Consider the following 126819-nt stretch of genomic DNA (forward strand, 5'->3'; position numbering starts at 1 on the left):
CATTTTTCCCTTGAGAGTGGTTCAAGTCCGGAAATAGACAAGTGCTTTCACTGCGTTAAACATCATAGATTGGCACATAATTATTCCGGAAACTCTAGCTTTAATCCAAGTCATTCATAAAAAAAATGTCCACCAGATTTCTCACCCATACTAGTCAGAACATCTCGATCGCGTTTTCCGCAGCAAAAACTGCAATGACGATTCCCAGCCAGGCACGCATCGGCCGCCGCCTTCACCTGCGCAACCGCAATGCCGATAACTTTCACCCCACCCCTCAGTGGGCGGAATACCCAATCTAGGCGGAAAAAATATTTTTTTCTAAATTTGGGCAAAATATGAACTATCTTCATGTTTTTGTTAATTTTTTAGTGAAAATTTAATGAATATTTAATAATTTTTAGTGAAACCAATAATATTTTCATATATAAATTCGCTTTAAACTCAATTTTAGCCATTCGATACCATTTAACGATAGTTAGGGACTAGACCTAAACTAGCGGTTTGACAATGGCAACCTTGCATGCACATCCGATAATGGTATTTCCTTTTACTTGCCCAGGAATTTTGATCGTCTCCAAATATATATTCCAAATCGTAGAAAATAATGGCACTTTTGTTTGCGGGGGGAGGCAGTTTATGGCAGTAAATGCTACAGCCTACGTGCGGCTAACAAAGAAACTTACCGTGATCACCCGCCTCCACAAATTCGATTCCGCCCAAATTTTGTTGATTTTGACTGAGGCAGGAGTAAAATATAGAAAAGAGATGTAAATGCTTTTATTGCATACGATCAGGTATTCAAAGCATTCCCCAAAGAAAAAACAAAAACAAATATGAGCAGAGCAAGGCTAAAAAAATTCACTCAGTATAAGCGAAGAAGAGCAAAATAATAGTTTTTAACAAGTGGTAAAGGTGGCTAAAAGTTTAATTTATATTAATATATATTATAGTATTCTACCGATTAAGGTAGGTTTCCATGGAGTATTCGAGAAGCGATCTGGGAGCCTCCCTTTCCTTCCAGCACTGCCTTCTTTAATTCACTGTAAGGCCTACTCTCTTTCAATCTATCTAAAAAACCTATTCTTTTCCTTCCCCTCCCTCGTTTCCCTAACATTCTACCCTCCAACACCATTTTCAGCATCCCCTCACCACTAAGCACTAACTCCATCCATACCTTCTGTCTCCTGCGTATCTCATCTAAAAGCTGCCTCTCCTCGCCAACCATATCCAGCACTTCGTCGTTCCTTTTCCTCTCCGTCCATTTCACCCTCTCCATTCTTCTCCATACCCACATCTCGAATGCCTCCAATCTTCTCTCGTCTTCTTTCCTCAGTGTCCAAGTTTCCGCACCGTAGAGAGCTACACTCCAAATCAAACTCTTCACCAGCCTTTTCTTTAAACTCTTACACAACGATCCTCTCAGAAGCTCCTTCCTGTTCATGAACGCCTCCTTCGCTAATGCTATTCTCTTCCTGATGTCCTTACTACTGTATCCGTTTTCCTCTAACGTACTGCCTAAATAGTTGAATTGCTCAACCTGCTCAAGTTTTTCACCACCCACCTTTATCTTGAGTCTCACATTCCTCGCTCGTGATGCTTTACAAAACCGCATAACCTTAGTTTTCTTGTGATTAAACCTCATCCCATACTCCTCGCAACGTTTGTATAACGCATCCACTAGAGCCTGAAGCCCCCTCGCTGACTGGCTGATCAACGCTTGGTCATCCGCGAATCTCACTGATTTGAAAATCATTCCTCCCACTTTTATCCCAGCTTCTAACTCATCCCACGCTTCCCTTACCATCTCTTCAGCGTACACGTTAAAGAGCAGCGGCGATAGAGGACAGCCTTGCCTCACACCTCGGCCAATGCTTGCCCACCCGGATTCTCCGTCCGCTATCCTCACTTGCGCAGTAGGGCGGATCGCAAAAATCGATTTTTTTCAAATCCATCTGGCCCAATGAAAAAAAGTTGTGGGACCGATCAAAAATAAGGCCTGAAAAATTTTAGACCTGTACATGAACCCCTGACCCTCGCTCAAATGCAATTTAGGGGGGGAAGGTCAAAATTCGAAAAATATAATATTTTATGGTCATTCCCTAAAGATTTTACCGAGTTACTGCTCTTATAGGGTAAAATTTCGTGCATTTTGACGTATCTGCTACCGTTTAGCCACAAAATGCCTAATTTGAGTCCGCGTCCGCGAAGAAAATATTCCAACGCCCACGCAGCGTCGCGGATACCAGAGCCGCAGGCCGATCCCTTCCCCTCCACGCTCGCTTCTCCCCCTCCCACGCCTCTAATACAGCAAAATTCATCCCGCGCATGCTGCTAGGAGGTCTTTTATCTTTGATAATATAAATAAGAAGATGGTAGAAGGTAAAAAACGATGCGTAGTGAGACGACTTGTCCCTTATTTGGCGCCTCGTCGGCGTTAAACAAATCGATGTTACCACTTTTTAGAGAAGTGATGAAATATTTTTAGATCTGCGCACGCAGGAAAGGAGACTTCGATCTATGAAGACGCCTCTCGAGTGGCTATGAAGGTTTGGGAACTTAGGTTATGCACTTCTATTCCGTTATTGTGCGACAGCTGTGACTAAATGGATGAATAAGGTTGAAGGCCGCCGGCGTACCCTCCGAACGCCCCAGATGCACCAAAATTCACACCAAGTGCGTCTTTCTTCGTTAGTCTGTTAAACTGTTCATTCCGTCATACAGGTAATATTAATATACGAGTCAAAATTTTGCTATGCATGTAATTTTCTCTGCGGCAGAATGATAATATTCACAATAATGTTATCATATTATTTGTCACTGTCTGACGTTTCGATTTCACTGCTATCATCAACCTCACTTTCTCCTGGTATGAACTCACATGGCTCTTGTAATAATTACAAAACTTCAACAGAAATACCATTACTTTTATTTGTACTTTGTTGACGTTTGGATGAAATCAGAGGATCTGAAGAAATTAGCAACCTAATGAAGACAATCTCAATATTTGCGGAAAGAAAAATCTTCCAAGAATGCCCACTCCTAATTTTTAAAATCCTTGTCTCTTGGCTCCTGTGCCTCTTCTGAAAACTGTCCAATAGGAAGAATGGCTGATTCTATTATGGAAGCATCATGTATTACTTTTACTGGCCGGCAGAATTTAGTGGACGACGGTTGTGGATTTTTCCACAGTATCGTTTAATTCCTCCCTAGTCCCTGCATTTCGTATAATTCTAGAGGTACGATAGAGATGGCAAACACAGATGAATCATTCTGAACATCCTCATAACTTTGATAGCGCTGTTTATATACGCTTTGACCACTGCTACCATCACACCCCCATTTCAATATTAAATGCAGTTCTCTCTCAATAGTGCACTTCATGAGAACATTCTTTTGCTCTATTGCAATGCGTTCGATTGTGTGGTCCAAAAGAGCTTGTAATTTTATTTCTACACACCTTTCTGTTACTTTTAAAGTTACCTTAGGAGGATAGCACTGCAATTGACAATTTTAACACATCATAAGACGGGTAAATGTTGCTTAATCTGTCCTTTGCTCCTGTCCTGATTCTCGTGTACTGCGCCTTTGTCAATCCAGTGTCAATCAGAAGCGCTAGCGCCTCCTCCCTAGGTATTGTGGGTTATGGGGGCGATTTGTAGGCTTTCTTTATTGTATTAGCCCTACTTAGTATTTTGGGTAACTTCTCTCACCATAGCTGCAGCGTCTCGGTTCCCAGAAGAATGGAGAGTATACTGGGCCGCGAACACGATTTCATCCTCTGCGTGCAACTTAATCAACGGCTGCACTCTAGTCCGTTTCGCTCTATTCGTGCAGTGTTCGAACACTTTTCTGGGTCTTCCCTTGGAGGTTGATGACTCAGCTTCGGCACTAAAGTTAATTCTGAGACGTTTTTCGGTCACTTATTTGGGCAGGAGCAATGGGCTTTGAAGCCACGTGTTATGTTTTGTAAGAAAATATTCATATTTTCTTCCACTTTTTTTAATCGCCTGGCGTAATTATTTAAAAAATTCCTAATATCTACACTTATACACTGTCACTCAACTCAAATTTCTTCATTAAATAATCTGGTAATGAATCTTATGTCTCGATGTTGTCGTGAAGTAGGCTACATAGCTCTCCGTGCGTCACGACAGCGCTCTCCATGTCGCCTGAAAAAAACCCAAAACTATATTTTCGTACTTTTCCGCACCAAATCCCTTTATGGCCTCATTTTTAAATACATTCACTTGACATTTTTACTTTAATGAGCTTGACATCCCTAGAAAATTTTTTATAAATCAAACCAAACATTTGGTATCACAAAAAATCAAGTATTTTTGCAATGTTTATTTTAAAAAAAGTGAAAAATTTGAAATGATAAATGTAACACTATATATCATGAAAAACGGTAAAATATACCATAAAAAATGATAATCCAAATTCTATATAAATGCCTTGTGCACTGGTCACCTTACGGCAAGCTCTTCACTTCACTGTCAAAACACATCTGAGCCTGGTCGGAAATGCGTCTCCGTAGAAAGTGTGCCTCTAAATGGCCATAGCGGCGCTATGTGCCGAGGGTTGTGACCTTAGTGGTGAAAAAGGGTGCTCCAACTATCCCAGGATAAGGCTAACGGCAAAAATTGTCCCAACTGTAAAGTCGGTTTTTGGACTTTTTTCCGCCTAGATCCTGGATTCCGCCCACTGTGTGCACCCCTTGGACCTCTCACCCCAACCCCTCTCATCGTCTCCTTAAACAGGAGAACGTGATGTCGAGGCCATCGCGCTCCGTTCGCCGCGTTACACTATTTCCTTTCCTCTCTCCTCCACAAAATCTCCCGACGACCCCTCGGGCTCAGCCCACCAATGAAATCACGCCCGATTCTGCGAGGAGGGAAGATGATGGCGACGGCAGATATATTATGCGGGGAAGGGCGAGGGGGATGGGCTGAGGTGTGTGGCTTGCCGGGGGGGGGGGGGGGGGGGAGGTAGTGCGCGCCTTGTTCGGGAGGACCTTCGGTTGGACGACATAGCAGCGAAGAGGTTAATTTCATCGAAAAAATAATGATAAAAATAGCGGACTGGGACAAACATTAAACTAAGAAAACATTGGCTTGAATTAGTGAAGAAATTTTGCTACTTTAATGGCCGATGAACCAGCGACGGAGGAAACAAGAAAGAAATAGTGTGTACAATAAAACAGGCAAACGGGCAATCAAACTATACTTAACTAGATACTAGCAATGTCTCATGATTATGGTATTTATAGTCACTAGGTTTAAAAATGCGGCTACTCACTCTTCGCACGGTGGGGCTGCGGGAGAGAGCTGGGAGGATGCTACAGGTGTTCCCCTGGATGGAGGAAATGGAGGTTTTCTTTTTAGGGGAAAGGGTAGTTGAGGCTAGACATGACGATGGAAGAACTGAATTTCACATATTTTTACGGGGGGTATGTTTGCCCCTTTTCGTTTTTCCGCAGTCAGCTGTTTTCTTGTCCTGCCTTGCGAAAAGACCATGCATTATCGCTTGAGATATCGCAATTAAATAACATATTATATTTATTATTAGTAACGGATAGAATAGACTCTTACTTCCTAATGCTCTGAAAATTCCCATTACTTTACTTAACAAATAATGATATCGGATGTAAAAACTACCTCCCGTATTTGTGTCTTCAGTGTAATGTAATTTTTATATTTATCAGGAATTTAAAGAATTTCAAAAAACCTTCAGCCAATCGGACGACGCTTGAATCTTATTGTCTTGCTCGCTAAGCGGTCGATTCGGTTCTGTGTGAAAATGGGACTTTCATTGAGTAACACGCCTTGAAAATGGAAGACAAATCGTCTTCCGAAACGTCTGTCTATTTGAGACTCGAATCACTTATGGCGGCGCTCGTGTAATTTTCCAATTTGGCCGACGCACAGTGGGGCCAAATGCTTAAAAGTTGGTCATAATTATTAAATATCATGTAATTTGCTTGAAATTTGTAATATAACAGTTTTCGAGGTCGCTAATTCCGAATGAGATATTGAATTATAAAGAAAATTTATATTTTGCCAAAATATTGGAATTTTTGCTAAAATAAGACAGTAATTGTTCCATATGTCCAGTAAAAAGGGGGAATATTTTTTATTATATTATGTTACGAATATGAAACTGATTTTGAAAATTATATGAAATACATTTCAAAGCTTAAATGCAACCGATAAATAATTTTACGAATTATTTTAAATGAATATCATTTTATGGCTATTTTTTATTTTCAAACATTCTAAACGAATTAATTTCGGATATTGTTACATGTATTTTATTGTTTGTACACGTTATATCCATGTATGCATACTTATGGCTTAAAAATACATCCTGGAACATAATAAGATAACAAAGAAATTATAAAACATTATTATATAACAGTCAGTCTGCGTAGAATATGAATAGGCCCGCGACCACTCACTTAAAAAAAATGCAAACACTAAATATAATCCGTCTCTAATTCGTCCCATGAATAATTATATAAGCCCAAAACTGCATTATTGAATAAACCCACTTATTATTTTAAATATTAAATGAAAACTAATAACTTAAATGTCTTTTTAAGAATATATAACAAGTTAACAAACACATTTACATCACACATTATTATATAGTAGGTTTTCTACGTTGAATATGAAAAGAGCTGCGCACACAGGCTTATAAACGTAAACACAAATTTCAATCAGACTTCGTTCTATCCAAAGAATTGTCTACCGATTCCGATGAAGATCCTGATTCTATCGGGTAGGATTCATACAAAATATTCATGGCTCCGGAACATAAAACAGTCGATGACTTGGACCGCATCACAATCTGACTTACAATAATCGAGTCGGAATGTAACATCAATCTCACGACCAAGTCCACTACATTTTTTTCCTCGAGCTCTTTCGGGTAAAATCTTCTCTGAATTTCCTCAACAATTTGTTGTACGCTTCCTGCGCTTCCTCTGACATTTTTCCGATTGGTAACAATAAATTTTGAATGACATTCCTTTCGTGCAACAGTATTTAGGGTAAACATTGTTGGCATGCAAAACCAGTGATATAATTCAACAATAGCCGTGCTGTTTAGATAAAATACACTTCGCAGATATCTATATTACATAATAATTTATTCTATAGCCAGAATACAGCTTGTTAAACAGTATTAAATGTCTGGATAAGCTCCAAATTGAGGCTTGTTATATTGGCGGAAATTTTAGAGTTCTCGAGCTTTTTTCTCGTCGTTATTAATACCATACACCTGCTTTGGCCGGTTAAAACTAAGCTCCTGTTTAAGTCCTTCTCCTTCTTTGGCTCCTCCACCCATTTTTTGGCGTTTGTATTGCAGATCTGCCAGGTTTTAACTTACATTCTGAAAGCCACTTGCAAGCAGCATTCGAAATTACGAATCCATGCATGCAACGTGGTACAACTACATTAGGCATATCATTCTTTACTGGACGAGATATTATAGCATTAACTTTGTACATACTTTGTCTTGAGTCTTTGTTGCGGCAATTTATTGCAAAAGAACTGATTTTGTTACGCCGATTATAAATTAAGTGCTCCCTCTTGCATGCAACGTGTCAACGAGCTGCGCGCTTCGGCGTCCATACGGTTGGAGGTTACTTACGTATTTCTTCATTAATTCACGAAGGGGCGGGTTGGGGCGGTTAATTTTTTTTGTTTTGATAGCCGAGAGTTGTGGCTACAATAATATAACTATATAAGAGCACTACAGAGCACTGCTATATAACTTAATGATGTTCGTATTTTTATTTTTGAATAAAATTTGTGCAATTTATTGGTTAATATTTATGTTAATCATCATCATCACTGGTCAACAATCCTAGGATTGGTTTGACGCAGCTCTCCACTCAGTTCTCCTATCAGCTTATCTTTTCACACCTACGTATTTCTTCTCTTTCACATCTCTCTTCACTTGTTCCATATATTTTGTTCGGGGTCTTCCTTTTCCATTCTCGCCTTCCACTTGTCATTCGACGATTGTCTTCATCATGCCATCATGTCTCAAGATGTGGCCTATAAGGTTGTTCCGTCTTCTTATTAAGGTTTTCATGAGGCTTCTCTTCTCTCCTACCCTTCTTAGGACTTTCTCGTTACTAACTCGGTCGATCCATTTGATTTTCATCATTCTTCTGTAGCACCACATTTCAAAGGCCTCTATCCTTGCTTTCTCCGCTGCGGTCATTGTCCATGCCTCACTTCCGTATAGGAGCATACTCCAGATAATAGGTTCTTATGAATTGTTTCTTTACTTCCATATTTAAGTTTCCCGCTGTAATCAGGTCTCTCTTTTGGTGGAATGCTTTCTTCTCCTGGGCTATTCTGCTGATAATTTCTTTCTTACTTCTACCGTCACTAGTAATCTTGCTTCCCAAATAACAGAATTCATCCACCTCTATCAGTTTTTGCCTCCCTATTTTAATGTTAGTCTTGACTTCTTCTCTTCTGCTGCATACTAAGATCTTGGTTTTCTTCTTGCTTATTTTCAGTTGATATCTACCCATTACCCTACCCATATTAACCAGAATATTTTTCAAATCCGTCTCTGTTTCTGCTATAACGGCTATGTCATCGGCAAATCTTAGCATGCTAATTTTTTCTCCATGGATATTCACTCCCAATGCCTTTTCTTTGATTTCCTTAATGGCTTTTTCAATGTAAACGTTGAAAATTACGGGTGACAATGTACAGCCTTGTCGCACTCCTTTCTTAATTCTTGCTTCTTCACAGCTGGGCCCTGATTTTATCACGGCTACTTGGTTTTTGTATAAACTGTGGATGATTCTTCTGTCATTATAAGGAACCCCAATTTCCTTTAGGATTCCAAGCATTGTGCTCCAATCCACGTTATCAAATGCTTTCTCTAAGTCCACAAACGCAACGAATGTTGGCTTGTTCTTTTCCATTCTCTTTTCTATGAGCAGTCTTAGGGCCAATATTGCTTCCCTTGTGCCTTTGTTTTTCCTGAATCCAAATTGGTCCTCATCCAAGTACTCTTCTGATTTTCGTTCTATTCTTCTATAGATGATCCTTGTCAGTATCTTTGATGCATGTGTAGTAAGGCTTATGGTCCTAAAATCTTCGCACTTCTCCGCTCGTTTCTTCTTAGGAATAGGGAATATAATGTTCCTCTCGAAATCCTTTGGTATCTCACCTGTCGTAAACATTTCACTAATGATTTTGTATAGCTGGCTCAACGTCTTCTCTCCTGAATTTTTGATTATTTCTGCAGGAATGTCATCAATGCCAGACGCTATATTTATCCTGAGGTCTCTTACAGCCGCATCAAATTCCGATCTTAAAATTGGGGCTCCCATGTCATCGGCATCCACTTCCCTCTCGTTTTCGATAGCATTCGTTCTGAGGCGACTTCCTTTGTACAAATCTTCCAGATATTCCTTCCATCTCTTCCCTTTTTCTTCGTTTTCATCAATAGTTCTCCGTTTTTGTCCATAAGGGTATTACATCTTACGCCCCTTTCGTTAAAGTGGTTCCTCACTATCCTATAGGCGGCCTCTACTTTTCCATGTTTAAGATTAAATTAAGAAAGAAGAACTTTGTACTTTCACATTAATATTTATTCACGACCATGGTTTCAACGTTAGACGTCATCATCAGGTGAACTCTACAGAGGTCCATCACATCCTTTTATACCAGGCTAGGAGGGGGAGGGAGGAAGGTAATTAGGTTGAAAGGATTGGTTAACAGAGAAGAGGGAGGGGGGAAAAAACCTTGGTCATGTGGTATGGAAGAAGTTAGGGGGAGGAGGCTCCCTTATGGGGGGCACGGCAAGTGGAGGGGGGGTGGTTCAGGTGAGAGAGAGAGAGTGGCCGAAGAGTTCGTCATGTCATTAGCCCAGGAATTTAGGAGTGGGAGGCTTAAAAGAGGGGAATGGTAGTCATACAAAAATTCGTTTACAATGTTGTAATTGGAACGTACGTGCTGCAAAATTTCCATTTGTTCCAAAGCGTCTAATCTAGGTCCTTTAGGTTCATAATGAAGCACTTCAAACACAAAATCACTTTGATGATTGTTATCTAACAAATGTATAGCAAATTGTGAAGTAGTCTTTTTATTTCTCTGGCAGGCTTGATGTTCTTTTACCCGCTCTTGAAATTGTCGCCCCGTTTGCCCAACATACACCGCTTTGCATTCACATTTTAGTCTATACACCCCACTCCTTTCTTCTCTTGGGATGGGATCTTTGGTGAGGGAAAGCATGTTCCTGAGGTTGGATTTATTGTAAAACGCAACTTTAATTTTATCCTTAGGCACCTTTTTGTATATCTTCGGCCCAATGTCCTTTAAAAAAAGGATTCTACGCCACTTGGCCGTGGATTCTTGTCGCGTTCGGGATCCATAAATTTCTCCCACTGCTTGTTTTTTTAATTGTTTCCGATATAAGCTATCAATTAACTGTTCGTTGTATCCGTTATTTTTAGCAATTAGTTTAATTGTGTTTAATTCCTCATTGAACTTGGCAGGGGACATCGGAATATGCAGCAACCTATGTAACATGCTGTGAAAGGCTGATAACTTGTGGGAAAAACAATGTCTTGAACTGGAGTGGATCACTTGGTCCGTATAGGAGTTTTTCCGAAAGACTGAAAACTCGAGGTGATTGTTGACCTTAGTGACTTTAAGATCTAGGAAGTTGAGAGAGTTATTTTCTTCTATTTTGTAAGTGAAATTCAAATTGTGGTCCAAAGAATTCAAAAAAGATAGGAACAATTTAGTTGCCTTATTGAGCCAGTCCAAATACAAAACACATCGTCCACATATCGATGCCAGGATAGCACATTTTTGGTCTGTGGATTATTGGGGGAAAACAGGTTCCTTTCGAAAAAGTCCATATATATATCCGCCAGGAGAGGGGATAAAGGAGAGCCCATGGCCAATCCATTGGGCTGTTCATAAAATACACCGTTAAATTTGAAATAATTTTGAGACACACAAATCTTCAATAGATCACACAAGTCACTTATAATGGGAGCTGCCACACGTTTCTGGACGAGAATAGATTCTGCTATGTCTACGGCTTCTTTGGGTGGGACACAGGTGAAGAGATTGCACACATCAAAAGACACTAACAAGCACTTATTGGGGATATCAATTTTAGAGACGTGTTGGATGAAGTCAATGGCGTTAGTAACTCCATACTTAGGGGTAAACTTTGAGTGGTGTCTTAGTACACAGTTGAGTTTTTTCGCCAAGAGGTAGCTTGGAGCCATGACGTTGGAAACAACGGGTCTAATTGGACAATCACTCTTGTGAATTTTAGGAAGCCCAAAAAAACGTGGAGCTGAGGGGTTCATTTGGTGTAACCTATTCACTTCATTCCACTTAAATAACACTGAAACTGATTTTAAGGCTCTTTTGCACTCTATTTGGAACTTGGCAGTCGGATCTGTCGGCAATTCTTTGATCCCATTGTCTCGTATGAACTGTTCACATTTCTGTAAGTAATCTTCTTTATCCATAATCACAACTGCGTTCCCCTTGTCAGCTTTCTGAATAACTAGCTGTTCTGACCTAAGAGTACACTTAATCGAGTTAAGAGTTTCAAATTCTGGGTATCGTCTCTTCACCTTTGATTCATGAACTATAAACCTATTTAACTCCTGGGCAATGAAATGCTTCACATGCATATTGTCTTTCTGGAGAGCTATGTCACAATCCACTGCTAAATTCTTAACGTCCTTCACGGAAATGGGGATATTTGGCACGTATTTCAAGCCCTTTTCTAATAAGGTCACTTCATTTGGCTTAAAGGAGTGTTTAGACAGATTTACGATTCGTGGTCCGAAAGAATGGGCGTCCACCACTGGTTGATCCGCGAAGGTTTGTTTGGTACTAGACGTCTGCTTCGTCTTAAGGGCCTCCAACTTGCGCAGAATGGTGGCTCTCTTTTCAAAGGCAATTTCACTACTTTTTTGGCGAACTAAGTCATCTAAAATCAACCACTCAATCCAGTGAAGATCGCGAGTGAGCTCCACGTATAGAAGAAACAGGTAATGGGAAATAGCGTCTCTTTTCACATACCACTCATGTAACTCCCTTTTGAGCCAAGTCCTCTTGGCTGCGTTGACTGCAAAGGAGCCCGCTGAAGACCGGGGTTCCTTCCACTGGCGGTTGATGTAATTAGGGATGATGTTGTGGTTGATGCACTGGCTGTTGAAAAAGATGTTTAGGGCTGCGATCCGGTACTTTATGGAAAGTCTCCTGTAGAGGCTGGCCTTAACTGCGTTACTAGCGCACTTGATAAAATTAATTGTTTGAGGCGTAACTTGGTGAAAGCGATTCATAATTAAATTAAGAAAGAAGAACTTTGTACTTTCACATTAATATTTATTCACGACCATGGTTTCAACGTTAGACGTCATCATCAGGTGAACTATACAGAGGTCCATCACATCCTTTTATACCAGGCTAGGAGGGGGAGGGAGGAAAGTAATTAGGTTGAAAGGATTGGTTAACAGAGAAGAGGGAGGGGGGGAAAAACCTTGGTCATGTGGTATGGAAGAAGTTAGGGGGAGGAGGCTCCCTTATGGGGGGCACGGCAAGTGGAGGGGGTGGGGTTCAGGTGAGAGAGAGAGAGTGGCCGAAGAGTTCGTCATGTCATTAGCCCAGGAATTTAGGAGTGGGAGGCTTAAAATAGGGGAATGGTAGTCATACAAAAATTCGTTTACAATGTTGTCATTGGAACGTACGTGCTGCAAAATTTCCATTTGTTCCAAAGCGTCTAATCTAGGTCCTTTAGGTTCATAATGAAGCACTTCAAACACAAAATCACTTTGATGATTGTTATCTAACAAATGTATAGCAAATTGTAGAGAATTGCTAAAAATGACGGATACAACGAACAGTTAATTGATAGCTTATATCGGAAACAATTAAAAAAACAAGCAGTGGGAGAAATTTATGGATCCCGAACGCGACAAGAATCCACGGCCAAGTGGCGTAGAATCCTTTTTTTAAAGGACATTGGGCCGAAGATATACAAAAAGGTGCCTAAGGATAAAATTAAAGTTGCGTTTTACAATAAATCCAACCTCAGGAACATGCTTTCCCTCACCAAAGATCCCATCCCAAGAGAAGAAAGGAGTGGGGTGTATAGACTAAAATGTGAATGCAACGCGGTGTATGTTGGGCAAACGGGGCGACAATTTCAAGAGCGGGTAAAAGAACATCAAGCCTGCCAGAGAAATAAAAAGACTACTTCACAATTTGCTATACATTTGTTAGATAACAATCATCAAAGTGATTTTGTGTTTGAAGTGCTTCATTATGAACCTAAAGGACCTAGATTAGACGCTTTGGAACAAATGGAAATTTTGCAGCACGTACGTTCCAATGACAACATTGTAAACGAATTTTTGTATGACTACCATTCCCCTCTTTTAAGCCTCCCACTCCTAAATTCCTGGGCTAATGACATGACGAACTCTTCGGCCACTCTCTCTCTCTCACCTGAACCCCCCCCCCCCTCCACTTGCCGTGCCCCCCATAAGGAAGCCTCCTCCCCCTAACTTCTTCCATACCACATGACCAAGGTTTTTTTCCCCCCTCCCTCTTCTCTGTTAACCAATCCTTTCAACCTAATTACCTTCCTCCCTCCCCCTCCTAGCCTGGTATAAAAGGATGTGATGGACCTCTGTAGAGTTCACCTGATGATGACGTCTAACGTTGAAACCATGGTCGTGAATAAATATTAATGTGAAAGTACAAAGTTCTTCTTTCTTAATTTAATTATGAATCGCTTTCACCAAGTTACGCCTCAAACAATTAATGTTTAAGATTGTTTTGCACGTCTTCGCAAATGCTTTTCATCCACGTTTCTCTAGCCTTCCGCGCTTTACGACATATTTCGTTTCTTATTTTCTTGTAACGATTCTGTCCTTCCTCTGTTTTCGCAGCCTTGTATTTTCTTCTTTCTTCAGTGAGATCTAATACTTCCTGCGTGATCCATGGTTTTTTCATAACGACTCTTCTTTTACCAAGAACTTCCTCAGCTGCCGCCTGCAGACCACTTCTAATGGTTTTCCAACTCTCTTCAATTGGTTTGTTGGTCGGATCCTCCCCTATTTTATTTTCTACTGCCTATTTAAAAGCCAGTTGATGCTGAACCTCCCTCAATTTTTCAACCTGCCATATGTTTTTCACGGCTTTCTTCAACTTTTTAAATTTAAGGTGGCATTTCATCATAACTAGGTTATGGTCACTATCGATATATCATCCCTGGATAGCTTTTGCAGTCCTTCACCTGGTTCCTGAATCTTTGTTTCACTAGAATGTAGTCGATTTGGAATCTTCTACAGTCTCCTGGCATCTTCCACGTGTATCTTCTTCGCAGTGGATTTTTGAATAAAGTGTTGGCAACCACTAGGCTGTGCTCCGTGCAGAATTCAAGTAGCCTTTCTCCTCTTTCATTTCGGTTACCCAACCCATATTTCCCAGTTATTATTCCGTCTTGACCTTCGCCGACGACAGCGTTCCAGTCACCTAAAATAATAAGATTTTCTTCCCCTCTTACCTGCTTGATAACTTCCGCTAATGTTAATGTTATGTTAATTTATGTTAATAATAATTTTAATATTGTTTCAATGTTATGGTAAACCAACATTTTTTATCTTTGCACATTGCTGCGTTGATTCTATTTTTTAAATTTAGCCAATTGGGTAGCTGAGGAGGAGTCTTGAAGATGAGGGTATTTCGAAGCGAGAGGGAGGCGATGTATCCCAGCATCGCACATGTCACTTTGAAAGTGATTTTTACGAAGAGGTGCGAACTTACCTGCTTCATGAACTTATTTCTCAGCAGCTCAAATAAGTGTCTTCCCAACCATGTATAAAGAAATCATAACCCCAAACTTTTATTTTTCTAATTATGGCCACCTTTTATGGATTTGGCCCAACTGTGCGACGTATCGAGGATATTGTTGTGACAATAACATTGTTCTAATAAGATGAATTGCGGATCAACTGCAAAAAAATGAAGTAGAAAATGTCTAGGAAGATTTTTATAGGTCGCAAAAAGAGTTTGATACCTAGGAACAACGAAAAATAGTAATACCGATTCAGGAAGTTTTAAATCCTTAAGTTAAGTGCTGGTTTGGCTCGAACCCTGGCTTTTCAAAACGAAAATGCGATGCGGTACTACTAGGCCCAATCGGCCTTAAAACAATGGGTGAAAATTTAAATTAAATTGAACGTGACCGTATTTTTAACATTGTAAATGCTTTTTTCTCTCAGACCCGGTCGTATAGTAACAAAACCGTTCAGCAGTATTTTTACCTACGTGTCTACTTTCAAACAAAATAGGTTGCTTCTCTGTTCTAGACATCAGTTGGGCAAAGTCTCCTTGTCTGCGGCGTAACTAGGAATAGACTTTGGGGGGACTTTAGAGGTGGGGGGAAGAGGGGGATGAGTGGAGGCTACCCCCTCAGGAGTCTCAGGAAAATTTGTGAAAAATAACATGCCTGAAAATACAATTTACATCATTTCGGGACTTAAAATTTAAATTTTAGCAGATGCTGTTATTATGTACTAAATCGGACAAGATTTTTAAATCATTTTTTGATTTCTCTGTGGCTTTGGGGGGGGGGAATACGTCCCCTCATCCCCCCCATAGTAATGCTACTGATTAGACGTTTACTATGCGTAGGTAAAAAAAACTCTTTCACCTCTTGATGCATATATTTTTCCTAAAGTTACATTTTTCCTAGCCTGCTCTATTTTGCTCCATGCCTTAGTCTTTAGATTAGACCTGAGTCTTATTGTGGTCGACATCCTGCCGAACTTTCAAACATTAGTTTCTCATTACTTACTCTGTCAATACATTTTATCTTCATCATTGTTCGGTGGCACACATTTCGAATTCTTCCACACTCTACTTCTCTGTGCTGCTGTCGACGTCCAAGCTTCGCTTCCTTAGAGAAACATATTTCATGTGAATCATCTGATGAATTTTTTTCTCTCCCCTTAGGAGACTTTGGAAGATTGTTCAATTCAAATGCTCTGAGTATATTGCTGATGGGTTAAGTTTCAGAGCCAACGACAGTGGTGTACAAAAGTGAATTTTAAAAATATTCTGAGTCATGTCTTTAATATTAAATTCTAATAAAGCTTTCCGAGGACAGTTTTTGTGTGCAATGTTAATCGTTAAAGTCCTTGAGTTTTGGTCATTACGGAATAAAGCAATAGGATAGTTTCCTTAATCAAATAAAACGGAAGGCATTGATTGAGATTCGTTACCTACCATTAGTGTATTCATATTATACAAACTATTTTGTTTTAGAAATCCCAGTTTAGAGAAATTGTAATTGTCAATTTTATCCTCATTAGAAAATGGCTAGCTATTATTTACTTTTTTATTAGCTTTATTATTAAATATCATGAATATTAATTACTTTTCTATGTATGCCATTTACCGTGATATATTAATTACAATATTTGGAATTGTTGTAGTTAACCAACAGATATTTTTGCAAAAATTCGTTTAGTGAATCTTCAACGGTCTTGACCCTGGTGAACTATAAAATATTGTTCCATATTTTTTAACGTTCGGAATAATATTGCGACATTAAGGGATATTTTCCGACAGTAAAGTCACCTATATGGATCGCAAATTTTCGGCCGAACTTAGACTCCAATGAACCTTGACCTTAAAAAAGTGTGTAATAAAGAACGTAAAAGAAGTGTAAAAGAACTAATCATTGACTAACCACTCCTCTTGTAACTTCTTTCTCTTCCCAAAACAAAACTTTTTGAGTCCCGGACAAAAGTCGAGAGAAAGATAAAAAGTAACATCGGGTCACTTTGGAAGAAGATATTAAAAAGTGCAGTTTATCAACATTGGAAAAAAACTTATGAAGGAGTAATTGAAAGGCGCAAAATTTATGCAAGGGATAAATTTATCCCAGGGTAAAAACTTTGGACGTAAACTTCCTTAATTTTTATGCTCAAAAAACTTTCATTTTCGAACTTTTTCTCATGGATAAAGGGTTTAAAATTATGCAAATCAAACTTCTACGCCGATTTTTAAAGGAAAGAGATATATTCTTTGAAAACCAAGGAACTGATGATTTATTGTTACCCTTAATATTTCAATAAATCCTCTTGTGTTCGTCGTACACAGTCACAATAGGACGTTGAATGATATGGTATTCTGTTTTTACCGAGTTAGAATTGTCTTAAAACTCTAGAGCTTAATATTAATATTTTGGTTTAACATAAAGTCACGACCTTAATCAGTAATTTACATTAAAATCAAATAAATATGATTTCCTTAACAATCAGCGACAAAATTATTTATATTTGTTATTCCCTGCAATTAGTTAGTACGAAAATTTTACCTTTATTTTAAGATGGAACCTAATGATTTTGAAGTAGAAGCAATCGTAAGATAAGATTGGGAAATAAGACTACATAATCAATAGATATTCGATGTTTTTTTCCGCTTACAGTCACGGACCATAATGGACCTGCAGGGCTATTCAGGAACTCTTTACGCGGTCGCGAAGACGAAAGATTCCGTTTACGTGGTTACGCCGCGTAAACATTCGAAGACGCGTAATTTGCTATTAAGTAGGCTTCACGAAAGCATTTTCGTGCCTTCCCCTCCGCGGTAGTGGGGAAGTCGAAGATACCCGAAGTTTTCCTGCAATACGTCACTGCGAGCCAATCAGAGAAAATCGGCATGCAATTGTCCTCGACAAACAAAAATAGAGCGAGATTCAGCTGGTAAGTGCAATGCTATTGAATTATAACGTTGATTAATGAAAAGTATGTTGTACACTTTTAAATACAAGTGAGAGCTCAACGTGTATATTAATATTGAAGGTGAGTGCGTTGGAAATATGTATGCGATTAGACACCTAAGATTACAGTGAGTAATTGGGATAAACACTTGTAAATGAGAGGAATTTGGCGTTATTATGCATTTGCTTATGCCAGATTTGGTTATGCCTTTGCTTTGATGGACCCATTTTAATGATAATACAAGTATTTGAATTGAAGTAGTCAGTTTCGTCATATCGTTTATCGCAGAATTGGCCGGATAATTAGTTATAGGCAATGAAAATGGTAATGTAAACAGTCCTCATGAGTGTGGTAAAATGTTTTGAAAATTATTATCAACCGCAAGCGATGTCCTAAGATTAGTTTGCTTAATTATTGGAAGACTGTAGATAAGAAAGGATAATTTTACGGGATAAGAGCTGGTAACAGTGTGCTAAGAAGACGGAAAATAAGGTGAACAAAACCCCTCAAAATAGATAAAAATAAGAATCTATTTACAACGGACTGCCTATCATTACGTTGCAACCCTGACTTCAATGTTCACAATTTGTATCCTGGCATTGATATTTAAGAGTTATGGTACTGACGAAATGCACCTCAACATTTGTCGCTAACGTATATAAGTACACCTAACTTTTTAGAATAGAAGTGACATTAAGTTCATATTTTTATTGAATAAATTCAAATCTTCTTCATTTTGTAGTAGTTTCAATTTAAGAGATACCTTGGGAATTTTTAAATTATGTACAAAGTCAAGTGAAGGAGTTTCTACCTCATAATTTTGGATCTTCTTAAAAATCAATCACGCTATAATATTATATAGGTAGCAAATTTGCAGCATCTAAAGTCATCAGCACACCTAAAAATATCACTTTCTTACTACCGTTCCTAAGAAAAAGGAAGCACAGCCTGAATGGGTGGCAATTGATATGAACTGAGCTATAGTGATGACTGTTATACTTTTATCCTGAAGTACCTCACAATCAAGAAGGTTAAGAGACCCAAGCAGAGATAATTGTTAAGGGAAATTTCTACCTAGTGAAAGAAATTATATGTCTTATGCAAGTAACAGAAAAATGCATGAAAAAATAATGGATGAAACATGACCCATTCGTAATATTTCTTTTCTCATTTTAGTCCATTCTGATGAGGTTGGTGGCAACTACAGGGTATCCCTTCTACGAGGGATCCCATGATTAATTTTAAGGTGGAAAACCGTAGTTTGACCACCAATATAAGCAATGGTAGTGTATCAATTGGTAATTTACCAATGCATTAGGTAACCTGTTAATAATCGCTTGTCTAATAGTTCTGGACTTGTTTAATATGCCTCTTCCAAGAATTAGGGACTCTGCAAGAGCTGGAATCTCCATAATAATCAGCCTCGTCTGGGAAGGGAAAACCAGCCCCTACACACATATTATGAAGTACAACACAAGAATTAACTATCAATCCTGATTTTATTGGTGTACACTCCAGCACTCAATGCCTCAGCAATGATATGAACCTAGAGTTAAGAACCCCCATGCACCTCTCAATAGACTTCATAATTTGCTTATGGGCTTCAGTTTAATAAGTTTCAGGGGTACCTACTTGGCCTGCCACATAGTATTCCAGTCTGGGGCCAGTGGTGGTGTGGGTTACCTAAGCCACCTATCATTCATTACACTGTTTTTAATATATTCGGTGCTCAAGGATACAGATATGATATAAAATTATTCTTTCTTTTCGATGCAAGGAGTTTACTTTTAAAAAATCAAGGTCATTACTTCCAATATATTATTAATATCATATAATGTATGCTAAATTATGTACCAGATGATTATTTTTCTAAATTTATACCAAACAACGAACACTGATATCCACTCTCCCAAGTACATTTCATTTCCCAATGCATGGCTGATTGATTCCATATATGTATCGACATAACTGATAATCTGGAAAAATTGATGCTTGCAAATTACTGTTAAATAAAATAGGAATGACTTAGAAATGATACTCTCTTACTTTATTTCCTTTGAGTTTACCTGTAATTATTTAGTAACTATAAAGAATAGCGAAATGCAACCGTTGTTCTGGAGGTGGTATCAGTTACCACTACGTTTCAAATTGTTTAAGAGCTTGTTTCACAAGCATGTTATTAATATGCTTCTGAGTGGGTTTTCATAGCATATGGAATGAGAGTAGTTACAAGAGACATAAGCTGTGGATGTAGAATGGGTTTCATGATATAGCGAATATGAATCATTAAATTACAGGGGGTGGTGAGCTGTAATTTGGTAAAAGTTTGTAATATGAATAGAAGTGTGGCATTATCACCAAATTCTTTTCAATGCTACGTTTCTGATCCCATACTAATGGAAACAGCCTAGGTAAAGTTGATGAACATCCAGAGCAACATCTCCATTAATCGGTTACTTATATCATGCCATATTATAATGCAGGAAATTTAACGAAAGGAACTGGATCCTTTATTGTGAATGCATAAATACCTATTAACTGTGTTAGGCCTATTTGTAGGAATACCTCGACTATCACCAATTAATTTGAGAAGGACTGGCATGTAAGGTAATGATGATTTAGAAACACTCAAGAGAATAATTTTCAGAGTCAAGGTCTAATCCATGATAAATTATTAAAATAAATTACAATGTTGGTTTGATTATTCTCCAACAGTATAAATTTGTTGGAAAATGCTATGTAGACAGTAATGGGCTCATCACAATTTGTTCCAAAAATTCATGGGCATCTACATCAGCAGCAATCCATGCTTAATTTTATATTACTCTACTCTGCACATTTTCTATTGATGGGGATTATATATCTTTGGTCAATATGGGAGGAGAATTCTATGCTTCTGTAACCTCTTCAACTTCTCTGCTGACAGAGGGATGGCCAAGTCCCAAATTATTGTCACTACCAGTAGCTGCCACGCCCATAAAATTGCAGTGCACAATATATCTAGATTTAGGTAGGTATTCCATGTACAATTTTCACTAACTTACATAGGGATAGTGGTTGATGTGGTTTAGTAATATACCTTCAAATGCATTCGTACTACAAGAGCTCTTTGAGCTGGAATCATGTGGGGACATAAAATATTTATTAGCTTCCAAGCTCAATCTTTATCCAATATTTTCCCTGAAATACTTCTTATGTTAATACAAAAGGGTCATATACAGTGAGTCCTCGTTTAACGTCACTTACCGTTCCTGAAAAATGCGACGATAAACGAAATGACGTTAATCGAAGCACATTATCCCATAAGAAACAATGTAAAAAGTGAATATCGGGTCCTGGACCTCACAATTCCTACGTGAAAAAATTTTAGCGTATCATATTTGGGCCATTTTTTACGATGGGAATGCCAAACTATGGCATAAATACGAGTCCCTGTCTTCATCGACGGCAATACCAGCAGCGACGTACATCCTTCTCCATTTTTGTATCTTCCCGCATTTGTTTTTACGGCTTCGCTATGGTGGTCACCCGTTCGAGCGTCGCCTGGGCATCATCAGCGCTGAAACATCGTCGCAGTTACAGGAACCAAGGTTATTGAGAACACGGCGAAAAAGTGACGACAAATACTCCGAGTTCTACACGGAAAAATTCCTAGAAATCACTTTTCAGGTTCCAGAAAACCGTTATGTCAAGTAAAATTTGCTAAAACTTTACTTGACATTTACGCACTTAACATTTGCGCGCCTACCTAAGAATTCATTTAGCAGAAAATTAGCTATCAACGTAATCGAAATTGACAATAAACACACCGTTTTACACTTCGTTTAGACTGACTGTATTACCGCCCACAAAACAATACGCCCGCAACGCCCGCCGCTTCGCCTTTTTTCTCGCGCGAAATTTAAAAGACCTGACCAGACCTGACGTTATCGCGAATCGAAGGGACGATAAACGAATCACGGTCGTAAAATTTTCGTGACGTTATCGCGAAATGACGTTAAACGGGGTGACGTAGAACGAGGACTCACTGTACATTCATTAGTTCCCTCACACAAGACTGACTCTTTCATCTCTCTCCTCCTCCTAAGTATTTCTAGGGCTCTCACACCAATAATTTTCAATCAGATTCGATCGTTACATAAATTAACGATACACATTCAAATGAAAATAGGTTAGCCTCACCTCACCTTATGAGAACATTAAAATTGTAATCACCGAAACAATAAATGGTCTCAAAATGTTATATGGAACAATATATATCTATAGCACATTAAGAAGTAATTGGCTGTCTTATTTCATAGATTTACAATGAGTCATTTCACATAAAAGCATAAATCCCTTAGCTAGGGTTCTGAGTGGCTAGAATGTGGGAGTCAATTCCTTTATACAATCATGGTACTGCAGCAGGCACAAACAGGTATCTGGCTCTCAGACAATATCATCTCACCACTATCCACAATCAATACAAATAAGATGATTGACTTGCCTCAATTCTTTAATAGGGACCATCACACTAATGGCCATTGAATAAATACTCTTGCTCTCTCTTCCATAATAATCGTAGTCATGCGATGGACTCATAGGCTTAATCGAAAGGAAACATCCTGTATGATAGATATCACAAAAACGACACTTGTCCCCAATGTATATACTAACCATTTTGAACAAAACAAATCTCTTATGCCAAGAAATACTTACAGTCATCTTTTGTCGCAAGACAGATGACACTGAAAACAGTAGTGTACTCAATGATGACTACTTGGTAAAATAATTTAAGTTGTTCCCACTATGCTATGTACATAAATAACATGCCTACAAACGTCTATCTGTCATAAAAGCATCTACCTATCCACAGTTTAGATATGGATCCAGCCACAGCAGCTGCACATTTCATTTGCGAAAAGGACCTAATGTAAACACACAAAATCGATTCACCTATCAGTTATATCCTTTCAGTGCCAATATCTTGTATTTGATTAGTTAAAACAATAGCCATCACAACGTAGAGAAAAAATATACATCCACTATACGGCAATAATTGTGAATATTTACACATCGCCAGCCTGAGTAAAAACATTGATCAGCAGAGGAGCTGTCTTTCTGCTAGTTATGTCCCTCCAACTTCATCATCCAAAAATGTCTTATACAACTGTATATGCAGACTGTAGAGCGCAGTATTCATTCATGTTATTTTAGCATTGATGTTGAACATGAGCCCTTTCAAACCAGAAGAAACAAAATAATCTTATGATCATACTACGAGTTGTTTACCTTCTTAGTGGTTATTAAAAGTAGCATTTGTACTTTATCCTAAGTTCTTGAATCCCGCTACATACTCCTTTTGCATATACACTAGTATTCATAGAGTAACACTGCATTCCGAAGTGGGAAAGCACTGACTAACGCCACAAAGATGACTCGCAGCAGCAAATTCATGAATGGAACACATACGTTTCCTCTTAACCAACAAATATCTTCCTAACTTTGTAACCGTCCCGGGGAAAAGTAGAACAAAGCATTTAAAATATCTACGCTCATACATCATCTACACTCATAGTGAAACAGACGACGGGAAAATGTCTTGTAAACGCGGCTTAAAAACAAGATGCGACGACACATTTTCAACTTAAGTATTCACTTTGATAAACGGTTGAAAATAAATAGAGTACCATTGAGATATGCAATTAAGCGGGCGATGACGATAAATATGAAAAATATAAAACATTTCCTCAATAACAGATAACAACACCTCCAACTCCAATAGGTATGTATTCCGAAAAGAGAATATGAGAAGCATATACAAGACAAGAATAATTTAAAATTCATGAAATTAACAGTTAAATATGCAAAAATATTACTTGCACGAAATGAAATTACGTCCACAACTACAATGAACACCGCTGTTTACATGCCCAAGCAAATACTTGACATATATTAACAGCATGTGGCCCCGTCGTCTACCGCGGTCTGCTGTTTACGCGGCGGAAACTGAGTTTTCGTTGACAACTCTCGTCGCGTAAACTGAAGCACGAAACTTACGTGGCGGAATGTTCGAAATGGCTTACAGAATAGCAACAATGTGATTTTCGCGATCCCGTCACGAAATCTTTCGTCTTCGCGACCGCGTAAACAGGTACTGAATAGCCCTGCTGGTATAGTCTATCTCTAGGATAGCTTGAGAAAAGACTTATAAATTACAAAGAAAGTAACGGTTACATCGAAATTAACTATTCTTCTTCCAACGTAAGGAGTAAAATACTAATAAAAATTTCATTTCGTAAAAAGTGATAGTTGCAAGAAATCAAATAACTTTTGCTACGGATAAAGTTATTCCAGGGTAAAAACTTTTTACATAACATTCCTCAATTTCTATGCCCAAAACACTTTCATTGTGGAAATCTTTATCTTCGATAAGAGGTAAGAAAGTTATGCAAGGATAACTTCTGCACCAAACTTATAAAGAGACGAGAAATATTCTCTGGAAATCAAGGAATAGGTATATATCATGACAAAAATCCATTGCAATTTAATATCTTTATTATTGTAGTATCGAAGGCAAGGAATAGATCAACCTAATTAAATCCTTTATTTAACCCTTAACTGCTGGCGCGGTTTTTTGAGCGGTTGGCACTGGCTTGGGGACATACCAGATTATTTTTAAATTACTTAATAACTCTTGGTATTTTGTCAAATTTTGTCGTTTTTGAAAGTTTATATTACTAAAATAAATGTTTCCTGAACAGTAAATATTTTTCTATCTATCTCACTATCCATATTTTTCCATTAAAATCACCATGTTAACCAATATTCTATTATCATTTGAAATCGACGAAATTGATTTTCTTTACAAAGAATGAGGATACAATTTACATCTGTATCACGATATCCTAAAGAGTATCCCAAAAATAACCCCACCCAATTTTTAAAAAATCATCATATTCATAAGTCAGCGATATTAAGATTTGTGTGACGTAGCTCTCTATTCTCTCTCCTATCCGCTAGTCTTTTCATAGCGACATATCTCTTTTCTATTTCACCGTTTACAACTTGGTAACCAATGCACCTCATTCATTTCATCATACCTTATTCATCATTCATGCCTTGTCCTATGTAAATTATTCAAGGCCGTCCCTTGCCCTTCTTCCCTTCCACCTGTCCTTCTACGATTATCTCCATCAGGCCATCATGTCTCATAATGTGGCCAACTAAGTTGTCCCGTCTTCTGCGTAAGGTTCTTTAAAATACTTCTTTTTTCTCCCCAATTCTTCTTAGCACTTCCTCATTACTTACTCCACGGTCGATCTGTTTTATCTCCATCATTCTTATGTATAGCACCACATTTCGAATGCTTCCACTCTTGACTTCTCTCCTACTGTCAACGTCCAAGCCTCGCTTCCATTGAGAAACATGCTCCATATCCATGGCTAAGTTTAACGACACGTATCTCAAAAATGGCAACTTTTTAGGAGAGCAAAAATGGCAATTAATTTCATTTAATTGTACTCTCAAATTTAAAACCAAAAGTTCATAAAACTGAAAAACAAGCATTCATTTGCTAACCAAGGGTTGTTTTTTTGTTGTATTTTAATTTTTTAAATGTTATTTCACTTCGTTTAATATACCTACCGCAAACCGGCCGAATTTGAGATTCGTGTTGTTAGAACGTATCCATCGATTAGTATCATCTGATTAACTGTTTCCTTACTTCTATGATTCTATTCTCAACTGTTGGAAGGTTCTTGTTTTTGTAGAAAGGGTTCTTCAATTTTTGTTTTTTGTGTAACAAACGTGGGGCACCTTTGAAGTACTCTTCGTAGATGCTGACACATCGGTTCCAACTTTTTCTCGACTTTGCGAAACAGGGTTGATACTCGTATGCCTTTCAACGTCACCTTCGATTCTATTTTCTCCAATTGGATTAAGCCAAAAGCTCAGACTGCTGTCAAAACTTAAAAGAAAATCTAAGATTTTCGTTGGGAACTGTTTGACCACACACCGTACAGTCTTTATCCTGCACCTAGCGACTACTTCCTCTTCTCCCGATTGAAAGAACGGCTCGGTGGACGCCATATCGAAACCGAGGGGGAACTCTATAACGGCGATGTCTATAGGGTGGTTTCCTATTTCTATTTAATAGGGTAGTGTCCTTTATCAAAGAAATCGAAAGCCTTTGATTGCGTTTCGTTACCCACCATTAATGTACTCATAATATGCAAATTATTTGGTTTTAAAAATCCCAGTTTAGACGAATGTTCATGGTGAATTTTTAACCGCATTTGAGAAAGACCAAATTGGCGCCCATAGCTCTCAAAGCCTCGCCTCAAGGTAGCGGGAACCAGAAATACGTCACACGGACTTTTCCCATCATTCCTACTTGGCCACCGCGTTTTCGTGCCCTGTTAAATTTTCAATTTTCATTTAATCGCGAAAAATAGATGTCGTCATTCGAAAATCCAAGAGCGTGAAATTCGTAGTGAAATACATACTCCAGGAGTATAATAACCTTTCGATTTAAGCAATTAAAAATAATAGGAAACCACCCTGTTGCTTATATGGAAAGGTTATTACTCCTGGAGTACGTATTTCACGGTTTTAGATTTTTAAATTACGACATCTATTTTTAGCGGTTAAATGAAAAGTGAAAAATTTCAAGCGCGCGAAAACGCGACGGCTATGTAAGAATGCTGGGAAAAGGCCGTGTGACGTCTGGCTAATGTTGTGTGAGGCCAACTGGGGGCGAAGCTATTAATGCCGCTACGATGCAGGCTGCTTGATACCGACCATGGTGGTAGCGTTGAGGACCCTGCTAGCAGGTAGTGCTTGGCTTGAATAAGGATAGGGTATTAATAATTATTAATACCCTATCAAACAAAGGAAACTTTCCGAAAGCTGGTTTGGGGGCAAGCCCCCACGGACCCTCCTCCACCCCCCCAGGATTAAAGTGTTGGCTTGTTTCCTGGGGGCCGCTTTTTCATTGTGTATCTCTTTGCGTTCTTCACACTCTTTGTTTGCCCAAATGACCGCAATCGTTTGCCCAGCTGTGCCCTCCTCTACCCGTGGGTAGTATCATCGGAATGAGTGTTTCGCTTGTTATTTGAGATGTCAATTTTCAAAGTTTGTTTCCAATTCATATTTTCTTTTCAATATTGAACATGCAGTTTCTTTAAACGTAGGCCACAATTCTTTCGTTACCATAGTTCTTTTGATTAAGGTTAAGTCGTAGCTTTTAATTTTTGTTAGTAATTTTTTTCTCTTCTGTCGAAAGGTATTGCACTCAGTTAATACGTACCAATAATCTTCTACTGCTCGTAGGCAGTGTCGGTAGATTACCGTATCAGTAATGGCGAATTGGTGTAATTTTTGTACAAAATTTCCGTCCCCCGTTAGGAAATGCACGGTATGTTTGTCCAAATCTTTGTATCTCATCTTTAGCCTATCTTTAATATTAGGGAAGTACCGATGAGTTATTCTTCCTTTAGAACTCCTGGTCCATCGGTGTTGCCATTTAGTCAGATTATTTTCTCTGATCTCCTGTCTTTTATTCTTCGTATCCTGGTTCTGGACTTAAAGATGGTGGATCTGCATTTTTTAATTAATGACTAAGTCCAAAGGGAGTGCTCCAGTTACTACACAAAGGCCATCTGTCGATATGCTTTGCTTATTACCAGTAAGGCAATTCGCTGAGCTCTTATTATCGACATTATGGATTTTTTTCTAAGTTGTAACTCCTTCTCCCATGTCTCGCATCCATATGCAATACTCATCACAGGAAATAGCCGAAAAGAACTTGAAACTACTGGTGAAAACGCAATACGAAAACTATTAAAATGGGGCCAAGAAATGAAACTTATGAGAAGCAGTTATAGGTTTTTTAGCAGTTTAGAAGCAGTTATACGAGGTATTTAACATTGCGATTATTCATTCTGATGGTTGGTTTACGCTTTAGTTTTCCCTTCATAAGCATTATAGTTGTTTTATTTTCGGAGAAGGTAAGTTTCATTTCTTGGCCCCATTTTAATAGTTTTCGTATTGCGTTTTCACCAGTAGTTTTAAGTTCTTTTCGGCTATTTCCTGTGATGAGTATTATACCATCGTCCGCATATGCGGCCGTGGAGGTGTTTTCCCCGTAGTCTATTTCAAGGAACTTGTTGAACAAAATGTTCCATTAGGTAAGACCAAGTATTACTAAATTTAATTACAATTACCAGTAAGGCAATTCGCTATTACTCCTTCCATATCCAAGGAGACAATTCTATCTTTGAAGTAGTCTTTACTTTAGTTGAAGAGGTAGTTGGGAAAGTTGGGAGTGTTAATAAGATGCCGGGCCACCATGCATTGTCAAATGCAGCGGCAATGTCCAGATATAATCCAAATACGGATTTATCTTTCCATTCAAGTATCTTTTGGTTTAAATTTATTAAGGCGTTTGTAGTGCCTTTGCCTTTTACGAAACCGTATTGGTGTTTATTAAGTAGATTATTTGCCTCCAAGTGTAAGGTTATTCAGTCACAAATAATCTTTTCTGAGATATTACCAAGGACCGGTAGTAGAGTTATTGGCTGATACGGCTTGGGATTACAGGGATCCTTCCCTGTTTTTGGAAATACTTTTACTATTCCTCTTTTCCATTCCTTTGGTATTAGGCCCGTTTCTAGAAGTTCGTTTATTCTATTCAATAGCTTATTCTTTATTCTGGAATAAGCCCTTTATACCATCTACGATTTAACTCCATCATGTCCCGGCGCTTTTCTATTTTTAAGATTGTGAACGACAGCATCCAGTTCAGCTTCGGTTGCATAATTTATTTCTGTCGGCGTCGTTGAATTTTAAATTCTATCTCTGATTTCACCGTGTAAATCCATTTCATAGGTTATACAATCGTCGGGTAGTAGTGTATTGAGAAGTAAGTTAGCCTCTTCTTTGAGACTTGTTGTAAACTCACCATAAGGCAACCTTAGAGTGGCTGGTATGGTAGCTTTTTGTTTATATGCAATTATTTGATAAGCCCTGCCCCAGGGATCATCTTTGCAATCGTCGATTGTCTCGATCCATATTTTTCTTTCGCTATTTTAATAATTTTATTGTAAATGTTCCGTAGAGTGGCGAATTCTAGTTTTTGTTTTCGGACCATGGCAGTTTCTCCTGATTTTTTAAGTTTCCTACCAGCTTCCATTTTTTTCGCAGTCTTCTCCTCTCGCTGTCAAGGTCTTCGTTCCACCACCTGACCTTTTTTTCTTGTCCCGTTGCTTTCGGAATTGATGACTTGTAAGCATGAATTATCAATTCCTCTAAGTTTCTTCTTTCATTATTTTCACTTAAGGTACTTTTCACTTCCAAAAACTTTCATTTTTCAACTTTGTATCGTCTATAAAGTGTAGGAAATATATGCAAAGTGAGTTCTTCTTCCAACTGTTTAAGGGAAGATATATTTTCTTTGGAAAACTACTAATAGATGAGCTTCATTTATCTTTCACATTGATTCACAACTTTTTTTCAAGTCGTACAGGGTCATTGGTCCATTTTTATGCATTCGTGTTCAGATTATACCGTTGAAGTTATGTCATAAAGTCAAACTAACGGCATATCAAAACATTATTTTCCCTTAGTATCACCATATTAGCAGACTAAGTCTCAAATTTACTTTAATACCAGCGAAATGTGAATTCCTTGATACCCGGTTAATATTAGTGTGTGCGACACCATATCCTTCCTAATGGGATGTGTAGATCAGTGTTATGTTTTTATTAAAGTCAACATTATGGATAAAATATCTTAAATTTCCATTGAAATCAATCCCATTCGTTCAAGTCCCTTACATAAAAAGGAGGATTAATTTTATTGAAGTATACCGGGACTAGCCACGGTGATAACTTTTACGGAGTTACCCGCATTGCACAAATTGTGCGAGAAATCCACAGTGGAATAATCAATCACCATGTGCGGTATAGTCCACAAATTTCCACAGGGAATAATGACGCCTCGGTAGCTTAACTGGCTAAAGCTTTCGGCCGGAAATCGAGGGATCTGGGTTCGTATCCCGGTCAAGGCGAATGATTTTTCCTCTGTAGATTTTTCGCACAATCGAAGGCTTAAAAATATACAGTGGGTCACTTTGAAAGAAGATGCAGAAAATATGAGATTATCAGCTTTAGAAAATAGAATACGTTCGAATGATTCAAAGAATAAATATGTAATGCAAGGGATGTATTTTTTCCGGGTTGAAAACTTGGAACATTACCTACCACCATTTCTTATTTAATGATGGTAATTTTTGGGTGTCAGGACTTCCATTTTTAATCATTTTTGTTAGAAAAATAGAAGAAAATATCAAGCATTACTTTTACAAGTCCAAGTTTAACGCTGAAGCAGCTTTTTTACCTTCTCTGTTTCAACACAAGTATTTGATTATGTCCTGTGGGGTCGTTCTGTCCCCAAAATGAGTTGTTATTCGGTTTTACCCCCTAAGGTTTGTCTGAAAATTGATAGATGTGTACATCAATGTATTTGTTTCCCCTAAATATTGTAACGGAAAAATCGCAATTTTGCTCTTAAATAAACTAAACATGACTTCCTTGACGATAATATTAACATATGTATCACCATTTACTTTAATTTGAGTTGATTAGGATTAATTGTATAATCATTTCTCTTTATCAGTAAAACAGGAAGATTACCTATGTACTTACATTAATGTGTGGATGAAAATTGTGTAATTGAATTGAGTCCTTTTGGAATGACGTACGAAACAGGACAGTCTGAGAATAACTTCCGATGAATAAATGGAAAGGCGAAGATTTTATGCAAGAGATAAAGTTCTCCAGAATAAATACTTTTGGATATAATCTATCCCAATTCCTTTTTAATTTCTGCATATTTAATCCTGGTAACTTTCCAATTTAAACATTTTTATATTCGCAAAGGATGCGAGAAATTGTGAAAGGATAAACTGCCGACCAAATTTTTTAACAGGTAAACAGGTAACAGGTTTTATCACTTGGAAACTATGTGGTAATTAAATACCATAAATTATTTTCGCCAAAACATTTTAATGGAAATTAAAGCCATTCAGCCGCAAAGAAGGCATGACTAATTTGATTGCATTTAATTTTCATGTGGTAAATAGTGGAATTGTTTTCATCCTCATTAAATCCTGCGAGCCACCTCTAGGGTGCTTGGCAGGGAGTGATCAATACCAATATGCAGGATGCAAATAACCACCTCTTGCACACCACATGGTAATAAAAAAGCTAGCCTTAACAACTAAAAAATACGTTCACTTTCACGAAATTGCAAAACTTGTCAACGGAGGAATTCTAAATTATATCTATGCAAGGTTATGACAATGGTAAAAGAAAAACTACGTCGTAGCGAGTGACGTAATTAATTTTATTAATAGGGTAGTTTCATTCCATCAATGAAAACTGAAGACCTTAATTGCGATTCTTTACCCAGCATCAGTGTATTCATAAAATGCAAATTATTTTGTTTTAGAAATCCCAGTTTAGACGACTGTTTATGGTGAATTTTTAACCTCATTTGAAAAAGGCTAGATTGACGCCCATGCGATGCCACTCCACGTTTCTTGGAAACGGGACATAGTTTCTATACGAGTAGATAGGATTTTTACATCGTCTGAGGTTACCAATGCATGCATGAGGCACAGAGCTCAGGGAAACATCTCTAAATAAGCCCCTATTAAAACTGCCTAAGGTCGGAAAGTTTCCTTCGTTTGATAGGGTATTAACAATACTTATTTAATCCAAGCGCTACGTGCTACCAGGGTACTCTTCCACCTCCTAGCAGCCTGCATCAAAGCGGCGCACATATCCTCGCCCCATGGTCACCTCACATGGCGATGCCGGGAACCAAAATGACGTCACACAGGCTTTTGCCAGCATTCATACTTAGCCGTCACGTTATCGTACACTTGAAAATGTTCACTTTTCCTTAAATGGAGAAAAATAGATAACGTCATGTAAGTATTTAAAAGAAAGAAATAAGTATTCCCGAAGAAATCCTTCGATTTAGGCAGTGAAAAAATAATAGCAAAGCACCCTCTTGTATAATAATTTCATGCACAAGAGCAGATGTGGCGTGAACTTTATAATACTCAGAATTTAATCCTTTTTGTCATCAACCTCTTTTAAAACAACTGTTTGATCACCTCACAAAACTAGCTTTCCTCCATTTTTCTTAACGAACGAAAGCTGTTCACAACAATTGGCAGCAACAATAAAATTATCGCATGGATACAGCTGAAACAGTGACAGCTGACTATAAAAGTGCTGCTTTCTGAAAAAAACAATATTTTTTTATCTGTAGAGTGCATTCTCTAAGAAGTTCTAAGGACTTATTGAACGACGTATTTGTCGAACGAGAATTAAAGATTACGAAATTGCATCTATTCCTTGGCTTACAGAAAATATTTATTTCTCTACCCTTAAAAACTTCTGAGGATAAGTCATTTATACATAAAATTTTTTTTAACCCTTTATCGATGATAAAGGGTTAAAAAATTCGAAAAGTTCGAAAATGAAAGTATTTGGGCACAAAAATGGAAGGAGGAAAGTTATGTCCAAAGTTTTTACCCTTTTATAAGTTTATCCCTTGCATTAATTTTGTGTCTTTAAATTATTCGTTCTGAAGATTTTTTTTCTATAATTCGATGAAAAAGTCACCCTTACGTAACTTTGTTACACATTTTCGAAGATAAAGGTTTCCGCAAAGTTTTTTGGCCATGTAAATTAAGGCAGGTTCATCGGCATCATTGGTCAACAATCCTAGGATTGGTTTGACGCAGGTCTCCACTCTATTCTCCTATCAGGTAATCATTTCACACCTACGTATATCTTCTCTTTCACATCTCTCTTTACTTGTTCTACATATTTTGTTCGGGGTCTTCCTTTTCCATTCTTGCCTTCCACTTGTCCTTCGACGTTTGTCTTCATCATGCCATCATGTCTCAAGATGTGGCCTATAAGGTTGTTCCGTCTTCTTATTAAGGTTTTCATGAGGCTTCTCTTCTCTCCTACCCTTCTTAGGACTTTCTCGTTACTAACTCGGTCGATCCATTTGATTTTCATCATTCTTCTGTAGCACCACATTTCAAAGGCCTCTATCCTTGCTTTCTCCGCTGCGGTCATTGTCCATGCCTCACTTCCGTATAGGAGCATACTCCAGATAATAGGTTCTTATGAATTGTTTCTTTACTTCCATATTTAAGTTTCCCGCTGTAATCAGGTCTCTCTTTTGGTGGAATGCTTTCTTCTCCTGGGCTATTCTGCTGATAATTTCTTTCTTACTTCTACCGTCACTAGTAATCTTGCTTCCCAAATAACAGAATTCATCCACCTCTATCAGTTTTTGCCTCCCTATTTTAATGTTAGTCTTGACTTCTTCTCTTCTGCTGCATACTAAGATCTTGGTTTTCTTCTTGCTTATTTTCAGTTGATATCTACCCATTACCCTACCCATATTAACCAGAATATTTTTCAAATCCGTCTCTGTTTCTGCTATAACGGCTATGTCATCGGCAAATCTTAGCATGCTAATTTTTTCTCCATGGATATTCACTCCCAATGCCTTTTCTTTGATTCCATTAATGGCTTTCTCAATGTAAATATTGAAAATTACGGGTGACAATGAACAGCCTTGTCGCACTCCTTTCCTTATTCTTGCCTCTTCACAACTGGGCCCTGATTTTATCACGGCTACTTGGTTTTTGTATAAACTGTGGATGATTCTTCTGTCATTATAAAGAACCCCAATTTCCTTTAGGATTCCAAGCATTTTGCTCCAATCCACGCTGTCAAAAGCTTTCTCTAAGTCCACAAACGCAACGAACGTTGGCTTGTCCTTTTCAATTCTCTTCTCTATGGGGTCTTAGGGCCAATATTGCTTCCCTTGTGCCTTTGTTTTTTCTGAATCCAAACTGGTCCTCATCCAAGAACTCTTCCGCTTTTCGTTCTATTCTTTTATAGATGATCCTTGTCAGTATCTTTGACGCCTGTGTAGTAAGGCTAATGCTGCTAAAATCTTCGCACTTCTCCGCTCTTTTCATCTTAGGAATAGGGGTTATAATGTTCCTCTCAAAATCCTTTGGTATCTCACCTGTCGTATACATTTCAATAATGATTTTGTATAGCTGGTTCAACGTCTTCTCTCCTAAATATTTAATTACTTCTGCAGGAATGTCATCAATGCCAGACGCTTTATTTATCCTGAGGTCTCTTACAGCCGCATCAAATTCCGATCTTAAAATTGGTGCTCCCATGTCATCGGCATCCACTTCCCTCTCGTTTTCGATAGCATTTGTTCTGTGGCTGCTTCCTTTGTACAAATATTCCAGATATTCCTTCCATATCCTCCCTTTTCTTCGTTTTCAATCATTATTTCTCCGTTTTTGTCCCTAAGGGTATTACATCTTACGCCCCTTTCCTTAAAGTGGTTCCTCACTATCCTATAGGCGGCCTTTACTTTTCTATGCTTAAGATTGTTTTGCACGTCTTCACAAATACTTTTCATCCACGTTTCTCTAGCCTTCCGCGCTTTACGACATATTTCGTTTCTTATTTTCTTGTAACGATTCTGTCCTTCCTCTGTTTTCGCAGCCTTGTAATTTCTTCTTTTTTCAATGAGGTCTAATACTTCCTACGTGTTCCATGGTTTTTTCATAACGACTCTTTTTTTTACCAAGAACTTCCTCAGCTGCTGCCTGCCGACCACTTGTAATGATTTTCCAACTCTTTTCCATTGGTTTGTTGGTCGTATCATCCCCTATTTTATTTTATACAACCACTTTTAAAGCCAGTTGATGCTGAACCTCCCTCACTTTTTCAATCTGCCATATGTTTCTCACGGCTTTCTTCAACTTTTAAATTTAAGGTAGCATTTCATCAAAACTAAGTTATGATCACTATCGATATCTACCCCTGGATAACTTTTGCAGTCCTCTACCTGGTTCCTGAATCTTTGTTTCACTAGAATGCAGTCGATTTGGTATCTTCCAAGGTCTCCTGGCATCTTCCACGTGTATTTTCTTCGCAGTGGATTTTTGAATGAAGTGTTGGCAACCACTAGCCTGTGCTCCGTGCAGAATTCAAGTAGCCTTTCTCCTCTTTTATTTCGGTTACCTAACCCATATTTCCCAGTTATTATTCCGTCTTGACCTTCGCCGACGACGGCGTTTCAGTCGCCTAAAATAATAAGATATGCTTCCCCTTTTACCTTCTTGATAACTTCCGCTATTATTTGGTGGACATCTTCTACTTCTTCATCTTCAGTATTTGTCGTAGGAATTTAAATCTGTACCACTACAGTAGCTACGGGTTTTCACCATTATTATCCTTTCATTAAACTGTAGGTAGCTTTTATCACGCATCCCGACGCTCCATCTAAGCATTATACATACTCCAGCATTATCATTTAGCGATCCTGTGTGTATCGTTCTTTAGCTTCCACTCCTAAGGTCTCCTTCCTGGGGCCACTTCATTCCGCTAATGCCTAATACATCGAGGTTCATTCTTCGCATCTCCACCTTCAAGTTCTGTAGCTTACCGCAGGTGCGAGGCTATGAACGCTGCTACAATGCAGGCTGCTTGTGCCGAGCATGGCGGTAGCGTAGAGTACCCTGCCAGCAGGTAGCGCTTGGCTTAAATAAGGATTATTAACACCCTATCAAACAAAAAAAAATTTCCGACCATATTCAATTTTAATAGGTGTTTATTAAGAGATTTTTTCCTGATCTCTGAGCATCATGCATGCATTGGTAACCCCAGACTGTAAAAATCCTGACTACTCGTATAAAAACTAGGTCCCTGTGACGTCTCGTGGAGTGGCATCACATGGGCGCCAATCTGGACTTTTTCAAATGAGTCATTCGTCTAAACTGGGAATTCTGAAACCAAACAATTTGTATAATATGTATGCAGGAATGGTGGGTAAAGAATCGCAATCAATGCCTTTCGTTTTCTTTTATGAAGAAAACTACACTATTCAGTGCCCCGTGTAAAACGGCCGTAAGAATCGATGTCTCCTTCGAGAATTCGTCGTATAGTATGTGGTTATGGTTCCCGCAGCCGCAGGTGAGGTGACCTTGGGGCAAGGCTTTGAGCGCTGATGCGACACAGGATGCTAGCAGGTAGCAGAGTACCCTGCTAGCTGGTAGCGCTTATCTTAAATAAGGATAATTAATACCTTATTAAAAGAAAAAAAAACATTCAGACCTTAATCATTTATAATGGATGATTATTAAGAGATGTTTCCCTGAGCTCTGTGCCTCATGCATGCATTGGTAATCTTTTACGATGTGAAACTCCTACCTACTCGTATTGAATCAAAACTGGGTCCCTGTGACGTCACGTGGAGTGGCATCGCATTGGTGCCAATCTGGCCTTTTTCAAATGACGATAAAAATTGACCATTGCCATTCGTCTAAACCGGTATTCCTAGAACACATCTAATTTGTATAATATGAATACATGGTGGGTAACGAATTGCAATCAATTTTATCCTCATTTGAAAAAGGCCAGATTGGCCCCCATGCGATGCCACTCCACGTGACGTCACAAGGACCCAGTTTTTATTCAATACGAGTAGGTAGGAGTTTAGCACAAACGTAAAGTATGCGGTAAAGGTAACCGTTAACTTGGATTTGTTAAAAGAATTCTCGGTAAATGCCCAAAGAAGGTGAAGGAAATAAGCTACCTGACTCCGGTGAGGCCTCACTTGGAATATGCTGCTAGCGTGTGGGACCCTTACGAGGTAGGAATAATAGGTGAAATCAATCGAGTACAGCGCAGGGCGGCCAGATTTGTGATGAGTAAGCATAGGCTTAACCTACTTAGGAAACTCGAAGAAGATATTTTCTCATACGACGTGAATCATATCCTTCGTTTACCATCGTACTATAGTAGACGCGATCATGAGAAAAAAATAAAAGAAATAGACTGCAAAACAAAGAGATTTAAAATGTCATTCTTCCCTTGTACTATTAAGGATAGCAACGTTGTCTCAATTGAAAGGATTAATGGCAACGCTCGCTAGGATCACTCATTGCATGTTTTTTTTCGTAGTTTTAACTTTGCATGTATTTGCTCTGGGAATTACTAACCATTAGATTTTTTGGTATGAATAAGCATGTATATTTTTCTAGTGTGCGTAATATTTCTATGACCGTGTGGTGTGCATGTGGCGGTCCTCTTGCATGTTGCATGTTGGTGATTGGTCACCCCCTGCCAAACACCCTATAGGTGGTTCGCAGGGTATCATGTAGATGTATTGCGAGGTATTTTTCGCAATCCATGGCTTTATTTTTGACACCCACGACAGCTTATAAATGGAGTTTGTTCAACGTCCTGCGGAGGACATGTACCTCTGATTATTCGCTCATAGTAAGTTCCAGTCCCCAGTTATAGCTAATCATATGAACGTTGTTTTAATCCGATTGTAAAATTTCGAAATAGGTGACAGCGTCGTCAGCGATTGAACGTATTTCACTGCAAATTCGGGAGTAGGTCACTAATGAATACATTGGAGAAAAGGGGGCCATTATCTGTAAATAATTTTCCCGAAGGAAAGCCCTCAATTTCCTCCATTGTTAGGGACTTTTTTGAAAACTAGTAAAATGTTTTCAGACGTTAAAAAAAACTTCTAATATAGAAAAAACATTTTGTAAGAGTGTGTGTGATCGTTTATTTTAGAATTTGTCCGAAAATACCCTATTTTCAGCGTATATAAAAAACATCTGTTCGCAGGAGAATGTTTGAGTTAATCAAACGGATTGAGATGGAGAACTGTTTTGTGTCATTCTTTTCGCATGTTGTTGTGCGCCAACGTTTACGTTTTATATGCTCCTCATTCCTGAAATAAGAAACTCCGAACGAAAGATTCCTACTTTCATAAATGTGTCTCCACTTTTGCGTCAACTTATCAGCGGGTAATATTTAATTGCCTCAATTAACCCTTAGGTGCATGCACCTGCAAGTATAGCGCCAGTGCACGCTAGCGGCTTTTTTGCCGCACTTTTACATTTTTGATTTTTCTAATTATACATTCAAATTTGAGGGTGTTTTAACGTATTTGGGTAACTTTTAATAAATCAAAGCACTTCAAATATTTTTTCCATTCATTTATAAACAAAAGTATGGCATAATTATATGAAAATTTCTTGATAAATACTCACAATAATTTTTTAAAGGAATTGCACACGATAATCTAGACACTATCAAGTCAAAAAACACACAAAAAAAGGAAATTGATATGCCAAATCGTTAATGCAATTATTAAAATTATAAAAATAACAAACTTTATAAAAAAATTAATTTTTTCAACCTTATTGACCATCACTGTCTCTGTAATGACATTCATGGCATTTTTTGACGCAGGTTAAATGATTATTGCATATAAATCGAAAACATTCGCATATTTGCTGTTTTATAAACTTTATATTTTCCACGTTTAAAACAATCACCCGCCCTACATTGAGTTTCACCTGTAGAAGCAGATACTTCAGGAATTTTCCCAAGTCTCATTGCTAGAAAAGCCTTTATGTCTGCTGGAAGATTACCTTTTTACCCTGGACTTCAAACGGTCATCTACAGAGCTTAACGCGAGAGCTTCCTTGAACTCCATTCTTGATCTTCGATGGATTTTTTCAATATTATTAGCTACAAAAATCACGTGGTCGCTAAGAGTAGCCATATAAAATAACCGGAGAAATTGTGATAGAGTCCACCTTCGTGTTCGTCTTGAAGGGGAGTAATTTACACACTTCTGGTCCACGGAATCGACACCTCCCTTGGTTGAGTTGTAGCTCAGGATCATTTCAGGTTTCGCAGTTTCTAGATCGATGTCCACATTGCAGTGCAACATAGAAAGCAGAATTTCACATTTGTTTGGTTTAGTGAAGTACGAAACAAGTGCAGGTATCCTGGAAACCAAGAAATGAAGTTCCAGCCTATAGAATTTTGCAGGGTAGAAACTCTCTGCGGATTTAAGTTTTTTTTCCAACGGTACCTAAGAAAGGTAGACCATTTTATAGCAAATATATAGCTAAATCAAGGGTTGAATAGTAATGTTTTGCTGTTATTTTCCCATTCGAATTCCTGTATTCCCGTAGCTAACCCGAACGCTGTTCTGCAAATCATTGGGCCTGTTCCATCTGTTTTACAGGCTCTTCTCTAGCATCTGTCTAGCAACTTTTATTTATAGAGAGAGTGTTAATTCCAAATAAAGATATTATTTCTACACGGGCAGTAGTGATGCAATATCTGATTCTCGAGTACACATGAGATACCAGTTTTCCTTCAACATACAATTTGGTATTCTCGACACTTTTTTCAATCACGTTCAGTGAAATCATTTTCGGCAACAATTCGGGTTCAGTTGCGGTATTCTTAGGAAATGATGTTGGCCCTGGTGAAGCAAGAAAAATGTCTTTAGCTTTTGTTTTGGTGTTAGCAAATTGTATCTAAGAGTTCAGCCAAAACGTTTAACCGTTTCCGTTGAACTAGATAGACGTTGAAATTATGTGGGTTGCTAACAATATTATTATCATAAGACTGCTAACTATCGCTGAAATGTAATGCATCTTCAAGAAAATTCTTCCTCCCCTTTACTTTCATGTGAGAAATCAAAAAAATATTCTCCATATCGTGGTTGACCTGCCCTTCCCTCCCATCTTCATTATCAATCTTTTGAAGCACTCGTTTGAACTCATCAGGGTAATAAATACGTTCTAACTTCAGAATATCATATACTCTACATTAGTCACCACCGACTCAATTTGTTCAGAATTCAATAAAATCATAATACAATTTACGCCCATAAGGAGGTTACGATTCCTAAATCTTTTTATAATGCCTTTGCAGCATTATGTTCTTTTCCTGCAGGTAGATACACCAAGTGCCGACTCTTTGCTTTCAAAATCCAATGCATAATACATTATAAATAACGTGCATAACTTATTTTTCGGTCACTAGTAAGGTGTAAATAACGCATTTTTACACAAATGTAATTCATATTTGAGTATGAAGATGAAATTTTTAAATTACGACATGTGGTTTGAGGTTGAGATATGTTATATAAATAATAATAACAGCAAAATAATACTGCAAATGTTTACAAAAAATATAATAAATACGAAACAACATATTAACATATTATTGAAAAAAGAATTATGCTTCCAAGTTTCCACGGTAGCGACAGATAATCATAATTTCCTTAGTATCGTGTGAACGCCATCTAGCGGCAAATCACCCGAAGTTGTCGTCGTTCTCACTTTGTAAGATTCTAACGCAATAGTTGGTCGTCACACTGACGCAAACATATGTTCTTGTTAGAGGGAAAAGCACAGAAATAGAATACCAAAATGTACCACCAGTGATCCATGCGCAATAAACGCGCTATTTCGAATTTTTGAAAAATGCAGCAAAATCCGCGCTTAGCGTGCACCTAAGGGTTAATGGAACCCAATAAGTTTCACAAAGTGGCTTACCTCTTCCGACAAAATACTATAGACGTTATTATCTTTCAAATTTGCCTTTGTGCCAGTACCGTATTGCGGAAGGCTGCAGAACTTCGTCTAAGGACTCATTGAGTCTCACATTGCTGAATATAAAATATTCTGTTAAATGAAATAAAATAACTATGTTTTATTTCATTTAACATGAAGCAATTCCATATAATAACGCCTGAGACCTTGTCTTATATTGAAATCCTCTGAACGTCCATTCGATATTTGTGCATATCTCCTCCCAAAATTTCATCAAAATCATTGGAGGTCGAGTGGATACTTCCCTGAAGTTTTCTCACGGATAGCGTATTCGTTTAGTTTATCAATATAGAACAAAATTCCCTGGAGGAATATGACCCGGAATGGAGAAGCATTCAGAATTTAAGAATTTGTTCTTTCGGACAGATGGATAATATTTTTGCGGAAGCGATGATTAATTTAAGGTTAGATTACATAATTTTGAGTTTTCAATAATGAAGGATGCTTCATTTTTCACTTGTAACCATCAAATTGGGGGTCCCGGTGCCATGAAAATTTTTTCTCTCTTGCCTTCGGTCCACATTCTTTGAACTGTATGAGACTTTTTCAACAGTTATTCACAGCTGCATGTTGTAAAATTGTTTTCAGTAGTAACGGGAGAGCAGAGAGAAGAGGGAAGGATTCGTGGAAGACGCAGCTCGCCTGGCGATAAAAAAATCCCTCCTATCCACGCTTCTTTTGTCCCAACAGCTCTCTCCCACACACAGCCCGATCTGATTTCGTCTCCCGTCGGACAGAGGTGTCGACGGTGTCGACTGTTTTTGGATGGGAAAGAGGGGAGGGAGAGGACCCAAGGTCAGCTTATGCCCCGTTTACACATCGATCGTCGTGACGTTGATCCGTACGATCGTAACCTCAAAACGTCGTGTAAACGCGCAGAGTTACCATCGTAGGCCTTAGTACCTAACACTGCCGAACTTACGATGGTTAGCGCTAGTGTGCCAAGAAAAAAAGTAAGGAAATGAAGATTGAAGCATATACGATTCTTTCGAGCCGTTGCAATCTTGATACAATAATTGATATTTCATAATTAACTCTAATATATCTAAGATATATGGCAACGATTGAAGGCATTATTGAGCAGGTAATGGAAGGACGTGTGGGAAAGTTTTTTTCTGCTGTTCTATTTAGCAAATGATATCGGATATTCTATACTATACCAGTTTTATGTATTTCTTTATTTACAGGTTAACCCATAACCATTTACCCTTACATTATACTTCACAGATGGTGTAAAATAACAAACATACTCAAAATATTAACCGATTGAAATCGATGTATACAGGGTTTCACGATAAAATTCGCCACATATATCTATAACATTTAGACGAAGACATGGAGAAATCAATACATGTGCCGAATGAAGACGAAATCTTAGCCTTTTGTTGTTAAATACTAAGAGCAATGTGTACTGTCTTTAATGCGTGAATATTCTTAAATTTTTTGACGTATTCTCCCGAAGAATCTAGATTCTTATAGGCTTCACGGACTGTTATGACTACTTATAGTTAGTTATATATCATCATTCTTAATAGCTGGGAGTTGAAGACATAATTTGCTTCATGGTAATTTAAAACGAGCAGGTGAGGATTTGTGTAGTTATGACGGGATCCATTCAAATTTACTAATAAAGGAGATAAGAACAATCTAAATTGGCATTGATAATTGTATAGAGGAATAAGGCGTTGTAGAATGATCGTATGTCGTGCAAGAGTTTTCACATTAACTAGGGATTGAAGATATGAAGTGTTGTAATCCGAAAGTGAGATCCCTATATCGTAATTATTTAATTTGAGAAATTTATTTTGGACACGTTTAAGCCGGATTGAGTCGATATTGTAATAATATGACCAGTTGATATATTCCAATTTGGAACGTAGCAAAGCGACATATCAACTGTCTTTACCGCATGAATATTGTTAAACTTTGGACAGTTTCCCATAATGAATCCTACATTCTTTATATTTTTACCGGCAGCTCGGTCTAGCTTTAGTTTTAGCACATTAAAACATTAATATTACGGACGGAAAAGCAATTAAAAATCGTAAAAAATGAAGGTCTGGAATATAAGACCTGTTTTGAACGCCAATGTTTACCAAGTGGGCGACAGCCATACCGGACGGACGTGTTTAGAGAGAGCTCCGAGAGTCCGACCCGAGTGAGGACTCCCGGCAGGGAGGCCTGCCTCGGCCGCCCGAGCGAGGCGACGATCGCCCGTCCCGGCGATCGCCATTTGTCTTTTTCCGATCGCCTAACGTAGCAAGATCGCGAAATGTGACGTGTTTCATTGGATTCAGTGGGCAATTTGCCGAGCTTTTTTAGTTAAGAGCAAACAGTGATAATTGTGTCCTCCTTTGTGTTATTGAATTGTGTTTAATTAATCTTGTGTTGTGAAGTGTAGGGTAGCGGGTGTGTGCCCTTCGTGGGCTGGGGGCATTTTTGTGCCCCTCTCCTTGTGTCCCTCTTGTGTTGTTTGTGCAGTTATTCGTACGTCCGTGGCCCCACCATGGTGGTCCTACGTACGAACACGATCATAATTAATACGGAAGAGAGTTTTCGCTTCGCTGCGCCGCTTGAGGTCCACCTGTTCATTCGAACAACGTTGGGCCTCGCGGCGGAGGATATAGAGGGCGTGCAAATTGGCTACAATCGGCGTCAAATTTTTTTGAAATTGAAATCCGCGGAAACGAAGAATCAGTTACTAGAAAATAATGTGTCCCCCCTTCCCTTCCCTACAAAGGACGAGAAGATAATGACGGCAACACTGTCTTCCACAGAAGACGCCCCTAAACTGGTTAAAGTAATGTGCCTTCCATTTGAGATGCCTATAGCGGTGATTATTGACGAGCTGAGACGCTTTGGGGAAGTGCGTTCGTGCTGGGAGGCGGTGTGGAGGGGGAGAGACCTATGTGGATTATTCTAGTTGTGCAGTACACCGTCCGTCGGATGGGACGTTAAGCCGTGGTCCCCTTGGCGCCTTTCGTTTAGAGCAGGCTAATTCCGACGCCGAATTTCTATCCACCCTTCATCCTCAGTTCCTAATCCCAAGCTGATCCATTCCTGATTTAACTATTTAAAAAAACTCTTTTAAAAATGTATTCCATAGTAGTAACGAAGATAAGAAAACGAACTTTAAAAATTTAAACGGTAAAATTCTGAACAATTAACACAAAAAAAGGTCCTTGAGTGAGCATCGAATTCGCTACTTCTCCTCCACAGTCGGATACCGTATCCACTGGGCTGTTTTTTTTTTTATAAAATCATATTTATTGTCAGTAAGAAAATACAATGCAAATCAAAACTGGTACATAAAACACATGGTTACATTCTGTAAAAAATACCGATTGCTGGAGACTTCCACAAGCTCTTACTTTGTTCCGGCGATTTGGGGGCCTGGGGAATCGAACGCCCGACCACACTACTCTCCTTCACACTGGTCTGGCTTCTATCCACCAGGCCACCGTGGACGTATGATTTGCACTCGAATTCACTTGGTACAAGGTACCTTTGATTATTAGATCTTCTTTTCATTAGCGATCACTTTCTATGCACATACAACCCGATATACAACCAAATAAACCTAAAAAAATATATATATATATATATATATACATGAAATACTTCCACACACCCATGTTTATAATGCCTGTAGATATGCAACAGAAAAGTTTTTACAATTGTATTATACACTATATTACAATGTTACAATAAGTATTTTCCTTTTTTTTATTGTTAGGTTACAGAGGAAGTCATTTGTGTTTAAAATACACTTTAGGAAAATGAAAACCCTTTAAGAAGATTTCTTGCCTCCTGGCCTAATTGGTTTAAATCCATATTCTCAAAGCTTTTGTCAAAGGTATCTTCGTTTTTTAAAATCTGATTTATAAAGGACGCCGATATTAGGCCCATAGCGTCCATCTTAAAGCTTGGAAAAAGGGTGTAGTCCAAGCATAAAATATTTAGATCACCTATATCTTTTTCTCCAAAAGTATTTAGCTTCCTAAACATAGTTTTGACATTACACCATTTATTTCTTATTTTTACACAAGTGAAAAATTTGTGTTGTAAGTTTTCAGTGATCTTACAACATTCACAAAGATCTGAGGTGACCATACCGATTTTCTTTAGCTTTTCCTTTGTTGTACATAAATTATTAACCACATTAAAAATTAGTAATTTGTTATTCACACTGATGTTTACATTTTTAATATTTTTCCACACTCTTTTACAGTTTGAAGTACCTTTGGTGGGATGTAGGCTCAACGATTTTGTATTAACAATTCTTTCCACTAGGACGGTATATATGGATTTAACATTCTTTAATTTTTCCACTTCTGTCTTCTCGAGAAAACTCACGGCATCTTTAATATAACTTTTAAAAATCGGTGTACTCCCTAGATTGTTAATTGCCATTTTTGTTAAGGCTTTTTCCCAAGGACTTGCAACTTCTAAAGTCTTAAACATACCATTGTAAAATAAGGCTGCTGCCTTGCTGTAGAAATCGGTGTGACCAATACCACCTTGTCCCCATTTAAGTATCGTCTGATGTCTGGCCAGTTTAAAAACATAACTTTTCCATATGAAAATATTTGAGGATCTGACAATTTTTGCAGCAAGGTGGTTTGGTGGTGGCAGTACGTGGCCCACATACCACATTTTACTTAAAATACAATTGTTCAAAATGAGTACTCTTTGGATTAGGTTCAATTTTCGCTCATGCGATTTCATACATGCTCCCACCATCGCATTTTTCAATTTCTCCCAATTGTTTTCCACAGATCTAACTATATTTCTTTCCCACTGAATCCCCATTATTCTTACTGATTCCTTGTTTTCCCACAAATCCGTTTTAAAGTTATCTTTACTGATTAAGTTCAGATAGCAGGTTTTTTTCCTATTAACAGACATGCCGCTGATGTCGGAGAACGATGTAAGAATACTGTGGACCAGATTGTGTTCTTTTTCGTCTTTTAGGATGATCGTCACATCATCCGCATAAGCTATGCATGGGATCTTAACGGAGTCCATTTCTAGTCCAACATTCCTGTCCTCTACCATATCTAGGAGGGGGTTCAGTTGTATACAGAAAAGAATCATTGAGAGGGGACATCCCTGTCTTAAGGACTTACCCAATGGTATCCATTCGGTGTACTCATTTTTACACAATTCTATTTTTACATATGGGTCATTATATAAAGTGTTTATTACATCTATTGTCCTTTTGGGGAATCCCATCTTCTCCATTACTGAGTTTAAAAAAACAAAGGTTGACTTTGTCGAAAGCCTTCTCAAAGTCCACTGCCAAGAGTTGTAAGTTTGGCACACTTAGACTGTCTTTTGCAGCTATTATATCTCTTATTACCCTAGTAGCCGTGTTTATATTCTTTCCTTTCTTACTAATTGCATACTGCAATGGGTGTATTATCTCTTCGGCCACATTCATTAGTTTATTCTTTATAATTTTCGCGAAAATTTTATAATCCGTGTTTAGAATAGTTATTGGACGGTAGTCCATTATTTGTTTTGACACTGCAATTTTGGGAATGAGGATAACTTTTCCCTCCCTTTGCGAATTTGTAAGCTTCCCATGTGACAAACAAAACAAAAAACAATCAAACAACTCCGGAGAAATCAAATCGCTGAAGCTTAAGTAAAATTCTGAACCCAGATCATCGTTTCCCGCAGCCTTTCCTTTCTTTAGTTCCCTGATTGCTCTACTCATTTCCTCAAACCCAAAGTTTTCACTTACTTTTTCTTTTCCTTCCTCTGTTAATTGCAATTTAGTTGTAAAGTTCCCTTGATTGACCGTCTGTGCCGGTTCCAGATTTTCTTTAAAGTATTTGCAAATAAACTGTTTTATTTCATTCCCCTCTGTCAATACCCGATTTCCATCTTCGCTTTCGATACATTCTATCTTGGTTTCCTTTGCTTTCTTTTTCCCAATTACCAGGTGGAAAAGCGAAGACAATTCCCCTTCCACATAGTCGTTACAATTTTTGAATGTCTTAAAATCCGTTTTCTCTTTTTCTAGATTTTGGATCTTTTGTTTTATTTTGAATATTTCGCCTGTGTCAGTGGAGGACATCAGAACATCCTTTAATGCCTCCCTATAGAATTTTATCTTTGTATTTAAATCCCATAATATCTTTTTTTCCTTGGCTATGAAATATTCCTTTGCCTTAATTTTTAATACTTCCCATTTATTTTCGGGATTGAAATTTTTATATTTATTCCTCCACTCAGTCCATTTTTGCTTAAATTCAAGCCCTATTTCCTCATTGCTAAAAAGATTAACATTGACTCTAGCTTTATGTTTCCCCTTTATGTTGTTCGTTCTATCATTACTGTTCAAGGACAATATTAAAATATTGTGATCACTATATGCGACAGGGAATGACTCTTGACCTCTTATTTTGATGTTTGATTTATTTTTTATATAAAAACGATCTATTCTCGTCGCGTAGTTGTTAGTTATTAGTGTATACTTGACTCTATATTCCTCTAAAACTAGGTCATTTACATCTAGAGCATCGAAGACAGTTAACAATTTTTTCAAGTCCGTATTCACTGGGTAGATAACTCTATCCAGGTTGTTCAGGCTATCTTTAACATCTACTATAGCATTGAAGTCACCACCTAATATACACTTTTCCTGAAAATGATACATATAATGACATAATATTTCATTAAAGAATACTCTCCTTTCTGCCGCCAGTTTACTCCCAGATGGGGCATACACATTTATAATCTTAAACATGTAAAAGTCAGCTATTAGAATGCGGCCATCAGGGCTATAAAAATCATTTTTTAAACACAGATTTTTTTTAAACATAAGGCCTGTGCCGCGTTTACCTTGCGAGTTTATTAGCACCTTAATGTCCTTTCTCAACCAATATTCTGATGGTATCACCTCTTGTAACAATAGGACATCGATATTGTTTTGTTGAAAACATAGAAAGACTTGTTCGATTTTTCTTTTCGAGGTTATTCCGCATACATTTAGAGTTGCTATTTTACATGTCATTTTTAAGTTTTTTTTTATTTAGTAGTGCCGTTTTCTTCACTCCCGTGACTTCTGCGCTGTAGTCTTTCCTAAAATATTCTTTCGTAAAAGACGTAGAAGCATTGTCCCTCCCCTTCCGCCTAGCCCTCTTCTTTGTTCCCGTTACCTTACCCCGATCGTCCTCGCTTTTACTTTCCTCCCCTATTTCCTCACTCATACTTTCGGGTCGCTCTCCTTGACTGAAATCGACCATCCTTGGCTTATCCGCCGGGTCATCGGCTGCGGGCGGCCCAGCAAGGACTTCCGCATCCATTCCCTTGTTGTTTCCCTCACTCAACCCCCATTCTATTTTTTTGGGCCTTTCTTCCGCTTCACTCAACACTATTAACTCCTCCCCCTCACTTTGTTTATCTGCCACGCGGTTTACAGGGACCTGCTTTTCACTGTTGTTCGATTTGAGTATTATTTGCTTATTCTCCGCTTTGAATTTTTTCACAGATTGGGCTTTTTCACTAAACCGCACACGTTCATCGTCTGAGCTCTCAGCTGATTCACTGTTGCCCGTGGACGACCTTTCCCTTCCTTCCCTCGCACCGCGCACACCTCGTCTATTCTTCTTTTTTCCTTCACTCCCTCCCTTATTTCCACTTTCTTCACCAGTCCTCCCCTCCCTTGACCCAGTTTCAGCCACTACTGAGTCATTCGTCTCTAGGTCGTCACCTTCCTTTTCCCCTAATTCCTTTAACTGCGCGTGACTCCCCTCTATGTCCATTAAATCCTGTTCTGTTATCGCTTTAACTGCTTCACTATATCCCCGTTTTATCGGAGTAATTAGGTTGGGACAGTTAACCCTAAGGTGATCTGTACCCCCGCACCTGGAACAGGTAATTATCTGCCCTTCGTAGTGGATAATCGTCCGCTCACCTGCTATGTTGAGGTAGCTGGGAATATTTTTTTCCACTATCATCTTAACGGTTCGATTGCCGTTTCTTAATTTAAACTTATGTTCCCCCCCCCATTTCGCCTCTAAGTACGATAAGATTTTCCCGTAATCCTTCATCACCTCACACACCTCGCGCTCTGTAACTTCAAAGGGGAGCATGCATACCCGAACATACGCTGCACTCTTGGCTGCAGGCTCCATCGTTGCCACTCCTCTTTTCTGCCTCTTCGAGGGGAAGGGCAGCTCTCCCGGGTTGTCCATCAGGATCCTCTGCAAAATCTCCTCACTTCGGACTTTCAGGAAGGCTGTCCTCCTGAATGGGCCGAATTGAAGACCTATGAGGTCTTCCTCCTGTAGCTGTAACTCTTCGGACATGAACGTCATCACCTCGTAACTGGTGATGTCCGTTGTCGCGTTAAAGTTCATCTTAATAGTATTAATTCTTTCCTTCGGCATCGTGATAAGTTGTCGTTCGCGTTTCCGCGCTCGTACAGATGCTTTTCACTTCGAAAACTTAGCGCTTTTCAGCGCTTCGCGATCGCGAGAATAAAAAACAGAACACAATCGGTTCTTCCCGAGCTCGAGCCCGGGCGAATGCCGAGGCAAACGCCGGGCAGGAAAACTCTCGCCTTCGGTAAACTCGGCCGAAAATGAATTCAACGGAGCGATCCGCACACACGTCCGCACACACGGCTGTCGCCCACTCGGTAAACATAGGTGTTCAAAACAGGTCATATTGCGTACTTTCATTTTTTACGATTTTTAATTGCTTTTTTCTCGGAATTTTACGAGAAGTGCGTCGTCTCGCTTTGGCATATTACATTTCTACCCATAAACTACCGAATCGCAAAATTTTGAGCTCGATCAGTGACGCGAAGGTCTTGTATTCCCCTTGTGAGTTATGAGTCTTTAAAAATAAATCGTCATCGGCTGCTGGAAAACACGACGTCATCGGAGCGTGACGTCACGGTACGGTATCTACTGAAAACAGTAAGGGTGCCTTCATAGCTCGGCGTTGCGTACTTGGGGGCGGAGCTAACTCATCGCAGCAAGTTGGAGCCCTTCACAGCTCTGCGTTGCGAAAACAAATGAAAGGCAAAAAGCGTCGGCTCCTAAAAAATCAGCCTGTGAGCATATCATCTTATGATTTCGAACTAAACGCACAATACATACGTTGTTTTCTGCATGTTAACACAGTTTCATTTCTTAAAATATTCTTCTTAACTATAAATAGCAGTTGAAGTTAATATGGCGACCATAAAGTCGATAATAATGCATGTAGTGATGGCCCTTGCCTATGTATTATAATGACCTTTAAATTTTATTTCCTAACTCGGAATATTCGAAAGATAGCTAATTACATGCACTCAATGAACATGAGTAACGTGGAATGTTATCAGGAATATTTATTTATGATATCTATTGTTCAAAAAGATTGTCCTAGTCATGTTATCTAAATAGCTCTGAGTAGATCATGAGGGCACAATTATTGGATATAAAGTGGAATTTTAACGACCTTATTTCTGCATGTTTACCCAATTTCATTTCTTAAAATGTTCTTCTTAACTATAAATAGCATTTGAAGTTAATATGGCGACCATAAAGTCGATAATAATGCATGTAGTGATGGCCCTTGCCTATATGTATTATTATGACCTTTGAATTTTACTTCCTAACTCGGACTATTCCAAAATAGCTAATTACATACTTTCAATGAACATGAGTAACGTGGAATGTTATCAGGAATATTTATTTATGATATCTATTGTTCAAACAGATTGTCCTAGTCATGTTATCTAAATAGCTCTAACTGAGTAGATCATGAGGGCACAATTATTGGATATAAAATTGAATTTTAACTACCTCAGCTTCCAAAAAGCACCTCTCACGCTGTATTTAGCTTTTGATACCATTTACGGGTATGAGTTACGCTAATCTATGCTGCTCAGTGATTGTAATCTAATTTAGGGTTAACATTTGTCTTATGTTTAGGAAAGATACGAAATATCTACGCTGAACACTTCAAAATAATAGTAAATAATGAAATAAATAGCATTTGCCTCTCCCATTAGAGCTAATCTTGCATATTTGTATACCCAGTAACAAACACCAATTCGAAATCGTCGGCGTACTGCCGCCTTGACGCAGAGAAAATCTGACAGGTTCAGCTTTTCTGCGACGACGGAGCGAGCTGGAGACGTGACGTCATCAATTCTCAAAGACGGGCTCTGATTGGCTTGCTAGCCGCGGCGTCAACGCAACGCCGAACTGTGAAGGCCCACTAAGGAAGTGGATAGAAAATCGGTCTATGCTGAGAATTAAACGCAAATTTGGCGAAAATAATTGCAATTTTTTTTCGACAACTTGCATTCAAGGCTTTACCGCTCTACTCTCTTGGCGAACCCGTGTACCGTCCGATGACGTCAAAGGCGTTTCAGGTTACGTGACTTCAAGCGATGTTCGAGCACTTTCAATTAGCATTTAATGACGTTAGTGGAGTACTAGGTTAGTCTTGGCTTATACATTTGAGCTCGTGAGACAATTGTCTATTCAGTGAGACTTACTACTATGATGAACAAATTTCATGCATGTTCCCCATTATACGTGTGACACGAAGTTTCTTCTTTCATTATCCATTACTAATGGAAAGGTTTCACACAGCTAAGGCTGAAGTCATCAGTTAATACTAACACGTTTTGGGAACCACCACATCGTCACTGATTGGTGTATGCAGTGGCCTGGAAAGACAGACGTCTGTGGTTCGATCCCTTCTTGAGGGGAATTTTTTTCCACTGCGTTTTAAGGTCAATTACAACGCCGCGAACGCGGTGTACTTGGCAAAATATGGCATTGCATATACTTGTCATTTGCGTTGGACAACATTTGGATGCACATTTTAGAAAACTGAGATTCATTGCAGGTGGCGATCTGGTTTTGTCGACAGAAGCCATTTAAGTGATTCAACAGGAGCTTTGTAGTAGATAAAAAGGGGAGCTCTACGGCCTCAAGGTCAACTGGGGAAAGAAATGCTCCAATGGCCGTAACAGGGGGCTCGTCTTACGTCCTTACGCCCAACCACAATTCCCCCCCTCTCCTCTTCCACCATCAACTCCACAACCATTCACCCTCCCTCTCTAGCTATATATTTCAGCGGTGTCTATTGTTTTTTTTATCACTCAACTTTGTTGAAGTGAAGCCTAAAACCTCAGTTGAGTTGAGATGGAAATATTGAATTCCGAAACCGGTATTACCCTTGTTACGGCCATTTGAGTGTTTCATTCCCCAATTGCTTAGTAGTGTTTGAATCTTCAGCTGGCGAAGAATCGAGCGTCTCTCATTAAAAATAATGCTATACTTATCTAAAAATTTCCAGTGTATTTGATGAAGAGAAATACTTTAGGTACTTTGTAAGAATAAAAAACTTTATCCGTGAATAGTGATTGGGCTTGTTCACCGAGTTCTTGTTTTTGCCGATGGTCGCAGGTTTTGAAAGTCCCGCATTTTTACAATTTTCGATTCATCGCTTACTTCTCGAAACATTGACGGGGAATTATGGATTTTTCTAACCCTTTCGCAGGTAAGTTGATGTCGTCACCGACTCCCGACGAAGGAGCAACCGTATCTGTTCTACTTCTTGGTATTTTGTATGCAAGCCCAGCGTTTTTTGTTTTTTGTCTTGTGAGTGGTTCCTTCATTCGATAAAATTTCACCGTGAGCGAGTGAATGGGCTATATCTCTAATTAAGTAAGTATGTAATCGACTCGTGAGAAGTCGGTGAATACCCGGAAGAATTGAGTATAATTTATCGTTACCACGCAGCAGACACCTTTTCGTAAATTCATGTTTTGTACTTCGAATGGAAATCTCATTTTGATTGTATTAAAAGCTCTCTCAGAGGGAAAAGTATTTTGATTGCAGTACAGTCTCTATATGGTCATTAAGCAAGGGTGTTTAAAATATCTGGAGGGGGGACCACTGGTTTCGAGCGTGGAGCGAAGTATGGCCGAAATGGGGGTGCTTGGGTAGGATAAGCCACGCCTACTTTGACCAAAACATTGACAACCACATAATGCTTAATATTTGGTGAAATTTTGGGTCATAACTTGTCAAAACAGGTAAAATAAACTATGTCACGCGCAATGTAAACGTTTTTTTCTTTCTTCATCGATAGACTTCGTGAAATTATTTCTCAAACAACTTTTCCCAAGGAAAATTTATTATCAACCACCACGGTTACGTTTTACAACCGGCTCAGTTGAAAATGAAATTTTAAGAGTGTAAGATAATCATTTCCCTGCGCTTTTACTGGTAACCAATTTTTTTATAGCCGACCGGAATGTAATAAGTACGCCACGCGCCCGGTCGTGTAAAAATATTCGGGATAGGGAAGGAAGGGATGGGACGAGGAATCCCGCACTGCAAAAGCGGGCGGGTCCTACCGTCAGCGAATCAAGGAAACCATTTCTGTGCCAGCGATTTTAAAGGATAATTCTATGAGGAAGACCTTAATCGCTAGAATCGTACTATGAACAGTCAGAGTACATTATAAGAATACACGTGGCCGTTCTAAACCAGAATGATATCCTTTGAATCCTGAATGAAAAAAAAGTGTTGAAATCCTTTGATTTCGAAGATTGGAGTACTTTATACGCCAGCGCACCAGATGGAGGGTTAACAGTTGCTAATGATTTAATTGGTTGATGTTTTACTATTAGCTGTCTGTCACTGTATCATCGAAACTCTTCAAAGGTGGAACTTGTGGTATGCAATCATTGGAGAAACTGTGACGTAGGAACCAGGTGACCCCTTGCTCACTTTTCTTGGGGTGAATGCGTCAAACTTCAAACGGCCTCTCCCTGCAAACATCCGCGTTCTCCTCAGACCACACAAACGGGCAGTTTCGTCCACCCTCCCCCACACCCATACATCCTACCCCCCCAATTACGGCCCTCATTTCCACCCCCCCTCAACCCCTTTCACCCCAAATGGATGGCCCGAAAAATATTTGACCCCAGGCTCCCGCCCTGGCCCACCTCCAATCACTCTTTCCTCGTCAAAACCAAACGCGTCATCTTCCCCCCTCAATATTTTAATCATTGTCTCACTTTCGAGTCCCTCTACTGAGGTTGACGAGTGTTTTATTCCCCTCAATTTATACTTCGAAATAACCGTCTCCTGCCCAATTCTTTGACATGAATTCTCTCGCCTGCAAAGATCCGTTATCGCTTTGGAAACTACTACGTTGAATGTATGATTTAACTCTTTCCCGGCGAATAACTTTTGAAAAATCTTCTCGGGACACCGCGCGGGTAAGATTATATGAGAGCGCTGACGTTTCGGGTACCGACTCGCTACCCATTCTCGCAGCTACTGCAATCCGGAAACTTCGGCGCTCTCATATAATCTTACTCGCGCGGTATCCCTAGAAGATTTTTCAAATATTATGTTGAAGTTACTCATAGTATTTTTATTTCTAAAAATTGATTTATAAAAGATGAATTTGACTCTTGCGTCCGTAAATATTTGTTCCTAGCCGCTCGGTTGTGTGTGATGATATTCAATTCATTCAAAGCTAGTGAAAATCAAGGTTGATTTGAGGTTAAGAGCCGTCTTTTCTGTGGTGACCAGCGCGCTTACAAATGGTGAATGGATAAAAATGGGTTACATTATTAATCAAGGCATCATAAGCCACATGAGTTAGAATGTTATGCAATCAGTGTAGGATGGGAATAATTCTGAGAAAATTTTCCTCGTAACATTCTAACTTCCTCAATAATTCCGGCATAGGAATTTAACTCGGTCATAATGAACTATCAAAGTAAGAGCATTTCTACTTCATAGGATGAAAATGTATGAGCAGAACTACTCATACGTTTTCATCCCTTTCCGTTCTTTTCCCATCCGTTAGATGGCTCGCACACATTTTGAAATATCGTGAACATCCGCGGATGCGTCATCCTACACTTTTATCATTTGACCTCTGTCCTCTTTCTACCCAAACTTTAAGACCCAGTGCGAAAGATCCACAGAGAAAAAATCATTCGCCTTGACCGGGATGATTTTTTCTCTGTGGATCTTTCGCACGATTGTGCATTGCGGGTGACTCCCGTATAAGTTATCACCGTGGCTAGTCCCGGTATACTTTAAACTTTAAGACCCAGGTTAATACTAGTTTTGCTTCCTCTAAAAAATACTATAAAAATATTGGACAGTTAATAAATATTTTGAACAAGGATAGTAAGTGAAACGAAACGGAAATGTCTCGTTTCGAACGAATATACGAGACCTAAGTTTAGTCTCGTTCACGCACGGAATTAAAATCACCAAGGGGTTTAGTTTCGACCCGGGACGAAACTTTACTCTCAGCACGAAACTGAATTAATCGAAGCTCCGCTGCTCATATTGAATTTTCTATCCGTTCCCATTTCCATCCGTTCGGCAAAGGATCTCTCTCAATTTATCGCTTCTGTCGGACCTGGAGACCGAAGACCAAATGGGTGTGGGGCTGAAACCTTCTTCCCCAAAATGAGAAGATACTGATAGAATCTGATCTCTCAAAAAAAATGTATCCACCTCTCCCGAAATGCCTTAAAGAGAATCCCGAACAGTTTTTCTGACTCAGGTCCTACATAAACACATGTCTTTCACTCATTCCTTGTAGAAATTTCTTAGGTTATTTCAACACTGAAATTTTTATGTCTATGAATGCAGTTTTTTATGCCTGCTTAACGCACGAGAAAATGAAGAGTAAAATTTAAACTGACCTGGGTCAACATTAGCGAGGTATCCGGAAAATTTAAAGACGAAAGCATTAGGTTTTAAACGTGTATTTTGCGAACTCTTTGCAAAAAATAACGGGTGAAGTGGGTTTGACTTCTCCTGTGAACGCGTGTCTCCTGCCTGGGAATATGCCGAGTTACTTAGGGGTGCATTTTTTAAGCGTTTGCGTCTCATTCCCCACTTATCCGCCCTTCACCCCTCTCTTCCCCTCCTCCCCCGCCCCTCACATCGCAACCCCTCACCTCCTTTCTCTCCCATCATCACCACTATTTCTCTCGCCGTTCGGCAGTTCACTCGACCGGCTCCAGCCGTGCGTTACCACTCGCTCCCCCCCCCCTTCCCCAACCCTCTGAAGTTGGACTCACACGTGTCTCCCGATTCCCCGCCGAGGGAGATGCATTCGCGATGACGAGCGACCCTCCGCCGCCGTAATACCTGAAGCCACTCGCCGGCCGGCCGTTGGACGCGCCCGCATGATAACCGATTCCTCTGCCGCTGCCGCATTATTTTTGACTTATCCTCTCGAGTCAGTGACTCTGCTACGTAGAGTGTTTTCCCCGCCGTCTGACTTCTCTGGAACGTGGTTTTTTTTTAAGATTACCGCACTGTGAGTTTTCGCCGCTTCGCGTATTGTTGTCGGCCAACAGTGACCGTGGCATCTCTATGCAGCACTGCCAGCTCCTTTCTTCTGACCGTCACTCTTATCTATCGCCTCGTACACTAAATATTGCGAGACAACCACTACTCTGTGTTACTGTCTCGTCAAAGTGTCTCCTTCCATACTACGTCACTTTGCACCTAAGCTTCCCATTTTCCCCTAAACTGGAATGAAGAGTGGATCTGGAAAAATAGGACTGATATCGACTTAGTGGGGAGAGTTAATGACAGCTGTCATCTCGAAGTATGTGCGTTAGAATATTTCCCGTGGTGAATGACTCATATTAATATTTGTGTCTTTGGGTGTTGTGCCAACTTCTCTATGTCTCGCAGACAATCGTGTGAGACGGAATTCGGTAGTATTGTGGTTTTCAAAGACATCCTAGTAAGGCAAGGAATGCCATTCAACATTCTTCCTCGCTAATGTTACCGGCGTGTGTTTTAACCTACTGCGGCAAGTCGCGGGCCTTGTAGTGGAGGGCGCTGGGGACTGCAGCCAGGGTCTTTTGAAGCCACGACACTCCAGCTGCGACTGCGAACCTTTATTTTATTTTTTACGAGCCGGTGAAAAAGTTAAGTAGAGCTACAGAAAACTGCGATTTTGGCCTAAAATCGTCGTGATTTAAGCTTTTGTTTAACGACATATACTCCTGTGCTGCGATTAGTGACTTAGCAGGCAAAGTTAGGAATTTATCCCTTAAAGTGACAATGGACGAATTGAACACCAATTGCAGAGATCTGTGCAAGTGATTGATATGATGAAGCAGTTGATTCACCAAGTGCTGTCACAACCTTATATATCTCGTCTCGTCTTTGAATTTCCAGCCCTCCCTCCGGCCTGAAGCAGTCCTACATTTCGACATACATCATCTCCAAGTGGTTCGGGACATTTTGTATAGTCTGTCAACTCCGTTACTCTGGTAAGTCACATTTATTTTCATTTTGTCGTTTAAGTAATCATGTTATTCCATTTATTCGTCTGTATTTAGTTTCTGGAAGTGCTTTAAAAGTTCTTACTGAGTGTAGATATTTGTAATTTTGTAAGAGATAACCTCGTTCTCTGGATCAACGTTTTTAAACGAATCAGACAGACTGTCGACAAGTTGAATGTGTAGAATTCCATGGCTAATAATAATTGAGGCGGCTGTGGTAACTTTCCTCACTTTTTTAATCTTACACGACCGGTTTCAATGCTTACGCATCATTCTCGAGAGCTGTTTTTAAATGAAACTGGTGAAAGACAAAGAGAGGAGATTGAAAAATAGTATATCAGCAACATTTTTTGTAACAAACTGTTACTAAGGTATTACCTTGGGGGTCGGATGCCAAAAGAATTTCAATTGGTTATTTTTTATTATTTTTTATATTGGTCGTATTATTTACTCAAATATTGGACCGGATTTGGTAAAATAAGTACATCTGGAGCGGGATTTGTACTGTCCGCCTTGTTTAAGTACGTACTCTCAATAATCCATGCATATGGATTTAAATTAACCGTTATAATTTTCCCTGAAACCATGTGCTGACAGTATTTTTATATGAGGGGGTGCGAAGCCAAGGGGTACAAGTGATTTATTTCTTGTCGAAGTTTGGTAAAGTTAATTTTTAAAAGAAATGCACTAAAACTTGGATGCCAAGGGATTCGAGTGAGTGTATATTCTGGGCTGGCATCGAGTAGAAAATCAAATACACTACTAAATATATAGTTCAACTCGTTTGTTTTCTTTGCGTGATATCTGCACATAACTCTGTTTAAAAAAGAAATCATTTGTTCCCCTTGGCTTCTCACCCACTCCTATACTAAGTATTTTTGTTGAAAGTTATTCATCTCACTTGTTGAGAGATGGCCAGAACGATGGTTAGGATCACCAAGCTCTCTTCTCGAATTGTTTGAATGTCCAGTACGCAGTAATTACATAATACTTTAGAGATGAATAATGAATTTGTACAAGAAATATTAACGGATAGGTTCACTCGAATTTAATGTAAAATGATGACAGCTGTAACGTAAGTTTCATGGCAGGGGAATACTGAACGGAGAGGGGAAGTTAAAAACCGTGTTCGGGGTGAGATTGTGGGGTAAGCGAGAGACAGAATGGGAACTTGGAAAATGGAAAAAATGAATGGGTCTTACCCCGAATGGAAGAAGAAAGTCAAAGTTGGGAGGGAAGACAGGGGGAAGACAGGTTTCTGCAAAACACTCCACCTTAGCTGGTAGAAAACTTAGATTGAATTCGCAAAAAAGTTATCATACCGCTAATTTATCTCATCTGCTAAAATATGAAAAGCAATCAGTGCTTTGAAATGTGAGGGTATTGCGGACCTCCGTCACGGAAATTCAAGCAGTAAGAAGGCTTGCACTTAATTACCGATTTTCTTTTCGCTCTATTGTATGCCCTATATTTGTACAAAAACAATTGTTTACTTCGTATTATAAATGATTAAGCAAGGTCAAAACTTATCATGACTCATGAAAGTCAATCAGGAACAGTTCAGTTGGCATAGCCTACCCTGTCTAACGCTTGCTGTAGAAGACTCACCAATGTAAATGCAGTACCAAGCATCATTCGTGTGAATCATAAATATTCTAGTACAGTGGCGGAAAAAATTAACGCAAAGCTCGTTGGCGTCTGAGAGCGGCCAGTTGAGGAACTACTTGTCTACCAAAATTTTGCCCTCGTAATGCTCTCATACAACCGGGAGTTTTAAAAGCAATATATCCCTTATACCGGGGAAATAATCATACCCGTCGCATTATCACAAGGCGCAAAAGATCCAGCTACGAATTCTTCGCCATATTCTCCGAAGTATGCTTCGCCCTCGACTCACCTACAATGGAATCCACTCTCGTCGGGACATAGTGGACACAGCCGACATATTGGGCATTGAGACTGCCCTAACACCCAATCGTTCGGGTGGTGTAGTGGGTAAAGGCTTCATGCTTCGAATCAGGGGTTCCACGGATCGAGCCCCAGTGACGGATGACTTGATGCTGCTCACAAACACACTGTAAATATTTTTCTGATCTTAAAACTTCGCAATATCTATAAATAGGTCCATAGGACGTTGCATGGCTATTGAATTCTTACGCGCTTATTTATTTGTTGAAATTCAACCACCATATTGCATAACCATTTGGGCAGTTGACTGTGGAGTGAATTTTGACTACCATTTCCGCGTCGTCCAGCACCGCTTCAAGGCCCCTAACCATTTGCTGCATGTGCAATGTGTCACGGCTTGCTACTCCTCCCTCATTTCAAGGGAAAATTCCTCGGAAGTTCTGCAGAGCTGAGCGAAGGAAGAACATCAAGCCGCCCAAACTCAATAGTTCTCAATCGGGTAATTTTTGGCGTCTGCGCATGTATTTCATCAGAAACATCCAATCCAATTCAGTCGTCTTTTTAATTATACCTTCCCTTACGACTTACCCCACCATATGCTGCTTCCCACCCACACTCTGCCTTTTATTCCTGTTCAATATCACGGCTTCCACATTTACCTCACTGCCAGCGAAATAAACCCCATTCCCCTTTCTTCCAGAAAAATCTAAATTTACATCGCAGATTATTTTCTTATCTTCCGTTTGTATAGGTCAATGCCTGCGATGAGAATCTATAGGGCATTTTAAGCATCCGCTGTAAGGACGGTAGAGAAAGCAATTGCGTTATGTGTGTGCTTGAGCGATTTATCGTGATGAAACGATTTAACTCTCTTTCTTTTGCTGGAACATGTAGACGTATATTCGTGGCTTATTGAACGGCACAGGTAAGGTCGCCTTGTCCGAGAAATAGCCTCCCATTGAGCCAATCCTCTTACGCTTTCAATCTGTCTTAGACCTCCAAGAACTCCGCGATATGATCTAATGAAGTCGTTGCCTTTGTTCTCGGGTGAAGCTTGAGGTACAAATGGCGTAATTAAGTGGCGATGGAATTAATTGTGGGTAATTACGTTTCGTTTTCACGCACATTTGGTCGTTCGTAGCGGTTATGGGTGATTTTTTTACTCTTCGTAGGTGTATCATAGATTTTTATCGAAGACAAGAAGTGATATATTTATGGCTGCTCATCTTATTTGCCTCATTCTAAGCGTTGCAAAGGGGACCTACGTGTGGTACATTTCTTGTGGGAAATGCAGAAAACATAATGATTTTCTCCCTATTTTCCCCGGAATAATTTTTCGTTTCCGTCCAGTCCTACAAGGTTTTCACCGTTAAAATATTAATACAATAACCAGCAGGGAATGCTTGTGAATTTTAATCTTAGGAGATATTCTATCCTATTGAAATAATAATTTGTTGAGTTAAAATCCACGGGATTTTTGTTGCATTAGATGAATTGCATTTGTTGCAGGGTGAAGCTTTTGGTAGATTATTAGACCCACACATACCTGGAACATCCCTTATGTCTTCTTTTTGATGTCGTATTTTTTAGCTTGGCTTTTATGTCCTGCACCTAAAATTCTTTTTCTCTCCTATTCGCCTGCTTAATATAGACTTCTTCCGTTTCCTCGCATATGACGTTCATTTCGGTTCTAAAAACATAGGTCCGAAATCGAGCATATTTTTCAGGACGCTGACGTGGTCATGGGGACAGACAGTTGGCTTACGGAAGATATTAGCGAAAGCGAAGTTTTTCCTCTAGAGTATAAAATTTACAGATGCGATCTACGCAATAGAACAGGTAGCGGAGTTTTTATAGCAGTTAAATTACATTTACACAGCGCCACCCACGAAATAATTGACAACGAAATAGAAAGCGTATGGTGTACAATTAAACAACGAAACAAAAGGAGTTTTCATATTTGCTCTTTTTATAGACCGCCGAACTCCGAAGTCGATATTATGTACCTTCTAGAAAATCAAATATCCGCATTTACTCAGGGAGATAGTAAAAGTGTAATAGTAATCGGGGGAGATTTTAATCTTCCATCCATAAACTGGGATACTTACACTGTAAAACCGAATTCAAGGAATAGTGAAATCAGCGAGGTATTACTCAACATACTTGCAAATCAATCTCCCGCCCAAGTAGTTGACAAGCCTACGAGACGAAATAAGATATTAGACCTTATAGCAGTAAGCCATCCTAAGTTGATAAAACAACTCGATATTATTGACGGTATAAGCGATCACAGAGTGATATTTGCAACGTTAAAAATTGGTGTAGCGTCAGTCGTATAACCTGGACGCAATATTTATTTATTTGATAAATGCAACTTAACAAAATTTGGCGAGATTCTTAATGACTCCTGCAAAAAATTTGTAGTTACATCGAAGGACCAAAGCACAGACGTAACATGGAAACACTTCTTAGAAATTCTGCGCCAAGGAATCAACGAACATATTCCGCAAAAATTGAAATGTGATAATAAGGAACCTCGCTGGTACAACAACGACGTGAGAAGGGAACTTAGGAAACAGAGAAAACTATACAACTTGTACAGAAAGTCCATTACGACACGTAATAAATTGAAGGAACCTGAAGCTTAAGAAAGTTACGCTGCACAACTCTCAGTAACCAAGAACGACCTGCAATCTGAACAATTTTTTTTGTCGACCTCGGGGGCATTGGAGTAAAATTCTCACGTGTCAAATCTAAGGACAAAGGTCCGAATCTTGGCTGCGTAAATTGCCAGTTTTCCACGTCATACGAGTATGTGATCGTCCATTGTTATAAGTTGCCAACTATCCCGATGTGAAGGACTTATTATGATGTTTTGGGGGATATGTGTATAAATGAAGCAATAAAACCAGTGAAGCTTTAATCTGGGTTTTCATCTGTAACCTACGCGATCAGACAACCAGTAGCCCGAGTACATGGTTGAAAGAGGCTATTTTTTGTTTTCTTACGAAGTGGGAAGTTTGATAAATGATGAAGTTATAGGCGTAAAGCACTGAGTGATGGGATTAAAATTATCATACACACTTCAATCTTTTAACTAAATACCTCATTTCTAGTTATTGGCTCTTCCGTAAAACAATAATTTTACGTTTACAAGAAGAGGGCTATTATATTTTATTTTCTAATTTTAAATGTAATTTTATTTCAGGTCGGCCCAATGATTGCATCGATCTGGTGAAGGAATAGGTGAGTCGCTTTTTTCTCTCATGAAACCCTTAAAATAAGTCAAGCCAAGCGAAGAAGGTTCTCTGATTGATCGTTAATTTTATTTTTACCTCACCACTTCACGCCAGATATATTTATGGCATATTTTACTTTTTTAAACATTTAATTGGCTTTCCAACATCGGCAACTGTATATTGATATCTCCTCAAGCAGTAAAAATAGTAAAAATTATATTGCAGGAATAGAAAGATCAGCAACTTTGCAATTTCCTCATAGTAATTTATTGAGACCGACCATGCTTTGGTCACAGAGTAACATTATCAACTCTGTAAAATCATCCACCTTGATATGTTCCACCTAATGGAAACAGCAAAGTTGTTGATCCTTCTATTCCTGCGATTATGGATTTCCAACAAGTTACGCCCGTGACTATTAATTATGAAAATTATATTATTACATGGTACAAAATATAATTTTTCTACCGTAGTTCAACATGAAGGCGGATCCGTGGTTGGATTGAAAATTATGGAACGTTATTTCTTCTTTATTTATGTGTTGTGATTCGGTCTCTCAGTCTAGCTCATGAGCATCTAGTGATTATCAATTAGGAGCCTAATGGTGGCGCTATGCGGTGATACTGGTTGTACGGTAGAAAAAACGTTTGTTGAAAATGAACCGAAACTCGCCATGAAACAAGATTATTTCGCGTAGTCACGCCTAGTGTGTTTGATTATATGCTTTCATTAACTGCACCAATTCAGCAAACTATGAGGGGAAGAGGGTAGTTTCCTTTATCAAAGAAAACGAAAGGCATTGATTGCGAATCGGTATCCACCATTAGTGTATTCATAATATACAAATTATTTGGTTTTAGAAATCCCAGTTTAGACGAATGGCAACGGTAAATTTTAACCTCATTTGAAAAAGGCCAGATTGGCGATTAACCGCGATTGAGGCGATTCCAATCTACGTGACGTCACTGGGACCTAGTATCTATACGAGTAGATAGGAGTTCCGCACATCAAATATCTCTCTAATAGTCTGAAACTTATCTTTGCCTCTGTTTTTCCTCATTTCTGTCGCTTCATCAAATCGAATAACCCGCAGTGTTATTTTGAATTAATTCCTCCCCATTATACTGTTGAAAATTAGACGCCCGTCTAGTTTACTCCAAAGTTGTGAAATATTTTCATTTTGTACTTGTAAAAACGATAACTATTAGCAATCCCAGGTCCTTATCTATTTGTGAGTATCCTTCTTCATTCTTGAAAGCTTGCAAAACTATATGCTTTACAATTGTGGTCCATTTTCTAACAACATCAAAAATATTAGGACGCAAAATTATCAACAGAGCAGAAGAAAGAATAAAAATTTCGCACGGCGCACAGGATATGACGCAAAATATTACGCCTTCGAGTTCTACCCTTTTTAGTGGCATGAGGTTTTGTTTACCACTCCTCTTTCAGATTGCGTGAACAGATTGAACAGTTGTTAACTTGAAACTAGAACAGTTGTCTTAAGTAATTTGAAAATAAAACTTTTTTCTTTTCATTAAACTTTACTAACTACGAAATTACCGGATTACTGCATCTTTTTCATACTCCCCGAATTGACTCATAAAACTTAAATTTAGTTTCATAAAATTAGGTAGCATCATTTTTTAAGTCCCAGTTTATGATTTGTTAATCTTCCTCGCAGATTTTTGTAATTAACAATCTGGTAATAGGGTGGTTTCTATTATTTTTTCATTGCCTTAATCAAAAGACTATTACTCCTGGAGTACTTATTTCACGCATTTAGATTTTTAAATTGCAATATCTATTTTTCGCGATGAAATAAACCGAAAAAATATTCAAGCGCGCGAACACGTGACGGCTTAGTATGAATGCCGGGATAAAGCCCGTGTGACGTCATTCTGGTTCCCTCTGCCGCCGTGTGAGGTGACCTTGGAGCGAGGGTGTGTGCTTCGCTCCGATGCAGACTTCTAGCAGGTGGCTGAGTACCCTGCTAGCAGGTAACGCTTGGCTTAAATAAGGATCATTATTCCCCTATCAAAGGAAGGAAACTTTCCGAACTTGGGTATTTTTAATGAGTGAATATTAAGAGATGTTTCCCTGAACTCTGTGCCTCATGCATGCATTGGTTATCTCAGACCATGTAAAACTCCTATCTACTCGTATAGAAACTAAGTCCCTGTGACGTCACGTGGAAAGGCATCGCATGGGCGCCAATCTGGCCTTTTTTGAATGAGAATGAAATTGACCGATATCATTCGTCTAAACTGGGATTTCTAAAACCAAATAATGTGGATTTTATGAATACATTAATGGACATGGTGGGTAACGAATCGCAATCAATACCTTTCGTTTTCTTTGATGGAGGAAACTACCCTATTATTTAAAGCAAACTGTCCTTTAATTCTTTTAGTGATAGATGGATAAGGGCATACATGGGGAAGGTTTTAAACTGAAAAATGCAGAGGGATGTATGGCATTTGGCTTTTTCTATTTCGGAGGCAGACCGATAAATCTTTTCTCAGAACGTATCCGATGTCATTCCTCGGAGAATTGAAATCGCCTTGAAGGGAGAACGGAGGTGACGCCTCTGATGGCGACTCGCCTATTTATAGATTAATCACTAATCATTCTGGATGGGATTGCTTGCTTGAGTTTGCTCGGACCACTCCCATCCCGCCTCGATTCCCTTTGTCGCCGTATTTTGTCTTCATTTTTGATTCTTTGCGAAGAAAACAGATGTATGAATAATGTGTTGGTATGTTAGAGCGTAGGTTTCCGCGGCGATGGTCTGATCTCTGCATTTCTCCAGGGTTTTCTTCCGCGTCAGGTTGTTGGTTGATTGACAACAGTTTCGCTGGCTGTCCTGCCAGCGTCTTCAGGTCGAATGTGTCGGCTGTTGGTTTCTGCCTCGCTTATATACTGTAGGCTGGATGGGAGCTGCACTGTGATTGGCTGTCTGACTGGGTGCTTCTCTCTGATTGGCTGTCTCTTTGATGACTGTTTTCCATGCGCTGTGAAGGAAGTATCCGTCTTCTCTATTGAAATTCAAAGGTGTTTTTTTAATTTCTATCGCTTCCCTGATTTGTCTAGGGAAGTAGCGGCACTCCTTAACTAAAAGTTTCTTCTCCTCAAATTTTTTGTCGTGGCCAGGTTCCGACCATACATGTTCGGCGATGGCAGAGAGCTGAAACTGCTTGTTATTGGTCGCCCTTTGATGTTCTTTAATCCTCACATGCATGGAGCGGCAAGTTTCTCCTATGTAGGATTTTCCGCAAGAGCAGGGCACCTTGTATACCCCCTCATACAGTTCTTGGTCGTCAAGGAAGCTATCCTCACACTATCCCTTTCATTGCTGGAACGTCAGAGAGGATCGCCAGAATATTAAAAAAGCATGACGTGGTCACCAGATACAACTGTGTGACCAAGATAAGAGACTTCCTCCCCGGGCCCAAGGATATCATTCCCCAAGAACTGTATGATAAAATGGCTGATGGATGAGGAAGACTTTTTTTTCCCGTTATGACTTATCTTTCCCAGCCCTCTAATGAAATTATCTTCATGAATTGCGAAATTGGGTTTGACAATGAGTTAACCCCATTATGATAGAATAGCGGAGCTATAAATAATAGTTTTTCGGTTGTAATCTATCTTTCCATTTCGTAAACCTAATTCTTTTAATGAAGTGAGAATTCAAATCTGATGGAACGATTCCACTGTCCTAATTTGGGCGGTTTCTTTTAGGCTATGGAGATACTGTATGACTAAAAGGCATTAAATTTGTTTCGCGACGAATCAGACTGAATGATGATGAATAAAATAACTGAGATTTCGTGATTAAATTATATTTTTTAACGTAAGCGTATCGTAACTATATTTTCCTTCACCACTTTTGGAATATCGCTTCATGTTCTTACAATTTTAAAGTTGGAGAAAAATCTCTCATGGAAAAAATAGCGGTAATTTAGAATTACTAAAACCCCCTTTCAAATTTTCTCCATAGTACTCATTCGTTTTTGTAAGTGATCTCTCAAAAGTAAGAAAGTACGCTAACATTCCTTACATCTAATTTTTTTGTTATAAATTTAATGTCAAACATTCTATGATGTCTAGGAACTCCATTTCTGGATTAGGAGAAGGATTGGGTTCAGCAAATATTTTCCTTTTTAACATATGTGTAGTTAATGGGCTCTTTACATATCCGATCGAATTCACAGTTATACCCCTCTGACTCCGCTCATATTTGTTCCATTAAAATCTTCTTATCTTCCGTTCAACGAAGTTGATGGTGTAGTTACCACAGTTTCCCGCGATCAGTAATTTTTCTGGTCTATCATTTGTTTTCTAAGGTTAGAAATTAAATACTAATTTCATTCCACTGCTGTTCCGAAATTCTTGCAATTCATTCGGTTTACCGATTTAAAAATGATTCCAACGTTTTTTTTGTGCTGATACCAGTACTTGTACAATGTTTGTTTGTAATTGTGTTTGTCGCAAATGATGGTGATGTTTAAGACAGAAACCACATTTGTTTGCTACAGTATGTTTTGTCGCAATCTGAAGAATTTCCTCTGAACACAGTTTGACCGAAGAAATGTTATTTAAGTATCATCGGTTTCAATGTCTCGACCACGCTCCTACATTACCATGCTGGTAATAAAGAATTTGTTGATTGAAAAATGTCCGTACCACATAATGAAAGCAATTCCTTGTATAGTGCGCACTTAAGTATCTTTATATAACGTCAATATTTAGTGCTATTATTATAAATAAAAGACACTGTTACTTCCACAGTATATTTATTTTAATCTTTTTTTTTACCGGTTTCGGCTGTTACACCATTACCAAGTACAGAAAATGTTTTATGTACTTTTTAATAGCGTAACAGCCAAAATCGGTCGAAATTAAAAAAAAATATATCGTGGAAGTAACAAAGTGTGTTTTATGCATAATATGGAGCCCTTCCACCACGTGCAACCTCCAAGTTTGCATTTAATTTACTGGAGTATTTAATTCTTGATGGTTCGAAATGTAGCGTGTAAGCGTCAACTAATATGAATTATGCAGGATCGTTAATGGCCTCATGAGTTCGAAAGAGCTCTTCTCCCGATGAGTCGTGTGCTGTGTAATTAGAAAAATAATGTAGTTTTCTAAACGATCAACAAGTGGTAATTTAACATGATTCAACTTGTATTTCGCTCCATATGTTCAGTCACCAGTGAATAGGAACAATGAATGCTATTTAAATGCTCCACTTGCATGTCCTAGTGAACAAGAGTGTAGGAGTTGATTTCATTCTTTAAAACTGTGCAACCGTAAACAGCCGGGAGCTATCAAGCAAAAGAACTACAGGAAAAACTGTTTCTTTTTTTGCCTCTATTTCCTTGAGGTATCTTACCATGCCCTTTTGGGTTGACCCACGTGTAATGAATAATGAAGAAGGCAGTCTATTTGGGGAAATAGTATTTTTTTATTCCTTTTATCCTTTTAAAAGCTCTCGGTCCTTACATTAGCAACTTGACTGGACGTTGTAAATGGAGACTTCATCCCCTTTGAAAAATGTATACCGACGTATAAAGGATACGCCAATTAAGACTTCTCCTACGCGTTTGTTTGCACTGAATAACACGGGAAAAATTCAGCTAATTGGAATTGTTTGCTTAAAAAATATTTTACTTTCATTTACCTCCCGACCAAAACCTGTTACTTAACTTAGTATTATATAAAATGTGTATATTCAGAAAGTTAAGGGGAAAATTGATGATTTCGAGTCAGATAAGTTAATTTTAAAATGTCCAAATATCTGATGCATTAACTTCATCATGAATATAGAATTCATATCAGACAGTTTCTAGCTTTCATGGCTTACCGTTAGTGCATACCATTGTGCTCTTATTTTAAAATATCTAACAGTAGGAATTTTCTGAATGGAATATTTTTGCTCACCAGCCCCTGGTATCTTGTCATGCATTTCCATTTTAATAATATGTTGGGATTCAAAGGCGAATGTTTTTTGAAATACCTATTTAATGAAGAAATATATCTATACTTCACGTTATTACTTCAAACCCAGGATCACCGAGCTACGTAGGTATATTTTAGTCAATCTACATGTTTCACATTTGTCAAATTGTCCTACTCCGGCGTTCACAACTTGTAGGAATCTATGTTATCAGGAGGAAACACCTTATTTGTCAATTCTGTCTCTTGTGAATAAATTTTTATCGATTACATCGTTATTCAAACATTTTTTTCGAAGGGTGAATATATTGTGTGAAAAGGGCTATGGAAATCAAATTTATTTCAATGAATGTTTGAGCAGTTGCTAGTAGTCGAAGAAATCGAGTTTATTTATCTACCTCCCTAATTAATGAAAAAATGATTCGTTGATACAGTCATATTACTTCAGATGAGTGGACCTAACATTGTTTAAATATGCCAATTATATTCTCATTTGACCGTATAGATATTTAGCTGTAAAATTTTGAAGTGCAGGCGGTAGCATTAAATACTTCTTTTAAGGAGGAAAGCTTTAGAGAAGCGAACCAGATATTGCTGAACGAAATGAAAACCATGTGAAGCGGAGCGTAATGGAAAATACAAGTAAACAAGACTAAATTTGCAGTCCTCCATGTCTTTTTGTTTAGATTTCGCGTTAGTGCAAGTTTATTGAAGTTTATTATCACGTATTCCGTGTGTTCGAAACGTTCCTTAAGGTGAAAAATGGTAGATAAGTGATATTTGAAGAACAATTCTTGATGGCTTTTGTAGCGTTAATATGGTGATGTATAAAACTGAACACACTCACCAAGGATGAACTTCACCATGAAAAAATATTTGGCTTAAGCCATCTTCTCGACAGCGGACTTCAGGATGAGTAATAGTACCGATCAAGGTGTTGACGTCACGACTCTTCACTAGAGCACTTGTGACGGAAACAGGGCTCACCAAGCCACTGCCGACAAAATAAACCTTACTCTGTCGCAATTCTGCAACGAATAATTCCAAACCCCTGTACGGAAGAAGTGACTTTGCACGCAGTCACGCGCACGGATGCAAAGTTAAATTCACCGACGGATGAAGTTCGTCTTGAAAAAGATATAGCTTAACCAGGATTTGAATTCGGAACTGACAGGCTTCTGCTGCTTCTGAAAGACATCCAAAAGTACCAACGCTTTGAGAGGATGGCTTGGTGGTTTGATTGGCTGATACTGATCGGGAGATCGAATTCGAATCCTGGTTATCCCTCCGTCTGCCAGATGACAGGCCATTTTAGGGCCAGGAACCAAGCCAGTGGCTTTTACGCCCGATCACCCGGGCAGGGGCTGGAGAGTAAGGAAAAAGGAAAGAAGCGCCACCGCGATAGGAGCCCGACGACGCCTCTGGGAAGGGAAAGGTGCGGAAGGGACGGGACGGGGAAAACACTTCAACGCTATATAAGCGAAGAAGGCCCACTTAATAGCGAAACCAAGCATAAGCATTAATGTTCTAACGACCTTGAAGGACCGTTCTATGAGGTATAATGATCCAGCGATCAAATCCTTAGATGTACTAGAGATACTGTGGGAACGAGACACCAAGGACGGGCTCGCGGGTTACACTCCTAAGGCAGGGATTCTAAGCGCTAGCTTTTTCCCTCTGCCCACAGGAGGGGAAGGACAGGAAGGACAAGGAAGGAAGCGCCGCACAGTGGTCGGAAATCGAAAAACGCCGGACAAAAGTCCGAAATGGCTTTTTTTGAGGTAGACAATTGAAATTTGGCGCAAATACGGGGAAATAGTTGCTGATTTTGAAATAGAAAGTCATTTTTATTAAGTCTCAGCCGTTATGGAGTTACGGAGGCTTAAACATAACGAAATTTCGAAAAACTTGCCATTTATCATTTTTCTTCGAAAATGTAAAAAGTTACGCAGATGGTAGAGCAGTGGATGGATTTTCATGAAATTTTAAACATGTTCATCTGTCATTATAGTTTCTTGCCAGTACTTTGCATAAGTTTCAGACATTTTTGTTGATATTTGTGTGCTGTAATGTATCAAAATGGCGGAAGCTTTTTTCAAGCAAAATTTCACTTAAAGCAGTCATTATCTTTTTTATAAGAAATATGTATGTCGAGATATTTCGCAATAATACTAAGAAAACATATTTAAACGTTTGTCTGCAAAAGGTTTGGGAAAAAGTTTGCGGACCTGAGAGAAAATTCGAATTTTCGACCGCGCGTCGCGGTCCGGCTCCACGCGGCGGACCCCGGTAATATCGATTGCGTGTGATGGTTGAAGTTGTTTGCACCTAAATTCCTCAAATTTGCCTTTTTCAAGCAAAAAACACTTTTGTGGATTCCCTAAGGTTCTATATCGAAGATATTTTGAAAGCAGTATTGGTCATTAGGTCATAAAATGGCGGACATTTTGTTAGGCAAAAGTTAACATAAAGGAGTCATTATCTCTGGTTTTAGAAAAATGTATATCATGATTTTTTGTCAGGGTATTAAGTAAAAATAATTATAAAGTATTCTGCAAAAATCTGTGGAAAAAGTTTGCGACCCTGAGAAAAAATTCCAATTTTCGATCGCGTTTCGCGGCCCGGCTCGGCTCAGCGCGACCTCGAAACTCCGACTCCCCGCACCGACGAATTTCTGAGGACCTTAATGTCCTGTATTCGCCTTACTCAAGACATCCATGCTGTCAATGATAACCAAATGTCATATATTTATTATCATAGAGGGATACTATATCCAGCGCATGTGTTTGTAGACTGTGATGCCTAACTGTGATGAATATGCCTTTCTTCGGTTACTCCACGGAATTTTCCGAGTAATTATGAACTCCTTCAATTCCTGAGTGCACATGAGGGTGTTTTGTTCATACACTCTTTTGTGGAAGGGTGTGGGGTTGGCTGTTTTCCCTTTCCACTCTCTTTGCATTTTCAAACTGCAAGCCGCCAAATCCCTCCGCCTTCATAGCACCATGCGACTGGGTCCCTGAGGGAGTTTTTATGACACCGCGCACCCTTTAACAGTTATAATGGGTTTTCCCTGGGTGGACCATCCCTATCCTATAGAAAATGCATGTTGAGCAGTAGTTTTATCTTGGCATTTGTGGTGAAGTGATGTGGTGAAGTGAATTGGGAGAAATCTGTTCTGATAAAATATTTTTTTACTCGCGATATTGAGTGTGAGTGATAGGAATCCTTACCGAGTTTTTTTCGAAGGTTTACATCAGTGTTTTTTTCCTCAGCAATCCACACCTTATTCGAGGTAAGATATCTGTCCATGTGTTTTTGCCTGGTGTTAGTCATTCGTGCTTTTTCGTCCCAGTTTTCTTACGTCCCTTGAACTATTTTTTACAAACTTTCTTCAATACCGATTTTTCGCCCCTACTTTCTGGCGTTATGTAGCCTATCGTTGTTGAACAATTTGTGGAATGGGTAGATTCCTTCTATTCCATTAATTTTCAGACCTTAGACAAGTTTTTCAGTCCTGATTGGATATGTCTTCCAATTTTATCTCGCGGCTTGATCTCCATAATACATTGATGGGCATAAAGTTCAAATCACCTACTGAAAAAATGGAATATTTGGTGGATTTTCTTGTGCGAAGATTTGATTTAGGTCAATTTGATGACGCTATTAGAAGTCTTCGTGAATTTGTCAGAATAAGCTCTTTGTTGCCCTACTTGCAAAGGTGGAATAGAAGTTCTCGGAATAAAAATACATTTTTAAAGCGAAATAACGCATGGCTCATGGAGTCGATGAACTTTCCTGACACCGTGCGTCAGTATTTGACTAGCACTTCTGCTGAGACTAGTAAGTGCCATCCGGTGAAAACCTTCCTTTTTCATTGAACGACATAATATTTTATTCTTGGGTTATTTACTTTTAAATAATTACTTCCTAAGTTCACTGGGAAGGCCGGAAATAGATTTTAGTGTTTCCTCGGAGAGATCAAAAAGACGTAAGGTCCAAAATATTAAAATGTCTTCCTCTGCTGCGGAGCTCGCATTGGCAACCTCTCTTAGTTTAAGGGAGGAAGGAGATATTGCGGCCGCCGAACTACATTCCGAGGTAACGACAACCACTCCTAGTAGGGCGAGAAGAGTTTTGTCTAAATGGAGAAAAAGGGATAATCCCCAGAGGGAAATGACCCCTGAAGAAGCTGTGTCTCTCGTTATTACAACTGAGCTAACGAAGAGTCAGTACAATACACTGAGACGCTCGGCTCAAAAGTATAGACACAAGCTTTATCCAAGCTACGATAGAGTCCTAAACGCGAAAAGTATGGCATACTCCGAAGGAATCATGGTAACTGAAAACATGTGCGAAGTGAGTCTTCAAACTCTCTTAAATCACACAGCTTCGCGAATTCTGTCATACGTTTCAACTGCTGAAACCTCATATGATGAAGTAGATTGCACACTAGTGTGCAAATATGGATTTGATGGCAGTTCGGGCCATGCCCAATATAAGCAATTGTGGGAACTATCTGACTCATCAGATGAGTATTTATTTATGAGCTCCCTGGTGCCACTTAGGTTACTAGATGACAATACAGGAATGAGATTCACGTGTCTATTTTATCTGTAATTTATCTAATTGGAAGCATTACAGGAATTTTTAGTACCTACTTTTAATATTCCAGGTGAGATATTATGGGCGAATCCTCGGCCATCTTCTATGAGATTTTGCCGACCTATTCGCCTTCAGTGGCTAAAAGAGACTAGAAGTTGCGAAAGCAGAGAGAGATTACATAAAAGAACTGATTGATGGATTGGATAAATTGAATTTTAGGGGTTAATCAGTAGCATTCAATTTGCTATTAACAATGATAAACAGAAAAGTAAGGCCAATTCCAATCTAAAATGCAGTAAATTAATACATGGCTTAAATTATTAATTTATTAATCAATGCGATGAAACGGCGACCGATTAAGGTCTTCAGAAATTCGTCAGTGCGGGGAGTCGGAGTTTCGAGGTCGCGCTGAGCCGAGCCGGGCCGCGAAACGCGATCGAAAATTGGAATTTTTTCTCAGGGTCGCAAACTTTTTCCACAGATTTTTGCAGAATACTTTATAATTATTTTTACTTAATACCCTGACAAAAAATCATGATATACATTTTTCTAAAACCAGAGATAATGACTCCTTTATGTTAACTTTTGCCTAACAAAATGTCCGCCATTTTATGACCTAATGACCAATACTGCTTTCAAAATATCTTCGATATAGAACCTTAGGGAATCCACAAAAGTGTTTTTTGCTTGAAAAAGGCAAATTTGAGGAATTTAGGTGCAAACAACTTCAACCATCACACGCAATCGATATTACCGGGGTCCGCCGCGTGGAGCCGGACCGCGACGCGCGGTCGAAAATTCGAATTTTCTCTCAGGTCCGCAAACTTTTTCCCAAACCTTTTGCAGACAAACGTTTAAATATGTTTTCTTAGTATTATTGCGAAATATCTCGACAAACATATTTCTTATAAAAAAGATAATGACTGCTTTAAGTGAAATTTTGCTTGAAAAAAGCTTCCGCCATTTTGATACATTACAGCACACAAATATCAACAAAAATGTCTGAAACTTATGCAAAGTACTGGCAAGAAACTATAATGACAGATGAACATGTTTAAAATTTCATGAAAATCCATCCACTGCTCTACCATCTGCGTAACTTTTTACATTTTCGAAGAAAAATGATAAATGGCAAGTTTTTCGAAATTTCGTTATGTTTAAGCCTCCGTAACTCCATAACGGCTGAGACTTAATAAAAATGACTTTCTATTTCAAAATCAGCAACTATTTCCCCGTATTTGCGCCAAACTTCAATTGTCTACCTCAAAAAAAGCCATTTCGGACTTTTGTCCGGCGTTTTTCGATTTCCGACCACTGTGCGCCGCCGCGATAGGAGCCCGACGACGCCTCCTGGGAGGGGATAGGAAAGGAAGGGAGGGGACGAGGAATCCCGCACCGTCACAAGGCGGGCGGGTCCTACCATCAGCGAAACCAAGCATAAGCTATTAATGTTCTAACGACCTTGGGGGATTATTCTATGAGGAAGAATAATCCAACGATCAAATCGTTAGATTGTACTCGAGACACAATGGTAACTAAACCCTTGGGCCGGGTTCGCGGGATACACTCCTGAGGCGAGGACTATAAGCGATTAGCTTTTTTCCTCTGCCCCCAGAAGGGGAAGGACGAGAGGGAACAAGAAAAGGAGGCGCCGCCTTGATAGGAGCCCGACGACGCCTCCAAGGAAAGGACGGGGAAGGAAGGAAGGGACGAGGAATCCTGCACCGTCACAAAGGCGGGCAGGTCCTACCACTAACGAAACCAAGCAATACGCAATTAATATGCTACCAATTTTAGTAGATTTTCCTATAAGGAAGAAAAATCTATCGATCAAATCGGTAGATTGTACTCGAGACACAGTGGATTTGAATAAAATAAACAAAATAGCGAATCGTTTAGGGTATCAATCTCATTCGCTTGGTATTAGAACATTCTATCCCTCACGCCATTCTAACACTCTGCATCATACCTTGGCTGTTGCTCTTGTTGCGCTGCCTTTCCAATGCTAATATTCGTTCATGTTTGATTGATCGGTTGTCGTGTAAAAAAAGTTGGCAATGTATTTTCGCATCAATCCCTGAAAACCTCAAGTGTGCGCATCTTTTATGTCATTTTTTATCATCAATATATTTTAGTGCTCGTAATTGGCGAATTAGGGATCATACCTTATAATTGTTTGTTTCTGTTAGATTGCTAAATATTTTTATTTACTGACATTTCACAAGGATTTCCAGAAATATTTATTCTTAAGACAGAGCCATGAAATTGATGAGGTACATTTTTCACAATTTCATTAAAATGCACAGCAATAAGCATATCAACCGTATAATGTTTATTTCGATGACCGTTTCCGAATGTTGAATTTATTGCCCGTGAAACACTGATATAAGATTGTCATTGCTCCAATAATGTTTTTTCGTTGCTAATTACTGTGTTAATGAATACTCAGCCACTGACGCAATCTAATGATGTTCTTCTGTCATAAAATTTGAGCGCAACTGTTGGCGTAACGACTCATGATTTTTCCCACTCTCCACAAATATGGTGTTTTCACAACTTAGTCTCCAGATGATAAAAAATAAATGCTTTTCATCGGAAGAACTCACCTCTGACCGTATTACATCGTCTGTTTGGCGTAATGTACCAACGCGTAGGGAAAAAGGTTGGATACATGAACAGTTCCATTTTTCTAACCATACATATTTATTTCATATCAATACCATCCTCGCACTGGTTGTACTGAATCAACTTAAGCCTTAACCGGTGACGTGCGGTCTTACCCCCCATTAGTGTATTCATAAAAAACAAATTATTTGGTTTTAGAAATACCGGTTTAGACAAATGGCAATGGTCAATTTAATCCTCATTTGAAAAAGGCCAGATTGGCGCCCATGCGATGCCACTCCATGTGACGTCACAGGGACCTTATTTCTACACGAGAGGATAGGAGTTTCACGTCGTCTGGAGTTACCAATGCATGCATGAGGCACAGAGCTCAGGAAAACATGTCTTAATAATCTCCTATAAAAACTGGCTGGTCGGAAAGTTTCTTCGTTTGATAAGATATTAATAATCCTTATTTAACCCTTTCACTGCTCTGGACGTACCTAGTACGTCCGCACGGCAGACTGCTGTGGACGTACTTTTTCTTCGTCCCTGCCATGCGGTCAGCACTTTCGCCGAAGCACTCCGAAGGGTTGCTAATCCGGGACCCGGAATCCTCGACCAGCTCACTCACGTAAAACCGTCTCCTCGACCCTACCAGCGGGGGGCCTCCCTCCCGAAAAGTGACCGCTCTGACTGCAATTTGAAAATCAATCGATTAATCCGATCATCAAAAAATGATTGTTTTCATCGCACTTCTGCCAATCAAGCAATCAATCACGTCTTTGAACCGTGTTTCTGCAATGAAAAATAACGATTTTGTTAACTTTGCTAAAATAGCCATTTTCCCGTTGTCCGCACCCACGCAGACGGTCCTGCGTGGGTGAGCTGGTCGAGGATTGGGTCGCGGATTAGCGACCCTTCGGAGGGTGTACACACCCATCCTGGAAGTACCTGCTCCATGGGCCCACGAAACGCATTTTAACATTTTCGCCACATGTGAGGAGTAGGTTTTCGGAGATTGAACAGCAGCGAAAGGGTTAAGCCAAGCGCTACCAGCTAGCATGGTACTCAGTAACCTGGTAGCATGGTACTCAGCTACCTGCTATCATCCTGCGTCGTATCAGCACTCAAGAGCCTCGCCCCAAGGTCACCTCACTTGCGGCAGCGAGAAGCAGAACGACGTCGCGTGGAGCTTTTCTCAGCATTCATACTTACCCGTCGCGTTTTCGTGCGCTTGGAAATTTTCACTTTTCATTTAATAGCAAAAAATAGAAAGCGTGAAATACGTACTCCAGGAGTAATAATCTTTCGATTTAGGCAATAAAAAATAATAGGAAACCACCCTATTGAACAAAGGATTGCTCGACTGAAAGGAGAAGGTGATTATTTTATGAATAACTTCACAGAGCTGATAAGGCCCTATTGATGAATCAATAAATTCACAGAGGAATGTAAGTCATACGTTAGTTTATTCAGTCTGACCAAGTAATACATTGTTCCACCTTATTGTTAAGTGCAACACAGTTGCAGCCACAATTGGAAAAGAGAGGTTTTTTGTAAAAGACAACACTCGTGTAAACTGAGATTAGTGCCGGACTTTTTTACGTCTATTTTTTGTATAAATGATCTCCTTAATCTAAATGTAAAATTAGTTTTTCCGTGATAGCTTTAGTTTTTGAGACAAAAAAATCGGCGTTTTACGTTACCAGAGTTAAGGGCGCCTATAAGATACAAAACAAATCTACAATGAGTTTATTATTTTTTATATTTTCCAGTAGAATGGAAGAAATACATTTTCCATTAAGATGTCGGGAGCGCGTATTTACAACTGCACTTGTAAAAAATAGCATCCTGTAAAAGAGTAAGTAGCCACTTCTGAAGCCTCGTTCCCGATATTTTGAAGGACTTCGGCATAATTATATCTCGGAAGGTTGGAACAATAATCTGCCATCATTTGCGTACTTCATAGCCATTTGTAGCAGTCTTGCATAGTTTTTATATCCTAATTAAATTTATCACTTTATTCTTCACTCGTATTTGCAAAATTCTGTAAAATGCAGTTCATGAAGCTATGCTAATAGTGAATCTTAATACTCATATTGCCTGTCAGGCTTCCAATATTTTTTATCATCACGCGTACAAACCTTATGTAATAATTGCCTCTGTAACATAAAATTGTGTACAGTATCATCAGACGATCTTCAAGCATTTTTCTCAGCCTCATTCATTAACTTCACGAACTCTATCTAGCTGTCAAATTTGTGGGCCATCAAAAATCCCAGTATTAAGTTTCTCAGAACTAATTTGTGGCATTTTCCCATATTTATCCAGAGCCTTCAACAGCTGCTCCTAAAGGACTTCTTTCTTGAGCAGTGGAGGCAAAGTTATTTTTTGCGGTTTAACCAGATAATTGCTTAGTATGGTTTCTCTACCACAAAATGCTTTATTTCTCATGCCACTCTTTTCTCGACCAGAGGCTATCTCTGTCCTTGCTATCCCAAGCACGTCATAAATTAGGACATTTTGTACGGCTCTTAGTAGTTGAAAGAGAAAGATTTGCAATTTGAATCCACAGAAGTTATCCGTCGATGTTTTTGATAATTCTTCACTGCCACAGCAATGGTACGTATTCTCCTTTCATTTTTGTTGATGTGAAAATAAAACTGAGAAAACTTGTAGACAGTATTAATCACGACTCATTGCAAACTCGGCTTAGAACTGTAAATGAATAGATTGCCATTATCGGAAATGCACTCGGGAAATTTCATTTTCTTCGGGATTTTCTTAACATCACTCACTCACTCACTCACATCACTTTCATAACTCACAGAGTGGAAGACTCTTGAGAACAGTAGGGAAGCAAATAATTTTCTCCTGTTAGATAAAAAGCAATATCTGTTCCATGTTCTAATATATTCCTATAATTTTACCGAAAGATAAGTAATTCAGATGCTGTGTCAGGAAGGTCAAGGTCTCGGGCGAGGGCATTTATGAACCGGTGGTTTTCTGCATCGGTGTGACATCTGGATGCAATAAGTGAACGATTTATTTTTTAATTATTAATTTATAGGTTCCTTTGTTTAATAAAAGGAGTATTTTAGGTTCTATGAAACTGTAGAATTTCATTCCGAATCATATTTTAGTGTTTTTTTTTCTTCCTACAAGGTAGTTAAGTTTTGATATCTGAATGTATAACGAAGTTTGAAATCTATGCTTGGCCCCCTTTCGAACTTCTTCACAAGATTATGTGCCTCCGCAAAATCATTATTAGCTGGCCGCACTCTTCCGTTGTTTCCCTTCCCATCTTTCTTTACCGACGAATATTCCTTCCCCGTAGCCACATGGTGTGGATCAGCTGGCAGTTGGAATTCCGATCCTCCCAACCCGCCTAATGCTACTATCGGCCAATCTAAACCATGACAGTCAGGTCGTATTGGACGGAAACATTTAATTTTAGCGTGCAAAGGAATCTTAAGAATTTGAGTTTAATCAGAAGCGTATTTCACAAGTTCTAAGTTATCCCGACCCTAGGTTTTCTTTAGGGAAATTGAGTTTAATCTCTTTCCAACTTGAGTGTCATACATCAGTTTCTATCATCGCATTCGATATCCTTAAAATGTAAACATTAATTAAGAAATGAGATGATATAAATCTTTTCGTGTTAAGTGTGACAAAAGGACTGAAATAAGAATATTTTCGGAAGAATCTGTACACAAGGATGTGTGCCAATGATCAGTAACACATGTGTTCACATAAAGGCAGCCTTGTTTGAACATTTAAAATAAATAAAACGTTTAAATATTTACAAACCAATCTGTGCTGTAAATTTGTTCCACTCAAGTGAATCAACAGTAATGAAAGTATATTTGTTTTATTTCTGCAGCAATGTATACATCTTCAGATTTCAGACTCAGTTAGTGATCGGCTTGCAATTTTGCTCATTTATGTAGATCATACGTGAGAATTAAACCAAGTATGGAAAACTATATTGTATTGTGTCTTGGTACTGGATCGGAATCATATCTCAAGGGTAGTGGAATCATATGTGGACCTTATAACAGTAGACGTATGTGTGTTACATGTTCGCCTATTACTACAACACGATGCCCCGTGCCGCTTTTGTGTTGACAACACTTCTCTTCTTGTCATTGAGTTGTGCTTCAATGGTTGGCCAGTGGTTACTATCATTGACCCGCAGGGCGCAATTACATGTAATGAGATAAAACTGTTGGCGCCCGCGACATAACGAAGTTGGAACACGTAGGATCGGCAAATGCTTGATTGCGTAACTTGCTCACCGCAGCCCATCCTCCTTATGCGATTACACTAGCGATTCGATTTCTTGGCCCCCCATTGCGTTCCAACGACGCTCTATCCTCTCGTATCACGTGACAGTGGAAACGAGACACCCAGGGGGGGCTCGCGGGTTGCACTTCTGCGGCAGGGACTGTAAGCGCGGGCTTTTTTCCTCTTCCCGCAGGAGGGCAAGTACTAGAAGGAACAAGGAAGGAGGAGCCGCCGCGATAGGAGCCCGACGACGCCTCCTGGGAGGGGATAGGGAAGGAAGGGAAGGGACGAGGAATCCCGCACCGTCACATAGGCGGCCGGGTCCTACCATCAGCGAAACCAAGCTTACGCAATTAATGTTCTAACGGCCTTGGAGGATTATTCTATGAGGAAGAAAAATCCAACGATCAAATCTTTAGATACCGTGACAGTCTTCCGGCGTGCTTTTGGGCCTACGCCTCGGCTGAGGGCCCCACGGCGCGGCGTCCCCACGGGAGCGCTGGGCCCTCATGCGGCCGGGAACCGCTTCCCCGCACCGCGCCGCGCATCGCCGGGAGTAGACAGTCGCAACCCCCTCACCCCACTCCCCTCCCCCTCCTATCTTCACCACTATTTCCCTCGCAGTTCGGCAGTTCACTCGACCGGCTCCCGCCGCGCGTTACTACTCACTCCACTCCTCCCACCAACCCTCTGAAGTCGAACTCGGACGTGTCTCCCGATCCCCCGCCGAGGGAGACGCATTCGCCGATGACGAGCGACCCTCCGCCGCCGTAGTACCTGATGCCACTCGCCGGCCGGGCGTCGGACGCGCCCGCTTGAAAACCGATTCCTCTGCCGCTGCCGCATTATTTTTTACTTATCCTCTCGAGTCAGTGACTCTGCTACGTAGAGTGTTTTCCCTCCCATCTGACTTCTCCGGGACGTGGTTTTTTTTATGATTACCGCACTGTGAGTTTTCGCCGCTTCGCGTATTGTTGTCGGCCAACAGTGACCGTGGCATCTCTATGCAGCACTGCCAGCTCCTTTCTTCTGACCGTCACTCTTATCTATCGCCTCGTACACTAAATATTGCGAGACAACCACTACTCTGTGTTACTGTCTCGTCAAAGTGTCTCCTTCCATACTACGTCACTTTGCACCTAAGCTTCCCATTTTCCCCTAAACTGGAATGAAGAGTGGATCTGGAAAAATAGGACTGATATCGACTTAGTGGGGAGAGTTAATGACAGCTGTCATCTCGAAGTATGTGCGTTAGAATATTTCCCGTGGTGAATGACTCATATTAATATTTGTGTCTTTGGGTGTTGTGCCAACTTCTCTATGTCTCGCAGACAATCGTGTGAGACGGAATTCGGTAGTATTGTGGTTTTCAAAGACATCCTAGTAAGGCAAGGAATGCCATTCAACATTCTTCCTCGCTAATGTTACCGGCGTGTGTTTTAACCTACTGCGGCAAGTCGCGGGCCTTGTAGTGGAGGGCGCTGGGGACTGCAGCCAGGGTCTTTTGAAGCCACGACACTCCAGCTGCGACTGCGAACCTTTATTTTATTTTTTACGAGCCGGTGAAAAAGTTAAGTAGAGCTACAGAAAACTGCGATTTTGGCCTAAAATCGTCGTGATTTAAGCTTTTGTTTAACGACATATACTCCTGTGCTGCGATTAGTGACTTAGCAGGCAAAGTTAGGAATTTATCCCTTAAAGTGACAATGGACGAATTGAACACCAATTGCAGAGATCTGTGCAAGTGATTGATATGATGAAGCAGTTGATTCACCAAGTGCTGTCACAACCTTATATATCTCGTCTCGTCTTTGAATTTCCAGCCCTCCCTCCGGCCTGAAGCAGTCCTACATTTCGACATACATCATCTCCAAGTGGTTCGGGACATTTTGTATAGTCTGTCAACTCCGTTACTCTGGTAAGTCACATTTATTTTCATTTTGTCGTTTAAGTAATCATGTTATTCCATTTATTCGTCTGTATTTAGTTTCTGGAAGTGCTTTAAAAGTTCTTACTGAGTGTAGATATTTGTAATTTTGTAAGAGATAACCTCGTTCTCTGGATCAACGTTTTTAAACGAATCAGACAGACTGTCGACAAGTTGAATGTGTAGAATTCCATGGCTAATAATAATTGAGGCGGCTGTGGTAACTTTCCTCACTTTTTTAATCTTACACGACCGGTTTCAATGCTTACGCATCATTCTCGAGAGCTGTTTTTAAATGAAACTGGTGAAAGACAAAGAGAGGAGATTGAAAAATAGTATATCAGCAACATTTTTTGTAACAAACTGTTACTAAGGTATTACCTTGGGGGTCGGATGCCAAAAGAATTTCAATTGGTTATTTTTTATTATTTTTTATATTGGTCGTATTATTTACTCAAATATTGGACCGGATTTGGTAAAATAAGTACATCTGGAGCGGGATTTGTACAGTCCGCCTTGTTTAAGTACGTACTCTCAATAATCCATGCATATGGATTTAAATTAACCGTTATAATTTTCCCTGAAACCATGTGCTGACAGTATTTTTATATGAGGGGGTGCGAAGCCAAGGGGTACAAGTGATTTATTTCTTGTCGAAGTTTGGTAAAGTTAATTTTTAAAAGAAATGCACTAAAACTTGGATGCCAAGGGATTCGAGTGAGTGTATATTCTGGGCTGGCATCGAGTAGAAAATCAAATACACTACTAAATATATAGTTCAACTCGTTTGTTTTCTTTGCGTGATATCTGCACATAACTCTGTTTAAAAAAGAAATCATTTGTTCTCCTTGGCTTCTCACCCACTCCTATACTAAGTATTTTTGTTGAAAGTTATTCATCTCACTTGTTGAGAGATGGCCAGAACGATGGTTAGGATCACCAAGCTCTCTTCTCGAATTGTTTGAATGTCCAGTACGCAGTAATTACATAATACTTTAGAGATGAATAATGAATTTGTACAAGAAATATTAACGGATAGGTTCACTCGAATTTAATGTAAAATGATGACAGCTGTAACGTAAGTTTCATGGCAGGGGAATACTGAACGGAGAGGGGAAGTTAAAAACCGTGTTCGGGGTGAGATTGTGGGGTAAGCGAGAGACAGAATGGGAACTTGGAAAATGGAAAAAATGAATGGGTCTTACCCCGAATGGAAGAAGAAAGTCAAAGTTGGGAGGGAAGACAGGGGGAAGACAGGTTTCTGCAAAACACTCCACCTTAGCTGGTAGAAAACTTAGATTAAATTCGCAAAAAAGTTATCATACCGCTAATTTATCTCATCTGCTAAAATATGAAAAGCAATCAGTGCTTTGAAATGTGAGGGTATTGCGGACCTCCGTCACGGAAATTCAAGCAGTAAGAAGGCTTGCACTTAATTACCGATTTTCTTTTCGCTCTATTGTATGCCCTATATTTGTACAAAAACAATTGTTTACTTCGTATTATAAATGATTAAGCAAGGTCAAAACTTATCATGACTCATGAAAGTCAATCAGGAGCAGTTCAGTTGGCATAGCCTACCCTGTCTAACGCTTGCTGTAGAAGACTCACCAATGTAAATGCAGTACCAAGCATCATTCGTGTGAATCATAAATATTCTAGTACAGTGGCGGAAAAAATTAACGCAAAGCTCGTTGGCGTCTGAGAGCGGCCAGTTCAGGAACTACTTGTCTACCAAAATTTTGCCCTCGTAATGCTCTCATACAACCGGGAGTTTTAAAAGCAATATATCCCTTATACCGGGGAAATAATCATACCCGTCGCATTATCACAAGGCGCAAAAGATCCAGCTACGAATTCTTCGCCATATTCTCCGAAGTATGCTTCGCCCTCGACTCACCTACAATGGAATCCACTCTCGTCGGGACATAGTGGACACAGCCGACATATTGGGCATTGAGACTGCCCTAAAACCCAATCGTTCGGGTGGTGTAGTGGGTAAAGGCTTCATGCTTCGAATCAGGGGTTCCACGGATCAAGTCCCAGTGACGGATGACTTGATGCTGCTCACAAACACACTGTAAATATTTTTCTGATCTTAAAACTTCGCAATATCTATAAATAGGTCCATAGGACGTTGCATGGCTATTGAATTCTTACGCGCTTATTTATTTGTTGAAATTCAACCACCATATTGCATAACCATTTGGGCAGTTGACTGTGGAGTGAATTTTGACTACCATTTCCGCGTCGTCCAGCACCGCTTCAAGGCCCCTAACCATTTGCTGCATGTGTGATGTGTCACGGCCTGCTACTCCTCCCTCATTTCAAGGGAAAATTCCTCGGAAGTTCTGCAGAGCTGAGCGAAGGAAGAACATCAAGCCGCCCAAACACAGTAGTTCTCAATCGGTTAATTTTTGGCGTCTGCGCATGTATTTCATCAGAAACATTGAGCAAATGGTTAAGTTAACAGAGGTTAGACTTACCCTTAAATTTTTCAACAAAATGAGCATTACGCATACATTAAAAAAATATTTTATCATTATTATGGAACTTATGTTATTTCGAAATCATAGAAATATTGGACTGTCCCCGTTTTCAGCTATTTATTTATTCCCTACTTCGAACTTGTGATTACTTTTAGCTCTCAACATAGGTAAAGGAATAGAGTAAATCTCACAATGAATTTTTCGAGGTAATTTCGCGTCAGAAAGGCGGTTGTAAGACATTTATGTTAATTTACAAACTAACTATTTAAAAATAAAAATGATTTTTCATTACCTTCACCTATCAATGAAGAAATTTTATTCTTGTAATCACATGAATTACCATTCATTGTTACATCTTCATTTTATGGCCGTATTTCCAGTATTCTCTATTCATTGAAGAGGAGCGATAGAGTTTTTTTGACCATCCCGTGAATTATAGTGTGTGGTCGAATTTTCCCATTGTCTTAGCAAAAAATATATTTCCAATAAGCCACATAATGATTACAAAAAATTTACCTCATATACAGCAGGCGTTTTCTTTTCACTTTCTTACGAAGGATTTACTCCCATGATTGTTGCATAATTGAAATGTGCATCAAAGATGGACTTCTGAAACAGTCTACGTAGCAAAAGAAAAGTAAATGAGTTTAATTGTGGACATTAAATATTTTGCGGAAAAGGATTTGGACACAAAAACGGAGTAGACCGGTAAATGACTGCAAGGTTAAGCATTTGTGTTTCAGAGAAGAGGGGAATTATGCAGGAATTGATATAGAAAACTAGCATCAAAGATCGGATTTGAAGAAAAGTAATATTCACTGGATTTAGAAGAAATAAATTCGAGAATCAATTGATTGATTATGCCTGAACGAGAAATTCACAAGGAAAAATATATCAGTCCATGAAATGTATCAACTTGTAGCAAGGAAATATTAATCATAATTCGATTACCACGGAAACAAATTCTAGATAAAATTCATTCCCTTCTATTAACTAAATACAATTAAATTCCTTTACGTTCCTTTCCAACCATTCAAATTTCAGTATTATCTCCAGTTTCCTAAATAACTTTTCAATAAGTGAAAATTATAATACTTTTCTGATTCTCATTTTATGTCAGTGTATAAAATTTAAAAACATATAACGCTTAGTTCAGATACATCTATTTTAATAAAGATCTAATTTTTAGTTGATGTTGTTAATCAAATACGCGTTCATATGGATCATCATTGAGATTAAAAATCAAGTTTTAAAGACATTATGAAGTTCAAAAAGCTCTAATTACTCCTCTCATTTCACTATGAAAGAAATCGTTTACTGACCAAATTAATCAATTTCTTTGGATAACTACATGAAAGATATTATTGAACCTTAAAATGGCCATAACATATTGCGTTACCTAAATCAATTCGGCTTCGCATTTCTTTTCAATTGCAGTATGTTACAAGTTGTTCCAATATAATCCTCGGGAAACTTATTGGGCGTAGAATATTGAGCAAAGCATTGCAATACTGAACTGAAAACAAACAACTGATTTCTCGGAGGTGGCTCAAAAAAGTGCTTTCATTCTGTTTTGAGGAACTCTATAGGAGTTTTCCCTTGAAGGGGAGGAGTAGCAGGCCGTGACACATCACACATGCAGCAAATGGTTAGGGGCCTTGAATCGGTGCTGGACGACGCGGAAATGGTAGTCAAAATTCACTCCACAGTCAACTGCCCAAATGGTTATGCAATATGGTGGTTGAATTTCAACAAATAAATAAGCGCGTAAGAATTCAATAGCCATGCAACGTCCTATGGACCTATTGATAGATATTGCGAAGTTTTAAGATCAGAAAAATATTTACAGTGTGTTTGTGAGCAGCATCAAGTCATCCGTCACTGGGGCTCGATCCGTGGAACCCCTGATTCGAAGCATGAAGCCTTTACCCACTACACCACCCGAACGATTGGGTTTTAGGGCAGTCTCAATGCCCAATATGTCGGCTGTGTCCACTATGTCCCGACGAGAGTGGATTCCATTGTAGGTGAGTCGAGGGCGAAGCATACTTCGGAGAATATGGCGAAGAATTCGTAGCTGGATCTTTTGCGCCTTGTGATAATGCGACGGGTATGATTATTTCCCCGGTATAAGGGATATATTGCTTTTAAAACTCCCGGTTGTATGAGAGCATTACGAGGGCAAAATTTTGGTAGACAAGTAGTTCCTGAACTGGCCGCTCTCAGACGCCAACGAGCTTTGCGTTAATTTTTTCCGCCACTGTACATGTGAAGATGTAACTAGAATTTTAATTTTCCTTGCGTCCAATTTGGACTTGTGGCCCAGAATATCTCGATTTTTTAATAGAGCGCATTTTATTCAGTTTGACTTTCTACGGCATTTTGTTGTCAATGCCCTTTCTTTTCTAATTTCATATGCTACTTTTTTTCAATGCCACTATGCATTTGTCGCTTCAAATGGATTTGCTGTGTTGGTCGTCTCTTTACAGACTGCTGAAATTAAAGAGAAACGAGCGATTTTACTTTTTTGCATGAAACGGGGATTAAAACGGAAAAATCACCAATCGCATAGTTGATAAAGTATGACGAGAGCGTTTCTTTTCATGTATTTTTGCGATTTTAAAATTTTATTATTTCAGTGCAACGTAAATTAAAGTACAATCGTGGAAATGAATAGGTATGAAGTTTGCAGTGGTGTCCATCTGTACATATTTCGCATTCTTTCTTTTAACACTAGGAGGACGGGAGTTTCGCGCTACCTAGAAGGACGGCTAGGGGTCATTTGACCCCTAAAATGTATTTTGGAATAAAACGCCTAATTTTCCACTAATATTCAGTTTAATCGTATTAATTGTTGAATCAGTTCATTAAAAACACTATTTAACGTTATTAAATATTATTTCCGTCGTCAAAAGTTAATAACAATTATTTTAAAGAATCATGAATTAAACCGTATGTAGTAGTCGATTGCAAATCATATAATGAAAGTACATACACTCAATACAAAGGTTGTGTTACATGTTTAAAAAATAGGGGTACTGGGTTTACAAATTAAAATTTTTAAAACTTATTACTTTGTTGTAAATCTCAGACAGACATATTTTTCAGCGCTCTTTCCACAAAATACTTTTTTGCGCTGAATGCGTTCATTGGATGATTTATTCATCTACATCTAAATCTACACACTAACCCGCAAGCCGCTTAAAAGCGTGTGGCAGGGGGTGTTAGGACACCAGCCATTTGCACATGAAAAGGAATTTGGAAAATGGAAAGGAAATTGGTGCAATGATTCAATTTGATGGTATTTGGCACCTTTTTCTTTTTTGTGCCAGTGGAGATATGGCTGTTGGATTTGGAGACGTGTAAATAAATTGTTACATACTATCCATCATATCTACTCCCGCTTTGTTTTTATTATGGAATGGGATGGTCTCTGGTATTCTTTTATTCGTTTCGGAAATAGTGTCGTCTGAGATCATGCTGCTGATTGAAAGTACATTATTGTTCTAGTTTGCCTGATTCTACGAAAGAGTATGGCATAAGCTATTTTTGAACACTCGCGTTGAATGGATTACATGGCTATTTTAGGGTTCATGGATATTTGTGCGTCACGCCTGTTTTTTTCAGATCGTCCATGCAAGAGAAGTTTTCCATTTTTTTATGACTCCCTCCCAGCAGGATGGATGGAAAATAGTTGTTAAAAGTTACATTTATTTCTGAATTCTTGTATGTTACGGTCACTTTAGTAACTATTTATTTCCCCAACGCTTGATTTGATGGCCAATCATCATCTTTGCCACAATATGGTAATTCGTTTAGGCTGTATTTTCATTTCACATCTGTCAAAACCCAGTACTTGATTCCAAATTTGTCTGGTTTATTTGGAATTTACGTCATAAATGGACAGTTGCATTTTGTTGGATAGAGCTGTGCATTTGCTATCACGCCAAAGTCGCCATCGGATTCACTATCTTGAACTTCGTTGCTTCCATCACACGCAGATGTTGATGGATTGGTCAGAATGTCCTTGAACTGATGTTAACGATTCACTTCCAGACTGATCTTCAATATTCCCTACAGCTATTTGATTCGCGACGATTCTCTTCTCTTGATATATTTTTCGACTTCTTACTTTCTTCCTCAACTCGCTACTGATATGCATGCGTAAAAATCTACAAACGAAAGCGCATTATGGTAGAATCTTCTCTAGTTGCATTGGAGGGATAGAGAGCTGGAGAGCATTAGAAATTCATACTAAAGGACAACATTTTCAGAAGTAACGGTAATTGCCGTTCGAAAGGCAGGGACTCAACCGCCAACCGTATCCTTATTTGTATCTTCCAGAAACTTGCAGTAATGCTTCTTCTTCGACCTACGTGCGGATTCCAAGGGTAGGATTTACAGTAGAATTTTACAGTCCACCCAATTCCTCCGCTCTCTCAAAAAGAGACTGGATTTTTCCCCAGGACGCAGCGAGCAGTCAACCCGCCCCAAACCCCGACTGGGTCAGGCGGCACTAATGCTGGACACACGGCAAAGGGGCTAGGTCAAGTGACAGTGCCGTCAGGCAAGAAATATGAAAGTTATTCGTAAACCTGATGAGTCGATATTGAAAATAATGTCTCTAAGAGCTCTGAATCTTGGACGACGGAAAACAATGCTTGGGATACGTGACGATTTTCGGGTGTGGGTTATACAATAATCATTGAACAATAAATAAAACAAAATTAAAATATCATAATTACATGAATTTACGCATCTCAAGGATTGAAAAGGTTTTATTTTACTTTGCTGCCCAAAAAATAACGAAAGATTTTGCACAACAAGTCGCTATGCCTAGGTTTTCGAATACAGATAGGAGCCCTTGGGACAAAACTGGCATTGAACCGGGTACTTCCAGATTCAAAATGAAGAAAATTATCTACCACACTAGCATCTTGCTGATTATATGATCTACATCTACATCTACATCTACATAATACCCCGCAAGCCGCCTAAAAGGCGTGTGGCAGGGGGTGTTAGGACACCAGCCGTTTACAGCTATTAAAAAAAAAAAAAAAAAGTACTGCTCTAACGAGGTTGGGACAAGCGTTTATTAAAGTCCTTTATTGTTCGGGGGAAAAACGAATTCTTATATCTATCCGTTCGGCTAAAAATCTCTCTTAATTTATCGCTTCTGTCGGACCTGGAAATATAGTGTGGCTCTAAGATTATGTTCTCTGTGTCGCTCTTAAATATATCCATTCTTAATTGTTCAAGCAATCTAAGCCTAGCGCGCAGCCTCCGAGTCTCCAACGGCTCCCAGCCTAATTCGCTTAACATCTGGGTAACACTGTCAGTACGCCCGTAGCGGTTTTTGACGAAACGCGCAGCCTTCCTTTGTATCTTATTCAGCTCGCGGATTAAGTCTTTCTGCACTGGATCCCATACACTCGCTGCATATTCAAGGTGCGGTCGGACGAGAGCGAAATAGCACCTTTCTTTTACTTTCTCATCCGAAAATCTTCCCACAACACAATGATATACATGGCACTAAAGTGCCCACGCGCAAGAAAGTAGCGCGAAAACCAGTTGTGGGTCAAATGACCCCTAGCCGTCCTTCTAGGTATAACACGTCATAAAAATTTAAAACAAAACATTATAGTTGAATTTTCACTAATTTATCAAAATATAGACCAAAATGAACAAAGTCAAAAAGTTTCAAATTTAAAAAAAATATTTTAATAAGAGAAAAATAAATTTGAATTCTGAAAATGGGTCAAATGACCCCTGCCGTCCTTCTAAAGTTAAGTTGCTCTCTAGCAGTGCCGTGGGAGTTAGGAGAGCTTTATTTCGGTCAGGCATTGGTGCCTTATCGGGTAAATCGGTTTCCGTTTATGAGAATTCGTTTATTTCGGGATACGTATTCTTGAAAACCATCATTTTAAATTCATGTTAATCTGATGACAAATGCTGAAAAAAACCACCCGGGGACCTAAGTTGGTCCTAACACCGAGGTAATGGGAAAACCGCGAAATTCAAAAGACTTTCCTAGAGGTGTACCCTGGTTTTCGGTAGAAGTCGCCAAATCATGTTTCACCTTGAGAACTGTACAAACGATGAGAATAATTCATTTTTCGTGGCTACGAGGTGAAAATATGTCGATATGTATGTTTTTTTGAATAAAAATCGACGTAAAATATGATTTTTTTCGCAATAAAATTATCATCGGCTTAGATGTTTTTTGTATAAATACCGTTGAAAATAGCTAACTATACAGCTCTCCGTGAGAGCTAGCTGCTTGAGAAAAATCGTTTACATTTCATGGAGTCGTGGCCGTAAACACAGAAAAACAAAAAACGTGGGACAGATGTGAGTGAAAATACATTGCATATTAATGTAGTGAAACACCAAAGCACGGAAAAATTGTCCTTCAATGACATTTGGGTGGCACCGCCCTGCTCTGTGGACCTGTTCTCAATGTCATTTGGTTGTAATGCTGCAATACTGGCTATGCCCAATGAGCCAGACCTGACTACGGAGCAGGCAGCATTGGGGGGCTACTCTGGGTATTTATTATTAATTAAGTAGGAAATGCTTCATTTGGTATCCATTCCCGTTTATCACTATGGAACTGAAATTGCGCGTTTCCCAATTTTCCACTTGACACTTGAGCGCTCTTTTTGGTTTCTCTGTCCTCTAATGTCAACAGGCGTACTCGGAGTGGGGTCGGATGACATGGGCGGACGCGTCATGCTTGTGACCGGCAGCGGTGGACGTCAAATGACTGCTCGATCGAGATTCACAGCGCGCGTAGCGTATATTCCGACGCGGCCTGCATTCTTGGAGACGTTCCGTGCGGTGAGCGATATGTGGTTTTGTTGACCGTCACGGATACGCCACGTCTCCTGCGGGCGTTTATGAACTCTCTCCCACGGAGTTATATCTTTTTAGAGTTGATGCGTAGTTTTCCGTGGCGTTGTCTACATGGTGTCTCCATGCTTCTGGGTGTCACCACGGATTTTCTATTCGACGACTGTTTCTCCGGTATTCAAACCGGCGTCTCCAGGTCGACCCGTCGTCACAAAGAAACTGTCGTCGCTAAGAAAATCCATGTGGTGAAACCCAGAAGCATGGATACGAACTTTTTAGAGTTTTGTCCTCGGCGTTTATCCGAAATAATCCCTAATCCCGGATAAAAATCGTAGAGAGCCTATATAGCCAATGCATAAAGGTGGCCCTACTAACCTACGCATAACTAAATGCATGTCTTTTAATTTCCCAGTATTCCTAACAGCATGTTTCGCATTTTTAGCTTTATAGAAATTTTGACTTGATGTGAGGTCGGCAAATGTTGTCTTTTGCATGAATGTGGATGCATAATTAGATCGAGGCGCAACGTTTTTATGACCGTGTGGTGTGAATCTGGGAATCCTCTTGCATACTGCATGCTAGAGATTGATCACCCCCTTCCACACACCCTATAGGTGGCTCGCAGGTTATTATGTAGACGTAGTGCGTCACTGGTAAGCTCTATCTGTGCTTACCCTCGGCTCCCTTATCAACGGGTTTTAAAAAATGACCGCTCTCTGGCGATTGTTGCATATTAATCCTCAATATCGATGGCTACGTTTTTACATTACGTATCTCAAAATTTGGCCGGTTTGAGACGAATATTAAGAAAGAAGTGTAATGACAACCTCTGCAAGAGCTTTCAAACAAAACGGTTCATGAGTAGGACGGCGCATTCAAAGATAGAATCGAAACTCTTTCCACCCTTATGCATTCAATAAAGCTATTATTTAAAATCTTTATGATCCACATCCGATGTCTTCCGCAACTTTTGATCCGATGTATCTGATGAAGGGCAATATCCGCGGATATTTGGATCCGCGGTATCCGATCTGACCATCCCTAGAATAAATACATCGCTATATGACGATCGCCGCAAAATCATTGGGATAATTTGTACCGCACCCTTAAGAAGAATGTCTGATATGTCCGGTTTTTTCCTTGCGAATAATGGCGAAGTGTAGAATTCTCTGGTAAGATTTCCCAAATCTCCCTCCGACGCTTCGTTGATCGAATAGATTTTCATTGGATTGCATTGCACCTCTGAATCCGTGAGTGCGATGGAAGGCTCATCGAAAAGTTGGAAGGATTTTTGGGAAATCTTACCCGTTTTTAAACGCGAGACTATTCTTCACTGCCAAATATCTTCTTTTTTTCATTTTGAGGTCGATTTATGGATTCATAAAAATGCAGTATTATTCCGTTTCCTCGCTCATTAACTCAGCGAATCAACGCAAAGGTTGTTTAGGATAGGGGATAGGGATCTAGCATCATTGCACATCGCGGACATTGAATGTCGCACGCACAATAAGGAACACTAGTTAACAGGTCATTCTTAATGCCGCGACGATAACTTGGCTCTTGAAAATGGCCTGAAGAAAGCGGTTTCACTATCAGTTTACTTTTTACCTCCGAAATGGTGATGTTTGATTTGTCTTGAGCCACCAGAATAGTTTAAATAAACACTTGCAATTTTTCACGATTGTAAAATATATGCCAACCAAGGTTTCAATATTACTACATCATCTTCAAGGTACAAAATGGTTGAAAGGTACAAAACATTTTTATCTTGAAGATGATGTACTTACCATGCGCGCAGCTAGGAATTAAGGATAGGGGGGGGGGACGGAGCAACTAATACTTGGGGGTATGGAATACGGGAGGTGCGGCCGCCTTCCGCAAGAAATGTTTTAGGATAATTGGTTCAAAATGGTGAGTTTTACGGCTTTCTGAGGGACATTTTATCAATCCTTACACTATTCCTAAAGTAATATTTATCGAATTAATTAAAACGGATTAAATTTTAAAATTTCACTGAGTTCTGGGGGGTATTTATCCCCCAAAAACCCCCTCCCTTGCTGCGCCACTGGTAGTAACAACGAATTCTAGGTCGGAATAAATTTCATAATTGCGGAAATTGTGTTAATTTCAATATGGAACAATTCCACTCCATCAGGCTTTGATCTTGGGATTTTACACTATCCGAATGGGTAGCTTCGGATAAGCTTTGACAAACTGTGGTCCAAGTGTGGGCCCCTGAGGAGACACAGTGGGCGATAGTTCAAACGATAAACTCCGGTTGGAGTGACGTTATTGGACCGTTGTTTCTGAATGGAATCCCACTTAGACCCAAGTCCCGAGGGTCGTAAATATTATGGCGGTCTTCACGCCACCTACCCTCGTTTGTACGTCCCCAGATATTATTTCCCACGACCCTCTTCATTGTTGCCGTCCAGAAGGATTCTTTATTCCCCTTGAATGTCTTGCTCTTATATTCACGAGTCCCTTTTATTTATTTGCCACAACACGGTGAGCCGAGGGTGTATACATGAATACCTCCACGGCACCAAAGCTCAACAATCACCCACAGAATCAAATCCGCTCATCTAGTATTACAAGGTCTACGTACTATATGAGCGGATTTGATTCGGTTGCTGTTTGTTTAGCGTTTATGCAGTGAAGGTATCGATTTACCACAAAAGAAAACTGTAAAAAATCTCTGTGTAATGTTTCAGTGAACCTTAGATGTACGCCTCAAACCCATTATGCGAGGCCTTTGTTTCTTAAGATCTCTACATCGACTCATCAAAGCTAAAGAAATACTCACACCCGATAAACGCATTTCTCCTGTAAAGACAGAAGCCTTCCTCACCTGGATCGTGCAGCCTTGTTCTGTAATTCCCATAATTATTGACTTTGTTGTCCCTACATTCAAATTCAAATGATTAGTCTGCGCCCAACTGTTAATTCTCTCGATATTCTCATTGACAAGTAAGATTAACGCTATAATGATCTATTTAAAGTACAACGCCAATGAAATTTAAATGAGAAATTATTGTATTGTTCATTTTTTCTATGGCACTGTCAAGATAAGAAATAAGCGCCATTCTTTAATCCGCGTCGCCTATCTCCTGTATCCGCCTGCAGCCATGACAATAACTATCTCATCGCTTCTTTTGTGCTGCTATTTTTATGGGCTTGTACAGAGTTATTTTTTCGGTATAAAAAAGTCCTCTTCGAAGTACTTGAAAAAACTTCAAAACTCTTGAAGAATGAAAAAAATTCCTTCATTCCTCGTTCATTATTTAAGTAGTTGCATACATTTTTGAAAGATTTCCCTCTCCTTTCCGTACACTATGGGCCGGTTTTATTATGTCTGGTTAAACCTCACGTTAACTAACGTGAAGATTACGGTAACGTGGAGTTTAACGAGAGGTTGTGTTTTATAAAGCAAATCCTACCGCCGGTTGGCTGATGGGAACTTTAACGAGAGGAAAGCACAGCTACTGTAATTCTCATACCAACAATTGATCGCGAAAAGTGAAACAGACGAAAGTCAAAATTTAAAAAATCGAGTTGGGGTATGGTGAAAGAATTGTTTACGTTTGTTTTGAAGTGATAGTTAGCTTTGAAAACGAAGATGAGCCAATATTTTCGGTTTTAATCATTGACGATCTAATGGTCAATCATCAGTGTGTCGTTAAAATAAAAATACTCGCCTCGAATTGTGAATATTTGGCAAGTACAAGCGTTAATTGTATGAGTGCTGATATACGTGTAAACCATAAATTACACGGAGATAATAAATGACTATTTGTGAATGGATTGAATCAAGGTCGAGTCCCTTTGCAAGAAATAGTGGTAAATTAACCTTGTTTGTGCTTATTACACGAGAACGAAGATTCGCATTTGTATTGTGAAACCAATCGAAATGGTTTTCTATTTAGTAGGCCACCAGAGATTTTAGGAACATTTTGAGGCTACTATGTAATCATAATGACGATAAATTTTAATCATACTTTTGCAGTAAGATATATCTTCTTAGCGTTAGTATGGCCCCCTAGCTAATTTATCATCATCTCTGCGTTCCCTACGGAATTAGGAACAACTTGCAAGTTGTGAATAATCAAAGCCTTTCCCGTTTTCAAAGTACTCACCATGGCCATAATTTAAATAACAGAATTTATAACCAACCACCGTCTAATAGAAAAATTCATCAGTGTTCATTAAAACGATAACGAGGCTTCTATCACTATGATGTCATTGTTATGATCAATTAATTTATGGTAATTCCTTTGATGATTTTTGTGTTTTTATAGAATCATTTTTAGTTTTATTAAAATGTTCACAATAAGGAGGTAAATTCAGTCATGTGCCACTCGTGTAACAGACTCGAAAAGCATTGAGCCAAATAATTGTCAGCTAGCAGCAGATATTTCATAACTTTAAATTATCTCATCTTATTTATGACGACATCTTATATATGACTATATACTGTTGAGAAGCAATACGTTTCATGAAATCCATAATCTCTGGCAAATAAATTTTCAATAAGGGACACAACTAAGTTTAAATTTCTTCATTTGAGAGATCAACACCTATTGGATGACACCAAGTAGCCCTTACCTTTGAAGTAGAAAGTGAAACATATTTTGATACTGGCTGTCAATAGTGTAGTTGATACTGTAATAGGGATGACTGTGAGTCTTTATGATAATGCCATCGAAAATGTATTCATTGCCTTCATAAAATTGAATGGATGTTCAGAAATCACTGATCATGTACATAGCTTCACAGTCGAAAATTTAAATTAGAGAAGAATGAATTAAGCTTGAATAACTTGTGCATAACCCTACCACAGTTACTTCAAGGGCTCTTGCCATCCAATTATTAAATAAATGTACAGTTTGCAGCAAACCTTACGTACTTTACAAGTAGGCTGCATGTTGTTATGACAGTATGCATCTGTAACAAAATATTGCAACTCTTTTTGGCTCATAGCTTATGATGGGGGATCTATTCTTTATGTAAATACTATTTTTGCAAACCTTGTGTGAGAATAAGTTTTAAGTGCTAATGTAACTAACTTCATATCTAATCAACAGCAAGGCTTGTATTGTATTTAAGATTTAAGGAAATGAAATGGGTGTAAAGATAATAAAGTTGCTGGGTTCAATTTGTAAAGAATCTGTTGAAAAACATATCTAATCAGAATGAAAGCATGAAATTTCGACTCTCAGTGGTGTTTATGAATTCCTTACTATACATGAGATAGGTATTTTCTTTTATTCTCAGCCCATTAAATATGAAGCTTTCATTGAACATGTTTTAAATATTTAGCAGAGTACTAAATTATACAAAGATAGTAGTGGATCCAGGATAGGGACAAGGGGGTGGGCTAGGTGAGGTTCAAATTCCAGCTGTAGTGGGGGCCGGAAATATACCACCATTCTATCTAGTGTAAATTGGATATCCAAGGTTAGTAAATTGGATACCCTCCTTAGCCCCCCCCCCATGGATACATCACTGTACAAAGATACAGTTATTTATAGAGCATTTAAAGAATTTATTTGTATCAATTGCAAAGCATAAGGATTCCATCATGATGACCCCTTTATTGCAACTGTCTTTTTGGGATATGGGTTTTCAATGTAATTATGTTGTTACATGCTGTCACTGTAAGTAATTTTTTTACAACCTACTTCTGGGGTAATCCTTTTGAATGCTGTACCAAGTAATCTCTGAATGCGCCTCACTGACATCACTCACTTATAATTAACGTATGTGCTTCCATTATCATAAACGCAATAATATGACTTCCTCACATAATTTTATCGTACCATGTTCTATTTATGAAGTGATTATTTAAGCAATTTCCCTTACATCCACTCCACTTTCATAAATCTATTAAGAAATTTGCCTTTGTGACATGAACATTCTCATAGACTGTTTCTCATTACATACGTTGCAGCTATGCATGTTAAAATATATCTCTAGTGATGCAGATCGGAGCAAGACAAATGAGATAGAGATAATCCTTGGAATAAATAAAAAGAGGAGAATTAAAGGGAAAATCACAGCACCAAAGTGCAAATAGAGTCTAGTTAAGATATATGGAGTAAGATTTGCTATGGAACTCGTATTTCTGACCCAGGAGGAGGATAAGAATAGAGGTATACAGGAATGTATAGATAATATTGACAGAGGAAAAGGAAGTAGAAAGTGAGGTGAGGGAATTATTACGGGAGATAAATTAAATATAAATGATGTAGATGAAGTGAATATCAAGCTTGAAATGCTGAAAACTGTGATTAAGGTAAGGATTTTGAGTAAAAAGAAAGGGCAGGGACAAGCCCTTGGATAGAATTGACTTTGCAGCATCGCTCAGCCGTTCGTCTGTTAGGTTCACGATAGTACGATGGTCCTTTTTAGGGCCTTGGACCTCATCTAAGGGATGCTGTCTGCTCTTGAGTTTGTAGTACTTCTTAATTTGTTTCTCCTGGATTGAAGAAAACTTCTTGCGGGATGATTCAGACGTAATTCGGTCCAGAGTATCCCAGTCAGATGCTGTCAGCGAGGAGCTCAATTCTAGGTGTAGTCTGTATAATTCTTCTGAACAGTGGTGAATGGAGCGGCGGTTGTTGTGGATTCTCTCTCTCAATATCGCTTCGCTGGTTCGGCGAAGAATTCTCATTGCTGCTGGTGTCTTTAGATGATGTTTCACTGTGACACAGGGTGGCAGAGTGTCAGAATCATGGCATCTTTGAAGAAACGCCAAGGAGGAGAGAAACTTTGCCATTGCTCCAAGCATAATTCCCAAGGAAAAGATCGTGACTGGAGTAGAGGCTGCCATTCGCGGTCTCCCCAAGAATTTTGCTGATGAAATTCGAGAGGACGTGTCGCGGATCCTGAGGAAAACACGGCCACCTAAACCAAACACCACAGCAGCGGAGAGGAAGGCATTACAGGAGCTAAAGAATAACGAGGACCTCCTCATTATCCCCGCGGACAAGGGCAACGCTACTGTGATCATGAAGAGATCAGACTATAATGACAAGATCACTACTTTGCTGAGTAGTGCCACCTACAAAGAGTTAAAATCCGATCCGACAGCCAAATTAGAACGATCTACTAGGAGTATCATCAAAACTTCCTCCATACCTGCAGAAGTACAAAGGAAACTCCTGCCATCAGCGTCCAAGCCACCTAGACTCTATGGACTCCCTAAAGTCCATAAAGAAGGCATTCCACTCAGGCCTATCGTCAGCAATATCGGCGCACCCACCTACCTCTTGGCTCAATACCTGGCTGAAGCACTTCAACCCTTCACCGGAAACTCGTCGTCCTTCGTGAAGAATTCAACGCACTTCATTGAACGACTTCAGGAAACTACTGTGAAGAATGGAGATCTGCTAGTAAGCTTTGACATCGTGTCTCTTTTTACCAACGTACCCATTAACGACTCCATCAAGATCGTGGAAAAGCTCATCGATAACGGATTACCCAAAGATTTTCCCAGGCTTGTGGAGCATTGTCTTCGAAATTCATTCTTTTTATGGAATGACCGTTACTACGAACAGAGTGATGGCGCTGCTATGGGATCTCCATTGTCCCCTGTGATCGCCAACCTGTTTATGGAGGAATTTGAGAATTAGTGCTGACTTCTTACAAAAAGAAACCTACCCTCTGGATCCGATACGTGGACGACACATTTGTCATCTGGCCACATGGAGAGCAAGAATTGGAGAATTTTCTACGACACCTCAACAACCAACATGATTCAATCAATTTCACCATGGTTGTGGAAAAGGACGGCTGCCTACCCTTTCTTGACGTACTGGTGACGAAGAAACCCAATGGAAAACTCGGCCATGGAGTCTACCGTAAGGCGACACATACGGACCGATATCTGCACGCCTCCTCACACCACCACCCTACTCAGAAGGCAGCTCTAATCTCGACATTAGTGCACAGAGCATACTCCATCTCTGACCAACTCTCACTTCCCGCCGAAAAACAACATTTGGTGACGGCCCTGGCCAGCAATGGATATCACAGTGACATGGTCCTTAAAAGGACCGCAAAGATGGAAAGAAAACTCAAGAATAAGACACCAAGTCCAAAAACGGAGAAACCCAAGGCAGCGGGTTATGCGACAATCCCCTATGTGGCTGGCACCAGTGAAAAAATCGCGAGACTCCTCAAAAAATTCGACGTAACAACACGCTTCAACTGTGTTAAGAAGACTGGAGAACTTCTTCCGACTCCTAAGGACCGTATCTCTCCTCACGCCTACGAAGGAGTTTATGAAATTGAATGCAGTTGCGGTATGTCATACATCGGACAGACCGGGAGAGCCGTGAAGTGCCGCATTCAAGAACATAGAAGAGCGGTGAAAAACAAACAATTCCATTTGTCGGCTGTGGCCGAGCACACTCTCAGTGAACCTGGACACGACATCAACTGGGAAGAAACAAAAGTTATCGCCAGAGAATCCCGATATTTTCCGAGGATCATCCGAGAGGCGATTAAAATATCCAAACATCCTCATAATTTCAATCGAGAGGATAGCTACGCACTCCACAGCACATGGAAGAGACTCTTCGCCCCATACCCCCACGCTATTGGCCGCAAGGCGACCAATCAGGGCGAACCTACACCACTGGGGTGCCTATATAACGGCAGCCAAAACACGGCATAATCACTTCGACCTGAAGACGCCTGCTGGAATGCAGGAGAAACTGTTGTCACCAACACAACCACGACGCGGTGAAACCCGGAAGATGCAGCCTACAGTACAATATACACTGTTGGTGAAATGATAAAAAAGGTTAACAAGTACGTGTGAAATTTTTTGTAGGAAAACATAAAAATAAGGGTGTAGTATCCTTCAGCGAAAACATCCACTGCAGGAATACGCGCACACAAGAAGGGGGGCGTGAAAAACCTGTGAAAAACTACTACATATCACTTTGTCGTAGGCGCTGCTCAGTGTCATGTATATTTACCAGCTAGTTGTTTAAGTGAAAAGTGCTTTGTGTAACCTCCTCTTAAAGGATGCCAATGATGATGAGTTTCTAATTGAAACTTTAAGATTATTACATTCCCTACGTGCTGTAACGGTAAATGATTTGTTGTAAAGTGGAATGTCTATATATTGAAGTTAATAGTGATATTTAATGTAAATATTATAAGTACTAGCATTACATTAATATTGCGGCATACAACAGTGCCAATGAAAATTCAATTGGCCCATTGGCTCAGAAGTTAGTAGATGTTTGCGTTGCTTGCATGAAGTCCATCCATTTTAGTGGTGTAAACAACTTGATTTACACTTACTGTCAAAACCGTATTTGTCTTCATTATATCTAAAATAAAAGTTATTGGAACGGAAACCACGGGGAAACCCAGCGGTGAAATTCCAACAACTAGATTTTGCGCATAAAAACGAGTGCTTTTTTTGAGAAAAAATATTGTACAGGAAATAATATGGAGCCAAAGATTTTTTTAGTAAATGATTCGACGTAGAAATAAATTCTATTTCGTATGCTTTTTGCTGAATTGAAATTGACTGCCTGGTTTAAGACGATAGAGATCCTAAAAACTCGGGAGTTTTGCTTTCTTTTCAATGACGGTAGTCACTGTGCGCCTACATCAGCATATTTAGCACTCTTTCCAATACCCATCCTGCCATCCCGGGGTTGGTTGACTCGATGGACTTTGTCAGGATACAGAGAAGGAGACTGTGGGGCAGGAGTTGGTTGGCATTCCTGGGATAAGACGTCCGTCTTTCATCCTCTTCGGCATTCATTCTTGGAAGACATGTTCGATAGAAGGGAAAGGGATGTGGAGGCTGCCTTCACGAGAGACAAGACTCCAAATCGATTTCCCATCCACGGACGACACTTCGCTTGTCGCGCAGGTATCGAGTCGAGGGATTGAGGCGATCATGATACTTCCTTACGTGTCCTTTCCCTCTCGTCCTCAAATCTTATCTTCCTGCCCCATGGTCCCTCACCTACATCTCGAAAATAGCGTCGGGCGTGCCGAATTTCCTCTCATTTTCCCGCGTCTAACCAAATCGACCACATCGCCCATCGTCAACACAATGTCAACAGGTAATAAAAAAATTCAGTTTTACTTTGGGGCAAAATTAATAAATCGTCCGCATAGTTAGTTGCCATATGATACGTTTTACGACTTATTCGTAATCTTTATTTGGCCCAGACTGCGCAAGTGAGGGTAGCGGACGGAGAATATGGGTGGGCAGGCATTGGCCGAGGTGTAAGGCAAGGCTGTCCTGTATTGCCGCTTTTTTTAACGTATACGCTGAGGAGATGGTAAGAGAAGCGTGGGACGATTTGGAAGCTGGAGTGAAGGTGGGAGGAATGATGTATATATCGGTAAGGTTCGCGGATGATTAAGCGCTGATAAGCCAGTCAGCGAGGGGACTACAGGCTCTAGTGGGTGCGTTATACGAGCGGTGCGAGGAGTATGGGATGAGGATTAATCACAAGAAGACGAAGGTAATGCGGTTATTTAAAGTATCGCGAGCGATGGTTGTGAGACTCAAGATAATAGTAGGTGGGGAAAAACTTGAACAGGTAGAACAGTTTAACTATTTGGGCAGCGCATTATAGGAAAACGGACACAGTTACAAGGACATCAGGAAGCGAATTGCACTAGCAAAGGAGGCGTTCATGAACAGATGAACAGGAAGGAGCTTCTGACAGGATCGTTATTTAAGAGTTTGATTTTGAGTGTAGCTCTCTACAGTGCGGTAACGTGGACACTGAGGAAAGAAGACGAGAGAAGATTGGAGGCATTCGAGATGTGGGAATTGAGAAGGATGGGGAGGGTGAAATGGATGGAGAGGAAAAGGAACGACGAAGTACTGGACATGGTGGGTGAGGAGAGGCAGCTTTTAGATTACATATGGAGGAGACAGAAGGTATGAGAGAATATTGAAAATGGTGTTAGAAGGTTGAATGTTGGGTAAACGAGGGAGGGGAAGGGAAAGAATAGGATTTTTAGATAGATTGAAAGAGAGTAGGCGTTACAGTGAATTAAAGAAGGCAGTGCTGGAAGGAAAGGGAGGCTTCCAGATCACTTCTTGAACACTCCATGGAAACCTACCTTCATCGGTAGAATACCAGAATCTTATAGTAATTTTTTATAACTTTTAATGCATTTTAATTATAATTTATTTGTGATTCATGTCAATTAATGGCTGATTGAGTACATTCTCTGTTAAAACACTGGCGGACGTTTATTTTCTTTATTACGTGTAATGTGAAATGGTTTCTGTTACATCACAGTTTGATCTTTCCCTTTTGTTGACGATATTGTTACACTGCTCTGTCTACATACTGTCGCCGGCCCGCGCAGAATTCGTTTGTTAGGATTACTATTTTCTTTCTTTTATTTTATTCATGAATCGTTTCTGAAACAGTTCATTGTGATGTACAGTTATATTCTCAAAGACCTGCAGCTCGATTCTGTAAATTTGATATGACCGTCACAAGCGGATTTCGTCAAGGTATACACGGCTTTGACGCTGGAGCGAATCGGAAACTTTTTAGTGACATCACTATCACTTCCGCGTCCGTGAAAGTATTCACGCCCGAGAGAGCCTGTGGTAGCTTCGTCGCGGCTAATTTTTCCTCATGAATTTTCGCTGTGATTGATAATTAATAGCACATTATTCATTCATTACGATGGTGGCTATTTTATATTGTCACTTCCCATGTATAATATGTATTAAAAACAAATAAAAGAAAATCGTTAAGTTAAATTTACATACGCCTACTATTTTAATTGGTTGGCCTTTATTGCAATTGAAGTTGGTGAGAAGTTAAACCCTGCGCTGAGGGTTTGACAATTATCTTATATTTGTGCATCTGCTAGAATGTACAAGTCAAATACTCACAACTTATAATGTTCATAATAATTTGGAGTAGAACCAATTGTGAAAGTATTGTACGGTATTGAATGCTAACAGATGTATTTAATATTGGTTTCGTAAGTTCAAGCCTTCGATTTGTTTTTATTAAGGAGAATGGAGGCTCTTCACATAACTCCGCTACTTTTGCATGAGCATCGATGTCGATGGAGGCAACAGATGCACATACTTCGGCGGCAGTAACGCGATATCAACAATCCCTTCGAGATGCGGGAAGAGCATTTAAGAAGTGTTTGTCCCACGTATCTCGAGGATTGGCGATGAATATTGTCACTGAGCTCACACCACGATTCTTTTTCTTAGACGTTTAGATGGCTTGCCGGGGCATGCTTCAGTACGTTAAGGTAAAAAATAATCATCTATTCCATATCTTCCATGCATTCTTGCTGCCGTTCAGTAATAAGGCCAACGTGATACTTTTTTCTGTTGACACAATAGAAATACTAAGACACGTAAACATCTCGTCCTCTAACAGAAACTGTTAATAATCAACTCGTATTCGCGCCAGAAACATTTTCACCAGTATAAATCGTGAATAGTGGCATGTGCTTGCACTATCAGACATATAAACGCAGATATCACATTTACAGAATCGAGCTGCAGGTGCCTCAGAAAATACAGGAAATTATTAGTTTGGCAAGGTGTTTTTATGTGAGCTGGATAACATTTTTAAAAGTTTGTTCCTGATTCACCCAAAGAATTTTTCCAAGATTTTGCTTCCGACCAAAAATTTGTTCTGAAAGTTTCTTTCTCAAACCGTTCAAAGTATAATTTGAATAGTGCTGTGAGAGTAATGAGTTTCATTCAGCTAAGTGACGAAGTTCGTTTTTAAGATAGTTTTGGAACTCAGTTAAGAGGCTCCCAGTTAAGTCGGTGCCTCTCAGTCTCAGAGCTCTCTGGATTGTTGATAACACACTACAAAGTTGAGGGACCCTATGAGGGAGTAGTGCAGAAAACTGCCATCCAGAGGACTCTGCTCAGTCTGACGTGGTTTGTTTGTTATCCCGGCGCACAGTGGTCTGGGGAGCGCTTTTTTCCGGACAAAAGTCGACTGTCCCATTTGTAGAGGTATATGATGGTGTTACACAACTTTAATATATCTTCTAATGCATGTATAATGACTTTCTCAAAAAATAAATACGCATTCGCTTTTTTTCTGAATAATTATACTACAACGACGTGTGATGCAATGGTGGTCTGAAAAACACTTACGCATTTATAAGTCGCCAAATCCAGTTTTACACGAATGAATGGATGTTTTCTCACTTAGAGATAATTACATGACCATTATGCTTTGGGGGGAGATATCTTTAATGAAAGTATTTCGTGGAATAATTAATTAATGAATCAATAATTATAGGAAGCAAATAGATATGAGGAAGTAAAACAATTACTCCTCATCATTAGTTTCTTCACTGTCTTTGTACGCGGGTGCCGAGTCTACGTTTGGGGATGAAAGCAGTCGTAGCACCAAAAGGATAGCAGTTTTTTTTACAGAAAGAATTTCTTCTTAAGGAGGTTAAAGACTTGCTGCCATTAGAGATCTGGCCCCTTTCCTGATGGACATAGTATACTGATGTTTAGTCAACTTTGCCTCAATCACTAAGCCTAATGCCTCGTCTGCATTGTAGGGAAGAACTATGTACCTTGGTGTCAGATCTATGGATATAACAAGCTTGCCTTATATTTCTGGCTCTACTGGGGCTTATATGAATTGCCTCATCTACCATATGAGCTGCATCGCTTTGTTTGTTTGCCCGAAGACTTCCGTTCGACGCATAAACCAGCTCTTCAGTTGTTTTTGTGTCGAGCCTTAGACCATTTAAGTAAGTAGACCTGCCATTCGGGTGGAACGCTGTGGCCAACATCGCACGGCGGAGAAGTGAGTGGGATGAGGGAGCGTGACGTCACGGTTGGGACTGCAGACGATATTCCGTATGCGCGCTTGAGATATTTTAACGCTCATACGCTGCAAAGTCGCTGAAAAGTTGGGCGACGATATTGGGCACGTAAAATGATTATACACTTAATAAATATATTTTTACGATGAACTAAGGCATTTTATAGCCTTGACTCTGCGCAAAAAGCTAAATAAATCAAGATAAACCGAGAAGCGATCGTGTAAAATAAATTGATTAAGAATGTCATATGTAAACATGGGCGTACCCAGCGAGGGGCAGGGGGAGCAGCTGACCCCCTGGAAGCAAAAATCGCAAAAGTGTTTAAGCAAAATCAGTACTCAATTGAAACGAAAGTATTCAACAAATTTTCTTCAAACCATGAACGAAAAATGATATGTATTATTATAAGTTAAGTAACTGAAATAAAACTATTTTTTCAATGAAATAATCTCATAAACTAAAAAAGCGCTGTTATAATGTTCTTATAATGTTGGTTTCATTCATCTTTTCCATGCTAAAATGTCACAACTTGGCTTGCCCCCCCCCTCCTAGATCATGGCTTCCCCCCTAGACCATGGCTTTCCTCCCCCTAGACCATGGCTTCCCCCCTAAAAGGAAGGGGTCTGGCAAGTATCACGTAATTTTTTCCACAAAAACCAGTTTATTGCGATCTCGGTAATCTTTAATAAAGATAATTAAACAAATCATTTTATTTATAAATCCAACACAATGAAGCCTAGATTAACGCATTTACCCTGAAAATACGCATTTTGAAAAATCTTTAGTGAGATTAGAAAGAAGGCGTGGAGCAAAATCGCACGATATCTCACAAAGGGTGAAGGGAGTGATCCATAAAAAGCAAAATTATTTCAGAAATATTATTTATTTACAAGTAGATTAACCTAACGGTGACATTCCTAGAAAATGAATATACAGACTGTCCCAAGGGTCGTGTGTCATTTTTGACTTGTAATTTTAGTAACTTTGCATCGAGCAATATTCATGAAAATTGGCACACTTATGGGGAAAGGTCCTAAGTTTTGTTGACTGTAAGCGAAATTTTACAATTTTGACCTTTTGACCTCACAATGTCCAAACCAAACATTTTAATTTGCCTTATGTGGTTTTAATGTAAAAAAAATCGAGATAGAAAAAGGTCTACATTTCATTGACCAAGATGTCAATTCTTAGGTTTTCGGAACCGAGAAACCCGAAAATAACACTTTCATCTACGAAAATTCAACCGTTGACCCAGTAAGGTCACCGTCAAGGTCATAAGGGTGGCAAAAAGAATAGCAAATATGATGCATGAAAAATTAAGTCTAGTATAATTTTTTCTTTGGCATATTTCTTATATTTGAGTGATTTTTTTCTTCATTTCTTTTGCGGAAAAGGTCGTGAAATTTTTCACACGAATTTGTTTAGTTATATTTCACACATTGAATTGCTTTTCTGATGCACGCACTTCATTTACAGTAGAAAAAACGCGTTCAGTCGCAGCAATTGCTTGTGGTAAGGGCAAAGAATATTCCTTAATTTTAGGGCAATATTGTATGGAATATGCCTTGTTTCAAATGATTAAATATTAATAACCATTTGTACTCTATCACGATTTGTGCAGAAGCCCCAAGATTTTACCCTTTTCTAACCAATATATTTTTTTAAATAATGATATGTCATTAAAAAGTTCGTTTTTGGAAATATTATTATATACTTTCCACCCTTATGCATTCAATAAAGCTATTATTTAAAATCTTTATGATCCACATCCGATGTCTTCCGCAACTTTTGATCCGATGTATCTGATGAAGGGCAATATCCGCGGATATTTGGATCCGCGGTATCCGATCTGACCATCCCTAGAATAAATACATCGCTATATGACGATCGCCGCAAAATCATTGGGATAATTTGTACCGCACCCTTAAGAAGAATGTCTGATATGTCCGGTTTTTTTCCTTGCGAATAATGGCGAAGTGTAGAATTCTCTGGTAAGATTTCCCAAATCTCCCTCCGACGCTTCGTTGGTCGAATAGATTTTCATTGGATTGCATTGCACCTCTGAATCCGTGAGTGCGATGGAAGGCTCATCGAAAAAATGGAAGGATTTTTGGGAAATCTTACCCGTTTTTAAACGCGAGACTATTCTTCACTGCCAAATATCTTCTTTTTTTCATTTTGAGGTCGATTTATGGATTCATAAAAATGCAGTATTATTCCGTTTCCTCGCTCATTAACTCAGCGAATCAACGCAAAGGTTGTTTAGGATAGGGGATAGGGATCTAGCATCATTGCACATCGCGGACATTGAATGTCGCACGCACAATAAGGAACACTAGTTAACAGGTCATTCTTAATGCCGCGACGATAACTTGGCTCTTGAAAATGGCCTGAAGAAAGCGGTTTCACTATCAGTTTACTTTTTACCTCCGAAATGGTGATGTTTGATTTGTCTTGAGCCACCAGAATAGTTTAAATAAACACTTGCAATTTTTCACGATTGTAAAATATATGCCAACCAAGGTTTCAATATTACTACATCATCTTCAAGGTACAAAATGGTTGAAAGGTACAAAACATTTTTATCTTGAAGATGATGTACTTACCATGCGCGCAGCTAGGAATTAAGGATAGGGGGGGGGGACGGAGCAACTAATACTTGGGGGTATGGAATACGGGAGGTGCGGCCGCCTTCCGCAAGAAATGTTTTAGGATAATTGGTTCAAAATGGTGAGTTTTACGGCTTTCTGAGGGACATTTTATCAATCCTTACACTATTCCTAAAGTAATATTTATCGAATTAATTAAAACGGATTAAATTTTAAAATTTCACTGAGTTCTGGGGGGTATTTATCCCCCAAAAACCCCCTCCCTTGCTGCGCCACTGGTAGTAACAACGAATTCTAGGTCGGAATAAATTTCATAATTGCGGAAATTGTGTTAATTTCAATATGGAACAATTCCACTCCATCAGGCTTTGATCTTGGGATTTTACACTATCCGAATGGGTAGCTTCGGATAAGCTTTGACAAACTGTGGTCCAAGTGTGGGCCCCTGAGGAGACACAGTGGGCGATAGTTCAAACGATAAACTCCGGTTGGAGTGACGTTATTGGACCGTTGTTTCTGAATGGAATCCCACTTAGACCCAAGTCCCGAGGGTCGTAAATATTATGGCGGTCTTCACGCCACCTACCCTCGTTTGTACGTCCCCAGATATTATTTCCCACGACCCTCTTCATTGTTGCCGTCCAGAAGGATTCTTTATTCCCCTTGAATGTCTTGCTCTTATATTCACGAGTCCCTTTTATTTATTTGCCACAACACGGTGAGCCGAGGGTGTATACATGAATACCTCCACGGCACCAAAGCTCAACAATCACCCACAGAATCAAATCCGCTCATCTAGTATTACAAGGTCTACGTACTATATGAGCGGATTTGATTCGGTTGCTGTTTGTTTAGCGTTTATGCAGTGAAGGTATCGATTTACCACAAAAGAAAACTGTAAAAAATCTCTGTGTAATGTTTCAGTGAACCTTAGATGTACGCCTCAAACCCATTATGCGAGGCCTTTGTTTCTTAAGATCTCTACATCGACTCATCAAAGCTAAAGAAATACTCACACCCGATAAACGCATTTCTCCTGTAAAGACAGAAGCCTTCCTCACCTGGATCGTGCAGCCTTGTTCTGTAATTCCCATAATTATTGACTTTGTTGTCCCTACATTCAAATTCAAATGATTAGTCTGCGCCCAACTGTTAATTCTCTCGATATTCTCATTGACAAGTAAGATTAACGCTATAATGATCTATTTAAAGTACAACGCCAATGAAATTTAAATGAGAAATTATTGTATTGTTCATTTTTTCTATGGCACTGTCAAGATAAGAAATAAGCGCCATTCTTTAATCCGCGTCGCCTATCTCCTGTATCCGCCTGCAGCCATGACAATAACTATCTCATCGCTTCTTTTGTGCTGCTATTTTTATGGGCTTGTACAGAGTTATTTTTTCGGTATAAAAAAGTCCTCTTCGAAGTACTTGAAAAAACTTCAAAACTCTTGAAGAATGAAAAAAATTCCTTCATTCCTCGTTCATTATTTAAGTAGTTGCATACATTTTTGAAAGATTTCCCTCTCCTTTCCGTACACTATGGGCCGGTTTTATTATGTCTGGTTAAACCTCACGTTAACTAACGTGAAGATTACGGTAACGTGGAGTTTAACGAGAGGTTGTGTTTTATAAAGCAAATCCTACCGCCGGTTGGCTGATGGGAACTTTAACGAGAGGAAAGCACAGCTACTGTAATTCTCATACCAACAATTGATCGCGAAAAGTGAAACAGACGAAAGTCAAAATTTAAAAAATCGAGTTGGGGTATGGTGAAAGAATTGTTTACGTTTGTTTTGAAGTGATAGTTAGCTTTGAAAACGAAGATGAGCCAATATTTTCGGTTTTAATCATTGACGATCTAATGGTCAATCATCAGTGTGTCGTTAAAATAAAAATACTCGCCTCGAATTGTGAATATTTGGCAAGTACAAGCGTTAATTGTATGAGTGCTGATATACGTGTAAACCATAAATTACACGGAGATAATAAATGACTATTTGTGAATGGATTGAATCAAGGTCGAGTCCCTTTGCAAGAAATAGTGGTAAATTAACCTTGTTTGTGCTTATTACACGAGAACGAAGATTCGCATTTGTATTGTGAAACCAATCGAAATGGTTTTCTATTTAGTAGGCCACCAGAGATTTTAGGAACATTTTGAGGCTACTATGTAATCATAATGACGATAAATTTTAATCATACTTTTGCAGTAAGATATATCTTCTTAGCGTTAGTATGGCCCCCTAGCTAATTTATCATCATCTCTGCGTTCCCTACGGAATTAGGAACAACTTGCAAGTTGTGAATAATCAAAGCCTTTCCCGTTTTCAAAGTACTCACCATGGCCATAATTTAAATAACAGAATTTATAACCAACCACCGTCTAATAGAAAAATTCATCAGTGTTCATTAAAACGATAACGAGGCTTCTATCACTATGATGTCATTGTTATGATCAATTAATTTATGGTAATTCCTTTGATGATTTTTGTGTTTTTATAGAATCATTTTTAGTTTTATTAAAATGTTCACAATAAGGAGGTAAATTCAGTCATGTGCCACTCGTGTAACAGACTCGAAAAGCATTGAGCCAAATAATTGTCAGCTAGCAGCAGATATTTCATAACTTTAAATTATCTCATCTTATTTATGACGACATCTTATATATGACTATATACTGTTGAGAAGCAATACGTTTCATGAAATCCATAATCTCTGGCAAATAAATTTTCAATAAGGGACACAACTAAGTTTAAATTTCTTCATTTGAGAGATCAACACCTATTGGATGACACCAAGTAGCCCTTACCTTTGAAGTAGAAAGTGAAACATATTTTGATACTGGCTGTCAATAGTGTAGTTGATACTGTAATAGGGATGACTGTGAGTCTTTATGATAATGCCATCGAAAATGTATTCATTGCCTTCATAAAATTGAATGGATGTTCAGAAATCACTGATCATGTACATAGCTTCACAGTCGAAAATTTAAATTAGAGAAGAATGAATTAAGCTTGAATAACTTGTGCATAACCCTACCACAGTTACTTCAAGGGCTCTTGCCATCCAATTATTAAATAAATGTACAGTTTGCAGCAAACCTTACGTACTTTACAAGTAGGCTGCATGTTGTTATGACAGTATGCATCTGTAACAAAATATTGCAACTCTTTTTGGCTCATAGCTTATGATGGGGGATCTATTCTTTATGTAAATACTATTTTTGCAAACCTTGTGTGAGAATAAGTTTTAAGTGCTAATGTAACTAACTTCATATCTAATCAACAGCAAGGCTTGTATTGTATTTAAGATTTAAGGAAATGAAATGGGTGTAAAGATAATAAAGTTGCTGGGTTCAATTTGTAAAGAATCTGTTGAAAAACATATCTAATCAGAATGAAAGCATGAAATTTCGACTCTCAGTGGTGTTTATGAATTCCTTACTATACATGAGATAGGTATTTTCTTTTATTCTCAGCCCATTAAATATGAAGCTTTCATTGAACATGTTTTAAATATTTAGCAGAGTACTAAATTATACAAAGACAGTAGTGGATCCAGGATAGGGACAAGGGGGTGGGCTAGGTGAGGTTCAAATTCCAGCTGTAGTGGGGGCCGGAAATATACCACCATTCTATCTAGTGTAAATTGGATATCCAAGGTTAGTAAATTGGATACCCTCCTTAGCCCCCCCCCCCATGGATACATCACTGTACAAATATACAGTTATTTATAGAGCATTTAAAGAATTTATTTGTATCAATTGCAAAGCATAAGGATTCCATCATGATGACCCCTTTATTGCAACTGTCTTTTTGGGATATGGGTTTTCAATGTAATTATGTTGTTACATGCTGTCACTGTAAGTAATTTTTTTACAACCTACTTCTGGGGTAATCCTTTTGAATGCTGTACCAAGTAATCTCTGAATGCGCCTCACTGACATCACTCACTTATAATTAACGTATGTGCTTCCATTATCATAAACGCAATAATATGACTTCCTCACATAATTTTATCGTACCATGTTCTATTTATGAAGTGATTATTTAAGCAATTTCCCTTACATCCACTCCACTTTCATAAATCTATTAAGAAATTTGCCTTTGTGACATGAACATTCTCATAGACTGTTTCTCATTACATACGTTGCAGCTATGCATGTTAAAATATATCTCTAGTGATGCAGATCGGAGCAAGACAAATGAGATAGAGATAATCCTTGGAATAAATAAAAAGAGGAGAATTAAAGGGAAAATCACAGCACCAAAGTGCAAATAGAGTCTAGTTAAGATATATGGAGTAAGATTTGCTATGGAACTCGTATTTCTGACCCAGGAGGAGGATAAGAATAGAGGTATACAGGAATGTATAGATAATATTGACAGAGGAAAAGGAAGTAGAAAGTGAGGTGAGGGAATTATTACGGGAGATAAATTAAATATAAATGATGTAGATGAAGTGAATATCAAGCTTGAAATGCTGAAAACTGTGATTAAGGTAAGGATTTTGAGTAAAAAGAAAGGGCAGGGACAAGCCCTTGGATAGAATTGACTTTGCAGCATCGCTCAGCCGTTCGTCTGTTAGGTTCACGATAGTACGATGGTCCTTTTTAGGGCCTTGGACCTCATCTAAGGGATGCTGTCTGCTCTTGAGTTTGTAGTACTTCTTAATTTGTTTCTCCTGGATTGAAGAAAACTTCTTGCGGGATGATTCAGACGTAATTCGGTCCAGAGTATCCCAGTCAGATGCTGTCAGCGAGGAGCTCAATTCTAGGTGTAGTCTGTATAATTCTTCTGAACAGTGGTGAATGGAGCGGCGGTTGTTGTGGATTCTCTCTCTCAATATCGCTTCGCTGGTTCGGCGAAGAATTCTCATTGCTGCTGGTGTCTTTAGATGATGTTTCACTGTGACACAGGGTGGCAGAGTGTCAGAATCATGGCATCTTTGAAGAAACGCCAAGGAGGAGAGAAACTTTGCCATTGCTCCAAGCATAATTCCCAAGGAAAAGATCGTGACTGGAGTAGAGGCTGCCATTCGCGGTCTCCCCAAGAATTTTGCTGATGAAATTCGAGAGGACGTGTCGCGGATCCTGAGGAAAACACGGCCACCTAAACCAAACACCACAGCAGCGGAGAGGAAGGCATTACAGGAGCTAAAGAATAACGAGGACCTCCTCATTATCCCCGCGGACAAGGGCAACGCTACTGTGATCATGAAGAGATCAGACTATAATGACAAGATCACTACTTTGCTGAGTAGTGCCACCTACAAAGAGTTAAAATCCGATCCGACAGCCAAATTAGAACGATCTACTAGGAGTATCATCAAAACTTCCTCCATACCTGCAGAAGTACAAAGGAAACTCCTGCCATCAGCGTCCAAGCCACCTAGACTCTATGGACTCCCTAAAGTCCATAAAGAAGGCATTCCACTCAGGCCTATCGTCAGCAATATCGGCGCACCCACCTACCTCTTGGCTCAATACCTGGCTGAAGCACTTCAACCCTTCACCGGAAACTCGTCGTCCTTCGTGAAGAATTCAACGCACTTCATTGAACGACTTCAGGAAACTACTGTGAAGAATGGAGATCTGCTAGTAAGCTTTGACATCGTGTCTCTTTTTACCAACGTACCCATTAACGACTCCATCAAGATCGTGGAAAAGCTCATCGATAACGGATTACCCAAAGATTTTCCCAGGCTTGTGGAGCATTGTCTTCGAAATTCATTCTTTTTATGGAATGACCGTTACTACGAACAGAGTGATGGCGCTGCTATGGGATCTCCATTGTCCCCTGTGATCGCCAACCTGTTTATGGAGGAATTTGAGAATTAGTGCTGACTTCTTACAAAAAGAAACCTACCCTCTGGATCCGATACGTGGACGACACATTTGTCATCTGGCCACATGGAGAGCAAGAATTGGAGAATTTTCTACGACACCTCAACAACCAACATGATTCAATCAATTTCACCATGGTTGTGGAAAAGGACGGCTGCCTACCCTTTCTTGACGTACTGGTGACGAAGAAACCCAATGGAAAACTCGGCCATGGAGTCTACCGTAAGGCGACACATACGGACCGATATCTGCACGCCTCCTCACACCACCACCCTACTCAGAAGGCAGCTCTAATCTCGACATTAGTGCACAGAGCATACTCCATCTCTGACCAACTCTCACTTCCCGCCGAAAAACAACATTTGGTGACGGCCCTGGCCAGCAATGGATATCACAGTGACATGGTCCTTAAAAGGACCGCAAAGATGGAAAGAAAACTCAAGAATAAGACACCAAGTCCAAAAACGGAGAAACCCAAGGCAGCGGGTTATGCGACAATCCCCTATGTGGCTGGCACCAGTGAAAAAATCGCGAGACTCCTCAAAAAATTCGACGTAACAACACGCTTCAACTGTGTTAAGAAGACTGGAGAACTTCTTCCGACTCCTAAGGACCGTATCTCTCCTCACGCCTACGAAGGAGTTTATGAAATTGAATGCAGTTGCGGTATGTCATACATCGGACAGACCGGGAGAGCCGTGAAGTGCCGCATTCAAGAACATAGAAGAGCGGTGAAAAACAAACAATTCCATTTGTCGGCTGTGGCCGAGCACACTCTCAGTGAACCTGGACACGACATCAACTGGGAAGAAACAAAAGTTATCGCCAGAGAATCCCGATATTTTCCGAGGATCATCCGAGAGGCGATTAAAATATCCAAACATCCTCATAATTTCAATCGAGAGGATAGCTACGCACTCCACAGCACATGGAAGAGACTCTTCGCCCCATACCCCCACGCTATTGGCCGCAAGGCGACCAATCAGGGCGAACCTACACCACTGGGGTGCCTATATAACGGCAGCCAAAACACGGCATAATCACTTCGACCTGAAGACGCCTGCTGGAATGCAGGAGAAACTGTTGTCACCAACACAACCACGACGCGGTGAAACCCGGAAGATGCAGCCTAAAGTACAATATACACTGTTGGTGAAATGATAAAAAAGGTTAACAAGTACGTGTGAAATTTTTTGTAGGAAAACATAAAAATAAGGGTGTAGTATCCTTCAGCGAAAACATCCACTGCAGGAATACGCGCACACAAGAAGGGGGGCGTGAAAAACCTGTGAAAAACTACTACATATCACTTTGTCGTAGGCGCTGCTCAGTGTCATGTATATTTACCAGCTAGTTGTTTAAGTGAAAAGTGCTTTGTGTAACCTCCTCTTAAAGGATGCCAATGATGATGAGTTTCTAATTGAAACTTTAAGATTATTACATTCCCTACGTGCTGTAACGGTAAATGATTTGTTGTAAAGTGGAATGTCTATATATTGAAGTTAATAGTGATATTTAATGTAAATATTATAAGTACTAGCATTACATTAATATTGCGGCATACAACAGTGCCAATGAAAATTCAATTGGCCCATTGGCTCAGAAGTTAGTAGATGTTTGCGTTGCTTGCATGAAGTCCATCCATTTTAGTGGTGTAAACAACTTGATTTACACTTACTGTCAAAACCGTATTTGTCTTCATTATATCTAAAATAAAAGTTATTGGAACGGAAACCACGGGGAAACCCAGCGGTGAAATTCCAACAACTAGATTTTGCGCATAAAAACGAGTGCTTTTTTTGAGAAAAAATATTGTACAGGAAATAATATGGAGCCAAAGATTTTTTTAGTAAATGATTCGACGTAGAAATAAATTCTATTTCGTATGCTTTTTGCTGAATTGAAATTGACTGCCTGGTTTAAGACGATAGAGATCCTAAAAACTCGGGAGTTTTGCTTTCTTTTCAATGACGGTAGTCACTGTGCGCCTACATCAGCATATTTAGCACTCTTTCCAATACCCATCCTGCCATCCCGGGGTTGGTTGACTCGATGGACTTTGTCAGGATACAGAGAAGGAGACTGTGGGGCAGGAGTTGGTTGGCATTCCTGGGATAAGACGTCCGTCTTTCATCCTCTTCGGCATTCATTCTTGGAAGACATGTTCGATAGAAGGGAAAGGGATGTGGAGGCTGCCTTCACGAGAGACAAGACTCCAAATCGATTTCCCATCCACGGACGACACTTCGCTTGTCGCGCAGGTATCGAGTCGAGGGATTGAGGCGATCATGATACTTCCTTACGTGTCCTTTCCCTCTCGTCCTCAAATCTTATCTTCCTGCCCCATGGTCCCTCACCTACATCTCGAAAATAGCGTCGGGCGTGCCGAATTTCCTCTCATTTTCCCGCGTCTAACCAAATCGACCACATCGCCCATCGTCAACACAATGTCAACAGGTAATAAAAAAATTCAGTTTTACTTTGGGGCAAAATTAATAAATCGTCCGCATAGTTAGTTGCCATATGATACGTTTTACGACTTATTCGTAATCTTTATTTGGCCCAGACTGCGCAAGTGAGGGTAGCGGACGGAGAATATGGGTGGGCAGGCATTGGCCGAGGTGTAAGGCAAGGCTGTCCTGTATTGCCGCTTTTTTTAACGTATACGCTGAGGAGATGGTAAGAGAAGCGTGGGACGATTTGGAAGCTGGAGTGAAGGTGGGAGGAATGATGTATATATCGGTAAGGTTCGCGGATGATTAAGCGCTGATAAGCCAGTCAGCGAGGGGACTACAGGCTCTAGTGGGTGCGTTATACGAGCGGTGCGAGGAGTATGGGATGAGGATTAATCACAAGAAGACGAAGGTAATGCGGTTATTTAAAGTATCGCGAGCGATGGTTGTGAGACTCAAGATAAAAGTAGGTGGGGAAAAACTTGAACAGGTAGAACAGTTTAACTATTTGGGCAGCACATTATAGGAAAACGGACACAGTTACAAGGACATCAGGAAGCGAATTGCACTAGCAAAGGAGGCGTTCATGAACAGATGAACAGGAAGGAGCTTCTGACAGGATCGTTATTTAAGAGTTTGATTTTGAGTGTAGCTCTCTACAGTGCGGTAACGTGGACACTGAGGAAAGAAGACGAGAGAAGATTGGAGGCATTCGAGATGTGGGAATTGAGAAGGATGGGGAGGGTGAAATGGATGGAGAGGAAAAGGAACGACGAAGTACTGGACATGGTGGGTGAGGAGAGGCAGCTTTTAGATTACATACGGAGGAGACAGAAGGTATGAGAGAATATTGAAAATGGTGTTAGAAGGTTGAATGTTGGGTAAACGAGGGAGGGGAAGGGAAAGAATAGGATTTTTAGATAGATTGAAAGAGAGTAGGCGTTACAGTGAATTAAAGAAGGCAGTGCTGGAAGGAAAGGGAGGCTTCCAGATCACTTCTTGAACACTCCATGGAAACCTACCTTCATCGGTAGAATACCAGAATCTTATAGTAATTTTTTATAACTTTTAATGCATTTTAATTATAATTTATTTGTGATTCATGTCAATTAATGGCTGATTGAGTACATTCTCTGTTAAAACACTGGCGGACGTTTATTTTCTTTATTACGTGTAATGTGAAATGGTTTCTGTTACATCACAGTTTGATCTTTCCCTTTTGTTGACGATATTGTTACACTGCTCTGTCTACATACTGTCGCCGGCCCGCGCAGAATTCGTTTGTTAGGATTACTATTTTCTTTCTTTTATTTTATTCATGAATCGTTTCTGAAACAGTTCATTGTGATGTACAGTTATATTCTCAAAGACCTGCAGCTCGATTCTGTAAATTTGATATGACCGTCACAAGCGGATTTCGTCAAGGTATACACGGCTTTGACGCTGGAGCGAATCGGAAACTTTTTAGTGACATCACTATCACTTCCGCGTCCGTGAAAGTATTCACGCCCGAGAGAGCCTGTGGTAGCTTCGTCGCGGCTAATTTTTCCTCATGAATTTTCGCTGTGATTGATAATTAATAGCACATTATTCATTCATTACGATGGTGGCTATTTTATATTGTCACTTCCCATGTATAATATGTATTAAAAACAAATAAAAGAAAATCGTTAAGTTAAATTTACATACGCCTACTATTTTAATTGGTTGGCCTTTATTGCAATTGAAGTTGGTGAGAAGTTAAACCCTGCGCTGAGGGTTTGACAATTATCTTATATTTGTGCATCTGCTAGAATGTACAAGTCAAATACTCACAACTTATAATGTTCATAATAATTTGGAGTAGAACCAATTGTGAAAGTATTGTACGGTATTGAATGCTAACAGATGTATTTAATATTGGTTTCGTAAGTTCAAGCCTTCGATTTGTTTTTATTAAGGAGAATGGAGGCTCTTCACATAACTCCGCTACTTTTGCATGAGCATCGATGTCGATGGAGGCAACAGATGCACATACTTCGGCGGCAGTAACGCGATATCAACAATCCCTTCGAGATGCGGGAAGAGCATTTAAGAAGTGTTTGTCCCACGTATCTCGAGGATTGGCGATGAATATTGTCACTGAGCTCACACCACGATTCTTTTTCTTAGACGTTTAGATGGCTTGCCGGGGCATGCTTCAGTACGTTAAGGTAAAAAATAATGCTCTGGAACATAATTGAGTTGCTATGTGGAGTATGGAATATATATCGAATCATTTACGAGATTGATCAATAAAAAGAAATTCCAAATTTTGACCCTCCGACCGTCAAATCCTTATTTATGATCCGATTTCAATCAAATAACTTTTAAAATGTGTGTTTTTATGTGCTGCACCATGTTGTGGAATGGAATTAATTACTTTTAAAATGTGTCTTTTATGTATTGCACCATACTGTGGAATATAATTGAGTTGCTATGTAAAGTATGGAAAATATAACGAATCATTTCCCAGTTCCATCAATAAAAAGAAATTCCAAATTTGATTCTCCGACCGTTAAATCCTTATTTATCATCCGATTTCAATCAAATAACTTTTATAATGTGTGCTTTTATGTGTTGCACCATGCTGTGGAATATAATTGAGTTGCTATGTAATGTATGGAAAAGATAACGAATCATTTCCCAGTTCCATCAATAAAAAGAAATTCCAAATTTGATTCTCCGACCGTAAAATCCTTATTTATCATCCGATTTCAATCAAATAACTTTTATAATGTGTGTTTTTATGTGTTGCACCATGCTGTGGAATATAATTAAGTTGCTATGTAAAGTATGGCAAATATAACGAACCATTTCCCTGTTCCATCAATAAAAAGAAATTCTAAATTTTGACCCTCTGACCGTTAAATCATTATTTATCGTCCGATTTCAATCAAATAACTTTTAAAATGTGTGTTTTCATGTGGTGCACCATGCCGTGGAATATAAATGAGTTGCTATGTGTAGTATGGAAAATATAACGAATAATTTCCGAGTTTCATCTATAAAAAGAAATTACAAATTTTGACCCTCCGACCATAAAATCCTCATTTATCATCCGATTTCAATCAAATACCTTTTAAAATGTGTGTTTTCATGTGCTGCACCATGCTGTGGAATATAATTGAGTTGCTATGTGTAGTATGGAAAATATAACGAATCATTTCCGAGTTTCATCAATAAAAAGAAATTACAAATATTGACCCTCCGACCGTAAAATCCTTATTTATCATCCTATTTCAATTAAATAGCTTTTAAAATATGTGTTTTTATATGCTGCACCATGCTGTGGAATATAAATGAGTTGCTATGTGGAGTATGGAAAATATAACGAATCATTTACGTGTTTCATCAATAAAAAGAAATTCGAAATTTTGACCCCCTGACCGTAAAATCCTTATTTATCATCCGATTTCAATCATATAACTTTTAAAATGTGTGTTTTTATATGTTGCACCATGCTGTGGAATATAAATGAGTTGCTGTTTAGAGTATGGTAAATATAACGAATCATATCCGAGTTTCATCAATAAAAAGAAATTCCAAATTTTGACCCTCCGACCGTAAAATCCTTATTTATCATCCGATTTCAATTAAATAACTTTTAAAATGTGTGTTGTTATGTGCTGCACCATGCTAGTGAATATAAATGAGTTGCTATGTGGAGTATGGAAAATATAACGAATCATTTCCGAGTTTCATCAAGTAAAATCCTTATTTATCATCCTATTTCAATCAAAAAGCTTTTAAAATATGTGTTTTTATATGCTGCACCATGCTGTGGAATATAAATGAGTTGCTATGTGGAGTATGGAAAATATAACGAATCATTTACGTGTTTCATCAATTAAAAGAAATTCGAAATTTTGACCCTCTGACCGTTAAATCCTTATTTATCATCCGATTTCAATCAAATAACTTTTAAAATGTGTGTTTTAAATGCTGCACCATGCTGTGGAATATAATTGAGATGCTATGTAATGTATGGAAAAGATTACGAATCATTTCCCAGTTCCATCAATAAAAAGAAATTCCAAATTTTGACCCTCCGACCGTAAAATCCTTATTTATCATCCGATTTCAATCAAATAACTTTTAAAATGTGTGCTTTTATGTGTTGCACCATACTGTGGAATATAATTGAGTTGCTATGTGAAGTATGGAAAATATAACGAATCATTTCCGAGTTTCATCAATAAAAAGAAATTCCAAATTTTGACCCTCCGACCGTAAAATCCTTACTTATCATCCGATTTCAATTAAATAACCTTTTAAATGTGTGTTGTTATGTGCTGCACCATGCTGTTGAATATAAATGAGTTGCTATGTGGAGTATGGAAAATATAACGAATCATTTCCGAGTTTCATCAATAAAAAGAAATTCCAAATTTCGACCCTCCGTCCGTAAAATCCTTATTTATCGTCCGATTTCAATCAAATAACTTTTAAAATGTGTGTTTTTATGTGCTGCACTATGCTGTAGAATATAATTGAGTTGCTATGTGTAGTATGGAAAATATAACGAATAATTTCCGAGTTTCATCAATAAAAAGAAATTCCAAATTTTGACCCTCCGACCGTAAAATCCTTATTTATCATCCGATTTCAATCAAATAGCTTTTTAAATATGTGTTTTTATATGCTGCACCATGCTGTGGTATATAATTGAGTTGCTGTGTGGAGAATGGAAAATATAACGAATCATTTCCGAGTTTCATCAATAAAAAGAAATTCCAAATTTAGACCCTCCGACCGTAAAATCCTTATTTATCATCCGATTTCAATCAAATAACTTTTAAAATGTGTGTTTTTATATGCTGCACCATGCTGTGGAATATAAATGAGTTGCTGTGTAGAGTATGGTAAATATAACGAATCATATCCGAGTTTCATCAATAAAAAGAAATTCCAAATTTTGACCCTCCGACCGTAAAATCCTTACTTATCATCCGATTTCAATCAAATAACTTTTAAAATGTGTGTTTTCATGTGGTGCACCATGCCGTGGAATATAATATAGTTGCTATGTGTAGTATGGAAAATATAACGAATAATTTCCGAGTTTCATCTATAAAAAGAAATTACAAATTTTGACCCTCCGACCGTAAAATCCTTATTTATCATCCTATTTCAATCAAATAGCTTTTAAAATATGTGTTTTTATATGCTGCACCATGCTGTGGAATATAAATGAGTTGCTATGTGGAGTATGGAAAATATAACGAATCATTTACGTGTTTCATCAATAAAAAGAAATTCGAAATTTTGACCCTCTGACCGTTAAATCCTTATTTATCATCCGATTTCAATCAAATAATTTTTAAAATGTGTGTTTTAAATGCTGCACCATGCTGTGGAATATAAATGAGTTGCGGTTTAGAGTATGGTAAATATAACGAATCATATCCGAGTTTCATCAATAAAAAGAAATTCCAAATTTTGACCCTCCGACCGTAAAATCCTTATTTATCATCCGATTTCAATAAAATAACTTTTAAAATGTGTCTTTTATGTATTGCACCATACTGTGGAATATAATTGAGTTGCTATGTAAAGTATGGAAAATATAACGAATCATTTCCCAGTTCCATCAATAAAAAGAAATTCCAAATTTGATTCTACGACCGTAAAATCCTTATTTATTATCCGATTTCAATCAAATAACTTTTATAATGTGTGTTTTTATGTGTTGCACCATACTGTGGAATATAATTGAGATGCTATGTAATGTATGGAAAAGATTATGAATCATTTCCCAGTTCCATCAATAAAAAGAAATTCCAAATTTTGACCCTCCGACCGTAAAATCCTTATTTATCATCCGATTTCAATTAAATAACTTTTAAAATGTGTGTTGTTATGTGTTGCACCATGCTGTGGAATATAAATGAGTTGCTATGTGGAGTATGGAAAATATAACGAATCATTTACGAGTTTCATCAATAAAAAGAAATTCGAAATTTTGACCCTCTGACCGTAAAATCCTTATTTATCATTCGATTTCAATCAAATAACTTTTAAAATGTGTGTTTTTATATGCTGCACCATGCTGTGGAATATATATGAGTTGCTATTTAGAGTATGGTAAATATAACGAATCATATCCGAGTTTCATCATTAAAAAGAAATTCCAAATTTTGACCCTCCGACCGTAAAATCCTTATTTATCATTCGATTTCAATCAAATAACTTTTAAAATGTGTGTTGTTATGTGCTGCACCATGCTGTGGAATATAATGGAGTTGCTGTGTGGAGTATGGAAAATATAACGAATCATTTCCGAGTTTCATCAATAAAAAGAAATTCCAAATTTTAACCCTCCGACCGTAAAATCCTTATTTATCATCCGATTTCAAACAAATAACTTATAAAATGTGTGTCTTAATGTGTTGCACCATACTGTGGAATATAATTGAGTTGCTATGTAAAGTATGGAAAATATAACGAATCATTTCCCAGTTCCATCAATAAAAGAAATTCCAAATTTGATTCTCCGACCGTAAAAGTCCTTGCTTATCATCCGATTTCAAACAAATAACTTATAAAATGTGTGTTTTTATGTGTTGCACCATACTATGGAATATAATTGAGTTGCTATGTAAAATATGGAAAATATAACGAATCATTTCCCAGTTCCATCAATAAAAAGAAATTCTAAATTTTGACCCTCCGACCGGTTAATCCTTAATTATCATCCGATTTCAATCAAATAACTTATAAAATGTGTGTTTTTATGTGTTGCACCATACTGTGGAATATAATTGAGTTGCTATGTAAAGTATGGAAAATATAACGAATCATTTCCCAGTTCCATCAATAAAAAGAAATTCTAAATTTTGACCCTCCGACCGTTAAATCCTTATTTATCATCCGATTTCAATCAAATAACTTTTATAATGTGTGTTTTTATGTGTTGCACCATGCTGTGGAATATAATTGAGTTGCTATGTAATGTATGGAAAAAACAACGAATCATTTCCCAGTTCCATCAATAAAATGAAATTCCAAATTTTGACCCTCCGACCGTTAAATCCTTATTTATCAACCGATTTTAATCAAATAACTTTTAGAAGGTGTGTTTTTATGTGTTGCACCATACTGTGGAATATAATTGAGTTTCTATGTAAAGTATGGAAAATATAACGAATCATTTCCCAGTTCCATCAATAAAAAGAAATTGCAAATTTTAACCCTCCGACCGTAAACTCCTTACTTATCATCCGACTTCAATCAAATAACTTTTAAAATGTGTGTTGTTATGTGCTGCACCATGCTGTTGAATATAATTGATTTGTTATGTAGAGTATGGAAAATATAAGGAATCATTTCCGAGTTTCATCAATAAAAAGAAATTCCAAATGTCGACCCTCAGTCCGTAAAATCCTTATTTATCATCCGATTTCAATCAAATAACTTTTAAAATGTGTGTTGTTATGTGCTGCACCATGCTGTGGAATATAATTGAGTTGCTGTTTGGAGAATGGAAAATATAACGAATCATTTCCGAGTTTCATCAATAAAAAGAAATTCGAAATTTTGACCCTCTGACCGTAAAATCCTTATTTATCATCCGATTTCAATCAAATTACTTTTTAAATGTGTCTTTAATGTATTGCACCATACTGTGGAATATAATTGAGTTGCTATGTAAAGTATGGAAAATATAACGAATCATTTCCCAGTTCCATCAATAAAAAGAAATTCCAAATTTGATTCTCCGACCGTAAAATCCTTATTTATCATCCGATTTCAATCAAATAACTTTTATAATGTGTGTTTTTATGTGTTGCACCATGCTGTGGAATATAATTGAGTTGCTATGTAATGTATGGAAAAGATAACGAATCATTTCCCAGTTCCATCAATAAAAAGAAATTGCAAATTTTAACCCTCCGACCGTAAACTCCTTACTTATCATCCGATTTCAATCAAATAACTTTTAAAATGTGTGTTGTTATGTGCTACACCATGCTGTGGAATATAAATGAGTTGCTGTGTAGAGTATGGTAAATATAACGAATCATATCCGAGTTTCATCAATAAAAAGAAATTCCAAATTTTGACCCTCTGACCGTAAAATCCTTATTTATCATCCGATTTCAATCAAATTACTTTTTAAATGTGTCTTTAATGTATTGCACCATACTGGGGAATATAATTGAGTTGCTATGTAAAGTATGGAAAATATAACGAATCATTTCCCAGTTCCATCAATAAAAAGAAATTCCAAATTTGATTCTCCGACCGTAAAATCCTTATTTATCATCCGATTTCAATCAAATAACTTTTATAATGTGTGTTTTTATGTGTTGCACCATGCTGTGGAATATAATTGAGTTGCTATGTAATGTATGGAAAAGATAACGAATCATTTCCCAGTTCCATCAATAAAAAGAAATTCCAAATTTTAACCCTCCGACCGTAAACTCCTTACTTATCATCCGATTTCAATCAAATAACTTTTAAAATGTGTGTTGTTATGTGCTACACCATGCTGTGGAATATAAATGAGTTGCTGTGTAGAGTATGGTAAATATAACGAATCATATCCGAGTTTCATCAATAAAAAGAAATTCCAAATTTTGACCCTCCGACCGTAAAATCCTTATTTATCATTCGATTTCAATCAAATAACAATTAAATTTTGTGTGTTGTTATGTGCTGCACCATGCTGTGGAATATAATTGAGTTGCTGTGTGGAGTATGGAAAATATAACGAATCATTTCCGAGTTTCATCAATAAAATGAAATTCCAAATTTTAACCCTCCGACCGTAAAATCCTTATTTATCATCCGATTTCAAACAAATAACTTATAAAATGTGTGTCTTTATGTGTTGCACCATACTGTGGAATATAATTGAGTTGCTATGTAAAGTATGGAAAATATAACGAATCATTTCCCAGTTCCATCAATAAAAGAAATTCCAAATTTGATTCTCCGACCGTAAAATCCTTGCTTATCATCCGATTTCAAACAAATAACTTATAAAATGTGTGTTTTTATGTGTTGCACCATACTATGGAATATAATTGAGTTGCTATGTAAAGTATGGAAAATATAACGAATCATTTCCCAGTTCCATCAATAAAAAGAAATTCTAAATTTTGACCCTCCGACCGTTAAATCCTTATTTATCATCCGATTTCAATCAAATAACTTTTATAATGTGTGTTTTTATGTGTTGCACCATGCTGTGGAATATAATTGAGTTGCTATGTAATGTATGGAAAAAACAACGAATCATTTCCCAGTTCCATCAATAAAAAGAAATTCTAAATTTTGACCCTCCGACGGTTAATTCCCTATTTATCATCCGATTTCGATCAAATACTTGTATAATGTGTGTTTTTATGTGTTGCACCATGCTGTGGAATATAATTGAGTTGCTATGTAATGTATGGAAAAAACAACGAATCATTTCCCAGTTCCATCAATAAAATGAAATTCCAAATTTTGACCCTCCGACCGTTAAATCCTTATTTATCATCCGATTTTAATCAAATAACTTTTAGAAGGTGTGTTTTTATGTGTTGCACCATACTGTGGAATATAAATGAGTTGCTACGTAAAGTATGGAAAATATAACGAACCATTTCCCAGTTCCATCAATAAAAAGAAATTCTAAATTTTGACCCTCCGACGGTTAAATCCCTATTTATCATCCGATTTCGATCAAATACTTGTATAATGTGTGTTTTTATGTGTTGCACCATGCTGTGGAATATAATTGAGTTGCTATGTAAAGTATGGAAAATATAACGAATCATTTCCCAGTTCCATCAATAAAAAGAAATTGCAAATTTTAACCCTCCGACCGTAAACTCCTTACTTATCATCCGATTTCAATCAAATAACTTTTAAAATGTGTGTTGTTATGTGCTGCACCATGCTGTTGAATATAATTGATTTGTTATGTAGAGTATGGAAAATATAAGGAATCATTTCCGAGTTTCATCAATAAAAAGAAATTCCAAATTTCGACCCTCAGACCGTAAAATCCTTATTTATCATCCGATTTCAATCAAATAACTTTTAAAATGTGTGTTGTTATGTGCTGCACCATGCTGTGGAATATAATTGAGTTGCTGTGTGGAGAATGGATAATATAACGAATCATTTCCGAGTTTCATCAATAAAAAGAAATTCGAAATTTTGACCCTCTGACCGTAAAATCCTTATTTATCATCCGATTTCAATCAAATTACTTTTTAAATGTGTCTTTTATGTATTGCACCATACTGTGGAATATAATTGAGTTGCTATGTAAAGTATGGAAAATATAACGAATCATTTCCCAGTTCCATCAATAAAAAGAAATTCCAAATTTGATTCTCCGACCGTAAAATCCTTATTTATCATCGGATTTCAATCAAATAACTTTTATAATGTGTGTTTTTATGTGTTTCACCATGCTGTGGAATATAATTGAGTTGCTATGTAATGTATGGAAAAGATAACGAATCATTTCCCAGTTCCATCAATAAAAAGAAATTCCAAATTTTGACCCTCCGACCGTAAAATCCTTATTTTTCATCCGATTTCAATCAAATATCTTTGAAAATGTGTGTTTTTATGTGTTGCACCATACTGTGGAATATAATTGAGTTGCTATGTAAAGTATGGAAAATAGAACGAACCATTTCCCTGTTCCATCAATAAAAAGAAATTCTAAATTTTGACCCTCCGACCGTTAAATCCTTATTTATCGTCCAATTTCAATCAAATAACTTTTTAAATGTGTGTTTTTATGTGCTGCACTATTCTGTAGAATAAAATTGAGTTGCTATGTGTAGTATGGAAAAAATAACGAATCATTTCCGAGTTTCATCAATAAAAAGAAATTCCAAATTTTGACCCTCCGACCGTAAAATCCCTACTTATCATCCGATTTCAATCAAATAACTTTTAAAATGTGTGTTTTCATGTGGTGCACCATGCCGTGGTATATAATTGAGTTGCTATGTGTAGTATGGAAAAAATAACGAATCATTTCCGAGTTTCATCTATAAAAAGAAATTACAAATTTTGACCCTCCGACCGTAAAATCCTTATTTATCATCCGATTACAATCAAATAGCTTTTAAAATATGTGTTTTTTATATGCTGCACCATGCTGTGGAATATAAATGAGTTGCTATGTGGAGTATGGAAAATATAACGAATCATTTACGAGTTTCATCAATAAAAAGAAATTCGAAATTTTGACCCTCTGACCGTAAAATCCTTATTTATCATCCGATTTCAATTAAATAACTTTTAAAATGTGTGTTTTTATATGCTGCACCATGCTGTGGAATATAAATGAGTTGCTGTGTAGAGTATGGTAAATATAACGAATCATATCCGAGTTTCAACAATAAAAAGAAATTCCAAATTTTGACCCTCCGACCGTTAAATCCTTATTTATCATTCGATTTCAATCAAATAACTTTTAAAATGTGTGTTGTTATGTGCTGCACCATGCTGTGGAATATAATTGAGTTGTTATGTAG

At 38.7% G+C, this 126819-nt stretch overlaps 2 protein-coding genes and 1 long non-coding RNA gene across 3 annotated transcripts; all 3 read left to right on the forward strand.

The window, feature by feature from the left end:
- Positions 1 to 55973: 55973 nt before the first annotated feature.
- LOC124159617 lies at positions 55974 to 81219 on the forward strand. The gene is made up of 3 exons (XR_006864986.1): positions 55974 to 56661; positions 61790 to 61827; positions 81104 to 81219. It is a non-coding gene; the product is annotated as an uncharacterized LOC124159617 (long non-coding RNA).
- A 17103-nt stretch (positions 81220 to 98322) lies between these two features.
- LOC124159795 lies at positions 98323 to 112844 on the forward strand. The gene is made up of 3 exons (XM_046535713.1): positions 98323 to 98803; positions 111700 to 111790; positions 111959 to 112844. Exons 1-3 carry the CDS (start codon positions 98323 to 98325, stop codon positions 112842 to 112844), a joined length of 1458 nt encoding a protein of 485 aa, XP_046391669.1.
- A 140-nt stretch (positions 112845 to 112984) lies between these two features.
- LOC124159797 lies at positions 112985 to 113465 on the forward strand (the record flags this gene model as incomplete). Its single annotated transcript, XM_046535714.1, has 1 exon — positions 112985 to 113465. A coding segment is annotated over exon 1 (481 nt), but the record flags the coding sequence as incomplete, so codon positions are not given.
- Positions 113466 to 126819: the final 13354 nt, after the last annotated feature.

This window comes from Ischnura elegans, chromosome 5 (assembly GCF_921293095.1).
Source record: "Ischnura elegans chromosome 5, ioIscEleg1.1, whole genome shotgun sequence".
NCBI lineage: Eukaryota > Metazoa > Arthropoda > Insecta > Odonata > Coenagrionidae > Ischnura > Ischnura elegans.

Excerpts from the sequence above, each read along its gene's own strand:
- LOC124159795 (XM_046535713.1), top strand. The coding sequence starts at position 98,323 with ATGGTTGTGGAAAAGGACGGCTGCCTACCCTTTCTTGACGTACTGGTG. Across the intron at positions 98,804-111,699 it reads TCTTCCGACTCCTAAGGACC|AAAACTTCTTGCGGGATGAT; the intron begins GTATCTCTCCTC and ends CCTGGATTGAAG. Across the intron at positions 111,791-111,958 it reads CTCAATTCTAGGTGTAGTCT|AAACGCCAAGGAGGAGAGAA; the intron begins GTATAATTCTTC and ends GCATCTTTGAAG.